The sequence below is a fragment of the Mustela lutreola genome, chromosome 17, assembly GCF_030435805.1.
Source record: "Mustela lutreola isolate mMusLut2 chromosome 17, mMusLut2.pri, whole genome shotgun sequence".
In the NCBI taxonomy this organism is placed as follows: domain Eukaryota; kingdom Metazoa; phylum Chordata; class Mammalia; order Carnivora; family Mustelidae; genus Mustela; species Mustela lutreola.
In genome coordinates, this window is record NC_081306.1 from 38,431,842 (window position 1) to 38,533,421 (window position 101,580).

Here is a 101,580-nt window from a genome sequence, read left to right on the forward strand (position 1 = left end):
TATCTCCCTGACAGGAAGCCACAGGGCACCCTTATTCTTATCGTAACTGACCTTTATTGAAGCAACACCAGGCACTGTTTGTCCTCCCTTGGCAAATTCTCACACACCCAGGCTCGGGCGACCAGGGGTCAAGGTGTACCCGATAACTCTCTCAACAGCTTGATTTCCCACTGGCCCCGCTGCTTCTAGCCTTTACACACAGCAATCGCTCAATCATTGCCCATTAGATCAAACTGAAATCACATCCAGATACAGGGCTCCCAAGCTACTCAGGAAAATGACTGCCTCCCTCCTGTCAGATGGTTTGGCCGCGTGCATTCGAAGCACTAGGACAAGATTTGCAAAGTAAAAGCCCACAGAAGCCTTAGCAAGCAAGGCAAACACAAGAAGTGGGCAGGTGCAAGAAAGCGACGCAAGACCAGGGATGGAGGATGGTTGACACAGGGGGACAGGAGAGAGCATGGGGGTGCCGGGGAGCAGATCCCCTGTCTGCAGGGAAAACCAGCCCATGGACTTCGCTGTGGGGAGGCACGCCTTGTGATACCTGATCTTCAGGCTTTCTCAAAAGAAGCTAGAAATCTAGATTTTTTTATTTACAATGTCCTGGTGAAATGTTGGCAGTCAGTGCAGAACTGCAAGGGAGAGTATCTGTGATAAGCCAAAGAAAACATGCCTGTGAGTCCAATGGGGCCCAGCTGTGAGTCCGTAACCCCTGAAATAGAGGGTCCGCACCCTTTGGCACATTCACACCGCCTTAGGGAATAGTGGGGTACCCCATAACAAAGGACGTGATTAGCTTTTCAATTTTAACAAGAGAACTGTGTTTGAGGCTAGTTGGCAGTTTCAGTTTCTAGATGAAAAGATGCTGATTACCTTGTTTTGAAGATGTCCTTTGTTTGAGGAAATTCACCCAGTGGGCCCGTCATTGGCAGGAAGGCAGGACCCGCACAGTGTTCTGGGGTTGGGGTGGGGGGAACCGTGAGCTACCACGAAACCAGCTGCTGGTTCCACAGACCAAGAGGTAAAGGGTCTGTTTAGTTGTGCAAATGAGCTACATCTTTACCTTGACAGTGTCTTGAAAGGGAAGGGAAATTATTTTCTCTAAAGAGAGTTTGGATTCCTGATGTCACCAGCATTGAATAAACACAGTGATTGTGTGTTCATGGACCATGTAGGGACAGTGTGGGGGGTTTCCACAGAAGGAAATGGATGTCCAGTTTGTCTCACATCCACGGGCAGAAGGGGAGAGTCCGCTGGCGTGGAGCTGGGGACTCCTTAGCGAAAGGTGATTTGGGCCCTGCCTCGTGAGAGCTACAGGGACAGAGGCCCTGCCTCCCCCACTGGGTACTGGGAAGAAACCTCCTGGGGCAGGGGGGTTTAGTTGCATTGGCAGAACTTAAATGTGTTAGTAGGGAATTGGTTCAGGGATGCAAGCAGGGCAGGCAAAAATGGCAGCTCAGAGCATAGGACCCAGACCAAGATTCAGGAGGCCACCACAACAGATGTGTGGCACATGGCCTCATCCCTCAAGAATTCTCCAGAAGCTCTTTGAGGAGGGAAAACCCAGGAGAAAGACCAGAACTCCCACAAGTCTGAGCCAGAGCAATCTTAGAAGCATTGTGATTTGAGCAGTTAAAATCCCCATGGCCTCCTATCCCCCAGTCTGGTGAAATGGATGATAGCCATCACTAGGAAACTTACCCCACAGAAACAGGAATGCAGATAGTCATTGAGGCACACAGCTGTCCATTTGCTTGTGGAGTTGATCTGAAACAACAAGAACAGGCAAAAGCAAAGGATTTGTGAAAGGATACATGACAGTTGCATGTTGGACTGGAACTTAGTGATTAAAATATGGAGGTGTGAAGTCACGGGAGACAGCTTATGACAATAAATGAAAAAGAAAAATACAAAATTGGATGTAACAAGATGACCTTGGCTGAGATGAGTTTTTTGAACCCCAAGTGAGGAAGGAGAAGAAGGAGCAGTTCTGGCCAAGGCAACCTGTGGGATTGGCTTGTCCATGACCGCTGCATAGCCGCTCAGAACTGAGTACTATGGACGCTGGTGGGGGGGAGGCGGTTGCCCTAATGCTAACTTCCATGTGCTCGCCTTTCCCAGGGATGGGTTTTCTCCTGGAAATAGAAATCGTACCATTGGTCATCCTCGAAAAGGTGAATCTTGGGGCCTGAAATGAATCAAGTCAAGCTTTAGACTGGGCTGAAGGTGACCATTCTTCCCAGCTTGACTTTGGAAGCCAGAAGATGGCCCGGAATGGAATTTTCACAGGAGCCAGAGAGCCTGCCCTTGACCTATGGAGTGTGCTGAGCAGTCCTCTTGGTTGTCTGTGCAGACCCCACCCAATGCCCCTCCTCTCAATAAACCCAGTGGGCCCTTGGGGGCCATTTTCCACAGTATGTCTTTGCCCACTTGGCCACGATGTTGGATTTTGAGTGAACTCTTGGCCTAAGCTGAGCCAATCTGCACCCCGCCCAAGAAGATCTGAAATAAATACCTGGATATTTCAAGCTCATTATGGCCTCTCTCTGGAACAGAAGAGGAGTAGATTTGCCACGTGGGCCAGAGGAGCATAGACCAGTCTGCAGAAAAAGAGAAAAACAAGGTGCATGCCATCCAATCTCTTTTGCCATTTTTAAGTGTTCTCAGCCACTTAATCTAATCCATGAGAAATTATCCTCAGATTGTCAAAGAACTTTAAGCAATCATTAATTAATTTTTTAAAAAGATTTTATTTCTTTATTTGAGAGAGAAAGAGCAGATGAGCCAGGGGAGGGCAAAGAAGCAGACTCCCCACTAAGCACGGAGCCTGATGCAGGCATTAATCCCAGGACTCCAGGATCATGACCTGAGCCGAAGGCAGACGCTTAACCGACTGAACCACCCAGGTGCCCAGCGGTCAATTTGATCCTCACTGGTGAACGAATCTGCAGAAAGTTCCTGTCTCCAAATAATTTCATATTATTCAAAAGAAGTATGTACATGCATGTGTATGTGTGTTGAGGCATACATGAATGTATATGTATATACATCCACATAGAAAATAATTCATCAGGGGCGCCTGGGTGGCTCAGTGGGTTGAGGCCTCTGCCTTCGGCTTGGGTCATGATCCCAGGGTCCTGGGATCGAGCCCCGCATCGTGCTCTCTGCTCAGCGGGGAGCCTGCTTCCTCCTCTCTCTCTGCCTGCCTCTCAGCCTACTTGTAATCTCTGCCTGTCAAATAAATAAATAAAATCTTTAAAAAAAAAAAAAAAAGAAAAGAAAAGAATTCATCATTCCTCTGAGGACATCATGGACTCAGAGACATAATATGCAGAAATAAATCTCAGACATAACCTCATTCACATTCAGAGATCTGCATTTTCACAGCAAACTTGCGTGCAAAAAGAGAAATGAGAAGAGAAAACGTACCATTTTGTAGCATTATATTACGTAGCAAACTGAAACGTGTGCACAAGGTTTTGCTGATGCTTAAGGCTGAAACTTTATGTCATAAGCTCTAGAGAAGCATCAAAAGAAAGTATAAATCTCTTGGGTCAATATGAGCCAAGGTGCTATAATTTTTAACCCCCCCAAAAAAAAGTTCACAAAGCTGACTCTATACCAAAAAAGGCACACACGCTGTACCCCCAATGGAAGGAGAGATGAACAGAGGGTGGCTTTTTCAAACTATCTGGATACTTTCAGTGCTTAACTTTGAACTGCCCTGAACAGGAGGCTGGTTTTTTTGTTTGTTTGTTTGATTGTTTGTTTGTTTTTTAAGATTCCATCTATTTATTTGACAGATAGAGATCACAAGTAGGCAGAGAGGCAAGCAGAGAGGAGGAAGCAGGCTCCCCACTGAGTAGAGAGCCCGATGTGGGGCTCCATCCCAAGACCCTGGGACCATGACCTGAGCCGAAGGCAGAGGCTTGAACCCACTGAGCCACCCAGGTGCCCTGAGGCTGTTTTATCTGTCTGTGGCAAAGAATGAAGAGTGGTTGTGTGCTTGCTCTGAAACTTTTTTACTTATAAAAAGCAAAAAACAGGGGTGCCTGGGTGGCTCAATGGGTTAAGCCTCTGCCTTCGGCTCAGGTCATGATCTCAGGGTTCTGGGATCGAGTCCCACGTTGGGCTCTGCTTTGCAGGGAGTCTGCTTCCCCCCTCTCTCTGCCTACTTGTAATCTCTCTCTCTCTGTCAAATAAATAAATAAAATCTTTAAAAAAAAACTCCAACCCCAACAAACAAAAACAAACAAGCAAACAAAAAGGGAATAGGTGATAAGACCCCAGTCCCATTGATGAAATACACAGGTGTATGTTGTATGTAAATAGTTATACAATTGTCCGCATTTTGCTATACAAATCGATTTGTTTTATGATGCTTTTCAATGTGTAGGCCAGATCAGAAGCAACCAGGATGTCCCAAAATAGGGATCAGTGAAAAACAATGATGCTTGCCAACGAGTGACCCAAAATGTTAAGACCGGTCTCGGATTTTTACTTACGCGCTGGTCAAAGTCCTTGAAATACATACTACTTGTCAAAAACACACCACTTAGTTACCAAAAATGATCTGAAGTTCCCAGAAATAAATGAGAATATTTGTACCTGCATCAAGAACCATTTCTCACGTGCTCAAGAAAGTCATCCCAAAACCTTGGTTAGCCCGCCCTTATACTAAATTCGAATGGATATCTCTGAAGGAGGCTGTTTAAATGGACACTAATTAATACAATGTTGGTTCGTGAGCTGAACTGCAGAGTCTCAAGGGATCACTGCTCTAGCAGATATTTTTAATTTTGTCAGTTTTTTTCTCAGGCATAGTGGAAAATTCCATCTTGGGGAACCATTGGGCCCACTGTCTCCTGGATGCAGAACTTCTACCCTGATGGAGAGCTGGTTGCTGAGCTCTTATCTTCTTCTTCTTCTTCTTCTTCTTCTTTTTAAGATTTATTTATTAATTTGAGAGAGAGAGTGAAAGAGAGAGCATGAGAGGGGGGAGGGTCAGAGGGAGAAGCGGACTCCCCACTGAGGACAGAGCCTGAGGACTCGATCCCTAGAGTCCTGGGTCATGAGCCGAAGGCAGTCACCCAACCAACGGAGCCACCCAGGTGCCCCCTCTTGTCTTACTCTGGGTCTCCCAGTATCCACCACTGAAGAATTCTTATCGTCACATTCTTCTCAATTGTCATCCCTTCTTCCTTCTTGGGATCATTTTCACTCTTCTCAAGTACCTACCTTACACTAGAACTTTTTTTTTTTTTTTAAGATTTTACTTATTTATTTGACAGAGAGAGAGAGAGAGAAAAATCATGAGTAGTCAGAGAGGCAGGCAGAGAGAGAGGGAAGCAGGCTCCCCCCTGAGCAGAGAGCCTGATGCGGGGCTCGATCCCAGGACCCTGAGACCATGACCCAAGCCAAAGGCAGAGGCTTAACCCACTGAGCCACCCAGGCACCCCAACACTAGAACTTTTTAAAAAAAACGTTGTTATGTATTAATTTAATTAATCTGTACATCCAATGTGGGGCTCGAGATCAAGGGGGGTATGGCCTTCCAACTGAACCAGCCAGGCACCCCTACTTCAGAATTTTTTGTAGTGAGAGCCTGTCAGTGGTAGTAAATTCTTTCCATTTTTGTATCTGAAAATCTCTTTTTTAAAAAGTTTTATTTATTCATTTGAGAGAGAGAGCACAAGCAGGGAGAGTGATAGGCAGAGGGAGAAGCAGGATCCCCACTGAGCAAGGAGCCTGATGTGGGACTCAATCCCAGGACCCAAGGATCATGACCTGAGCTGAAGGCAGGTGCTTAATGGACTGAGCCACCCAGGCACGCTGGGATTTTCTTTTTTTGTCTCACTTGGGATTCACTGGGATTCCTGAAACCGAGAATTTAGATATTTCATTTGTTTTGGAAAGTTCTTAGTAATTATTTTTCTGAATATTGTTTCTCTCTCATTCTTTCCATCTTTTCTTTCTTCTGATATCCCAATCAGACATTTTGTTTCTTACTCTATTCTCTCTTTCATGTTTTTCATCTATCTGCCCCATAAATTCTGTTTAATTTCTTCATATCTAACTCCTAACTCATTAATTCGCTCTTTAGCCATGTTTAATCTGCTTGATTCACCTACTGAATTTCTAATATCAATTATTATGGCTTTTATTTATAGCAGCTATATTTGGGGAGTGCCTGGTTGGCTCAGTCAGCAGAGCATGTGACTCTTGATCTTGGGGTCACAACTTCAAGTCCCACATTGGGTGTAGATGGCTTAAAAATAAAGTCTTTTTTTGAAATGTTCTATTTGGTTCTTTTTCAACTACGCCAGATCATTTTTTTATACTCTCTTGGTTCTCATTCGTATTTGTCTCCTTTTATCTACATAAACATGTTAAACACATTTAATTTTTTATCCTGTGTCTGCTAATTCTAATAACTAAAGTCTCTGCAAGTCCAATATTGCAGTGTCTCATTTCTGCGTTTCTAATTCACAGCGGCTTTCTCCTTGTGTGTGGTTTTTTGCTTTTTGCTTGTTTTTGCTTGTTTTGCAGTTGTATTGAGATCTCTTATTCTTGGAAACTTGCCTGTGGTAATTCTTTAGAGTCTGAATTTAAAGTGCATTTCTGGGGGTGCCTGGATGGCTCAGTGGGTTAAAGCCTCTGCCTTCCCCTCAGGTCATGATCCCAGAGTCCTCTGCTCAGCAGGGAGCCTGCTTCCTCCTCTCTCTCTGCCTGCCTCTCCACCTGCCTCTCTGCCGACTTGTGATCTCTGTCTGTCAAATAAACAAAATCTTAAAAAAAAAAAAAAGTGAATTTCTGGGGCACCTGAGTGGCTCACTCAGTTAAGCACCTGCCTTCAGCTCAGGTCATGATCTCCAGGTCCTGGGATCGAGCCCTGTGTTGGGCTCCCAGCTCAGCGGGGAGTCTGCTTCTCCCTCTGGCCCTCCTTCTGCTCATGCTCTCTTTCTAGCTCTCTTAAATAAATAAAATCTTAAAAAACAAAATAAAGTGCATGTCTCTTGGTGGTTTTGTTTTGTTTTGTTTTTTGTTTGTTTGTTTGTTTTGTTTTGCTCCCTGTCACATAGGTACTATGAATTCCAGCCTCAAACTCATAGGTGGGTAGGGTCGTGTTGGGAATTTTTTTTTTTTAAAGATTTTATTTATTTATCTGACAGAGAGAAACCACAAGTACACTGAGAGGCAGGCAGAGAGAGAGAGAAGGAAGCAGGCTCCCTGCTCAGCAGGGAGCCCGATGCGGGACTCGATCCCAGAACCCTGAGATCATGACCTGAGCTGAAGGCAGCAGCTTAACCCACTGAGCCACCCAGGCGCCCCGTGTTGGGAATTTTTAAGGGAGAAGTGCCTGGATGCTCAGTGGGTTAAGCCTCTGCCTTTGGCTCAGGTCATGATCTCTGGGTCCTCGGATCAAGCCCCATGTCTGGCCCTCTGCTCAGCAGGGAGCCTGCTTCCCTCCCCCCCCTCGCCTGCCTACCTCCCTACTTGTGCTCTCTGTCTGCCAAGTAAATAAATAAACTCTTTTAAAATATATATATTCTCAAGTGAGGGGGGCCTGGATGGTTCAGTAGGTTAAGCTGCTGCCTTCTGCTCAGGTCATGAACCCAGGGTCCCGGGATCAAGTTCCACATCAGCCTCCCTGCTCAACAGAGGAGTCTGTTTCTCCCACTGCCTGTTGCTCCCCCTGCTTGTGCTCTTGCTGTCTCGGTCTCTCTTGGCAAATAAATAAATAAAATCTAAATTTTATTAAATTAAAAAAAAAAAGGAATTCGCAAGGAAGGAGTGCCAGGGTGGCTCAGCCAGTTGGGTATTGGGCTCTTGGTTTCTGCTAGGGTCATGATCTCAGGGTCATGAGATCGAGCCCCATGTAGGACTCCATGTTTAGTACGGAGTCTCCTTAAGACTCTCTCACTCTCTCCTTTTGCCCCTCCCCCTGCTCACTCTCTCTTTCTAAAAATCAATCAATAAATAAATCTTAAAAAAAAAAAAAAAAGAGTGATGCCTGGGGTGGCTCAGTGGGCTTCTGCCTTCGGCTCAGGTCATGATCTCAGGGTCCTGGGATCAAGCCTTCCTGGGGCTCTGGGCTCAGTGGGGAGTCTGCTTCCGGATTCTCTCTCCCTCTCCCCCTCTCCCTCTGTGCCTCCTCCCCAACTCAGATAAATAAATAAATAAATGTTAAAAAAAAAATTCTCAGGGAGACTTGTTTTTTGTTTGTTTGTTTGTTTTGTTTTGTTTTGCTCCCTTCACCCAGACCCAAGGCTAAAAGAAGCCCTTCACCCTCTGTGATTTCCACCCTGGTGTACCCACCGAGGGTCCCAACTCTTGAGGGCCCTACTTTATATGCAGATCTCCAACCCTAACCCTCTCCCGTACTGTACAGACTTTTTCTCTTGTGTCCTTCTGAGCCCAGAACCATCAATACAAGCCTCCAGGGCTGATTCTAGATCCAGGCCTTCTATTCTTCTTTGGATTCTCGCTCTTTTATCATTCTGATTTTTGCAATATTTTACCTTTCTTCCAGCTCAGCTGTGTTGTGTAGGTCTTTCCCCATATCCTGACCTCCCTAGCAGGGTAGCTGGAGTCCTCGCAGAGCAGCCCAGGCATCCCAGAAACACATTTCCCAAGAGAGGGGATAGGGAAACTGCCAGTCCCCTTGAAAGCCAGGTCCTGAGCCAGAACAGCATCCCTTCTGTTTCATTCTATGAATTAACTTGAGTCTCAGGCGCATCCCAGAACCAGGCAGAGGAGGACTCCTGAGCACACAGCTACCAGGAGGTGTAGTTACTGAGCGTTACCACACGAGGTCGCTCTCCCCGGTATCTTGCCAGCGCGGAGGCTCTGCCCAGCTCCGGACCCCATCTGCTGAAATCCCCGCCCTGCAGCTGCCAGCCTCCCACCTGCCAGAGCTGGTCCTGAGAGGAGCACGTGTTGCCTGGTGCGGAGAGGCCTTTGCATGGCCTTCCAGCTCCAGGGAAGCTAGCTCTTGGGGGAGGGTGGGGAATGGGCCATTGCTGCAGGCTCAAAAGTTTTAGGGTAGCCCTGGGAGCTAGACATGGTCGAGGCCTCTGCCCACATATCTATGTACCTGGATTCCAGGTGTTTTCAACCAAGGCCCTACCCTTGACATAACAGACTCATTTTGGTTGGGCAAGTTAAAGTTTTCATAACTGAATATCTCCTTTCTGCTAGGGGCTGTCTGTGCTCCACCCACCAACGGCGTAGCCACAGCCAGCCAGCTCCAAATCCCGCATTCTAATCACCTGCTTTCTTGCACCCCTCCCTGTTCCAACTGTCGCGGGATGGGTTCTCCAGAAGCATCCACTGCCGAGACAGGTCGAGGAATGACAGGAAATCTATACCTGTGAAAGGAAGAAGGAGAAACAGGATAGGGCATGGAGAAGCCAAATGGTCACACAGGCTCCGCAAAGCTCCGGCCACAGGATGGGAGTTCTGGACTAAGTGTTGTCTGCTAGAATGTCCCAAGTGAACTGGCCAAACCTTTACCTCCAGCTCACTCAGTCACTGGAAGCAGATATGGGTTGCCCCATGGAAGGGGTGACCTTGGGTGAGGTGGCCCCCCCCATAGGTGAGGCCAGCCCAGAAGACACTGATTGCAGGATCTTGACCACACTTCCTACACCTGGGTAGCAAGCTCTTTCTTACAAGTGTATCTGGGATGCTGGGTGGTGGCGGGAGTGGGGGGGGGGGCGCACATCTCTGTGAGAGAGAAACAAGTTGTGCAGAATAGAGGGCCAGAAGCTGGTCTGCAAAAAATCCTTGCAGCCAGTAAAAGTGTGAAAGGGTAAGTGAGTTCTCTGAGTCAAAATGGAAATTCTCTCCTGCGTGAATAGGTGCAATTATCCAGCTTATACAATTATGGACACATGATTCATTTTCCTCTTACACTTTTTCATCCAGTAAGCCTACAGAGCTTTTAAGATGGGGTGCGGGGGGGAAATCTCTCACAAGGGAGTGTCATTTCAAAAATTAAAGGAAATCGCTGGCACCCGAGGGGAAGCCGGAAACGGGCAGGGGGAAGTTGGGGAGGGGTCGGGGTCCCGCGGAGGGAGTTCCTGAGCCGGCCCTTCGAACCGGGGCTACGCTGGGCGCGTCCCCTTTAAGGGGCGGGGCAGGGGGCGGGGTCTGGCAGCGGCCTCCCCTCTCCCAGACTGCCCCGCGCGCGCCGGCAGTTCGGCCACGTCCCTGGCCACGTCGCGCCCGCTCTCGCCATCTTCGCCGCTTCCTCTCAGGGGCCGCCGCTGCCGCCGCCGCCGCCGCCGCCGCCGCCGCCGCCGCCTGAGCTGCCGAGCCCCAGGCCGCCGCGCCGACCGCCGCCGCCATGAACATCTTCCGGCTGACGGGGGACCTGTCCCACCTGGCGGCCATCGTCATCCTGCTGCTGAAGATCTGGAAGACGCGCTCCTGCGCCGGTGAGCGGCGGGCCAGGTCCCGGAGAGGCTCGGGCGCCAGGCCGGGTCGCCCCGCGGAGCCGCGGACGTCGGCCGCCCCACGGCCCGCGGGCCCGCGGCGCCCGACACACCCCCCTCGGCTGGCCCGGCGGGGGGTCGGCCCGGGCGGGGGGTACCCTGCCCTGCGGCCCCTCGGGGTGGGCGCGCAGGCCGGGAGGGGTGTCGCGGCGCTGGGCCCCGCTGGGCGCTGGGTGGGCTCCCGAACTTGAGCTGTCGGGGCGGGGGAGGCGCCAGCCGGAATACGCGGGACCCCATTCGGTCTGAAAAGTTTGGATGGGGCGGGGGTCGGGGGAGTCCGGCAGGCTCGCCCCGGTGCCCTCGGCTCTGATGGGCGCAGCTCCGCGCGCCTGGGCGCCCGGGCGCCTGGGCGGCGGGTCGGGAGGTGCGGGGAGCCCGCGAATCAATGGGACGGGAGGGAGGAGGATGGGCAGGACCGCGGCCCGCTCGGCCTGACGTGGCAGCCGGGCCAGCCCGGGAGGTGGAGCGGGAGCGGGAGGTCACCCCGCTCGCTACCCTGCCTCTTTGAGGACTGGCCTTTAGGTTAGGGTGTCGCGTCAGGTCTGACCCTAGAGTTCTGTGGCCTTCACCCCAGCTCTGGGGTTTATGATCACGGCCGCCGCGGGAGGAGGTGTGAGGAGGTTCCTAAGTGAATTTCTTGGGGGACCATCAGTGCTGCTCTGAAAAACGAACTAGTCTGTCGAACTCCTAAGTGCCTCCAGCTAATAACGGGTTCTCTTAAACCTGCGGCTCCGGGGGCCGCCGAGGTCTCCTGTGGTCTCCTGTAATTCCTCACTCCACGTCACCAGTGAGTTGGCGACTCCCTCCTCTGGAGTACACATTTCATGCATGCATTGCTGGGAGGCAGTGGGACAGATCTTTCCCAGATAACAACTGTGAAGTTTTACATTTCATTAACCGCAAAAGTTTCAGAGGGGCAATTTTTTAGATGATTTCTTGAAATGCAGTGTCTTCTTTAAACTTCTTTTTGATGCCACGTTCGAGAGCTTCATTTTTGCAGAGGCAGTAAAAGATGGATCTACCTAGGTGGCAGAGATCCCATTTCCCTGATCAGTTTCTAAAGATTTCCACATCTAGAGTAATACCCCACATCACTGACTGCTGTCTTTAGGACTCACCTATCTCCCCAGAACGTACCTGAGATCGAGGAAGTAAGCAAAAACAGGAGACCTTTGAGCAGTCAAAATGGATGTTCCAAAGTCCATGTACTGAACCCAGTGTTGTCTGGCTTGGAGATGATCTCTCATTTTGTACACATTCTGAGAGATTCAGTCCTTAAGTTTTCCAATTATAGAAAAGTAATTGTGGCAACTGTGACAGCTGATGATTAAGTGCTTGCTGTGTTAGGTAGTGCACTAAATGCTTTACATAGCTTTTTCCACCTAGTCTTTAAAATGATCTTAAGAGCTAGCTGCTATTGTCCCCATTCTGTGGAGGAGGGAACTGAGCCTGAAAGGAGATGGGGAAATTAGTGGTAGAGCCAGGATTGAAACACAGGCAATTTAATCACAGTTAAGGATTTTGAATCAGTATCTATTTTGGCCAAAGTAATTTTAGTTTAAACTCTGATGCCAGACTAGTAGTTTAAGTCATCTTTTTCATTACACTCAGGAAATGTGCCCCCCCCCCCCCGTGGACTTTATTGAGATATAATTGACATATAATGTTGTATTAGTTCTAGGTGTACAACATAATGATTTGATATATGTATATATTGTGAAGTGATCACCACAGTAAGTTTAGTTAACATCCATCACCACACGTAGTTAGCCATTTTTTTTCTTGTGATGAGAACTTTAAAGATCTATTCTCTAACCAACTTTCAAATATGTAATATGGTGTTACTGACTATAGTCATCCTGTTATACATGACATCCCCAGGACTTAATTTATTATATAACTGGAAGTGTGTACCTTTTTTACCCATTTCACCCACCCTCACTCAGAAAATGTTACTTTTATCTTGATTTTTGCTCCAAAATTTTTGTATGAGTCTCTTCATTTTCTTTTGTGTATTTCTCAGAATCCTGTTCTTTGTCAAGTCCTTAAGTATTGAAGCATGCTGTGTCTTAAACGGGTATCTAAACTAAGATTTTGGGAAGAAGCTACTATACCTCCACGTATAAAATTCTTAAGGGAACCTTGAGTAATGTGGAGAAAGTGAGAGGGTTTGCTGTTTTGTTTTGTTTTTTTTTATTTTTTAAAGATTTTATTTATTTATTTTATTTATTTGACAGAGATCACAAGTAGGCAGAGAGAGAGAGAGAGAGGAGGAAGCGGGCTCCCTGCCAAGCAGAGAGCCCGATGCAGGACTCGATCCCAGCATCCTGGGATCACGACCCAAGCTGAAGGCAGAGGCTTAACCCACCGAGCCACCCAGGTTCCCCTGTTTTGTTTATTTTTTAATATTCACTATCTTCATTTGAGAGATTTAGGAGCATTTAGGAAAATAGAAAATACTTTAGCCAAAATAGGAAGGAAGATAGGTATGTTTGTCAAGATGAGTTGTGTGTTTGTCAAGTATCCCAACAGTTAACCTGAAGCACTTACTAAACTATTCTCTTTGTCAGATTTAGGATCATTTTCGTTCTTATACATGAGATTTCCTGGCCTTTTAGAAATCAGAATTACCAAGATCATTTATTCAGAATTAAATGCTAAATTTGATTGGCTGCTTTGTTTTTCCATTCTAAATTATGAAAGTTGTTTAGAGGCTTTTGAAAGAGTAAGAATTCGATATGAGTTTCTCAAATAACTGGAATAAGAGACTTGTACGTTCAGGTTATGTTTCTCACTTTGACAATACTGGTATTGGGGTTCATTTTAGGATTTGGGCACCTGTTGTGAACATCCCTGCAGCCGGAACCATGGGGCTTTTTTCCCTTAGGGTAAGGGATGAGGCAGATTAGTATGGAAGCTGCAGATTCTGTTTTCCTGACCATCTGATTTGAAGATGGCTACCTATAAGGGCCTGTTTTAATGTGAGGACAGGAGAGCTGATCTTGGTTTAGCTCTCTGTGTCTTTGTCTGCTGTTGTCATTACAAAAGGGTGCAGTTGAAGTGTGATTTTCTTAGATCCCTGAACTGTTGCTGCAGCTGGATCCACAGCACGCTCAAGTTATCACTTTGTCCTTGTCCTAAACACGACCTGGATAGCCTTGGGAGAACAAGCCTTGGTATGTAGATGAAGAACTTCCTAGCATCATTTTTCTGTAGGCTGGCTGATAGTTATTAATAGTGCTGTATCGGTTGTGTTTAAATTACTAGTGGAGTCCTTTTGAGATCCGTCACTCCCAGGCGCCCTCTCCCAGTCTCTCCCCTCCTTTGCTTTGATTGTTGTTAAGTGTTGTTATGTTGGTTTTGTCATAGACTTTTTATCCTTCCAAACATGACAGGAACATCCAGCGTCCCCTCCATTTCTCATAACTGGACAGCATATAATTTTGAATACAAAATCTCATCTTTTTATTGAGGTCACTGAGTACTTCGGGAAGCTATTGTATCACATTCCCAGCTCCCTCTTTGTAGCAGCTGTCTCCTCTGTTCTTTTGAGTGCCAGTCTGTTGGCTAATCATTGCTCTCAAACATCTGTTGGCCACCCATTGTGTGCAAAGCACTAGGATTGCAATTCAGAGAAGCACCTTGTAGCTAGCAAAGTCTCTGGTTTGAAGAAAGTTGCAATTTACTTGAAATAATAAGACATATATAAAAAGATCATCATAAAGGGTATTAAATGTAGATAGTAAATCCTGTGGATGTGAAGTGGCTAGAAGGATCCCAGGGAAGGCTCCCATGACTTCCCAGCAAGGTGTATGTAAGACCTCTGTGAAGAAAAGTCTGGAACTTTGTTAATGGACATAGAAGATGACCTGAACGTATCTTTATAACCGTGGTTCTAAATAGGACCAGATAGGCTGTTAAGGAGGCAAGATGATTCATCTCCCCAAATTAACTTACTGATTCAGAATGTCATCAAAATTAAAAGAGAGTAAACTGAGAGAAGTAATCTGCAATATATCTAAGCAACGAAAAGCTCACATACATAATACACATAATATACATAACACACATAATAAAATACTCCTACACATTTTTTAAAAAAGGATAGAAAAATGGGCAAAGTTGACAGTTCACAGAAGAACAGCAGAAGGCCCATTAAGTGTGAATGACTGCCCAGGCTCACTATAGTTAGGAACTTTGATGGTAAAACAGCAGTGCATACCATTGTTTCCTTACTACGTGAAAAAAGTAAGAGGTTAACTATCTATAAGTAAACTATCTGTAAGTGTAAAGATGTTCCTTGTACCTAAATAACTACAGAACACTTTTTATAGATAAAAGGATATTTGTGTAGTATTCATAAAAACAAAATTGCAAACAACCCAAATGTCCGTTAATTGAGTGGTTGCACAAATGTGGTATGGTTGCACTGTGGGAATACTGTGCAGCTATAACACGAAGGAGCTGGAAGTGTTAACAGGGGAAGATAAATCTGAGAGGTTAAGATTAAAAAAAAAAAGCAAATTGTAGGGGCACCTGGGTGGCTCAGCTGATTAAGCATCTGCCTTTGGCTCAGGACATGATCCCAGGGTCCTGGGATCAATCCCTGGAGCAGGGAGGCTGCTTCTCCCTCTCCCTCTGCTGCTCCCCTTGCTTGTTCTCACTTGCTCTTTCAAATAAAATGTTTTGTTGTTGTTGTTGTTGTTGTTATTTTGTTTTGTTTTGTTTTGTTTTAAAAAGCAAACTGTAAAGCAAAAGATTCTATGACCCCATTTTAAGGGGCAAACGTATATGCAGGTACAGATGCAAATACATATATAAAAGGAGCTTTTTTTTTTTTAAGATTTTATTTATTTGAGAGAGTAGGGGGAGTGGCAGACAGGGGGAGAGGAAGAAGCAGGCTCTCCATTGAGCGGGGAGCTCGATGTGGGGCTCTGTTCCAGGACCCTGGGATCAGGGTCTTAACTGACTGAGCCACCCTGGCTTTTGAAAAGCCTGGAAAGTTTCATTTAAAATGGAGGTGGGAGGGCGCCTGGGTGGCTCAGTGGGTTAAGCCGCTGCCTTCAGCTCAGGTCATGATCTCAGGGTCCTGGGATCGAGTCCCGCATCAGGCTCTCTGCTCAGCAAGGAGCCTGCTTCCCTCTCTCTCTCTCTCTGCCTGCCTCTCCGACTACTTGTGATCTCTATCTGTCAAATAAATAAATAAAATCTTTAAATAAAATAAAATAAAATAAAATGGAGGTGGGAGGGATGTTGAAAGGCCCTTTTGGGTTTTTTTCCGTATATTTTAGCCCAGTTGGAATTTTTAATTAAATAGCATGTATTTCTTTGAAAACAAGAAAAAACAGTGAAACAGTACCTAGTAAGAACTGTCATTTATCAAACATTTCCACTGTGGCAGGTATAGTATAGAGCACTTTTTCTTTAACAGTCCCATAAAGTTGTCATAATTTGTTCCCATTAGACAGATGCAGAAAGTGAGGTTGTGGATGGGGACAATGTATGTAATGGGCCCAGGCTTACCGTGTGTGTTCAGGGGCTGAGCTTAAACCCAGTCTGTCTGGCTCCAGAGCCTCTCTTTCCCTAAGTCACAAGAGTTGTGTTACAGGTCAGCTCCTGACTCTTAGGCTGCTGGTTCCAGGCACCGTTAATGGTCTTTACGGGAGTACCCACATCCTTAGGGACAGTGGGTTGGAGTATGGTGCCTGGGACCCTTGTTGAGTGCTGCCTGTTTGACAGCGCAGACTGTCCTGGTGGTCTGACTTAGAGAACTTGCTTGTAGCTCAGCTGTTACCAGGACAAAAATAAGTCGTGAAAGGCTTTTCTCTTTGGTCGAGGGTTCTGTTCTGTAAACCACTGGAAATAAAAGAAATGCAACTTTCAACCTGCGGCATGATTTAAAGTAATACACACTGTAGTGTATAGTTATAGGATGGTATTAAACCTAACTTGGTCCAATAGGAAATGACAGAAATGGTCTTGGGTTTAAAGACTGATTTCCATTTAAAATGGTATACTCATTAATATGAATATTTGGTGCATTTGGTATTGGGATGGCCATTTCAGAAACATTTAGAATGAGTATTCTTTTTTTTTAAAGATTTTGTTTATTTATTTGACACACAGAGAGAGAGCACAAGTAGGCAGAGGCAGAGTGGTAGGCAGAAGGAGAGGAAGAAGCAGGCTCTCTGCAGAACAGGGAGCCCGATGTGGGACTCGATCCCAGGACCCTGGGATCATGACCTGAGCCGAAGGCAGCTGCTTAACCGACTGAGCCACCCAGGAGACCTAGAATGAATATTCTTTTTGTTTTTTTTTTTAAGATTTTATTTATTTATTTGACACAGAGAAAGAGAGATCACAAGTAGGCAGAGAGGCAGGCAGAGAGAGGTAGGGGTCGGGGAAGCAGGCTCCCTGCTGAACAGAGGGCCCGATGTGGGGCCCGATTTCAGGACCCTGAGATCATGACCTGAGCCATAGACAGAGGCTCAACCCACTGAGCCATCCAGGTGCCCCTAGAGTGAATATTCTTGATAGCTTGTTAACTGCCAGCCTTCACATGCTTTGGTCCCAAACAGGGAGAAAGTGACTAGGTTCTCTCTGGGAAAGAGATTCCTGCCCCTGCCCTCTCTGGCTTCAGCTGGGATCTCTGCCATCTGTGAAGATAGGACAATTTTTCTGTCTTAAAGGAAGAAGTTGCTGCTTCCAGGATTCCAGACCAGGAAGACTAGGGTAGAACTGTATAAGCACACTTAGATTTCCAGCATGGCGGTTCCTACCTTGATTCTGCACCATGAGACAAGCTACAGGCCACATACTTCCTGTCTCTCGCTCCTCTCCTGCTCAGGGGACTCTCCCACCCTCTGGTTGGCAGTAAATTAGGGCAGAGCCCAAAGACCATTGCCTATTTATGGTCATAGGGACAGAGTATGACTTAGATACTCTTTGGAAATGTTATCCCAAAATACTACAAAATGAGAATTTACCCCATGACATAAAAAGAAAATGAATTCTCTTTTTTTCTTTTTTTTTTTGGACCATTTGTTCATTCATTCGGCAGATATTTTCTTAGCCCTGCTGTGTGTCAGGCCCAGAGCTGAGCACAGAGAATACAAAATGGGTAAGACATGACCCTAACCTTTGGAGATCTCATTGTCTGTTGGGAAAGTGGGAAGACAGGCAACCAGACAGTCGCAGTGTATTTCATAAGACCGTACTAGGAGCTAGGGCAGCAGCTGATGGGAAGTTCCCATTATGTACTTGCTGGATGAATAAACATCACCAAGGGGGAGGTGTCTTCAAAGATGACTTCCCCGAGAAAGTGGTATGTGAGTTGGGTCTCAAAGGGAGTAGTAAAGGCGATATGATAGTCCTGAGTTTGTAGTCTAAGAATGCTGAAAATGAGGAAAAATTGCAAATCTGTCTGGCTTCCAAAGTTCCATTAGAATAAAGCCTTTATAACAGATTTGCCTGTATGTATTCTATAATTTTTTTTATTTAAAATACCGGAGGGGCGCCTGGGTGGCTCAGTGGCTTAAAGCCTCTGCCTTCGGCTCAGGTCATGGTCCCAGAGTCCTGGAATTGAGCCCTGCATTGGGCTCTCTGCTTCTCCCTCTCTCTGCCTGCCTCTCTGCCTACTTGTGATCCCTGTCAAATAAATAAATAAAATCTTTTAAAAATAATAATAATAAAAATAAAATATTGGAAAGAACCAGATGGGAAAGGAACTGGGAATTTCTCTCAAAGCTTCAACAAACCCCAGAGGTGAACTGCATGCTGCCTGTCCTTTCCCTTCATCTCATCCTCTCTCTCCCTCCCACGTCTCTGTGTGAATGGCAGCCTCATTGTTCTCCTTTGGAACACTGATCTCTGATAAGAAAAAAAGCTCTCCATTACTGGGGAAAACTGAAAGGAGCAAACTGTCTATATCTCCACCTTTGACCCTTGAAATTGGTTACTGTTGATTGACGCAGGAGGAGAGAGTCAACTTTTTCTTCAGGTTTTGTTTAGGTATTTTTGTGAATAGATGAGAATTGCAATTATTCATATGTAGAAAGTAACATTCTTGGGGTGCCTGGGTGGCTCAGTGGGTTAAACCTCTGCCTTCGGCTCAGATCATTGATCTCAGGGTCCCGGCATCGGAGCCCTGCATTGGGCTCTCTGCTCAGCAGGGAGCCTGCTTCCCCTGTCTCTCTCTGCCTGCTTATGATCTCTCTCTCTGTCAAATAAATAAATAAAATCTTTTAAAAAAAAGAAAGAAAGAAAGAAAGAAAAGAAAGTAACGTTCTTGTATCCCAGCTTTTAGTTTCAACAAGCCACAAAATTATGTTGTAAAATATCATTTAAAAACAGTGTAATTTTCACATTCCATGAGACTGTTGCTAATAATTTGTTGCAGCAACATTTCTGCAAAATACATGCTTACCGAAATGTTTAGTGGTGTGAAGTTTGCAACATAGAGGAAGGTGGGTGGATTCTGACTGGGTAGGTGGATTCATGTTTCCTTCATGAATTTGCTCAATTGTCATCTGAAACCCATAGTTCACATCCTTTGTCACATAAATATTTGGCCAAATATAGATGTCAGAAAAGCTGAGTACACACACTAAGTGACCTTCGACACTTCCGTAGATGATCTCCACGTGCTGCAGCAGTGCTCTGGAGGAGGGCTGGTGGCTGGAGGTGGGAGCAGATTTAAGGTGGTGGTTGTTGGGGTGGGGTTTTGGTGGTGGTGGTTGTTTTTCTGTTTTTTGTTTGTTTTTATTTTTTTAAAGACTGCTGCTTCTGAGGACTGTCATAGTAGGTTCCCACCCTCTTGTTGCCGTGGCATCCAGAGCAACATTTTTATGGCTGTGATGAATCTAAGAGATGGAGTTTTAAAAATTTTCACCTGTCCAAGAAATGTGTGCTTAACAAAGCAAGTTACCTTGGGAGGCCATACCTCTGCCTTAGGGAGTGACGTTACTGCTCACCGTGAAGGGCAGCAGTGTTCCTCACTGGGTTCCTTGTCTCCTTAATCAGATTAGACCCCCAGGCGGTGAAGGTTTGTCACCTTGAGAGACATTGTTTTAAAGTGGAAAGAAAGGGGCGCCTGGGTGGCTCAGTGGGTTAAGCCGCTGCCTTCGGCTCAGGTCATGATCTCAGGGTCCTGGGATCGAGTCCCTCATCGGGCTCTCTGCTCGGCGGGGAGCCTGCTTCCCTCTCTCTCTCTCTCTGCCTGCCTCTCCATCTGCTTGTGATTTCTCTCTGTCAAATAAATAAATAAAATTAAAAAAAAAATAAAGTGGAAAGAAAGATGCTAAAGCTAGCAAGCAAGTTAGTATCAGCAGAAGTAGTGAAATTATTCTTACCTAAAGTATATATTTGGAAAATACAGCATTCAGAGGCACTTGGGGGGCTCAGTCTGTGAGCGTCCAAATTCTTGATTTTGGTTCACGGCATGATGGTGTCGTGAGATCGAGCCCCGTGTCGGGGCAGAGTCTGATTGGTCCCTCTCCCTCTGCTCCTCCCCCATTTGCACTCTCTCTTTCTTTCAAATAAATAAATAAAATCTTAAAAAAAAAAAAAAAAGGAAAGAAAAGTACTCATTTGAACAGTACATCCTGGCATACTGGTGTTAGCATGATCGAGGCAAGTCACCCAGCGTGATGAATGAGACTGCTGGGTTCTTAGAGCCTCCCCCCAGGAGCATGTTCAAGAATGTAAAGTGTAAAGTGACTTCGTGAAGTCATCCCAGATACCAGTCTCTGACCCTGGAACCCACTCTCCGTATCTGCGCTTCCTGTAGTGTTCTCTGCGGGAAGGGTTCAGCTTCTCTAAGAGAGGCTTTTCTAATACTTTCCTTTTGTTTTCTTAGGTATTTCTGGAAAAAGCCAGCTTCTCTTTGCACTGGTCTTCACAACTCGTTACCTGGACCTTTTTACTTCATTTATTTCATTATATAATACATCTATGAAGGTATGGTATGGCATCCGATTAGAATGCATTTTATCCATAATTCACGGGCCTGTGGCAACTATTAAGTTTGTGTCAGTTGTGTACTTAGACATCTTCTAGAATAATGTCTAAACATGCTGTTCTCGACCTAAGCACTTTTAGACCACCTTGTACATAGAAGTGGGAATAGCGTTATCATTAAGCACATTTTCAGTTTCAGAGAGTATCTGTTTAATTAAAGTGCTTTGCAGTTAGAGATTTTTTAACCTTAAGTTCCTTGAGTATGATAAACTTCTAAAGCTCTTGATAACCCTGTAAGAAAGAGGGATAACTATTATGTTTTCAAGCCGTGCGAAATTACAGACTCCCTGGGAAACCCAGCAGGGTGGCTCAGCACGAGGACTGAAACCGGGGCTCCTTGCTGCAGTACCTCGTTTCGCTGTTGTGGGAGAGATCGTGTGTAGGCTTCTACTTCTTTTCTTTCTTTTCCTGTGAAGTCCATGTCCTGTAAACTTCTTTGTGTGCCATCTCTGTTACTCTTCCCATGCCTAAATAACAGCTGTACCATAACTTGTTTAATGTGTCTCTAAAACCTTTTAACTTGTCCTGAGCCTTAGTATCCGTGGCTTCAGTGTCCTCCTGTTTTTTCTGAATCCACATGAAAACCTGTAGTTACTAAAACGCAGTGTATTGGCAGACCACCTCACATCTTGTGGACCCGAGGTGGCGCGTGCTTCCCGCTCGCCAAGGCCTCAGTTTCGCATGGTTCTTGAACTAATACTGAGCACCCAAAGCGCCGGACACTTCCCTAGTGCTGAGGACGGGGCCGCAAACAAGCAGAAGACTTAGTGTCTGGCTGGGGAGAGTAGACTTATCATTCCAGTACTCAGTGGGTGACGGCAGTTTGCGATGGGTGCGGGAGGGAGAAGTATGGCACTCTCAGGGCATGAAAGAAAGGCCTCTCCTTTCTTTCCATTCATTCTTTCTGCACAGCTTTCTGAGCACCTGCGTGCGGGGCTGTGCCGTAGGCACTAAATATTGTAGGCCAGCTGAGGATGTCATGTCTAACCTGAGGCCTCTTGGTGTTGTACTTACAAAGCATTTTTTATAAGCACAGGTCAGAGTAGACAAAGCCATATTTGGGTCTGTGGTCTTTACTGAGAAACAAACTTGAGTTACCCAGAATCATTTCATTCTTCGTCACTAAGTGACCGGAGCCTCGTGTCCAGGAAATAATTAGCCTCCTTAACACGGGTAGGTCCCTGCTTGGTGTCCAGGCCAGTTAAAACTGCCGGGATTACAAGCGTGTGAGCAAGAACCTCCTCCGTGGCCCTCAGGATACTTGGCTTTTCGGAAGAATCCTTCTTGCTTGGTTCTGGTTTCCAAGCATGTCCTGAAAGTTAGAGGAGTGAGAGCCAAATTTTATGTCTCATTGCTTTGACTTTAAATGCCAAGCACAGGGAGAAGGGGAAAGCAGCTGCTTACTCCCGTGGTCGCCTAAGCCGTTATGGACAGAATCTTGGCCGGCCATGTTCTGGGCGCTAGGGAGGGACCCCTGGCTATACCACATGCCTTGGCTGGATGTTGTGCTGGAGGAGACTCTGTGTAAATGTATGTGTATTTTATTGATACATGTAGATTATATGTTATTTTATTCATATCCATGTATACATATATTTGTATGTGGAGAGAACTCTAAAATATAAGGTGTTAATCTCAATTTTTTTTTTTTTTTTTTTTTTTTTTTTGTAGTTTGGGTATGACCAACAACTTTAATACCTTGCCAACTATTTATTTGCAAATATAACTCCATGATGAGGTGCTAGGGATAGTTTAGTATCTTTACTTTGTTTTTAAGCATAGGAGGACTTGATGATTGCTCTCATTTTCCTGATACGTCATTGGCCCAGGTGTCTTCATTAAGTTTCATGAGGTGCTTTTCCGAAGGAGTAGTAACGGGTAGCTTGACTAATATCCCACTTGTTTCCATTCAGAGACTCAAATTGCCCTTTGGCTCTTGGGCCTAAAATTCTGCATTCTGAAAATTGCTGTAATTTCAGAATAACAGACTTTTCCTTTGGGTCACGTGACTATATGGTGTTTGACCTTTTGAATATGAAAGAACATAACTTGACTGTAAGCCTTTGAACACTGCACTGCTATGTGAGCTCCCTTGTAGGTGGCAGTGTTAGACAAGTTATCCCTTTTGGTTTTGCTTTTGGTATGCTACCAGACAAAATTTTCATAGAATGATCTGAATGTTCTGTATTAAAGTAACACAGTGTAGGTAAAACTGATCATTGTAAAGTTAAACGTGAGCTACATTGTGTCTTTTCTTTAGAGAAGCTGGAGCTAATGGCGCCTGGATGGCTCAGTCGGTTAAGCCTCCAACCTTTGGTTTCAGCTCAGGTCATAATCTCATAGGTTGTGAGATTTATTCCCCACTTGTTGAAGAGTCTGCTGGAGATCTTCTCTCTCTGCCCCTCCCCTCACTCTTTCTCGCTCTCCCTCCCTCTCTCTCAAATAAATAAATACATCTTAGAAAAGAAAAGGGGTGCCTGGGTGGCTCTGTCCTTAAGCTTCTACCTTCGGATCAGGTCATGATCCCAGGGTCCTGAGATGGAGCCCCACCATTGGGCTCACTGCTGTGAGGGAAGCCTGCTTCTCCCTCTCCCACTCCCCTTGCTTGTGTTCCCTCTCTCACTGTCTGCCTCTGTCAAATAAAAAGGAAAAGAAAAGCACCGGCTAAGAAATATCCTCATGCTGGAGGGAAGTATACTGGTTTTGAACTCCATTGAACTTGGTGGTGTGGTTTTTTTTTTCCTAACCTGCTATCTAATAGTTGTTTTTTTGTTTGTTTGGTTGGTTTTTTGTTGTTGTTGTTTTTAAAGTGAGATTAAAAATAAATTCTTGGGCAGTTTCTTATAAAGTTAAAGGTACTCTTTTAACATATGATCCAGCAATCCCATTCCCAGGTACTTACCCAAGAGAAATGAAAAGTTCAGTTCATACAAATGTGTGTGCATAAAGGCTCATAGCAGCTTTTCCCGCTGTTCCCCAAGCTGACAGGAATCCCAGACCACCTGTCCCGAAGCTAGTGGTTCACCTGCACAGTGCAGTCCTTTTACTGCAGTAAAAAGGAACCAGTCATTAATACACGCAATGATATGGTTGCATTGAGAATGCGTTTATGGTAGTTGAAAGAAGCTGGTCTTACAGGGACATACTGTATGATTCCATTTATTTGGTATTCTGGAAAAGGCAAAAACTGCAGGGACCAGGAATATATCAGTTATCCAAAAAGAAAAAAAAAAATCAGTTATCTCCAGAGGTCGGGCCTTGGGGAACAGCTTGACTGCAAAGGGGCAGCATGAGGGAGGTTTCTGGTGGGAGGGGTCACATGATAGGACTATTCTGTGTCTCGATTGTGGTGGTGGTTATATGACTAGTAGAACTATGTACCCCCAGAAGTGAACTTTATTGTATTTAAATTTTGAAATAAAGAAGCTAAGGAAAAAGATCTTGCTTTTGTGAACATGTGGATGCTGTAGAAAGCCAAGGCCATTGGAGCCGTTGTAAAGTAGGGATGACTTGTGCTTTTCTTCTGTCCTTAGCTCATCTACATTGCCTGCTCCTATGCCACAGTGTACCTGATCTACATGAAATTTAAGGCAACCTACGACGGAAATCATGATACCTTCCGAGTGGAGTTTCTGGTGGTCCCTGTGGGAGGCCTCTCCTTCCTGGTCAATCATGATTTCTCTCCTCTGGAGGTTAGTTGAGAGGTTATTTAGGGAAACACTCGGGCTTGCAGGTAATGTGGGTGGTTCTGGTTTGTTTGGTTTCGTGATTCAGCAAGCTTCTGGTGCAGCATACACTATTTGGTGTAAATAAATCACAGACAGGCATTAAGCCCCCAGCTATTTGGGTATCTGCTGACAGATTATTGCAGGATTCTCCTCCAGAGAATAAACCGACTTCTGTGGTAGCAAACCCAATGCCTTGCCTGTCCCAGTGCTTGAAGAACATAGTCTTTCTGCAGTTGGACCCAACTTTGTTTCTTCTTCACCTAGGGCTGTTGCACATTGATAACTGTGTGCCAATCCCCTAAGCAGTGTTGCCATACGGCAGGTGTGGAGGAAAAGGTTTGCGCGGTGCCCTGCACTCCTGGGTGCCTTGCCCTTCCCTTAGCATCCTGGGGAAGCCGCTGCTTATGGATTCAGAATGTTCCCAGGGCTACCTGCAAAGCTTTCTGTCGTCCGTGTGAATCACGTTGGGCAGAATGTTTGCATAATTACAATTCGCGTTACTTGTCCCTTTGATTTAACCACACCAGGAAAGCCCAAAGACTAAGAAAGATGGTGGAAATATTGAGATAGTCTGTGAAGGAGACCAGCTGATAAGGAAAAGCAGCAGTGGGAGCATAGAAGGCTCTGACAGCCTCGTGCCCCCGGCAGAGAGCACCCTGGATTCGGAGTGGCACAAGCTTACCCTGGAGAGACACATAGGTAGATTCACAGAAAATTGTACCGGGAAGGAGATGTTGGAGAGATGGGTCACGAAGAGTCACCGAGGCAGAGGTGTCCGGGTCACCCAGCTTGTCATTGGGAATGTGCCTCTTCAGTGTCACTCCCGTTTCCGAGATTTATTCCGTTTCGTACTCCGTTGCCCAGACTCCTCGCTCTTCGTGCTGCTCCACAGTAAAGTGGGAGTATTTCCTTTGAGCTCGTGGCGGGTGCTGGGTGCCGACTGAAGCCTCTGGTCTCTCTCGCAGATTTTGTGGACCTTCTCCATCTACCTGGAGTCCGTGGCTATCCTTCCTCAGCTGTTCATGATCAGCAAGACAGGGGAAGCGGAGACCATCACCACCCACTACCTGTTCTTCCTGGGCCTCTACCGCGCCCTCTATCTCGTCAACTGGATCTGGCGCTTCTACTTCGAGGGCTTCTTCGACCTCATTGCTGTGGTGGCCGGAGTTGTCCAGACTATTCTATACTGCGACTTCTTCTACCTGTACATAACAAAAGGTACCCCGGGCTGCCTTCTCCCTGCTTTGTTCCCACAGCCCTGTGTTTCTAGGAGCTCCCTGGCCCAGCATGGTCCTAGTCTGGCACTAGGTCATCAAGCACAGCTGGTTTCAGAAAAACATTTCCAAACGAACTCAGGGTTTTCAGCCTTTTTTCTTTTCTGTAGCTTTATTGTTTTTCTATAATAGCACATTTTGATTACAAGAAATTTTATCTGCTTTTATAATTCTGAAAACAATCACCTGAAGCCCTGCCGCTCAGAGATGATCGTAGTTAATGTTCCGATAAACATAATTCCAGATAGGTCTATGCATATAGGTATATGTGTGTGGATGTGCATATACACAGACACGGGAGCTCAACTGCACATGCTGTTCTATAATCTGTTTTCCCCCATTCACAGTTTTTCAAGTCAGTAGATAGAAATCTACGTAGTTTTCAATAGCCATAGAATATTTCATTATGTATATTATATCATCATTTACTTACTCAGCCCCTTGTTTGTGGTACAGGCTGTTACTGATTTGCTGCTATTAAAATCCAGTACTTGGAGCGCCTGGGTGGCTCAGTTGGTTAAGCATCCAGCTCTTGATTTCAGCTCAGGTCATGACCTCAGGGTCATAAGATTGAGCCCCGTGTCGGGCTCTGTGCTGAGCATGCAGCCTGCTTAAGATTCTCTCTCTCCCTCTGCCCCCATCCCCCAGCTTGCGCACACTCACTCTCTCTCAAAAAACAAAAACAGTGCTTAGATGAGTATCCTTGTGTATGTATATTTTCACGTTTATATGAATATAGGACATGCAGATGCCACAAAATTTTGATGAAAACTGTGGTCCTCATTTTTTAAAAAAAGGCATATTAATGCATGTACACACAAATGTATGCCTATAGTTTTAGGGGATTCAGGAGCCCCTGTAACCCAACCACAGACTCAGGCTAAGAACCTTTGCTATACAGTATAATTCCTAATGGTAGAATTAGGTACCTACAGGGGGATATATATTTTCTCTCTTTTTTAACATCCCAAATTTCATAGACCTCTGTACATATTAACAGTTATATTTTACTATATGTTGATTAGGGGAGAAAGTAATGAGAAGAAAATGTGAATTTAGTGACAGTTTCATTCGAATTTGTGTTTCTTAAATTTAATTGCTGTGACATCAAGGCACATGAAGAAAATTCCAGTATATGTGTACATGACATACTCATAGTTCAGGGGGCTTTTTTAAATTGACATCAAAATCCAATAACTTTTGGTGCCAAAGACTTTCCTTGTACCTTATTCTGTAGTGTCGTGAGTGTGACAGACCTCTAGGAACAGGAAGAAGGAAATGATCAGCTAGTCAAGACAGTAACCTTTTGTTTTCTCTTCCTCTCTTTAAAATTCTAGTACTCAAGGGAAAGAAACTCAGTCTGCCAGCGTAAGTGCCAAAGACCGTCACCAGCATCTGTCCTTCAGGGTGCTCGGACAGAATTCTTACCACAGCAAAGGCACAAGATGCTTGATACGGAAAATCAGAAACTTAACTCTTTCGTTGCAGATAGTCATCAGTGGCTCTGTAAGAACCCAGAGGAAAAGAACCAGAAGGTTTCTGTTTAATGCATCTTGCCTTATCTTTTTTTATTACTATGTACAAAGATTTTTTTACACAAAGAAACTTAATGCTGTATTAATAAATTCAGTGTGTAGCTTCAATTGGGGTAGTTCCAAAAGTGAAGATTTGTGAGGAATAAGTGCAAACTTTTTTTTTTTTTAATTCTTTGAAACTGTTGATTCTTTGTGTCTGCAATGAAATTGTACTCCTTGACAGTTGGTAGATTATATATTCTTCCATCTATCAAATTTGCATTCCACTATATTTATTTTTTGCCAAAAGATGAGTTATATTTGTTTGAAATCTGAGACACTATGTTCAATCTGGTCTATCTTCGTTCAAATCTCTTCCCACCGAATGTGGAAATCCTTCCTTGGACGTCACAACACTACATGTAAGGCCGGTAAGGATGACTCACAAGCTTATGGTTTTCATTACCAAAATTTTCAGATTCTGAATGTAGATGGAGTCTCGTTTAAGAGTCACCAAAGGTGCCTGCCCCACTCTCTTGCTAAGACGAGTGACTTTGAGATTGTGCCAGGGGTGTCAGAGAACTTGGGGGGCAGGGGTTCTGGGCTGCTTGCCATCTAAATGTGGGGTGTGAGGGATATTAATGATTATGTTGGATCTAGGACTCTACTCCTCTGAGGACTGGAACACAAGTTAGTCACCTATCACTTGAATTAACAGTTCCAAAAGATTACTACAACCATGTCCCTGCTCAGATTCAAAAGGTTTTTCGTATCACTTTCAGGTAGTAAAATGATTTACATTTTTTTCTTAATTGGCAGCACCAATTGCCATTCCTTATACTCTCTGATTATTTTTTGTTTTTGTTTTGTTTTTACTGAGCTCTTGCATGATTTGTCTTGTGTTACCATCCTAAATAAACATTTTATTAAATGTAGAGTAAATTGTCTTTTTTTTTTTTTTTTTGTGAATTAGGCTGTTGGAACATCCTATGTCAGGATGATTTTTTTTCATTTTTCAATTGGCAACAGAAGCTCTATATGGGGCCGCAAACGTTTATTGTCCACAAATTTCTAAAACTTGCTGTATTTTGAGGGAAAATTATAATTTTTCCTCCTGATTTTGCCATTTTATTGATTTGCTACATTTTTTTGATTTGTGCAAAAGCATATGACTTTGTTTTTATGTGATGCACCATAAATGTTAAAGTGTTGAATACTAACAGTGCTTACTACAAGAAGGCTGTAGTATTTTTGCTTGCTGCATTAAAATATCTTGTGGAAGAAGGGAGCTAGATGGGTTTTATTTTTATCTAGTGTGTCTCTTAACATCTTTCTAAATTGGCAGCGTGGCTGCATAGTTGAACCTCTTGTCTCGATCTCTCACCCTCCCCCCGCCATGGTTGTCCTTTTGTGGATCTGTATCTTCCCAGCATTCTCGTCTCGGTTTAGTTTCTGTTTTCATCCTCCTTAAAAGATTCTGAGATCGTGGTGGAAGGGTAGGAAATCTCAGCAGAGTGGAGCAGTCTGTGGCCCACACTGGGGGTGGGGTGGGGGGCTCGCAAGGTTTCTGTGCATGTAAATTAAACACGAGCTGGGATCATTGTGGGAGAGCACAATGCGGACGACAAGGATCTGGGACCTCAGCAGGCTGCCCGACTTTGGAAGTACCAGTGTCTTCTCTAGTCATTCTGCCCATGTAAAAGTGAAGCTGGCTAAGGTGTCACCACCATTCTGGGGCCAGCCAGGGTGACATCTTAATAAACTGGGTGGCCGAGTGGGAGTGCGGGACTGGGGCAGCGTCCTCACACACATAGAAAACAAAGGCCTTGTATGATGCGCCTTACAAAGCACTATTTCAAAGTTCCTTTCACTTCTCCAATAAAGGTTGTCAGGTAATGAATATTTTTTATCCAGCTGTTTTATTCGTGTGAATTTTTTTTGATGAAAGCATGACGAGAAGGAAAGTTCTATGAACTGGGCTAAGTTGGGGGTTTACAGACACCAATCCACTCCCCCATCCGGTTCAGTCAGTGTCAGAATAACGTTTCCTGCTTCCTTACAAGCTGGTCAGGAGAGGAGCAGGTAGGGAAGTAGGTGACGGGGGCCGGGGGGAGGTTGGGGAGAAAAGGTTGTAGGTGGAAGGGAGAAGATCCTGCCCAGCCTTTCCAGAGGTGCCACTAGGTTGGACGACTTTCTGGAAAGGTCAAGCAAAGATTTTTGTTGCAAAAGAAATCGTGAGGGGCGCCTGGGTGGCTCAGTTGTTAAGTGTCTGCCTTTGGCTTGAGTCATGATCCCAGGGTTCTGGGATCGAGCCCCGCATCTGGCTCTCTGCTCAGTGGGAAGCCTGCTTCTCTCTCCCACTTCCCTTGCTTGTGTTCCCTCTTTGTGTCTCTCTCTGCCAAATAAATATATAAATTCTTAAAAAAAAAAAAAATTAGAAATCGTGAGTGAGTGGTGGGAACCCTGAGTAAGGAAGGCATAATCTTTGGGGTCACTCCTCACACCCTAGCTCCGTGACCCTAGATTTTTTTTTTTTAAGATTTTTTAAATTTATTTGACAGAGATCACAAGTAGATGGAGAGGTAGGCAGAGAGAGGGAGGGAAGCAGGCTCCCTGCTGAGCAGAGAGCCCGATGTGGGACTCAATCCCAGGACCCTGAGATCATGACCTGAGCCGAAGGCAGTGGCTTAACCCACTGAGCCACCCAGGCGCCGCCGTGACCCTAGATTTAACATGAGTCTCCATCTCCCTCAGTTCCCTTCAGAGACTCCTACCACAGGAGTTTCTTGAAGCTCAAATTAGAGCTTGAGGCACAGACAGTAAGTGCTCAGCATCAGTATGACCCCTTTTCCCCCTCCCTTTGTGCTTAGTTTGGGACAGCTGCCTCCAAAGCTGGCTGGAAACTACTTCTGGCAGGAGACACTGTGACCTACTTGATGATATTGATCGAGTTTGCCCTCTTTGGGAAAGTACCACAACTGTAGACATTGATGGCTAAGTACCTCCCCAAACCACCTGAGTGACCTCTAAGGAGGGCTGATGGGACTGGGGCTCCAGGTGGGGTTTTCCTGTGTGCCTCGCCCTCTAGTGACTGAATGTGGAAATAGCAAGGACCCCGCACTCACACAGCCGGCCCTCCTTCACCCCTCTCTCTGACCGAGCCTATGTCCTGTGGTCCTGTGTGGGTGCTGTGGGCATTTCTCCTGGGGTTCTGAAACCATTCCCTCTTACCCCTGCCATTTAAAAGCAGGTTGCCGCATAATACAGCACGAATGTCTTAATGACAGGGATACTTTTGTATCATACTAGGATGCTCCAGGTTTCCATCTCTAGTTTCCTCGTGGGCACTGAAAAGGGGAGAGTCTCTAGGCAAGTGCTACACTACACTTGACTCTGTTACCGAAACAGAACTTTTCTCCAAAAAGATGGAGCATCCATGGTAGGATGTTATCCCTTGTTACATCCGGTTGGTAGATCCTTACGTGTCAGGCATCTCTGTATTTAAAATCTTCATTTAGGGACGCTTGGGTGGCTCAGTTGGTTAAGCAGCTGCCTTCGGCTCAGGTCATGATCCCAGCGTCCTGGGATCGAGTCCCACATCGGGCTCCTTGCTCCGCAGGGAGCCTGCTTCTCCCTCTGCCTCTGCCTTCCACTCTGTCTGCCTGTGCTCGCTCTCACTCGCTCGCTCGCTCTCTCTGACAAATAAATAAATAAATTCTTTAAAAAAAAAATAAAAAAATAAAAATAAAAATAAAAAAATAAAATCTTCATTTAAAAAAAAGTGATGATGGCCTGTTTACCTTTTCAAGAGCTGTGCTTTGGTCTTTTGGAAGTGCAGTTGACCTTAAACAACATGGATTTGAACTGCATGGGGCCACTTATACACAGGTTATTTTCAATAAATACAATACAGAACTGTAAATGTATTTTCCTTACGATTTTCTTTTCTCCAGCTTACTTTATTCTAACAATACAGTATACAACGGCTCCCGGTTGGCTCAGTCGGTTAAGCATTTTCGCTCAGGTCATGATCCCAGGGTCCTGGGATTGAGCCCCATATGGGCAGACCCCCTATTTCTTTTTTTTTTTTTTTTAAAGTTAATTTAAGGGCACCTGGGTGGCTCAGTCAGTTTATCGTCTGCCTTCCGCCCAGGTCATGATCCCAGCATCCCAAGATGGAGTCCCACATCAGCGGGGAGACTGCTTTTCCCTCTGCCCTTCATCCTGCTTGTGCTCTCTCTCAAATAAACAAATAAAATCTTTTTTTAGAAACTATTTTTAATAGAAGATTGAAAAACTTGTCTAAAATAAGGAAATAATATGTTTCGTATAAGATAACAACATGATGGAATAATGTTTTAAAACAGCTCTAATTCAACAAATGGAATAATGTTACAAGGAAATAGCAAAACATACTCGCAGAGATTAGAAATACATAAAATACAGGGGCACCTGGGCGGCTCAGTTGGTTAAGCGTTTGACTCTCGGTTTTGGCTCAGGTCATGAGCTCAGGCTCCTGAGATTGTGTCCCCTGTTTGCTTTCTGCCCTCAGCACAGTCTGCTTGGGTTCTCGCCCTCTCCCCTGCTTCTTCACCCCCATACACAAATAAATAAATCTGGAAAAAAAAACCTATACAAAATACATTTTCTTTTCTTTTTAATGTGTATGCTGCCTGTTTGAAGTCATAGTTTTGTGGGTTGTTATTGTGACATTAAGTCATCAGTATCTTTATCTTTACTAACATAAGCTTATGTAGAAAAATTAACTTAGTGGTAAGCCTTACAAATTCTGTCTGCAAAAGGGAACTATTACATTTGAGAATATTCAGATCATAGGCACAGTCCTGTGGCATCTGAATTACTCTCTTCCACTGAACTCCTTTTCTTCCTCCAGATCTCATTTTAGTATCTTCTTCAGGGAAGCCTTCCCTGACTTTCTGAGTAAGTCACTTCTGGCCAAACCAAGTACCCAATGAATACTTATTTTATAATGAATGGTTCTCTTTTCTGTAGAAACCTTGTAACTTCCCTATCTACAATTCTCTGTATGATTTCCACAATCATCAATATAATTTCGATATTATTTTTAACACTGAAATCCTGCCCTTTAGCAGATCCCTGAAGGAACTTCAGACTTAGAAAACCTTGATAATTGGGGCGTGTGGGTGGCTCAGTGTGTTAAAGACTCTGCCTTCCACTCAGGTCATGATCCCAGGGTCCTGGGATCAAGTCCCTCATTGGGCTCTCTGCTCAGCAGGGAGCCTTCCTCCTCTCTCTCTGCGTGCTTCTCTGCCTACTTGTAATCTCTGTCTGTCAAATAAATAAAATCTTAAAAAAAAGAAAACCTTGATATTCAATGAGTTTGTTTATTCATTCATCAAGTATTTAATATGTGCCTGTAATTTGCTCTATTATGTGCATAGCAGTGAACAAGATGGACAAGGTAAATTGCTCATGCAATTTACACTCTAAGGTGGAAGGAAAGAGGTAATAAACATGCTACAATGTCAGGGAGTGATTAAGTATCAGGAGGAGAACTGAAGCCGGGGGAGGGAATGGGAACTGGTGGGTGTGCTGTTCAGATAAGGTGGCCAAGGAAAGCCTCTTTGCAACGTGAGCTGAGCCCTGAATGACCTGAGACAGAGACATGGAAATAACTGGAGAGGAACATCCCTGGCCGAGGAAACAGAATGTAAAAGTCCTGGGGTGAGAATGAGCTTGATGTATTTGCGGGGTGGGGGGTGGAGGCAAGCAGTGGGATGGAGAGAGAATGGTAACCCAGTCAATCTCATGCACAAAAGTGCAGCCTTGCAAGATCCTAAGCGGAGGATGGGGCTGCTCTGACGGTTCAACCAGGTTGCTCCGGCTGCCGCAGGGGAAATGCACTGGGGGGGGGGGGCGTGGATGGGGGGGCGTGCTGGCGGGAAGCAGGGCAGAATGACGGAGCGCAGTGGGGAGACCCGCGCAGGCACGAAGGGGTCTCGGACTGGGCTGGGGCAGAGTGCAGGTGCTAAGTACTCAGTGCCTTACGCTTAGAGGATAAGGCTCCTCCCCACGCCCCAGCCCAGCTGCTCGGTGGTTTCAGACCCTGAACTCGAGAGGGGTCCTAACGCGGCACTCCTGACCTGGAAGGAGCCCACAGATTGGCCATCACCACCCGTGGATCTCTGGGGTGTTCATTCCTCCGGGCCCCGAAGAGTCCTTATCTACAAAACTGGAATATTATCAGAAAGGACCTCGCACACACGCAAAACAACCACCGCGCTGATCAGCGCCATCCGGGTCAGCGTCTCTGCGCAGGCGCGGAGGGGCCAGCGGCGGCGCGGGGCTCAGTGCGCGTGCGTTGGACCTCATGACCCTCGCACGCGCCTGCGCTGAGTCGCAGTTAGTTTGGCGTTGGATCCGGGAGGGTTCGGGGCACCCAGTGGCTACCGGCGCGCGGAGGGCCGGCCCGAGGCTGGGCAGCAGGGCCTCCGCCATGCCCGGGATGGTGCTTTTCGGTCGGCGCTGGGCCATTGCCAGCGACGACCTGGTCTTCCCGGGGTTCTTCGAGCTGTCCCTGCGAGTGGTGTGGTAAGGGCGGCGGGCTGGGCGGCCGGGCGGGCGGCCGGGGCTCTGAGGGAGCGGGTTCCAGCCGCCCGCGAGGAGCGGCCGTGTCGCCGGGTCTGTGCGCGCGGACGCGGAGCCCACGTTCCCTCGTCTGGGCCTCTCCACCGCGCGAAGCTTCCGAGGACGTGCGTGCAGCCGTTCTGCCCACTTCTGGGAGGGCACACTGAGGCCGGGTCTGGGGACCCCCAGGTCGGCCCCTGTCGCGTGCGGCGCGGAGGCCTGGCTCCGGGAGCCTCCGGGACGTGGTTACGGACCAAAGGCCGTGCCCTTCGGGATCAGCTTCCTGGAGCCAGGAGCAGCCACTTGGCATTATTACGGCGCTCGGCATGGAAACTCAGGGCATGCAGGGTCAACCAGAGGAAAGAATGGGAAATAGTAGCCTGCTTGTCGCTCCAGAACTGAATTCCCTGAGGAGCAGCCAGGCTTGGCACAAAGTCTGCAACCGATGGGAAGTGGAATTGGGCTCCTCAAGTCTGCCCCCAGAAGGGCTGAGCAGGGAATAAATACAGCACCACTGTAATCGAAGAGTGCATTCTTGAGGGGAAAGGAATATAAAAACGTGAAATCCTGGAAGCGGCTTCTCAGTAGTTCATAGTTTTCATAGCGGGGTCTCTCTGAGGTTATTTCCCATTGTTATTTCCAGACCCACAGTCCTAATATCACAAAACTGACAAAAGCATAAAATGTTCTCTAGTCCCAGTTCCACACCTGGGCTTGAATCCTTCATGCTGCTCAGCCATTTCCTGAAATACAGCCCTTTGGTGCTGTCTTTCCTTGTTTTGTACTGAATTACAAAAGATAGCAAGTCTGCAGTACGTGGCCTTGCAAGGTTATCAGCGTTCCCTGTGGAACATCTTGGCATATCTTGATTTACCACCTCCCGGTTTTTTGCATTACATTTTTTGCATTACACACAGCTGAGGACAGTGTGTGATTGTCAGTTCCTTGTTAATCCCCAGAAATAAACATATCTTGTTAATATTTTAGCAAGCCTGCATTTTGTTGGTTTACACTTGTGTATTTCTGAGTCATGGTAGGGCAGCTGTTTTTCATCAGCCCGCATTATAGTTGCCTGCTTACGGCATTAAGTGCCTCTTTGGTATGAGAGCAGGCATAGAATTAGGAACGATCGTGGAAGCACAGGAAGTATAAAACTCATTTTTTAAAAAATTGGCTTTAGGGGCACCTGGGTGGCTCAGTGGGTTAAGCCTCTGCCTTCAGCTCAGGTCATGATCTCGGAGTCCTGGGATCGAGCCCCACGTCGGGTTCTCTGCTCGGCGGGGAGCCTGCTTTCCCCTCTCTCTCTCTGGCTGCCTCTGTCTGCTTGTGCTCTCTCTCTCTGTCAAATAAATAAAATCTTTTGAAAAATAAATAAATAAATAAACAATTGGCTTTAAAAAAGAAGTCACACTCTTTAATTGACTTAGTAGATCTTTTATTATTTTTCTTAGTAGATCTTTTATTGGAGAAAATTGTATTCCTAAGCAAACTTCACCTTACCTTGGGAAATTAACTCTTTTGAAAAATTTTTAATTAAAATTAAAAAAAACATATTAACTCCTTTTATTTCTTTCTGTAATTTAAAAAAAAAAATTTTTAGAAGATTTTATTTATTTATTTATTTGACAGAGACATGGCGAGAGAGGGAATAGCAGGCCTCCTGCTGAACAGGGAGCCCGACTCAGGGCTCGATCCCAGAGATCACGACCTGAGCCGAAGGCAGACCCCTCCCAATGACTGAACCACCCAGGCGCCCTCTGTAATGTTTTATAATGTAGTACCTTGGTTTCCATTTCTGACCCTCCCTATCTCTCGGCAGGTGGATTGGCATTTTGACTTTGTACCTCATGCACCGAGGGAAGCTGGACTGTACAGGCGGTGCCCTGCTCAGCAGTTACTTGATCGTTCTTCTTGTTCTCCTAGCAATTATTATATGTACAGTGGCCGCCATCACGTGTGTCAGCATGAAAGGTATAGGGTAGCCTTTTTTCTTTGATACCTGTTCTTTTTTAATTGCTTTATTGAGATATAATTCGTGTACTGTACAATTCACCCATCGGAAGCATCCAAGACTGTGATTTTTAGTATATTCCCAGAGTTTTGCGGCCTTCACACAATTTTAGTACATTCTCCTCACCCCCAAAAAGAAATCCTATGCCTGTTAGCAATCACTCCTCATTTCCCCCCAATTTCCTCAGCTCTCACCATCTGCTGACCTACTTTGTCTGTAGATCTGCCTGTTATGGGTCATACAGGTGGAGTCATCCACTATGTGGCTGTTGGGTCTGGCCTCTTAAACTTAGCATGTTTTCTGGGTTCATTCATCTTTTAGTGTGTGTCAACTCTTCATTCTTCTTATGACTGAATAATATCGGCTCAGTTGGCTAAGCATCCGCCTTCAGCTCAGGTCATGATCCCAGGGTCCTGGGATCCAGCTCCACATCAGGCTCCCTGCCTAGTGGGGAGCCTCCCACTCCCTCTGCGCCCTGCCCACCCCTGCTCCTGGGCGCTCATGCTCGCGCGCTCTCTCTCTCTCTCTCTCTCTCAAATAAATAAAAATTTTAAAAAAAAATTTCATTGACTGGTTTGCCACATTTTACCCATTTGTCAGTTGGTGGACATTTGGATTATTAACACTTTGGGGCTATTCCAAATAAAGCTGCTGTGAACGTTCACATAGGTGTTTTTGTACAGACAGAGGTTTTAATTTCTCTTGGATGTGTGCCTAGGCATGGAATGGCCAGATCATGTGGTGACCCCATGTTTAACCTTCTGGGGAGCTGCCAGACTGGAGTCCAAGCAGCTACACCATTTCTCTTTCAGTTTATAAAGAGTTTCGGTTTCTCCCCATTGTCAGCAGCGCTTAACGTTTGTCTGACTTCCCGATCCTAGCCGTCCTTCCTGGTGGATCTCTCTGAGGTGGTGATTTTGCAGTTCCTTCGTGAGCATCCTCTCGTAGCTTACTGGCCATTCGTGTATCTACGATGTGTCTACTCAGATCCTTTCCCCATTTTTGTTTGTTTGTTTGTTTTTAAGATTTTATTATTTGACAGATGGAGATCACAAGTAGGTGGGGGTGGGGGGAAGCAGGCTCCCTACCAAGCAGAGAGCCCTGTGTGGGGCTCCATCCCAGGACCCTGGGATTATGACGTGAGCCGAAGGCAGAGGCTTTAACCCACTGAGCCACTCAGGCGCCCCTGGCCTCATTTTAAATTGAGTTATTTGTCCTTTGTTATTAATGTTCAGTAACAATTCCATCTATTTTTATTTTTTAAGATTTTATTTATTTATTTGACAGACAATGAGAGAGGGAACACAAGTGGGAGGGGTAGAAGAGGGAGAAACAGGCTTCCTGCCAAGCAAGGAATCCAATGTGGGGCTCGATCCCAGGACCCTGAGGTCATGACCTGAGCTGAAGGCAGATGCTTAACAATTGAACCACCCAGGCGCCCTCCATCTATTCTTTTTTCTTTTTTTTTAAATATTTTATTTATTTGACAGAGAGATCACAAGTAGGCAGAGAGAGAGAGAGATGGAGCAGAGAGCCCGATGTGGGGCTCCATCCCAGGACCCCGAGATCATGACCTGAGCCAAAGGCAGAGGCTTAACCCACTGAGCCGCCCAGGCGCCCCCCTCCATCTTTTCTTAATGATAATTTTTTCTCCGTATTACAATTTTCGCAGTCACTTTGCTGAAAATGTTGGAAGCCTTCCCTGTGAGTGCTCAGGTTCATAGGAGGAGCTGAGCACTGTGGTGCATTAGAAACTAAAAACTCGGCAGTCAAAGGCAGGGCTAAATGGCACACTCCCCTCCAGCACGTTTCATCATTGCTTGAGTGGGGCTGGGGGAGGCAGGCTCACACATTCCAGATGATGAAAGCACTGGGAAGAGCTGACAACACTGGGCAGCAGTCGTGATCTCGACGGTGCATAACCAACTGAAACTGAAAAGTGGGGGTAGCTTGTGGGGCGTGATGGAGGAATGTTAGTGGCCGAGTATTTCATGAGAATGACCACGGGGTTTTAAAAATGTCTAAGAGGTGGGGGCATGTGCCCACTTAAAGAGACATGTATGGAAAAGAGAGCGCTGTATGTTTGAGCATGCCCGTGAAAACACAAATGTGTGCATGAATGTCCAGAGCAAAGAAGATCCCCGTTCTGTTCTGTGTCAGTCCCTACTCTGTGGCTTTAGCACTGTGGAATTGTGGTTTTAATGTTGTGTTTTTGTTGTTTCTTAGAGTGTGTGGGTGGGGGTTCACAGAGGGAAGGAGAGAACCTCAAGCAAACTCCGCACTGAGTGCGGAGCCCAGTGCAGGGGTTGATCTCACGACCCTGAGATTATGATCTGAGTTGAAACCGAGAGTCGGTCGCTTAACCAGCTGAGCCAGCCAGGTGCCCCAGCGCTGTGGAGCCTTTCGTGAAGTCTGAGTTTCTGCAAGGGGAAGTATTTGGCTTGGTGTCACTTCATCTGTGGCATTGTCTCATCTCTTGGTCCTTTCTGTTCATGTCCTGTTCTGGTTAGGAGACTCAGTGTTCACATCTGAAGCAGGAATGTGAGGTTTTTTTCCTTGAGTATTTTTTCTTCAGATATTTTTGGTGGTGTTGGAGCACGTACATTCATGGCCGTGTTTGCTTAGGCTCCTCCCCTTAAGCTCTTGTGTAAGGCCTGCACCGTCTCCCACTCACGGTCAGAGCTCAGAAAACATCCGATGGTGTACGTGTTAGGCGTTATGTGCCAGCAGTGTTATGGGTGGGTTGCCCGTCCAGCAGCCTCTTCCAAACAACCCAGTTTTATTTGGGACGTCCCCCATCCCTCACATATGAAGTAAGGGTGTCAGAGAAGCCAGCTCCCCACCCAGCTCAGGAATGATCCTCCCAGGTCAGTGACTGGTTCCGGAACGGACATGTGACCCCGCTGGAGCCAGTGAAACTCAGGAATTTTCTGGAAGGTTCTGGGGAGTCTTGATCCTCAAGGAAAGACGCAGAAGTAATACAGTGTTTTCAGCTTGGTGATTCTGGGGAGGGAGGAGCTGCTGAAATCCTGGTGTATCTCCACTCACAGCCAGGACGAGCTGACAGACAGGAGGGCAGAGTCGTGAGAAGCCAGAGAGCCGGGACGCCTGGCCCAGCGCTGCACTTCAGTCCCCGAGTCAGGGCATGTCCTGGGTCCTTCCTGTTTTTCAACTTTTGTTTACTTGTGGCAAGAGGTGCCACAACTGAACTAAACGCAATATTTTAGGAATCACGTTAGTTTAAGGGCCAGCCCTGAGATCATGATCTGAGCCAAAATCAAGAGTCAGTGCTTAACTCCCTGAGCCACCCAGGCGTCCTTGTTAATTTTATTCTTGATACGTGGGTAACTTCTGTTGCCCCTTTTGTTCCGTGAGGCGTCTCAGTAATTAACCTGTCGCTGGTGCTGGAGGGCCATGTTTACGTAGCTTTGGGCTGGTCTTACTCTCTCGGAGAGACACCCCAAGCTGCAGGGGGCACATGTGGGTTCAGTCATCTTGATCCAGGACACTGAGGCGCATGCGCTGCTCTCTCTCCCGGTCATCAGTCATCGGTGCGGCGCAGCTGGGGAGAAGCTATGCTGCGGTTTCTGGTGAAATCCTGCTGTTCCTACCATGGGGGAGGCTTAGTTAAGGAAGGTCCAGCCTCACGACTACCCCGTTTTCATGGCGGAGCACCCTCAGCTTCCAGGGTGTGCCGTTTGCTGTGTTTGATGCGGATTCTGGGCCGTTTCCTTGCGTCACCTCCGTGCTCGTCTCCCGCTAGGGAAGGTTGGGGCAGTGTGTAGAGCCGTTAAAGCCCAGATGCTGTGACACGGGCCTGCCTTCTGTGGTCTTCTCATGAGTGACTCTGTGTGGTGAAGCCCCAGAGGCGCCACAGTCTGTTCCGCGAGGAGGTTCTGCTCGGCGGTCATGGGGCCTCCGCGTCCCCGCACCCCGGGAGCAGCAGGTCCTCGCCGGGCCCTCCTTGCCTTGAGAGGAAGAGCTCTTATCTAAGTAAATAACCATGTTTTCATCGGCGGGCTCGACTAGAAAGGAGGTTTTTTGCAGTATCTTTATTTCTTTTTGGAATCTTAGAATTCCATTTTCCGCTTCCTTATTTACAACTGTATTTCCCGCGCGGGGTGTTGGAGTGCCGGGCCGGGCACTGTGGGTGCTGCTGGGGGCGGGCCCCTGGGGGCCGGCCCAGCCGGGGTTCCCTGCTGCGGGTGGGGGTGGTGGGGGTGGTCAGCTGATCGCAGCAGGCTGTGGGTGGGGCCCGGGGATTTTAGGCCCGCACTCTTAGTCCCTCAGGGAGAGAGAGTTGTTTTGGTTACCTTATATTTTGTCTTTGTGCCAAACAGAAACTTTAGAACATGAGTCTAATTAGTTACCCAGTCTAATGGAAGGGGATTCTTGGAACATAAAAGCTGTTACCTCCGGGCGCCTAGGAGGCTCAGTGGGTTAAAGCCTCTGCCTTTGGCTCAGGTTGTGATCCCAGGGTCCTGGGATCTAGCCCCGCATTGGGCTCTCTGTTCAGCAGGGAGCCTGCTTCCTCCTCTCTCTCTCTCTCTCTCTCTCTCTCTGCCTTCCTCTCTGCCTGCTTGTGATCTCTGTCAAATAAGTAAATAAAATCTTTAAAAAAAAAAAAAAAAAGCTATTTCCTCACCAGATCATTCTTTACATCTTAAGATTGTCTTCACTCATGGTTTTGGGTTTTTGTGGTTTTTTTTCACTGTTTTGTTTTAATCATTTGGCATTTTTGTGTCACTTCAGTTAGTATTTATCACACCTTTTCCCAGAGGGAGAGAGCTGAGGTTTTACATGGAGAATTAAAGCACACAGACCTCAGTAGGCCACTTGGGTTTGTGGGAGACACACGGTGAAAAGGTGGCGTCTGTGTCTTGGGTTTCTCCACGTGTTCCCACGCGTCAGAATTGTTCACTTTCCAAGAGTGCGGACCCTGGTGACCTGGAGAGCCGGGACCATGCAGACCTGGATTGTGGGGTTTTGTCGTTGTTGTTGTTGTTAAGATTTTGCTTATTTATTTGACAGAGTGGGGGAAGGGGCAGAGAGAGGGAGAGAGAGAATCTCAGGGAGACCCCCCGCTGAGCGCAGAGCCCGATGTTGGGCTCCGTCTCATGACCCTGAGATCATGACCTGAGCAAAAACCAAGAATCAGAGGCTTAATCAACCCTCTCCCCCGGGCACCTCTTGGGTTATGTTTTAGAAAGTAGTTACTAAGCTCTCTTAGCCTCAGTTTCCTCATTTGTAAGATGGGGCGGTAACTATCTTCAGAGCTGTGAGGATTACAGAATAATGGGTGTTAAGTGTTTCACGTGGTGCCTGAACGCCATCCATCTTGAGCAGATGGCAGAGTTATTTTCTAGAGTCGGGTGACCGTGTATCTCTGTATCTCTGCTGGCCCGGGACAGTTCTGTTTTCTGCCCGATGTCCCAGCATAATTATTCGTAGCACCTCCTTCCTCTCTCAGAAGCGTCCCAGCTTGGGCAATGATTGTATGGCCTTCCCAGTTAGAACCCTGGAGTCTCTTGAAACCCTCATAAGTCATAAGTCTTTTGCCCTATTTCCACCCCTCACTTGGTCACTTGCTCTCAGCCTTCGGCACTGGTTTCCAATGAAGAGTAGAAACCATCTACAGTAGTAACGGATGCTCTCCGCCCTCTGTTTCTGTGGAAAGGAAGTCTCCGAGGAAGCCAGGTGCCCAGTTTGAGTATCTTCTGTGTTTTAGGAACCATCTGTAATCCGGGACCACGGAAATCTATGTCCAAGCTGCTTTACCTCCGCCTAGCGCTCTTTCTGCCAGAGATGGTCTGGGCTTCTCTGGGGGCTGCCTGGATAGCAGACGACGTTCAGTGTGACAAGACGGTAGTGAATGGCATCATTGCCACTGTTGTCATCAGGTGAGGTCTTCCGTCTTCTCTTTCAGTTTCTTGTCTCAGATGCATTTGAGATGTAAGGAAATAGACTTTTCTGAATCACTGCAGATAGCCCGATATCATGCGGGCTTCCTCAAATTGTTAGAAATTGGACTTCTTTTTTTTTTTTTTTTTTTTAAGATTTTATTTATTTGACACAGAGAGCACAAGTAGTTAGAGCAGCAGACCTCTCAGCAGACGGAGAGGAAGAAGCAGGCCCTCTGCTGAGTAGGGAGCCCAGTGTGGGGCCCAATCCCAGAATCCCGGGATCATGACCTGAGCCGAAGGCAGATGCTTAACAACTAAGCCACCCAGGTGCCCTGAAACTGGACCTTTTTGAGTCAATCATAAAAATTGAGACATGTATTTATATGTAAGGAATCATTTATCTCCCGTTAATACATTTATTGATCACATTTTTTTTCTTGCTGGTTCTTGTTCTTCTCTGTTCCACTCTTTCTGTTATTAGAAGGAAGAAAACCCAAAGACCAAATCAAGGGCAAAAACTAAAGGCAGGATGAGAAGAAACAAAGTGTCAGGAATTATAAGGGACTAATGGGTGGGATTGGGTTTTCCCAGTCTCCAGGCTCGCAGTCTTAGGAAGGATCTAGTTACTTCCCCTGCTGGAGACTCGTGCTGACGCTGCCCTTCCCACGCCGCACGTGCAGGGGCAGCAGAGTCCCTGCACAGAGGTGCATTGTCCTGTGGTGCACGTGTTTGTGAACCATGATGTCTGGCACATTGTGCCCTGAAGGTATGAATGAAAAACCCATCAGAGTATCTCATGATGGGGCAAAGTTCTTTGGGTTTTACCAAGCATGGCCTGGGTCGTGGCCAGTGGACCATGGAGAACAGGTTCCAGCTACTTCCGTGTCCAGGCTGCAGCTCTGCCTACCAGGCACCCCCTTTTCTCTTTTGTGGTCTTCACTTCTAAGGCTCTGACTTCTGTGGGACCAGGGTCAGCCACAGGCCCATAAAGAACTTTCTAGAAAAAACAAGTCGCTCACCTCCACCTGGTTCTGGGAGAGCCGCATCTGAACGTGGGACCCAGGGTCCTCACGCCTTCTCTCTCTGTTTTGCAGCTGGGTTATCATCGTCTCCACCGTAGTCACCATCATCATCGTCTTTGACCCCCTCGGGGGGAAAATGGCTCCATATCCCTCCGCAGGCCCCAGCCACCTGGATAGTCGTGAGTCCAGCCAATTACTTAATGGCCTCAAGACAGCCGCTACAAGCGTGTGGGAAACCAGAATCAAGCTGCTGTGCTGTTGCATCGGGAAGGACGACCATACTCGAGTAGCTTTTTCGAGTACGGCAGAGCTTTTCTCAACCTACTTTTCAGTAAGCTGAAGGGGTCTGCTTTCGTCTCTTTCTCCTCAGTAAATGTCTCATGTTAACATGAATACTCTCTGTTCATGCCGAAGCGGTCTTGCACACGTGTGCTTTGTGGCATGGCGGGGTTGGGGTGTTAGCGCAGGGCCTTGCGTTCGCGGACCCATCTCCCTGGCCGCTGCGTCCTGGTGTGGCCACCTGTTTGTTATGCTGTCGCGATTCTTAGTTCATTTTTTTTTTTTTTTAAGATGTTATTTATTTATTTGACAAATAGAGATCACAAGTAGGCAGAGAGGTAGGCAGAGAGAGAGGAGAAAGCAGGCTCCCCGCTGAGCAGAGAGCCCGATGCGGGGCTCGATCCCAGGACCCTGAGATCATGACCTGAGCCGAAGGCAGAGGCTTAACCCACTGAGCCACCCAGGTGCCCTCTTAGTTCATTTTTAAGGAGTTCCGCGATGGAACTTGCATGTTGTGGGGCCGATTTGCCGGCTGGTCCCCTCTGCAGGCGCCAGGTGCGGGCGGTGCCGTGTGTCCAGGGAGCTGTCAGGCCCCGTCTGCTACTTCATAGCGTGGTAGATGTGATAGATGACTCTACTCCTGAGTGTCTTACTACCGTATGGGCAGGCGTCGTCATTCCAGAGCGGTTTCTTCAGTGACTCGGGAACACTCATTTTCTTTCACATCCAGCGTTTTATAGTACTGTTCTCTGGGAAACTGTTGTGTTCAGTGTTGAGACCAGGGAAGGGAGAGGAGTTCTCATGACGTCCTGCGTGACTGCTGGTCCCTCCTTGCCTCTCTGGTGTCTGTGTCTGTGCGGCCCAGGGTGGCCTGTAGGTTGGCCCCAGGCGGCCGCCTACATCCAGGGACTGGAGAAGTGTTTTCTTCCTAAACTAACCTAAACTAACCTTCAAGGAGTGCTCTGGTCTGGGCCTAAGACGGTTGGAAGAACCGGTGGCTCAGGCCAAGTGGCCAGTGCCTGGTGCTTCCTTGCGGACCGGAAGTGGCTAGAGGCAGCCGAGGATTCCTGCTGCTCCAGATCCTGCCTGAAAGACAAGGGGAAGGCGGGCACAGGAGACCTCCCCCTGCTGCTTTCATTGACTGAGGTTCTTTTGGAGGCTTGCTGTAGCCACAGAGTCTAAGTTCGGTCTCTTAAATCTCTAACAGGGACTCTTGGGACAAAACCACAGCATCTTGAGCAAGAGTCTAAATTTGGGCTAAAATTGGCCATTTAGTACAAAGATGGTGAACTCCTTATCCATTTGCTCCCAACTCTACAAAAGCTGTAAAGTCAGTTAAGTAGTTACAGTAACTTGAAATGAAATTTGAAAATAAGAGCTCAGCAGCACTTCTCTGTTCTCCCGTGGATTTGTCTGAGGGCAGGATTGTAAAAATCAATCTCATAGACAGATGAAATCTTGAAAGGAAAATACTCTTAAGGAACATCTTTACGTGTAACTGTGTGTGCATGTGTGTGAACTGTAAAAAATAAACTGACTTTTAAGGAACTCACAGGCCATCCCAGTGAAAACAAGACACTGTTTTCATCCAGGACACAGATCTGGTGCCCAGCGACATTGCGGCGGGCCTCACCCTTCTCCATCAGCAACAGGACAACATCAGGAACAGCCAGGAGCCAGATGAGGTGATCAGCCATTCCCCAGGTCCCCCCCAGGTAAGGCCCTTCCTGTTGGGTTATCAGGTTTCGACATTTACTCCTATTCATACATCTTCAAAAAACAAACTGGCCGCAGCGAATTCAGGACCGTTGGCTTGGAATGTGATGTGTGGCTTGTGCTGGCTGTGGTCGCTTCCTGGCCGCTTCACCATCCATTGTATTTTTAAAGCATTTTCTTTTAGGAAATTGACTGTTGAAATCTGTACAGCAAAAGTTTTTTCTGGGATGGGCCTGATTTCCCCGGGTGCGTTTGCTCTCTTCTCTGGGCCGAGGGAGCAGAAACAGTTGGGTTTTGCTGGAGGAGTTTTCCTGCCGCAGGTGTTGATGCTTCCGAAGGAGGTTGCACCTGAGTGGGTGTCGTGCAGGGGCCTGGTGCTCTGCTGTCCTCACGCGCCTCGTGCTCCGTCACTGGCTTGTTCCAACAGGGGCCACAGGAGTTGTAGTAGGAGTTCTTGCTGTTCACGTCCACCGTCCTGGCTGCAGTCCCATAAAACCAGGGTCTGTCTTCGTTCGGTGTTCCAGGACGAGTTTTCCCTGTGGAAGTCCCCTGAGGTCTATTCAACGAGGAAAGAAAGGGGCGTCATCAGGAGTTGGAGTTCAGGGTATGATCTCCGTGAGTTGGTCCTGTCCGTGATGGGTTCTGTTGTTCTTCTCTTCCAGGAAGCTGATTTGGACACTGAGTTAGCCAACTGTCACCATTACATGCAGTTTGCAGCCGCGGCCTACGGATGGCCCCTCTACGTCTACCGGAACCCCTTCACCGGACTCTGCAAGATTGGCGGGGACTGGTGGGTGGGCGCGCCCGGCCCCGCGGTCATGCTGCTCAGTGCCCCTCCGAGCCCTCGCTGTACTTTCTAAAAATAATCTCGTTGCCCCTTTCCAAAAATGTTCTGTTTTAAATATTTCAAAACCACAAGCACAGTACCAGGAACACCCATCGATCCTTTATCTGGAGCCACCAGTTGTGACTCAGTGTGGTCACATGTGCTGTGTCACCGTTGCTTTGCTGAAACTCCAGCGGCAGAGGGCGCACCCCTTACCCCCTGCCATTCCCGCCATGTTTCCTGAGAACGAGGACCTTCTGCACATGCTCAGGACGCTTCTGCACCAGCATAGCTAGCATTAAGCAAGAACTCACTTAGGTTCTGGAGTCACGGTTTCACGCTTGTCCCAGGAGTGGCCTCCAGAGCAAGGTTTCCTCCACGTGACGCTTACGCATCACACTTGGTGTCTGTCTGGCACAGCTCCTCGGTGTTTTACGTCTTGTGTGAGGCTGATATTGCATTGCGTTTTAACCTAGGTATTTTGTGAATGGCCCTCAATTTGTATTCGATGGTTTCTTCCGGATTAGAGTCAAGTTACACATCTTTGGCAGGAATTCCCCAGAAGCAACATTGCGCACTTCTTGCTCCGTCGTATCAGCAAATAAGATGCCAGTTTGCCCCATTCCTGGAGATTTGAGAGTCTCTTGTTCTTAATATAATTTATTTTTTGGAAAAAGAAATATATATATATATATATAAAATTTATATTTTGATTATGTAAAACACAAACATGACTGTAGAACTCAGAACTCTAGTAACAGGTGTGCCCAGAAATGGTAAAGGCCATTATTCGGGAGCCAGAGTAAGTGCTGAGCGTAGTGAACTCTGGTTCTTGTGTGTGCAGGGGATACGGGACAGTGGGGGTGAGGCTCCCTGTTCAGTACCGTAACTGACACATCCGCCGTGTGTTTAGTTGTAGAAGCAGGACGACGGACTACGACCTGGTCGGCGGCGACCGGCTGCACTGCCACTTTGGCTCCATCCTGCACACGACGGGCCTGCAGTACAGGGATTTCATTCACATAAGCTTTCATGACAAGGTCGGTACAACGGTGCCTCGCCACTGCTCTGGGGTCCTGGGGTCCTTTGGGAGTGTGGCGGAAGTTATAAATTACCTCCCCCAGAGATACCGCCGTGGGTTCTAGGCGGCCCACCTTCTGTGGGAGAGCAGCACCACTGCCCAGCTGCTAGAGACGCTGGGCGGCGCGAACTCGGCCCCGTAGCTGCGTGCTCTCACTCTCCAGAACTCATGCTTCTTTCCTCACCCTCAGGTCTACGAGCTTCCCTTTTTAGTGGCTCTGGACCACAGGAAGGAATCTGTCGTGGTAGCGGTGAGAGGAACCATGTCTCTGCAGGTAAGGAGCCCCGTGCTCGAGGCCCTGGGACGAGGGGTGGGGTGCCAGGAGACCCGCCTTTGCTGGAACAGGGGATAGAGTCCTCATCAGTTAGAGCAGCAGGTGTAGCAGAAAAGACCAGGATAGAAAGTGGAGAAGCCGACCCGGGGCTGTTACATGCTGCCTTTGGAGAAATTATTGGATTCGGTTCTTTTCACTGAGAAGCGTCAGAAACAGAGTGGCAGGCCTGGGTTCCCCAATGGAGGACTTCTTCCAGAGGCGCCCCCCAACTCGCTGTGTAGCCCTGTTGCCCCGCCAGCGAGCCATGTCCCGCCTGCCCGCCCCCGCCTTCCCTGCCCCCCGCAGATGAGTGGGCGGCTACGTTCTTCCTGTGTCGTGCTCTCTGGTCTGTTCTTGGCCATTCCTCAGTCTTGTTTCCTGATCCTCACTTCCCTGATGACCCAGAAAGTGTAGTGAGACGCCACAGTAGGAGCTCTCGGCCTCCTGCGGCCAGGTGGCCACCTGGTGACCACTCTGGGTGTTGGCCAGGACCCCACACCTGCCCAGGGCTCTGCCGGAGGCACCGAGGAAAGCAGATGCCTCACCTCCCCCGGCCCCCACTTCTCGTGATTCTGCAGCCTCCCCCAGCTGGCCCCGGAAGGAAGCATGGACTTATTCTTGCTTTTTCTCCTGGCTTCCTGCCCGGATCTCTCTGGCTGTCTCCCCATTCGCAGCCCCGTGGCCCTCATTGTGGCCCCGCCTGCGGCACCACTTCCCCCACCCCCACACGCCTGGGAAGCAGTTTACTGCCTTGGTTCCTGTCTCTGGTCTCTCTTTTTTTTTTTTTTTTTTTAAAGATTTTATTTATTTGTCAGAGAGAGCGAGCAAGAGCGAGCACAGGCAGACAGAGTGGAAGGCAGAGTCAGACGGAGAAGCAGGCTCCCTGCGGAGCAAGGAGCCCGATATGGGACTCGATCCCAGGACGCTGGGATCATGACCTGAGCCGAAGGCAGCTGCTTAACCAACTGAGCCACCCAGGCGTCCCTTTTTTTTTTTTTTTTTTTTAAGATTTTATTTATTTATTTGACAGACAGAGATCACAAGTAGGCAGAGAGGCAGGCAGAGAGAGAGGAAGAGGAAGCAGGCTCCCTGCAGAGCAGAAAGCCCGACATGAGGCTCGATCCCAGGACCCTGGGATCATGACCTGAGCCGAAGGTAGAGGCTTTAACCCACTGAGCCACCCAGGCGCCCCCTGTTTCTGGTCTCTTATCTGCTCAGTCAGTCCTTGTTCCGTCCACAGATGGGTCTTTCTGTCTAGACCATGGGTCAGATGTTACCACTGCTTCTTAAAAACCACTCTTGGGCGCACCCCACCCTGTTACTTTTTTTTTTTTTTTTTTTTAATATTTTTTAAAGATTGTATTTATTTTACAGAGAGGAGAGACAGTGACAGAAGGGAAACAAGCAGGGGGAGTGGGAGAGGGAGAGAAGCAGGCTTCCCGCGGAGCAAGGAGCCTAATGCAGGACTCGATCCCAGGACCCTAAGCTGAGCCGAAGGCAGACATTTAACAACTGAGCAACCCAGGTGCCCCAAGATTGATTGGTTGGTTGATTGATTTAGAGAAAGCAAGCTTGTGAGTGGGGGAGGGCGGGGCAGAAGGAGAAGAGAGAGAGAATCTTAAGCAGGCTATGCACTCAGCACAGAGCTCGACACTGGGCTCACTCTCACGACCCTGAGATATGACCTGAGCCAAAATCAAGAGGCGGATGCTTAAGCAACTGAGCAACCGAGGCACCCACCCCATTACTTTTTAATAGAAAATTCATGTGTCTTATCACAGCTCTGTTGGTGCTTTGTGACCTCACCCCAGCCTGCCTTTCTGGTTTCTACCCCAAGCTCAGCCTGCCAGTGGTTCTGCAGTATGCCAGAGTCCCCCCAAGCTTTGCAGGGTATAGTTATGGGGTCCACTCCCCAGTGGGTTAGCTGCTCTGGATCCTGGGGGGACACCTGCCTCTTGGGCTCTGCCAGTGGCCCCTCTGAGCACCCATGTGTCTGCCCTTCTGTCTGCTTCCTGTGCTCAGATGCTCTCTGCCTTGGGTCTTCCTGGCCCCTTGGGTGGGGTTGCTGTCCCTGTTCCCTGAAAGCAAGATTTTCCTTAAATCTGCTCAGATGCTACCTCCTCCAGGAAGTCTACCCCCACCCCAGCTCTGTAGTGCACCCCCCCACGCCCATGAATCTCTTACCCTCCCTTAGGTTTCTGTGAGCTCTTGATAGTCCCTCGAGGATAGGAACCATACTTTGTTCAAAACCCAGGTACAGGGCTCTGTGCTTCTTGAGTACTCAGAAGAGGTGTGCAGTGAGGAAAGGCAGAAGGTGTGCCTTAGCCGCGTCACACACCCGCTGCTTATGGTGGGTCCCTCAGGAGTTTCCTGGCTGCCTGGGTTTCCCTCCTGAGGTCAGGTGTCTGGTTCAGTCCTCAGTGGTCTGACCCAGGAGACCGTAGTGCTCCACGGTCCCTCAGAGGAACCTGCCCCGCCGGTCTCTGTGCACAGCTCGTCCCAACAGCCTCTTCCAATGCACTCTTTGTAGGACATCCTCACGGACCTGTCAGCGGAGAGTGAGACCCTCAACTTAGAGTGTGGGGTGCAAGACTGTTCGGCACACAAGGTACAAGCCCTGGGGTGTGTGTTCAGGAATGTTCCATTAGGGAAAACCTCTAGGGGGTCAGGATTTTTCCAAGTCTTACGGTCTCCCGGGGGTGCTAACCACACGGCAGGTAGCGACCAGCTGCCCGGTGCTGTGCACAGTAAGGCTTTTCCTTCTCTCCGTAGAAATCCTCATGGCAGCCTCACGAGGTTGCTCTGGTTTCTTAAGAGGAAGGAGCAGGTTCAGAGCCATCAGGGGACTTGCCAGAGGCCACAGATAATTGGAATGTGTCCGTTGGCACTTGAACCCGGGTTGAACGCTCTTCTCCCCTTGATGGGAGTCGTTTGTGGTCATGGAGAAGAGAAGCTGCAGCTTAGCACGGGGTCCCCCCGCCCAGGAGACCCCCCCAGACCCTCCCGCCTCTAGAGTGGCAGGCACCCCAGGCACTTCCCTGTCGCCTGGTGGGTTCCCTCTGCCGGTGTCACAGCACGCAAGTTCTCCTTTCGCTTTTCCTGTGCCTGCCGCGGGGTTCAAGTCTCTTCCAGGGACAGAAATGGCCAGTCAGGGGCAGAGTTGTTTTTTAATAGGATTTTAATTACATAACATGATGTTGATTATCATAACCCTTTTTAAGTATATGACTCTGTGACAGCAGAGACATGCAGAAAGCTGTGTCCCCACGACCACCATCTGCAGTCAGAGCCTCCTCGATCGCTCCTCCCCGCCCGCCCCCCAGCCCCTGGGACCCGCCATTCCAGTACCCCCCAGTGTGCCTGTTCTGGGCCCTCCCAGAACCGGAGTCAGGTGTCACCTGTCCTCTCACCAGCCATTCCCTCGAGGTCGAGCCAAGGCAGTAGCATGTGTCAGAGTCCCCTTCCCCTGCTGGCTGCTGGACGCCCCACCGTGTGCCAAGACCACGCAGATGGACGCGGGGGCCATGTCCGGGCTGTGGCTGGGAACAGCCGTTTGGGTCCCTGCCTCCATGCTCCGGGGACGCTGCCCGGGAGCGGAGTCCCCATGTGTGCTGGTGGCGCCTGGGACGAGTCACGGAGGCCCCGGCTGTGGTCGCACAGTCCGGCCTTGTTCTCCGCGCGCTCGCCGCTGCTTCCTTGCTGGCTTTTGATGCTTCCGGTTGTCCTGCTGGGCACCGGGCAGTGTCCCACGGTGGCCGGGCAGAGCAGAGTGCTTGCACGTGCGAGGGAAGGACCAGCCCTGGAAGTTACAGCAGCTCCTTCCGGGGAGAGGGAGGGATGTTGGGGTGTAGGCGGGGGCGCTGCTGCTCTATACACAGTGTGTGTTTTGTGTGATGATCATTTTTTAAGTAAAATGCCGAATCTTTGCAAAAGTATGTGTCAGAACCAGACTGTAGCCGATAGAGCCCCCGTGTCCCGCTGGGCAGTTTCAGTATGTTCCTTCTGCCACCGGTTAGCCACGGGACAGTCCCGGGCATGTGAACTTTCCCATCAACCCTTAACTCTGTTGATGAGCCTCACGTCACAGAATAGCCCTGTGTCACTACAGGGCATGTGTGTAGAAAAACAAAGAAATGTCTTGCTTTCTCACAGACACAGTTAGTAGCCGGCTGCACGTTCGCGTCAGGATCCCGTGGGCTGGGCTGTGGCCTTGTTCTTAGAATCCGCCCGCAGGTCAAGGCTTTGTGCGCTCTGGGCCTGGCCTTCTGCAGCCCCGGTCAGGCCTGAGGGCGTGAGTTCAAAGTGGTGCCACTGAACGCAGTCTTGGCCTTCCCCGTGTGTGACGCACGCAGGGCCTCCTGCCGGCGCTGCTGTATCCAGGTCACCTTTGGCTCCACCTGTCCCGGAGTAGGTCCCTGTGGGGGGTGGGAGGCGGCTGCACTGCCGGCCGGAGGGGAGGCTGGGGAAGCCTGCTGGTCCGTCAGGAGGTGCTCCGTGCAGATGGAAACCCGTCGAACCTCCTCTTAGCTTCTCTTGTATGCAGCCAGACTCGGCCTTCTCACACCGAACTCGGTAGTCACCGACTCGGGAATTTGCAGGAGCTTTCGAGGCAGTCCCGCGTGTCCTGTCTCAGCACAGGATCTCTCCCAGTCTGTGCCGGGAGAGAAGGCAGGCCTGTCTCATCACGGAGGGCGCTCTCGTCCGTGGAGATGGCTTCATTTTCAGGAAGCCTGTCTCTTAGGACGGCTGTATTTATTAGGGTTTATGTTTGTTTGTTTTTTTTTAAGATTTTATTTATTTATTTGACAGAGATCATGAGTAGGCATGGAGAGAGGGGGAAGCAGGTTCCTGCTGAGCAGGATGTGGGGCTTGATCCCAGGACCCTGGGACCATAACCTGAGCTGAAGGCAGAGACTTAACCCATTGAGCTACCCAGCTGTCCCCTGTTTTATATATTTTTTGAAATTAAACTAAAACCTAGCCTTCCTAGAACTCTGCTTCCATGGTCTTAGTTTTGTGTCTGTGGGAACTGGACGCTTAATCAGTTATTACCAATTCAGAGCTTTTTTGTTTTGACATCACGTTGAAAGATCAATCCTCTATCAGCTAGGTCGGACCGGCCATCGGGACTCGGCAGAAGTGTGGTCAGCGCATACGGCAGGATACCGTGTAGCTACAGAAAAGCCGTAGAAAGATCCACTGGCCGGGAAAGGTGTTGTGGATGTCATCCCTTCCTCCGTCCCCGGAACCAGTCATGGAGCACCCGCTCCATGCCCGGCCCTGCACTGGGGACCGGGAACACGGCGGGGCGCAGTACCCACGGCTGCTGATCCCTGATGCTCACCTCGGCTCTGGGGACACACAGAAGCACGCATGCCCTAGTCCTGTCCGACGACCAATGGCCGCCTTCTCTTATCTGTGTTTCTAGGGGATTTCTCAAGCCGCCAGATACGTTTACCAGCGCCTCGTCAATGATGGGATTTTGAGCCAAGCGTTCAGCATCGCTCCCGTGAGATTCTGACTTTTCATTGATTGTGTGTCTTCCAGCTGCGGGTCGCTGTGTTCCGCTAACGCTGCCGCTCCTCTCTCTCTGCAGGAGTACCGGCTGGTGGTGGTGGGCCACAGCCTGGGGGCGGGCGCCGCGGCGCTGCTGGCCCTCATGCTCCGGAGCTCCTACCCGCAGGTCCGCTGCTACGCCTTCTCCCCGCCCAGGGGGCTGCTGAGGTGCGTGCCGTCGGGGCACCGCGGGCGAATGCCAGTCCCCGCACTGCTCGCCCCTGGGCTTCCGTCGCGCTCTCTCCTCCACAGCCTCCGTTTGTTTCCAGCGCGGTTGGGTTTGCGACAGACCGAAGAGGCCCTCGCAGGTCCCTGAGCGGAGCTCTGCTTCCCTAGACGGTGCGGGGCTGAGATCTTTCTGTAAACGGAGATGCGCTTGGTGTTCGTGTCGGGGGCACAGGCAGTCATTTGGTATTTGTACAGATTGTGCAGTGATTACAAGAAACCGAGAAGCGAACATCTGCCACTGTATCTGGTTACGGAGGTTTCTTTTCCTCTGGTGGTAAGAGCCTTGAAGATTTATTCTCTTAGCAACTTCGAGGCGCGCAGCCCAGCAGGTGAACTGTGGCCGCCGTGCTGTGTGTTCTGTCCCTGTCGGTGTCCGTGACTTACTAATAACCAGGAGTTTGTGCCCTTGGACTCCCTTCTCCTGTCCCACAAGCCCTACCTCTGCAACCACCAACCCACATTCTCTAGATCTGCGAGCTTCGTTTTCTGGTTTTGGGTTTTTTGTTTTTTGTTTTTTGTTTTTTTTTAAGATTTCACATGTAAGTGCGGTCTTCCAGTATTTGTAAAGATAAGTCTGTCTTATTCTGCGTAGCATAATGCCCTCTGGGTCCATCTGTGTAGCTGCAGATGGCAGGATTTCCTTTGCTTTATTCTGCGTTGGCCTGTTTCCGTGATTTGATGGCCGTTGTGTATGTATGTGCACATCCACACTTAGTGCCAGCTGACACTTGGGCTGCGGTCCCGGCTACTGGAGATGGTGCTTCGGTGAACGCCGGGTACGGGCGGCTGTTTAGGTCAGGAGAGTTGTTCCCTTTGGATCCGTGTCCAGAAGTGGAATCGCCAGATGATACGGTAGTTGTACGTCCCTCTTTTTGAGGAACGTCCGTACTGTTTCCCAGTGGCTGCGCCGAGTTACCTTCCCCCAGTAGCGCACGAGGGTTCCCTGTTGTCCAGGTCCTCACCCACATTGGACGTTTCTTGGTTTGCGGGGCTTTTTTGTTCTTGTGTTTGATACTACCTGTGCTGACGGGTTGGGGGGGAGATCTTACTGTGTGTTGTTTTTTTTTCTTAAATATTTTATTTGTTTATTTGACAGAGAGCTAGAGAGAGAGCACAAGTAAGCAGAGCGGCAGGGAGAGGGGGAGAGAGAGAAGCAGGCTCTCAGCTGAGCAGGGAGCCCGATGCGGGGCTCGATCCCAGGACCCTGGAATCATGACCCAAGCTGAAGGCAGCCGCCCAACCAACTGAGCCACCCGGGTGCCCCTTACTGTGGTTTTCATTTGCATTGCCTGCCAAGTAGTGATGTCACGTGCCTTTTCATGCCCGTGGGTCGTGTGCGGGTCTTTGTGCGGAAAATGTCTGTCCGATCCTCTGCCCGTTTTTGAGTCTTACTGGTTTTTGCTGTTGGCTTGTGTGAGTTCTCTCTGTATTCTGGGTATCAGCCCTGTGTCGGGGTAGGCACACGTTCCCTCCTGTTCATTTCGTTGGGGGTTTCCTTTGCTGTGCAGAAGCTTTTCAGTTGGATGCAGCCCCTCTTGGTTATGTTTGTTTTTGTCACCTTTGCTTTTGGGGTCAAATCCAAAAAACTGTCACCAGGACCAGTGTCAAGGAGCCTACTGCCTGTTTGTTTTCTTCTTGGAGTTTTCTGGGTTCAGGTCTCTAACCCGTCATTAGTTCTTTCTGCGCGTGTGATGTGAGGTGGGGGGTCTGGCTTCATGCTGCTGCACAGGGCTTCCGTTTTCCCATCACTGTCAGTCGAAGAGACTGTTCTTTCCCCTCCGCGGGTTCTTGGCTCCTCTGTTAGAGACTTGGGTGTGTTTCTGGGCTCCGTGTCTGTCTTTATGCCAGGACCATACAGCTGTGATTACCGTGGCTTTGTAACATAGTTCAAAGTCCGGGAGCACGAGGCTGCCCGCCTTGTTTTGCCCCTAAAGATGTCTTTGCTGGGGCGCCCGGGTGGCTCACTTGGTGAAGCGTCTGCCTTCAGCTCAGGTCATGATCCCGGAGTCCCAGGATCAAGTCCCACAGCAGGCTCCCTGCTCAGTGGGGAGTCTGCTTCTCCCTCTGCCTCTGCTCCCTCCCCTGCTCATTCTCTCTCTGCCAAATAAATAAAATCTTTTAAAAAAAGAGAGATGACTTTGGCTAGTTAGAGCTTTTTGTGGTTCCACAGAAATTTTAGGATTATTTGGTCTATTTCTTGAGAAAATGCCATTGGAAGTTTGATAGGGTTTGCCCGGACTCCAGGTGGCTCTGGCTGTTGTGGACACTGCGACGGTATCAATTCGGCCGACCCGTGAGCGCAGAACATCTTCTCGTTCATCTGTGTCTTCTGTTTCTTTCATCATGGTTTCCTGTTCATAGGGTACAGGTCTCTACCTCCTTGGTTAGATTTCTTCCATTGTATTTTTTCAAGGCAGTTGCAACTGGGATTGCGTTCTTCTTTTTCTTTCTGATAGCTCATTATTAGTTTATAAAAGGAACAGATTTCTGCACAGGCATACCTTGTTTCATTGTGTTTTGCAGGTAATGCTTGCTTGCTTTTTTTTTTTTTTAAGTAAATTGAAGATTTGTGGCATCTCTGCCTTAAAAGCAAGTCTCTCGGGGCCATTTTTCCAACAGTATTTGCTCACTTTTTGTCTCTGTCACATTTAATAGTTCTTGGCAACATTTTAAATTTTTTCATTATTTCGTATTTTATTATATTGATCTGGGATCCGTGATCATGACTTGCTGAAAGCTGTACATTGGCTTTTTAGACACGTTACTGCACACTTAGTGGACGGCCGGCCTTGTGTTGTAAACATACCCTATACACACTGGGAAAGCAAACAGTTCAGTTTCCCCGCTGTGCACTTTGCTTGACTGCAACAGTCTGAAACTGAACCTGCAAGTGATGTCTCTTGAGTTGTGCCCTACACAAATTTACTGAATTTGTTTACTGATTTTTTTTTAAGTTTGAAAGGTACATTTTTTTTCCTACTCAATCCTATATAATCTTTTGCCCTGATTATAAAAGAACTTTGTGCTATAATTAAAAAAGGAAAAAAGAAATTCATATCCATCATACAAATTTTGGAAAATATAGAAAAGTGGAAAGAGCGAAACTCTTCTACCTGGAATTCACCAGTGTAACTATTTAGGTTTTTTTACTTCCTGCTGCATGTGTGTGTGTTTAAGATTTTATTTGACAGAGACAGCGAGAGAGGGAACACAAGCAGGAGGAGTTGGAGAGGGAGACGCAGGCTTCCTTCCCACTGAGCAGGGAGCCCGATGTGGGGCTCCATCCTAGGACCCTGGGATCACGACCTGAGCCGAAGGCAGGCGCTGAATGACTGAGCCACCCAGGCGCCCCCATGTGTGTGTTTTATAAATTAACATAATATTCTGTATACATTATATCCTTAAATATGTTTGAGAACGTGTTTTTATAGAGTTGCTTATTAGTATTCTATCATCTGATTGGCATTTTTAGTCTACTGATGGATATTTACATTAATTTTTCTCATTATCACAAGTCAGTTACATATAAATACTGGTGTACCTTTAAAATTTTAAGATTTTTTTTTTTTTAAAGATTTATTTGTTAGAGCACATGTGCTCAAGAGAGAGTATGGCATGGGGAGGGAGAAGCAGGCTCCCCCCTAAGCTGGGAGTCCTATGTGGGGCTCAGTCCTAGTACCCCAGGATCATGACCTAAGCTAAAGGCAGACACTTAACAGACTGAGCCCCCCAGGCACCACTAAGTTCTTTTTATATTAAAATACATACTTGTACATGTGAAAAGACATGAGTAACTCTTAAAAAAATAACTGAATTTATAAATTGTGGAACAATTAACATAGAACGTATTTTTGAGACTAACCAGCAAACATCCATACAGCTTGGATGCATTTTGCTGTCTGAAAAAAGCCCTGCACCAAAGACCTATTGTATGATTCCGTTTATATGTCCTTCCAGAAAACAGAGGCATATGATGACAAAGCATACCAGTGGTGGTCTGGGCTTGGAGTGGGATTGATGGGCACGGGACACAGGGAGCTTCCTGGGGGTGATAGACATGCCCTTCTTCTTGGGGGTGGTGCTGGGAGTTCTGTGCCTTTGTCAGAACCCATCGTCCACTTAGAGTGGGAGGTTTTGCCACGTATACCTAGTGAGGCTCGTTTGAAAATACACACACAGCTCTGTACCCACGTGGAGAGAGAGTCAGTGCCTGCGAAATTCCCCACGCATCCTCTCCTGTCCGCGGATTGTCACCGCCCTGATCGGTGTGCAGGCTCCTCCTTTGCTTTAAAAAGTAGTTGTACCTCCTATACGCAGGTCTCCACAGAATAGTTTGGATTTGTATGGCTTTGAAATTTTATTTCTATTTTTTTGAAGTTTATAGAGCTAGAATAGTACTTAATTGTTATTTTGTGACTTCCCTTTTTTCGTCCACATTATGTTCGATGCCTATAGGACGTGGTTCTGTCCATTCTGGTTATATTCCGTCCTGTATCGATCACAAATGGTCTGCGTCACTGGCGATCACGGCGGTTGTGTGGACCCTCTCCGGGTGTAGGTCACGGCGTGTGCACGTGCTCCCTCTCCAGAGCGGCTGTGCGAGTGTATGCTCGCCCACAGTGTATGTGAGTCCACCACGCTCCACATTCTCACCAACAGTTGCTCAGATATAAGAGATTTTTGCTGGTCCGACTGGTGTGTGGTGATGTTTCATTGTGGTTTAATTTGCATGTCCATGATTGCTAATGAAGTCGGGTCTCTTTCCACGTATTATTGGCTGTATTTCCGCTTTTGTTCTTTTTGGCCATTTTTCTGTTGGGTCACTGGTTTCTGAACACGTGTGTTCTGTAATCGATTCTTTTGTGGCTCCAAGGATGTGTCACGAATATGCTCTCCCATTCCTTGATGCGTTTTGTATTTTCCTTGAGTCCTGTCTTCAGGTCACCATTTCTTAATTTTAACACTAATTTGTCAGTCTTCTCATTTATGATTTTTGGATTTTTGTTTCTTATTTAAGAAATCTTTCTATGCGGCACCTGGGAGGCTCAGTCAGTTGAGCGTCAGCCTTCAGCTCAGGTCTGATCCCAGGGTCCTGGGACTGAGCCCTGCACCAGCCTTCCTGTTCACTGGGGAGCCTGCTGCTTCCCCTGATTGTGCTGACTTTAAAACAAACAAAAACCTTTCTATATTCTAAGGATATGGAGCTTGTTTCCTTTATTCTAACAGCTGTTAGTCTGCCCTTTCAACTTTATGTAGGTCTGTAATCCTTTTGTGTTTTTGTGTGGTGTGAGGCAGGGATCCAGTTTCATCCCCCACCCCCAACACCGCCCATTATCTTAGCCCTTTCCCTACTGCTAAGGCGAAGTATTGGCATCTAGTAGTGCAAATCCCTGTGCCTTTTACTTTTGAAAGACCATGTTGGCTCTTAGCCCTTCACACCTCCATGCCAATTTTAGAATCAATTTTGCAAGTTCCATAAACAGATTAGAATTCTTTCAGCTGCCTTTATTTTCTAGTTCAGTTTGGAGGTAACTGACAGATGCTGTTTTTTTCACCTTTAAACATGAAATCAGTTTTCAGATATTCAGGGCCTCTTTAATTTTAGTATCTTTTCACTTAAGTTTTATGATTTTCTCCAGTCTTACACATCTTTTGCTGACATATATCAATCTCATAGAAATTTGTTTTTTTTTTTTTTTTAAATAAGATTTTATTTATTTATTCGACAGAGAGAGATTACAAGTAGGCAGAGAGGCAGGCAGAGAGAGAGGAGGAAGCAGGCTCCCTGCTGAGCAGAGAGCCCGATGCGGGACTCAATCCCAGGACCCTGAGATCATGACCTGAGCCGAAGTCAGCGGCTTAACCCACTGAGCCACCCAGGCGCCCCTAGAAATTTGTGTTTTGATCTTATATCCAATAGCCTTGTAGACTTGTTTATTATAATTCATCCACAGTGATTTTTTTTTTTCTTTACTGTGTAAACTAATTTCATGTATCACAGCTTTGTCTTTGGCCTTTTGGGGCTGATAGGATCACCATTAAGATGTCCTGTGTCCAGGGACACCTGGGTGGCTCAGTCGGTTAAGCCGCTCCATTAGCTTGGGTCATGATCCCAGGGTCCTGGGATCGAGTCCTGCATTGGACTCCTTGCTCAGCAGGGAGCCTGCTTCTCTGCCTCTGCCTGCTTGTGCTCGCTCTCTCTCTGACAAATTAATTAATTTTTAAGAAAAGATGTCCTGTGTCCCTTTGCAGTTGGTCCCTTCCACTCATCCCCAAGTGCACAAGGACCTTTTTTGTCACTATAGTTTTGCCTTTCTCAGAATGTCTTATACATGGAATCCTACGATATACAGGATTGTGTTGCATTTTCTTTTACTCACTAAGATGCATCCAGGTTACGAGGATGCTTGCTTCATTCGTAAGTGTATGATCTTCAGTGTCGGTATATCTTGCTCAAGCAAGCTTCAGAGTCTCAGATCTGTGAGGGCCTCGTCACATGTGACTGCCTCTGCGCTCCCACTTTCAGAGCCTCCCGTCAGCATCGGGCCCCCTTGTTCTCATTTTGCATCTCCAACCTCTCATTCATACCTCTATGTCTCTGCTTTTCGTGCTAGAATTTGGATAGTTCTTTAGATGTGTTTACTAGTTAACTGATTCTTCGTGCTTATGATGATGTTAAAACTGTTGCCTTATGGTGGAATTTTCCTATACAAAAATTAGAAATTCGAACCGAAGTAAAGAGAATAGTGTAATAAGCCACCATTTCATCAGCTTCAGTCATTTTGTTAACTTGACCAATCTTCACGTACCCCACTGTACCCACCCCGTAGATCCCCATGGCTGGAGTGCTCTGAAGCAAATGAGACCTGTCATTTCATCTGTAGCTATCCTAATATGTGTGTAAAGCATAGAGCACTTAAAATTTGATTCCAGTATGTTCTCCCAAATATCTTATGTTTTACAGTAGATTTCTTTAAATTCCAGACAGGGTTCTCGGATTGGATATAGTGCATTTGTCTTGGAACTGTATTTTTGTTTTTAAATCAAATTTAATGGCATGTGTACAGGGGATCCATAGATATGGAAGTTCTGTAATTCTCCTCTAATGTATAGATAGTTCAGTTCCCTCTTTATTTCTGAAACCAGGTTAGTTCGGGAGAATCCACATTCTGGATTGGATAGTCACTGTGTCATTTAACATGTTCCTCTGTACTGTTGGCTGGTGTCCTAGAAAATGGTAATCATGTCTAGGGATTTGGTCGATTCAGGTTGGTTTGTTTTTTTAAGATTTTATTTCTCTGACAGAGAGACAGCGAGAGAGGGAACACAAGCAGGGGGAGTGGGAGAGGGAGAAGCAGGCTTCCACCAAGCAGGGAGCCTAATGCAGGGCTCGATCCCAGGACCCTGGGATTATGACCAGAGCCGGAGGCAGATGCTCAACAACCCGCCACCCAGGCGCCCCTCAGGGTCAATTTTTTGACAACAGTATGTGGTGGCCACGGTGTGTGGTTCCTGCCGCACCGTGTAGGGATGCACGTCTGCTGGTCTCTGTGACGTCGTCGGCAGTACTAATTGAAAGATACGTGTTCTAGTAGAGGCTGCAAAATGCTGATAGTCTGTCATTCTTTCTGCATTCAGTAGCTGAAGATCAGAAAGTACTTTTCTTCCAAGTAGTCGGTCACTCTGGTCTGTTATTTCTCACCACATAAGCTGGAGACACATGAATGCGTGAGTCTTTCCCTTTCTTTAGCTGCGTTCTGAGTAGTGGATTGGTGTTCCAGCAGCTTCCAGAGGCGGACAGGAATTTTCAACTATCTCAGTCCCTTGCAGTTTCGCTTTCGTGTTCACACTGTCTTGTCTTTGGCCTGCGGGAATCCCTTCCAACGAGGCTTCTCACCCTGACACAAGGCTGGGGGTCTGACGGTCGGCTGTGCCGGTACACAGACTCCACCGTTTCTCCACACGGTGTCGGCTGTTCCAAGTGGGAAATGGTATTTAGAGACCATAAGCCAGATACCAGGTGTCTCCTCACCACCAGGCAGGTCACGGTTTCTAGGCCTTTCCTGCGGGTTGAGGTCGGAAACGGTTCTTACTTCAAAGAGAAAATGTTGTCTTTAGTTCACGTTGACACTTTCAACTTAAAGATCAGGGTTTTTACTGAAATTACATGATTACATACTTGGTGTTTAATCTGCCCACCCAGCCACGCGTGTGCACACGTGTGCACGAACTGGGGGTCCGTTTCACGGTGACTGCTGCAGGCAGTGCGAGGTCTTTTTGCAGCTGCTTTAGTTCTTATGTGATAGCCCCGCTAGGGACGTGCAGCCACGTTTCTGTTGCTGTCGTCACTTGACGTAATTCTTCTGGTAGTAGCACTGTTGGGCTTGTTTCATTTGGCTTTTGATTTTAGGAATTGCTTTTGTTTTCATTTTCAGTTCTGTAAAACAATGACATGTTTCCACAGACAACTCTATAAACAAGGTACACTCAGAAATCTCCCTTTCTCGGGGCGTGGCTCAGATGGCTAAGCGGCCGCCTTGGGCTCAGCCCATGATCCCAGCGTCCTGGGATCGAGTCCCACCTTGGGCTCCTTGCTCGGCAGGGAGCCTGCTTCCCCCTCTGCCTGCCATTCTGTCTGCCTGTGCTCACTCTCTCTCCCTCTCCCTCTCTGACAAATAAATCTTAAAAAAAAAAAATAAATAAGTAATCTCCCTTTCTCTGTCCTTCCCTCAAGCAGGCATTAGGTTTTGACTTAGCTTTCCATTATCCTCACTTAGTTCTATGTGAGAGCAAGTGTGTCTGTACCTGTGCATCCCTCCGCCTCCTGGGTAAAGGCAGCGTCTGCCTGACCCCGTGTGTGTTGGGCTCTTCTGACTTGGCCACACATCCCGAGGTCGCCCCACAGGGCACAGGGCAGCCGTGAAGGACTCGGTGCTCTGCGGGCGGGCCGTGGTTTGTGCCCTGAACTGCTCTCCACAAACAGCCCTTCGCGTTCCCAGCCTCTGCTGTGACGAGCAGTGAGAGCTGCGGTGAAGAGCCTTTTGCCTCATTCTACCGCCGGCCCAGCGCGTCTCTGCGAGTCCCCCGAGCGGGGCTTTTGGGTCACAGGACACGAGCACAGGCGTGATCTGCCGTCTTGATCTGACTGTGGAGGTTGTGGCTTTCCTAGAATCTGGCAGATAAGTTTCTCTGATCAGAGTATGTCTGTTTTACTTCTCATCCCTTTTAAAGGGAAGAGAACAGTTTTATTCTCTGGAAACTTTCCTCACTGACCTGGCAGAGTAACTTGATTTCTCTTTGGAGTTCTTTGTGGGCAGTATAATCCTAAAACCTCCCTAATTTCTATTTTTCTGAAATTTCAGCAAATCCCTTTACGAATACTCTAAGACCTTCATCGTGTCACTCGTCCTCGGCAAGGATGTCATTCCCCGGTGAGTCCGCTGGATGCTTCGTCTGGGCTCGGGGCGGCCGAGACACCGAGTACTGAGCCTCCATCTGGTCTTTTGCCGAACAGGTTAAGTGTGACTAACCTGGAAGACCTGAAGAAGAGAATTTTGCGAGTGATCGCTCACTGCAACAAGCCCAAGGTAAGTGGGGGGCCTGGGAGCGCATCTGGGGGGTCCGAGGCTGGACGGGCCACGGGGAGGTGCTTCCAGCTCCCGAGCCTCTTCGCCCAGGGCCTTGGATGCTGTTGCCTGGAGCGCTTCGCCCTCTGTGCGGACTTGGGCCTGGCGTCCCATAGGCGATGCCGAAGGCGGCACGTGTTCGGTCGGTCACGGGATGCTATAGTGAGAAGCCTCCAGTAGAACCTTCCCTGTCCTAGCGAGGGGACTTGCTATCTGTCGTACTTTGTTAGCCTGTCTTGTGACCAACAGTATTTTGATGCTTTTGGTCCCAATGCTGAGAAAACAGATCTGCCAAACAGTTTAAGAAATCCAAGTACAGGTGTACCGGGGGCTGTTGCAGTCGTTAACAGTGGTGGCCGGAGGTTGTGTTTACCACTAGAGAAAGACAGCCATGGCGTAGTGAAAGGTTTTTTAAAGGGCAGATTTAAAAATGATTCTGCGAGGATATATCCACTAAGGCAGTGGATATGAAGTTTTTAGAAGGGATTTTCACTTTTTAACCGGTTTTCTGACATTTTTGGTTGTTGCTCCTCAAAAAAATTTATTTAAAATAAGCCTCTCCTTACCAACTGTTCCCCGCTCAGAGTTCTTAAAAAAATTAATGAGTGTCATTAAGGGAAAGAGTAAAGCTGGTTGGCAGGACTGTCTGAGAAGAATGAGGGTGATTTTCCTCAGAGTCGGCAGGGTTTGGTTTCTCGTACTGCTTCCTGTCTGATGTGGCTTCACGGCCCAGGAGACACAGGAGTTGAGGCCCCTGACATTCCCGCCCGTAAGATCCACGATTTAGAGAGATGGCCGGTCTGAGCTCTGAGGGTCACTGTCCCCCAGCACGAGCTTGAGGGGCCGAGGTCCGAGTGACCAGCAGGCTGCCTTCTCGGGTCTGTCCGCCAGTACCAGATCCTGCTGCACGGGTGCTGGTATGAGCTGTTCGGAGGAAGCCCGGAGAACTTTCCCACGGAGCTGGACGGGGGCACCCAGGGAGACCTGACGCAGCCGCTTCTGGGGGAGCAGAGCCTCCTGTCACACGGGTCCCCGACCTACAGCTTCTCCAGCGACTCCCCCTTGGAGTCCCCCACCAAGTACCCCCCTCTCTACCCTCCCGGCAGAATCATCCACCTGGAGGAGGAGGGCACGGCAGGGAGGTGAGTGCGGGCAGCGTGGCCAGGAGCTGCCGGGGCTCGGTCCACGCAGGTCGGAATCGCACAGGTTTCAGCCTAAAGGGCCGCCCGGCTCGTTCACCTCTGTCTTTCCCAGGTTTTGCCGTTCCGCTGCTCGGTATAGCGCGAGGTGGTCCCACGAATCACAGTTCAGCAAAATACTCATCGGCCCCAAGATGCTGACAGACCACATGCCGGACATCCTGATGAAAGCCTTGGACAGCGTGGTGTCGGGCCAGGCCGGCTACGCTTTCTGCCCCGCTGGAGGCGGCTCGAACGTGGATGTGGTGTAACCGGGCCACACGCAAGCTGCTGAAGGACGACAGACTCCCGCTTCTGTTCTTGACCGACAAAATCAGAGAGATTCCCATGATGCCGGAACCTCGGATGTCCACTGGTAGGAACTGGATGGTCCTCTAAACCACGGGCTCATTTGGGAAGTCGTTCTGATCCCAGTATTAGCAGAGCCAGTTGTCAGGAGAGTACGGAGAGGATGGGACTCACACGGGAAGCTTCGGGAACCTCCAGGGCTTTTCCTTAGTGATCTGAGAACTGTCCCAGGAAAGGGTGGGAATCCAAGACGAGGTTCAGATGCGTTCCCACCCTCTGCTGCCACCTTTTCACTGATGGGATCTTCAGGGTCTTAGCACTGTTGAGAGGAGTCTGAACCAAGGATACAGATGTGCAGTTTACGTTGCAGACGGGATTTTCCTGGCTGCACACACCTGTGTACTCCATTGTCACGGCGCACACAGGCTTTCTCCCGGGTGGCCCCGAGGTCGGGCTGGGAATTAGGACCCCTGCCCCTGAGCGCGCCAGTCTCCACATCAAGCTGACTGCTTCATTTGCACAGGATATACTGGCTTTTGGAGGTCAGCCAGTGGATTCAGAGGGAGTTAATAAAGCACTTACATGTGTCATTCGTGTCTGGACAGTTATGTACTCATCCACTGGATGTTTCCAAGAAGGTCTGTTTTACTGGCTGGTTGTGTAGCAATCCTGCTTATAAGTTTTGTCTACTGTAAACAACAAAAATGAAGCCTTAAGCTTTCTTGGAGCTCTGGGCTAAAGGGTGAAGATCACACAGGCGTCTGATTTAACCCTACCGAAGTGCCAGAAAATGACACTAAATGGATCTCTTAAAAAGCAAAAATCCGTAAGGATGGGGAAAGAAGAAAAGGAACGTGGGTTGACTAGAGGTAAACAGACTAAGGGCCCAGCTACCCTGGCTTACAACTCTGCCCCCCCCCCCCCCAAGCGCAGCAGGGAATCAGGAAGTCCGGCCCTTGGTTTGCTCTGGGGGAGGGGCCCGGATAGCAGGGCAGTGGGAGGCAAGGGGATGATGCTCCTGGCTTCCCACACTTGGAGATGATGCCAGACCCCCCTTCCCCCCGAAGATTGTCCAGGGCAACCTGACCTCTGGAGACCCCTCCCTCAGGGCCTCTCAGCCCTCACACCAATACCACCTTAATCTCTGAGTACCTGCAAAGGCCATTTTAAAAAACTGTGATTGAAATGCGACGGTTGCTATAAGTTTCGTTTCTAAACACAATTCCTGTATGTTCCTAGTGGCAGAAAGCTCAAAGATCTTGGACACGCCTTGCCACCACCTGCGGTGCCCAGTTTCCAATCTGCCTCCCCTTTCTTAAGATGTACTTATTTTAGAGCGAGCATGAGGAGGAGGGGTGGAGGGAGAGAGAATCCTAAGCAGACCATGCTGAGCGTGGAACCTGACGCAGGGCCTCACTCATAGGATCCTGAGATCGTGACGTGAGCCGAAACCAAGTCAGACCCTTAAGCACTGGCCAAGGCCTGGCAGGCACACTTGAAACATGGGACCAGAACAGACTACTTAGATTTAGAGCTTGGGAACAGAGAAAGTGTCGCAACCACAAAACTGATGCCGAGACTGGAAAGTGGAGAATCAAGAATGCCTGGAAATTAGAAGCAGGACAGGTGGAAGTGCAGAGCTTGTGGGTGGCGCAGAGCTATGGCAGCACACAGAGCCCACCCGGCACAAAGGAGAAAAGCAGACCAGGACGTGCAAGCCAGGGCGACAGTCCCATAGAACTTGTCAACAAAAATTCACCCCACACAATGGAAATGGCCAAGGAGGACCTGAGAGCTGCCTTCCAAACTGAGGGGGACTGATCTCCGCCCTGGGATTTCCAACCAGCCAGAAAAGACCAGGAGAGAATGAAGTTATTTTCAAAGACACAAGGGCTGAGAAACAGATTACCACACGCTTCTGTCTCGGGAAGCTCCTGGAGGTGGTGGTCAAGATGAGGCAAACTAAAAAGGAGTCGGGGCAGCTGGCTGGCTCACTGGATCAAGTGTGTGACTCCTGACCTCAGGGTCGTGAGTTCGAGCCCCACACTGGCCGTGGGGATTTGTACTAAAGATCAACAAACACATCAGGCAGTGGTGGCCCGAGGATTCTGAGACTTTAGGAAAATGAAAATCAGTGAAACACGTAACACATGCCGACATCTTGAGAGATTTAGTCTGCAGATGGAGGTTCGCTTGAATCATGAAGCGCACAGGAAATGAAGCAAATCAAATACAAATGATCCCTGACAAGAAACAAGAAGTTGTGCAGCCAGATTCTGTTATTCCAGGACTGAGCTAGGAATATTCAATCGGTCACAGACGCTAAATAACGACCCAAATCATTCTCTTGAGGGAATGGGAAACTGTTTGGGGGGTGGGGGCTGCCGTGCAGAAGAGTATCTGTGGTAACAGCTGAAAATGAAAAATGCAACCAGAAATCAAGTGACTTAGCCAGACCCCCAGGGAGGGGAGGGGCTGGAGAACTGAATCAGATAAACTGCCATTTAGTGAGTGGGACTGTGCAACAAAGCCTGTGGAATAAAACCCAAAAATGGGGAGTGGGAGGGTGCAGCTTGCAGGTGGGTGAGCAGGTGGAGATTTGGGGAGGGGCTCCCGGAGAGGGCGTGGAGGCTCCGTACCCCTCCCCCATACCTGGCCCTAGGCAGCTCTTCCATCTGGCTGTTCACTTTCTATCCTTTCGTAACAAACTGGTGATCTAATAGGTTAAAAAAAAAAAAAAAGTCAGGCATATGGAGATAACAAAGATGAGTTAAAAGGACTCAAACTGGTTGCTTTTCAGAAAGGGTGTGAAGGGAGAAGACTGCTGTTTCTGTAGCAAGCCTTGAGAACTCCATGATCTTTAAACTGCCTATCTTTAAAAAATACTCAAAAATAATCTTCAGGTTAATAAAAAGGATAATTTAGAAAATTGATTCTAACATGACAAGTTCATAGTACAGTTTCACGCTCTAGAAAGGATCTTAATTAGATTGATTAGAAATCAGCCTCCTCCTCCCTATCTCCCAGCATCTGCCTCTTCAGCGCAGAGCTCTGGCCTAAGCTGTGCACACACACGCCCCAGGGTGGACGTCCCCATCTCCCCAGCATCTGACAGGTGCAAAACCAGCGTGCCCCCACCCGCACCAGTGCTTGCAGACTCCTCCAGCTCCTCCCTGTCCCCCCGCAAGAAAAACAAGCCCTAGAAATGAAGGTTTCCCGTGGCCCAAGATTTTTAGGTGAGACAAGGAACACATACCCCAGGAGGTTGTTCGAGCTCTCAAGAATTCAAGTATTACAGTCATATGATTCAAGGATTTATTAAGTCATACATGCAAAACATACCGCTAATTGCATTAGCAAAAGATCAATGTAAAAACACTCCACGATTCTGCAACTGTCAATTTAAAAAATGTTGTTCTAGTGGTTGAGAGGTCCAACCTTGTATTCTTGCCAGCGGGTAAGCTGTACAGAACTTGATTAGCACGAGCACGGGCTCACGGAACCCCACAGACCCGAGGGGACGTGGTCAGGCAGAGCGAGAGGTGTGTGTCCAGAGGGGTGAGGCAGAAGGGAGGGCCAGCATTAGTCAGGGTACAGTACTGGTGATCTGGCAAGACAGTGATGTTAAGAAAGTTCATAGTTTAGGAATATCTAAAATATTTCAAAAACTATAAAGCGGCAACACATGATTTTTACACCTAGTTACTAGAAAACTAAGGAAAGCGCTTATTAGCTCTGAATAAAGTAACAAGGAAACAGGAATGCACTTTTACTAATCTACAAAAAAAATTTCTAATGTATTATCAGAAAGATTTTATAATACAAGGAGGCATATTGCTCAATAAGAAGGGGTTCTCTAAGAAAAGCGCTAAGTGAGCAACTATGGGAATGACCAGTTCAAAGATGAATTAAATGCCCAATTTTAGGAGGGATGGTAGGTCTAAGAAAAAAGGAAAAGTTTAAAACACTTAGTGATAATACCGACCTTTCTTCATCTTTTACTGCACTGGACAGAAATTAACCTTTAATGTTTTTACCCGTGACACTTTTACTCAGTTTAATTAGGACATGTACAATGTAGTGTAAATTAACCTCCGTATTTTGTCAAAATACTGTCTTCGTTCTTTGATCGCCCCACGTGCTGCGCACCCCCGGCCGGAGTGGACACTCGGCCCGAGGGACGTGGCCGGAAGGGCTCTGTTCAAAATCTCAGCAAAAGCGAATACACTAACTCTTTCCAAAAAAGTCTCACTACAAAATCTAAGAGAGGGACCCGAAGAGTTGAGTCACTACACTCACTGCGTGAGGACTGACAGTACAGTGTTGGCGGGCGGCGCGGGGTCAGAGGGCGGCGGGGCGGCAGCTCGGGAACCAGGCCGGGCCACCTCCTACCGCAAACGAGCGCGCGTCTGCGGGTGCAAACCGGGGATGCCAGCTCTCCTGAAAGACACAGGTCTTGAACGGTTTAGTGCTTAGTGTTCTCAGCACAACAGCGCAACTTAGTTCGCAAGGTATTTTGGCAACTCTTAATCTGAGCAAGAATAGGGGCTTTTGAAAAATAAGGCTTTAAGAAAGCTTCCCATTTTAGGGCTAAATTTTAATATAATGTGAAAGTTTGAAGTCTTACACTTTAAACAAACAAAACCTAAAAATTACTGATTGGTTCAAAATGGTTTTTATGGAAAAACTAATCTGTAACAAAAACTTGGCATTGAGTGCGAAGGCTCCACCATTTTTGAGCAAAGCGTACAAAGGTTCCGAGGGGGACAGGGCGGGGGTGGGGGGAGCGGGCGGACATTTACAACAGCAGGCATTTTCTCTTCCTCTTCTTGACGGGAGGGGGGCAGAGAACCGCTCGGATCGCTTCGTCAAACACTGTCTTGAGGCCTCGCTGCGTGAGCGCTGAGCACTCCAGGTATTTTACTGCACCTGCCGAGAAACACAGCCTCGTACTGCCACGGGGCCACGGCCCACCAAGCACGCGCCTGCCCTTCCGGCCACCGCGAGGGCAGGGAGCGGCTCCCCAGGCCCTGCCTCCTGCCAGCCCGCCAGGAGCAGCAGAGCAACACCTGAGGTGCGCCCCAGCTCCTTAAGGCTCACCCCGAGGGCCTTGGCTGGCTGGCTCCCCAGAAGACAACAGAGCTGGAGTCAGAAAGACTCGCGCTCTCCTTGCCCAGACTGGACTCCCATCTCTGCCCCAGAAATAAAGGCACAGACAAAGCAGATGTGACAACGCAGGTGTCCTACCGATCTCCTTAGCCATGGCCAGACCCTGCGGGTAGGTGATGGGAGTCAGCTTCTTTTCCTTCAGCTTCTCAATCGTGTCTTTGTCGTCCCTGAGATCAAGTTTAGTCCCCACCAAGATGATGGGGGTGTTGGGACAGTGGTGTCGCACTTCGGGGTACCACTAAAAGGGAGAGAGGAAAAAAAAAGTCACAACACACTCCCTCCATAATGAGCATCCTCCACCTAAATCTCACTTCCACAAGTGCCAAACTGAGTCAGCCACCCCACTCACCCCCTTGCAACCTTCCAGAACCATGAGCCCACCTATCGGCATTCGGTTAGCAAGCTGGGGGCCCGAGACCAGCGAGCCTACAGCAGAGGCTCTGCTCACCAGTAAGAGCAAGGGGAGAAGGGAAGGGAAGGGCCCCCTCCCAAAACAACGATCTGTTTGGTAAAACGAGTCAAGTTCTTAGATCATCTCCGAGAATCCTTCCTATTCAGCAGAGTCAACTGGGCGGAGGTCTAAGCTCTGCCACCCTGACCACCCCTGAACACGTCCCTGATTCCAACTGAAGGACATCATGTTTCACTAGGGAGTATGTGAGATCCAGGAGTGCAAAGTCCTGGTCACCATTCTTATTAGATGAGCCCACCGGAGGGGACTCCGAAGTGCTCATTATTTTAACAAGGCACACAGCATTCCTCAATCAAACCCTGAAACTTCAGGACTCTACATAATAAAGTCAGAACTACAAGATCAATTTAAATAATTAAAACTCCTATCACTAAATAGTATTTTTACCTCCTGAGAATGGAATGACATCATGAACCAAAATGTTTCTCTAAAATTTCCCCACTTACCTTTGCTCGAACATTTTCAAATGATGCAGGACTCACAAGAGAAAAGCAAATTAAGAATACATCCTACAAAAAGGAAACAGGGAGGCGTTTAGAAATGGTCTTACAATGACGAGTGTACTTCGCTTTGTAAATGCTGTTGGGAATCAATCATGAGACAAAACGCATATTATGTACCAGCAGCTTGTGTCTAAAGCTCACTCCCCGGTTTCCCCTTCAATTCTGTCAGAAGGCTCCCAAAGCAGAGCCAGCACACAAAGCAGCCAGTTACTTGTGAGAGGAGGGGAGAAGATTTACTGGAATGTGCTAGAATTTACTGAATCCAGGGAGGCCTCAAACCAGACCCCTGAGAGGCTTCTTTAACATCATTCCCAACTCCCACTGGGAACTTAATGGCCCTATTTATATACCGGGACAAAACCAAGTGTCAAGATACCACACTCCGGTATTTCTGTAAAATGTGGTCTCAGTTTATCAAAAAACAGTCTATTTTAAAACCATTTACCACTGGCGTGCTTTTCCGTAAGCTCCCCATGTGCATGTTCAATAACGTTTAGTTACCCTGGGCTGCTATTAAACTGCTTCCTTAAGAACTGCCCCCGGAGTCCCTGGCACAAAGTGGGGCGCGGCTGGTGGCTCTGCGAGCACAGCCAACCATGCAGGAGGACGCTCGAGCCCGGGAGGGGCGTCTTCCCCGCTGGCGGCTCCTCCAGCCCACGCAGGGTCTCTGGAGGACTTGCAGGCGGGGCCGCCGCGGCCCAAGCAGAGATTCAAAGGAAAGATCAGTGCTGAGGAAGTGCCTGGAAGAATTTCTGACTGACTGCAAGCCATTCATCATTCTGTACGTAAAAAGTCAAATTTAAATATTTACCTGTATTCAAAATTGCCTAAGAGTTTCTAAAATGCTAGGTTTTTAAGACATTTTCCCAGAAAAAGGCCACTATGCTGCTTTGTGAAATGTACCCAGTTCCCAAGCTAACACTTGCAATTATCCCGCTGGTATCTCGTACCTGGAAAGGGAGAGAAACATCCCACACAACAGCTTTTTATAAATGACATTTTAAAAACGCTAGCGCATGCACCGGCTTGTCCAAGAATCACTGTGGCATCTGGGCACCTGATTCCATCATTTCCAAGCGAGGTTGGGTTAGCTCACCAGCACCACAGCCACGCCCCAGACAGGCCCGCTGCACCGGGACACCAAAGCGGGGGGAGCCCCCGGCAGCCACGGTTAGTCCCACGCTGGCTCAAGCATGCGCTCCGGGGTCGGGGGGGAGCCTCCACGCCTCCATCTCCAACCCGCCCGGAGAGGCCCCTTCTGGGAGCTCCTGCTTTCCCTCGGCGGGAGGGGAGCGAGCAGTTCACAAACCACTTTATTTCAAGCTAGTGGGTAAACTGTCTCGCTCTACTGAAAGCACATTTCATCAAGCAAAACCCAACCTTGAGTGAATTAAATACAGAACACTCAAGGAACGTGAGGCTCAACAGGAAATCCTGGGAGAACTAAGTGAAACGAGAGAACAGATAGAGCTTGAAACTGAGGTCGACTGAAAGTTTTACATACGGCAATCGGCTTGTCTTTGCCCCTGGACGTTATATCCTTACCATACGTTTCTGCAACCTAGTAATGCATGAGAACTTTGTTTCAGTTTAGTAAAAAGTGAGGAAAATAAAAGTTAATATAATCCATTATTTTTCCACCAGAATCCTGTCTCAACCTTCCCGAACGATCTGAAAGCGGATGATTATCTAACACCTACAATGCCAAATACCAAACCCTCCACCAAACCCTGTGAAGGTCAATGATGGTGGAGACACCAGGTCAGGCAAATACTGGGGGGCTGGGGGGAGCCACTCTTCTCTACCCCAGCAGCACAGAGGGCTCCTCGTCCAGCAGAAGATAAAACACACCTGAGGAAGCACACGGTCACGGCCAGTCATGAAATGTTAGCGAAGGTGTGTCCGTGGGCCGCTGCGGGTCCTCCCTAGCAACAGGCACACTTGGCAAAGACCTCCGTCCAAGCTCTGAGACATATGCCCAGCCAAAGCCACCGCAAATGGGAGAAGCACCTGTCTGAAAAAACAGGCTTCTGAGAGGAAAGGTGCCCCAGAAGTACGGCCAGGTATGAGAGTTGTGAAGGCCTCAAGTCTCCCGTACAGAAATGCTGGGAGGGCGGTTTGAATTTGGGGTCCTGCATTACTGGACTGAACAGCATTGCCACACTGGGACCTTTCATCACCCCCCCGGCCCCCACCTCTCTGGATGGGACCGCCCAGAAGGGACAGCATTTCTAGTGTTTACCACAGTGCTTTCAATTCACTCCTTTGTTCCAACAAAAATTGAAAGACTTGCTCTTCAAGCAACACAGAAACCTGCAGTTCTTTGAAGAGACAGATGGACAAGAGAATTGCTTTAATTTCATCTCACTCAAGCTTCTCTGATCTACAATTCTGAGAATATTAAAGTTGTTGTAACTATCCGGGTTTAATCTACAGCTGCTTTTGAAGCTGTGTGCCCCTGAGGCCTTGACATGAAGCCAAATCTTTGTGACACAGAGACTCATGGGCATCGGCCACGAAAACGCAGCTTCAATTCAAAATATCCTCCAACCACATCTGTTCTGCCCCTTTCAATTTTTAAGAACATCTTTTTTGATGAAAATACACGCTCTGCATCCTACATTTAACACCGGACCATCTGCCTGTTCCTTTCTCCTCCTTCCCCCACACAAAATAGGGCTTTAAAAAAATACTTCCAGGGGCGCCTGGGTGGCTCAGTGGGTTGGGCCGCTGCCTTCGGCTCGGGTCATGATCTCAGGGTCCTGGGATCAAGTTCCGCATCGGGCTCTCTGCTTGGCAGGGAGCCTGCTTCCTCCTCTCTCTCTCTCTGCCTGCCTCTCTGCCTACTTGTGGTCTCTGTCAAATAAATAAATAAAATCTTTAAAAAAAAAAAAAAATACTTCCAGGCGCGCCGGGGTAGCTCAGTCAGTGAAGCATCTTTCAGTTTCAACTCCAGTCATGATCTCAGGGTCGAGGGATCAAGCCCTGCATCACGCTCCGCACTGCCTGCTTAGGATTCTCTCTCTCTCTCTGCCCCTCCCCATCCTCTAAAACAAACCAAACAAAAAACAAACCTAGCACTTCTAATAAATAAAAATAAATTAAAAACAAATAAAATGGGCTTCTGACACTTATCTCTTCCAGCAGCAATTCCTTCCAACCTTTACGTTCTACCCCAACACCCTGCGGAGTCCGTGCGGCTCTTTACGCCTGTCCTGGAGCCTCTTCATTCCACCAGAGCTGTCCTGCGTCACAGACTCACCTTTCCTCCGGCTGAGACGCCGCCTTCCCTGTGCTGGCAGGGCACTCCTAACCACACAGGCTCCCACCGCGCCTGCAGAGACTTTATCACTGCTCCCCTCGCTGGTCCAAACCACCGCCGCCCCCCGGTGTGTGGAGGGCATCGGCAAGAGCCGGGCCAGTTCGCGGCAGAGCGGCAGTGGGCATCCGGGGACGGCAGGCCGCTCCCAGCTCCCAATGCACCAGCACTGCTCTCGCCTCTCCTTTCTTCCAAAGGCCTTCCAACCTGGTTTTCCTTCCAGGCTTGGAACATTTTTCACCACCGGCATTCTACAAACCCAGGCAAAGGAGCAGGATACACACGAGGCAAAGACACGGTGCCTGTGGCATCCATGGGGAGCAGCTAAGAAAACAAGCGCCACAGAGAGGGGCAGCCCAAGCCCCAGGACGCAGCGTGGCGTGCGGCTCGGCTGCAGCAAGCTCCCGTGGGACGGGACGATCTCCCAGGATGCTGATGCCAGACTAAGTCCTACTGACCAGGCTGAAATGAGACCGAAAGTGAAGAAATAAAGAGAAGACCACGGTCTTGTCTGAGCACAGGTAATGGTCACTGTGCACACTGCAGAAACACCAAACATCCCCCTCTCCCAGCCCACAAGCCCATGTTGGCCCCAGTCACAGCTCCGGCCCGGCTTCATCCCCACCTTCTGGAGGAGATGGATTAGAGCACCCTAAAACTACCCTGCTTCCCGCCAGCACCCCATGCAGAGCAAGCCCCGCCTCCTCTAGCCCTCACGGGAATCACGCACCCCAGAGCCTCCAAGGCGTGTGTCTAGCTAGGGACACAGAGGCAAACCCCATCTGGTTTAGCCACAGGTGCATTCCTAGTGACCTCCGGCTGGAGGACACAGATCTGGTAACAGCCAACTTAACAAAGTAGAAAGCCATCTGAAAATCAAAGCAGCCAAGCTAAATGCTATTGTTTTCCTTCTGACCAATGTCCAGCGGTCTAGCCCTCCTCAGGCTAAGCTCGGCCAGAAGACAAGAGGCCCAGTGTGTCAGCGGCCAGTGGTCCGGTGGGGCAACGTGAGCTTCGGAGACCCGCACAGAGCTCAGGTTGTGACTCTGGCCAGTCACACAGGTTCCCACTCACACCACTAAATCCAGGAACAAGAAGGCAAATACGGTGGGCTGGACACGATGCACAGCGCTGCGCCTGAGCACTGCACGGAGCACACCGCGATGCAGAGCAGGCCACGGAAGGTGTGGGTGCAGAACTCAAGGTATTTTCAAAAAGAGAGTATAAAGGTAATTTATTCAAGGATAGAAGAGCCTAAATGATTACTTGACAAAAACAGAACTGTGAAGGACAGTTTCTACTCCATCTTTCAGAGAATGAAGTAGAAACAGATGCCTTACACAGATCCCACTTCGCTTCCTGGAGCCAGCCCACAAACAAGGACAGCAGCGTAAATGACCGCAGGAAACAGAACGTCAGAGCGGAGATCTGGGGAAGCCGTCGCCCATGAGCCCTTCGGGTTCCAGTCAGGGAAGAGCCACATAAACGGGCCTGCAGACCAGAGTCAACAACCGGAGACCAAGTTCAGTCGGTGCCAAGTTCAGAAGGGGTCCCCTCTGGCAGCCCGGAACCACCAGGCCTATCCCCCAGGAGTCAAGATAACCTTCTCAGCCCCAAAGGAGTCCAGAAGGAAGTCTTTCACTTCCAGATTGCTGCTCTCCCCTTTTGCTCTAAGCACCACGACATCCCCTATGCCGGTGTGTGGTGTTATACCCTGTGTGGGAGGCACCTGAGCAAGAATCATGCCATACCCCCTTTTACACATCCAAGTATCTGACAGGAAAACACGTTACACAGATGGGACATGAAGAGTTTAGAAGTCCTGCCCCAGAAGGACCACACCCCACCCCCTTGGCTGTCAGGCCCCATACCTTGTGGCTTGCTTCGGTCTGTTACTGGACCTACTGTTCTCTCGGTAGAGAGTGGGAATATGGCCAAGTCACCTTTGACTTACTGTGAGTGACTCCCTCAAAGAAAAAGGCCCCACCCTGCCGGGACCCCTTGAGTCACAGGAGGTGGTTCTCATTTCTCAGAAAGGACACCCCGCCCTTCCAGATATATCCAGTGGGTTGGAAACTCCTATTCTACCAGTCAACAGGTTAGCAAATCCACTGAAAATCCAGAATTATCAAGCATCCATTGGGTCATTTTTAGCTGGAGATTAACTGAGATACCACTCACTCAGCCCTCCCATTTTATAGTTCTGGTCTTTGTTTGGACCGCTACTGTAATTCAGCTAAAGGACAATCCCAAAGATCCACAGCTTAAAGAGATTGTATCCGGTAATTCCTCCAGGAGGAAATAAATACAAAAGACAGTGACTACTGCATAGACAAGCTGTACTCAAAAGCTTAAAACTAAAGAAGTGGGAGGGGCCCCTGGGTGACTCAGTCCATTTAGGGTCCTGAGCACCCGACCCTTGATTTTGGCTCAGGTTGTGATCTCAGGGTCATGAGACTGAGCCCCACACAGGGGCTCTATACTCAGTGGGGCGTCTGCTTGAAGATTCTCTCTGCCCCATCCCCCATCTGTGCACGCGCAAACTAAGTTTAGGGGCACCTGGGTGGCTTGGTTGTCTCTGACTTTTGGTTTTGGCTCAGATTGTGCTCTCAGGTCTCGGGCTCTGTGCTGAGCACAGAGTCTGCTTGGGATTCTTCCTCTCCCTCTGCCTCTGCCTTCCCCTGCTCTCACCCTCTTTCTCTCTCATATGAATAAATCTAAAAAATAAAAAATAAGTCTAAGACTATCACTACTAAATAGGAAGTTTAAGGAAAAAAAATGGGGGTAGACTGGAAATGACTGGTTGTTTTCACCAACGCTAACACGCACCCCATGCCCACCTCCACACCCTCCAAGACCGTGATGTGCACCCAAGGGTCAACGCCTGCTTTCTCCAGGATGTCTCCTTGACCCTGACTCTCTGGTCCTCCCGGCTTGCTGAGAGCACGTACAGCAACTTCCATTCACTAGGCCCCATCCACACTGACCCGAAGAGCTCTCCAGATCTGCAGCTCTTCACAGCACCCGCACTGCGGTGTCTGTGATGTGCCTGGACTGTTCTGGGTGCTTTACACAGACCGCTCATCTAATCCTATGAGGAAACAGTTCATGACTAGGACCGTGAAGAAACCTGCCAGGGTCACAGAGCTAGGAGGCGAGAGCACAGGATTTCAACCCGCAGAATTCGCTCCACTGCCTCTAGTGTGTACTCCTTCGGCCACTGAGTCACCGAGTCTCTTTAAAAGTCTTTACTGTTAAAATGATGAACAAACATGTAACAAGATAAGCAAATGGTACAAACAAGACAAGTGCTTATTTTAAGAAAAGGGCTTCTAAGTGTATTTTCACCAGCTATGGACCTGACTCGCTTTGGTATATACATCATTTAGTTGTCTAGAATGGAAGCAAAGCTAATCTCAAAGTTTTTCTGACTGGACACAGTGGACATATTTTTACAAAACTGAAGATTTAGGCACTGGGTGCCTGGGTGGTTTAGCTGGTTAAGAGATTGCCTTCAGCTCAGGTCATGGTCCCAGAGTCGCGGGATCAAGTCCCCCATCAGGGTCCCAGCTCTACAGGGAGTCTGCTTCTCCCTCTGACATTCTCCCCTCTTGTGTTCTCTCTCACTGTCTCTCTCTCAAATGAATACATAAAATCTTTTTTTTATATAATTTTTAAGATTTTATTTACTTATTTGACAGAGAGAGAGAGATCACAAGTAGGCAGAGAGGCAGGTAGAGAGGGAGGGGGAAGCAGGCTCCCCACTGAGCAGGGAGCCCGGATGTGGGGCTCATCCCAGGATATTGCGATCATGACCTGAGCCAAAGGCAGCCGCTTAACCAACTGAGCCACCCAGGTGCCCCAATACATAAAATCTTTAAAAAAAAAAAAAAAAAGGATGATTTAGGTACTAAAGCCATAGAAAGATGAGCATGTGCTAAACCCAAAGACAAGTCATTAACTTGATTTTTAAAAGCTCCGTGGTACCAAACTGTCACAAAACAAACTGACCTTGCAACTAATTCCTACTGAAACCGGTCTGCAAGAATAACACAGGACCTATTTCATACGGTGGTCCTGAAATTTGATGAGAGCAGGTCAACACACGGCACCACACTCAGTAACCAGTAATGCTAAAAAGGAAACAGACAAATCCTTGGTCTGCATCTAGGACATTCAACTACTGAACTTAACCGTGCTACTACTTTTAATACACCCAAAAGATGGCAGTATGGCTGGCCCTTGAACAACGCAGGAGGGTAAGGGCACTGCCGCGCCCCCCCATGCAGCCAAAAACTCCAGGTATTACTCTGACTCCCTGAAAACTTTTTAATAAAACACCTGCTGTTGACTGAAGTCTTACTGATAACGTGACCAGCCCATTAATATATGTTCTGCAGGGGTGCGCCTGGGTGGTTTGGTGAGTTAAATCCTCTGCCTTCGGCTCAGGTCATGATCCCAGGGTCCTGGGATGGAGCCCCACATCGGGCTCTCTGCTCAGTGGGGAGCCTGCTTCCTTCTCTCTCTCTGCCTGCCTCTCTGCCTACTTGTGATCTCTGTCTGTCAAATAAATAAATAAATAAAAATCTTAAGAAAAAAAATATATATGTTCTGCACGTTAAGTGTAAAACCCACCACATTCCTACACTAAAGTAAGCCGGAAAGAATGTTACTAAGAAAATCATGGGGCGCCTGGGTGGCTCAGTGGGTTAAAGCCTCTGCCTTCAGCTCGGGTTATGATCCCAGGGTTCTGGGATCAAGCCCCGCATCGGGCTCTCTGCTCAGCGGGGAGCCTACTTCCTCCTCTCTCTCTCTGCCTGCCTCTCTGCCTATTTGTGGTTTCTGTCTGTCAAATGAATGAATAAAATCTTTAAAAAAAAAAAAAAAAAAAGAAAGAAAATCTTGAGGAGCAAATATACTCACAGTACTGTAATGTATTTATGGAAAAAAGTCCTGGTCTGAGTGGACCTCTGCAGACCAAACCTGCATGTTCAAGCGCCGACTGTGTAAGCAAACCCACAAGTGATTTGCACCTATAGTCAAAATTATACATTCAGAAGGACGCATTAAAAATCAGCCGTGATCCTTACTGTTTGCGGATAGGATAAGGGACGTAATCGGTCATAATCTTCTTGTCCAGCTGTATCCCATAGGCCCAAGTTCACCGGTTTTCCATCTACCATAACATTCGCAGAGTAGTTGTCAAAGCTGCAGAGGAGAGAAAACACGGTCAGTCCACAGCCCCAGAACATTAGGCACAGGTTGCGGTCTTGAATTACTGTTGTGGGGAGGGTCCCGGAGGTTTGCCAAGGCCAGGAGTGGCCTGGAGGCTGCCAGGCCAGATATACCAGCACATATGCATGAGGAGGTAAGAAGTGGAGGGAAAACGGGCTGTGGTGTAAGGAGAAAAACACGCACCTGGAGAAACGCCCAAGAAACAAAGGACAAGCTATTCTGTTTAACTAGAACAAGTTACTGTCAAGCAACCGAAAACCTTTTTTAAGATTTTCTTTATTTATTTGACAGAGAGAGATCACAAGTAGGCAGAGAGGCAGGCAGACAGAAGAGGAAGCAGGCTCCCCACTGAGCAGAGAGCCCGATGCGGGGCTGGATCCCAGGACCCTGGGATCATGACCTGAGCCGAAGGCGGCGGCTTCACCCACTGAACCACCCAGGCGCGCCCCAACCTTTGCTTTTAATAAAGAGAAAATTGAGATTTTTCTCCTCCTGCAGCGCCTGGGTGGCTCCGTCTTTGCCTTATTTAAATTCAAACTGGTTAAGTGTCTGCCTTTGGCTCAGGTCATGTTCTCCGGGTCCTGGGATGGAGCTCTGCGCCATTAGGCTCCCTGCTCAGTGGGAAGTCCACTTCTCCCTCTGTCCCTTTCCCTGCTTGTGCTCTCTCTGTCCAATAAAAATAAACAAGTAATTAATCAATTAAAAAAAAAAGAAAAAAGAAAAGCACGAAAAAGCAAGCAAGAAAGAAAAAAAGCATTTTTCTCCCCAGGAAGAAAGAAAGTATAAAATTAGGCCCTCTTTCAAATCCCACTTGTTGACTTCATTCATGTACATATCAGACTCCTCTTCAACCAGGTGCCACACCACAGAGCCACACCACAGTGCTTCCAGAACACCCGCACTGAGTGCAGGGTGATAATCAGTCACCTGGTCATCCAGGCCTGCTACCAAAGTGCCATGGTAACACAAAACAAATGTGATTTGAAAAGCTCTAGTGTAACGTTTCCAGAGGGAGCGCACCGAATTACACACATACTTAAATTAACTTGAAGGGGCCATGCAAAAAACAGTTAATGATAAGAGACAACCCAAAAGCCTGTCTGACAGGCGGAAAATAAGGTGGACATTAAAAAAAGGGGACAGGGGGCGCTCACCTGGGTGCTCAGTTGGTTAAGTGTCTGCCATCAGCTCAGGTCATGATCCCGGGGGGAGGGGGAGGGTCGTGTGACAGAGCCCCATGTTGGGGTCCCCGAACAGCAGAGAATCTGCTTCTCCCTCCGCCTCAAACCCCCACTCATGCCACATCGCTCTCTCTCAATTCAGAATTCATTTTCGCATACTCTCAACACTAAACCTAGGGTCTTGCTACACTGCAACAGCAAAATCAAGGTCTGAGCAAGCCTCCAAAGTGGCTTACAGAACAGAATGACAACTAGATCTCATGAAGAAAAAGCCTCACGTCTTGCAATTCTGCTTCCATGAGAAAAGGAAAAATTATTTAATAAACTATATTCAATAAATAATAATTATTCAATAAACAGTAACAGAATCAGATGCCTGCCTCCCACTATATAAAGAAAGAAAAAATTCTAAATGAATTCAAACTTTAGCCACAAAGTGAAAACTCTAGACACAAAAATCTAGAAAACCTACTAGAGGATAGTTTTGCATCACTTAAGTAGGAATGGTCTTTTTTTTTCTTAAAGATTTTATTTATTTGACAGAGAGAGAGATCACATGTAGGCAGAGAGGCAGGCAGAGAGAGGTGGGGGGAAGCAGGCTCCCCACCGAGCATAGAGCCCTATGCAGGGCTCAATCCCAGGACCCTGAGACCATGACCTGAACCGAAGGCAGAGGCTTAACCCACTGAGCCACCCAGGCGCCCCAGGAATGGCCTTCATAAGACAGACCTAAAACTCCATGAAGGTGGAGTGGCATGTTCACATAAAAATGCCAAACTTTCTTTATGGCAAAAAGCCCCCTATAACGAAGTTCAATGACAAATGAGACAGAGAGATTCATATTTCTTATGTACAAAAGTTCCATCAGTTAGAAAAAATTTCGGTACAAAAACAAGCAAAGGATTTCTGCAGGCCATTCAAAGATTGCAAACGGACAGCGAACATTCACAGGACCTTAAACTCACTGGATCAGAAATGCAAATGAGAAGATAACTTTTTTCAACACCTGTTCCCCACAGTCCAAGTTGAGGGGGCCACTTTAGTCACAGCTGGTCCAAGTGACAGCCTTTTGGCAGCAACTGGGTAGTATCTACCAAAAACTTAAACAACCATTCCCTTTTGACTTGACACAGTTCCACTTCTAAAAATCAATCACAGGTGCACAAAGACACGTGCAATGATGTTTAACACAGCAAATTTAAAAGAAAAAAAAAGAGAGAGAAAGAGAGAGACACCTAACGACCAGTGGTGATAGCACCAGTGGTGTTACCAGGTATTGTAGTTCAAAGTCACTGATAACAGGTAATGATTTAGCTCTACGTAAGTGTAGATTAGGGAAGTCCCTGCCATAAAACCAGAACATGCAGTTATGATCCCACCTCTAGGAAACTTTGGAGACATCCTCAAAGTACGTGTTGTGTTGTGCTCGAGGAGGTCAACACATGTGGGACCCACGCGGTTTCCTCTCCACCTGCATGGCAGCCGTCCAGACAGAGCTGACAGCATGGCCACAGGGCGATACGTTATGAGGCTTGGCTATGGGGACTCCCTAGTAACCCCAGCATCAGAAAAGGACTTTTCCATCCCCACCCAATTCTGTTGCCAAGACGGAATAAGCAGCTCAGTAGCCAATTATGTCCTCCCATAACCGCCAACACACACCCAAGGTTTCAATTCCACAGCTTGATAACTCAATAGCGACCTGCAGCCATCTGATTCCCTGCCAGAAAAGGCCAACTGCAATCTAACAGCCTATTTCATGTTCCAGTTCCTTGATCCTTCACACATAGAGTCCAGAGAGCCAAATTTATCTAAAACTCTTACATTACCCAGTCTTCATACATCAGTTAGTTAACTTTGTTTCCTGAACGTCTAAAAACCAATTAAGAGGGCACCTGGGTGGCTCAGTGGGTTAAGACGCTGCCTTCGGCTCAGGTCATGATCTCGGGGTCCTGGGATGGAGTCCCACATCAGGCTCTCTGCTCAGCAGGGAGCCTGCTTCCTCCTCTCTCTCTGCCTGCCTCTATGCCTACTTGTGATCTCTCTCTGTCAAATAAATAAATAAAATCTTAAAAAAAAAAAATTAAGAAAGCTATGTGTTTAAAAAAGAAAAGAGGGACGCCTGGGTGGCTCAGTTGGTTAAGCAGCTGCCTTCGGCTCAGGTCATGATCCCAGCGTCCTGGGATCGAGTCCCACATCGGGCTCCTTGCTCCGCAGGGAGCCTGCTTCTCCCTCTGACTCTGCCTTCCACTCTGTCTGCCTGTGCTTGCTCTCACTCTCTCTCTCTCTCTTACAAATAAATAAATAAAATCTTTAAAAAAAAAAAAAATAAAAATAAAAAAAATAAAAAAGAAAAGAAAAAGAAAGCTATGTGTTGGGACGCCTGGGTGGCTCAGTCAGTTAAGCTGCTGCCTTCAGCTCCGGTCATGATCTCAGAATCCTGGGATCGAGTCCTGCATCGGGCTCCTTGCTCAGAGGGGAGCCTGCTTCTGTCTCTGCCCCTGCCTGCTGCTCTGCCTGCTTGTGTGCACGCACGCTCTCTCTCTCTGACAAATAAATAAAATCTTAAGAAAAAAAAACAAAAAACTGTGTTTCATCACAATGAACTTTTTGAAGATTTTATTTATTTGTCAGAGAGAGAGAGAGGGAGAACATAAGCAGGCAGAGCAGCAGGCAGAGGCAGGAAGAGGAGGAGGCTCCCTGCTGAGCAAGGAGCCCAATGTGGGACTCGATCCCAGGACCCTGGGATCATGACCTGAGCCGAAGGCAGCAGCTTAACCAACTGAGCCACCCAGGCGTCCCTACATTACGTATTTTCTTTTCTTTCATTATGTATTTTTAAAAAGCCCAAGTACATGCCTTATAATTAGACTTAGGTGAATGTTTGGAAAGAAAATTAATCAGATCTGTTCCTGTGCAAATTAAGAATGCCTTTATAGCCAAACAATGGTCAAAGAAAAAAAAAAATCACAGACAAGTTAATTCCCAGTTTAACTCCATACTTACACAGTGGGGATGTATTCTCCAGGAAATGCATTGGTTGTGTAACTGATCAGTAGGCAAGTTTTACCAACAGCTCTAGAGAGAGAGAAAAAAATGGTGTAAGTTGCTTAGTCACATGAATATAATCCTTTCATTACTGTTAAACTAACAGAAAAATCTAGGAGTATACACCAAGTACTTAGCATTAAACGGTTTCCATAATCTTTTACTTAACACTACATATTTTTATCCTGAAATTTATAATAAACTCGAATTTCTCAAATAGGAGCCTTCATGTTCTGTTTAGGAGTATAGCATGAACATTCATGGTCAGAAACAGCTGTTCAAGAAGCCCAGGTTGAACAGGAACAAGATTTTTAAACTGAAATTCTCTCCTGTAAACATCTGTACCAGTTTTCCGTCCAAGATTCTTCAATCCTATCCTCAAATCACTGTGATGAATACTAATATGCAAACACAGCCTTCCTCTATAACTTCCACTTGGTTGCTAAGTAATGTATCTTGCAGACTCGGAGTGGTAGCTCAAACCCACCACCTTTGAAAGCCTTCCCTCTGGCATCAGTAATGACTGCTCTCTCTTAACAGAGTGCTTAGTCACTGACCACCACACACACAACTGTGAACCACAAAGAGCCACACAGAATTCACTTTAATTCATCCGTATTCATTTACCACCTCCCCAACCCCCATCCTCCCGTATCACCATAAGCTTTTAAAGCAACTAACAAAATATATTCCAGACATATTAATTAATGGCTCAAGAATGCTGGCATAAACTTCCAAACAGCTGCAAAGAGGAAAAAGTAGAAAAGAATCGTGTAGAATCCTCCAAAGACAGAAGGGCCTCCTGCACAACTGGTAGTGGGTACAGCATACCATCAGGCAGAGGTCAGAATGGTGGTTCAAAGTTTCCCAATTGTCCGAAATGTTTTTTCATGACAATATCTCCTAAAAATTAGTATCACTGCACCCTTAGCCAAAAATGGTTTCCAAATATGACACTCTTATGGTGACTTCAAGGGCTTCTGAGAGCCTGTGTCCCTGGCTTAAGGATTCACTAAATGCTCTCCCTAAAGGAGCCCCTCTCCCTGCGGTCTCCTGTTGGCTTACCAAGGTCATGCCCGTCACACAATGAAGTTCTGGGTTTTAAGAGTTTGTTGCTCAATCTCAACTACTACGAATTAGGATTTACCATAAAGAAGTTAAGTGCTTTTCTAGTTTCGTAGCACCCTTAGCTGAAGGCAAAAACCTCTCAGCTAGGACAGAGGACAGGCCCATCCAGTCTTGCCAATACTTGTTTTATTCATATTATTATTAAAATAGGGCTTAAAAGTTGGAACTCCCCCACCCCCAAAGACCTCTGCGGAGTCAAGCATTACATCATGAGGAAGTAGCTTCCAACTCTTAAAGGCTTTCTAAACAAAAATGACTCACTGGCCACACATTTTGTTAAAAGCTTAGAATGTCAAACCTGTACGAGCAGAAGGCTGAGATCTCTTCGAGCAGAAGGCTGAGATCTCTTCGTCCTCACCCTGGATTTGAAGCCCAGAGCCAGCTCTTTATCAGTTACTGGCTGGAATTGTTAGTAAGTTTCAACTTCCTCACACGTCAGTTTTCTCAACTATAAAAGGAATGCAAGACTACCAACTCTGTCACAAACTCCTGAAAGCATTAATTTTATTTCAATCTACACCGACAAAGTGTACACTATGCAAGGAAGAACTGTAGGAGCTGAAGATCCTGCCATGACCAAGACCTCAGGGAATCTGTGAGGTTAGGTAAAAAAGGAAGAATGCAGTCACTGCATAAAATTACAGATGTGGTAAGTGTTACTAAAGATGCTCTGGAGGGGCGCCTGGGTGGCTCAGGTTGGTTGAGCGGCTGCCTTTGGCTCAGGTCATGATCCTGGAGCCCCGGGATAGAGCCCCGCTTCAGGCTCCCTGCTCCACTGAAAGGCTACTTCTCCTGGTGCCCATGTACTAGCATGCTCGCTCTCTCCCTCTCTCTCAAATAAATAAATGAATAAAATCTTAAAAAAAGAAAAAAAAAGATACTCTGGAAATGTACAGTAAAGGGATCTAACGTAGTCTTGGAGGGCCGACGAGGAAACTGCAATGTCTACTGAAACTTAGAGAAGGAGTGGAGCCATTACAGGGGGAACATTCTAGGCAGAAGCAAGAGCATTTATGGCCAGGCCCAGAAGCAGCGTGGTACACCTAACGAACAAAGAAGGGGAAGCAGCAAAGGAAACTACGAGGAGGAAAGTACGAGGAGACCGCCATCTCTTCTGGCTAAGGGCATGGGACTTGATCCTACTTGGGAAGTCCCAGAAGATTTTCAGTTGCCAAGAAACCACTAAATTTGCATTTTTAGAAGCAGCCTCTGACTGCAGTGTGGAGAGAGGACAGAGGAAGGAAGCTGGGGCTGGAGGCAGGACAACAAGAGTGGTGTGAACCAACAAGGGCGCTTCAGGGGGAAGAGAACTGGGCCGTTTCAAGAGCTTCCCAGCCATGAAGCAGAACAAGATGAAGATGGCTCAGCCATGGATTACATGCGGTAGCTGAGGGAGAAGAGCAGAGTCTAAAGCCGTCACCAGTGAACCTCTTTTCAAAATTACAAATGTTGTATAAAAATGTTAATACATATTGCCTCTTAATGTCAAAAATAAGCAGCTATAAAGGTTTTAATGGTTAATATGCCGTAGTAGCATTTCCTTTAAGAGCCCGTCCTAAATCTCTTCCATATGTATGAAGAACAAAGCCATATTACTATAAATATGACCAACTTTGTTTTAAATACTCTAAAATTTCTTTATCCTGCAACTCCATCTTTAGCTGAGCCATCGTCTTTGGAAAGATTTAACTGTAAAGGAATTCAAGGTACTCGCATAATCTGACACTGACTGAATTTTTTTTTTTTTAACCAATCCATTACAGTATTTGCTATAAATCTAAGTTCTATAAAAAATTATTAAATAAAAAAATTTTGAACTTTTTTTTTAAGTAGGCTTCACACCCAATATGAAGCCCAACATGGGGCTTGAACTCACGACCCGGAGATCAAGACCTGAGATCAACCAAGAGTCTGACTCTTCACTGACTTGAGTCACCCAGATGCCCCTAAATTCTATCTTTTTAATTAAGTACATGTCCAACCTTTGATTTATTTACTTAGTTTTTAAAAACAGACGAAAAGAAAAAAAAAACAGATAAAAAGAAGATGGTTATTTACCTCCCCTTAGTGTTACTTATTCACTCCTTTTAAACACACTCCACAATCAAACTCTACAGGCCAAAGTAAACAGGCTCAGGCAGTGAGAGCTCCCCACACAGAGGATGGAAGCCACATCTGGTCACAGCCCTAACTGATGTTGCCACAGGATCGCTGGAAGTTACGATCTCCTTTGGAGTTTCCAATTTTATATACTTAACTGCTCAGTTCAACCTCTTTTTAATCTTTGAAAGCTGCCATGAAGTTAACAAATGAACATGAGTCTACTGGAACAAAGTTCACATGAGTACATTTTTTTTGCCCGTGTCTCTCCTGCTCTATCTTGTAAAAATAACCAAGATTAAAACACGAACTTATGTTCCTATTATGTTCTTGGTTTTTCCACCAGGAGAACTCTAAGGAAACTTTAAAAGTTGGGGTTAGACCTCAGTATTACCAAAATCTATAAACCAAATCTTAAGAAGCACAATCAATAACTCTGGAAACATGGTTAATCTTCTCATGTTAGAAAAGTAAGGGAGGGGCACCTGGGTGATCTGACTCTTGATCTCAGGGGTGTCAGTCTGAGCCTAAGCTGGGTACAGACTACTTAAAAATAAAATCTTTACCCCCCCCCCCAAAAAAAGGGAAGGGATACAGTATAGGAAGTTCAAAAATAAGAACTTTCTGCACTGACTCATTTAAAAAAGATATACGGGGGGAGGATGAGGGGGTGCCTGGGTGTCTCAGTTAGTTAAGGGCCTAACCCCTGGTTTTAGCTCAGGTCCCTCTCAGGGTCATAAAATCGAAGCCCACGATTCCTGCACTAAGAGCAGGAATCCACTTGAGACCCTCTCACTCACACTTGCTCTCTCCCTAAAATAAAATAATTTTTAAGGATTTACTTACTTGACAGAGATAGCACAAGTAAGGAGAGCGGCAGGCAGAGGGAGAGAGAAAAGTAGGCTCTGCTGAGCAGAGAGCCAGGTGCAGGGTTCGATCCCAGGACCCTGGAATCATGACCTGAGCTGAAGGCAGCGCTTAACCAATTGAGCTACCCAGGCGCACCAAGTAAAATCTTTTTTAAAAATAAAATAAAATTTAAAAAGATACACTGATTTTATTAAAAGGACTGAAAGACCAGATTTCTCCAATCAGGAAATAAGAAATAAGAAACCCATATTACTGTCTAAAGTACCTAGATCTTGGGTCATCTGGGTGGCTCAGATGGTTCAGCATCCAACTCTTGGTTTCACTCAGGTCACGATCTCAGACTCTGGGCTCAGGGCTAGTCTGCTGGAGATTCTGTCTCTCCCTCTTCCCCTCCTCCCACTCCTGCCCTTGCTCTCACTCTCTGCCTCTCACCCTAAAATAAATAAAACTTTTTCAGAAAGTACCGAGATCTTAAAGATCTATTAACAGAATGTAGTGAAATGTGAATTCTATGTATTAAATACATATTCATATTTACTGCATAAATGAAAGACCCTAAATCAAAGTCCTCAATTTACCCTGTGAAATGGGGTTTGGGAACCCTCCAACTGCAGGGCCTTCAATAAATGCATAATCACGTAGAGAATAAATTCAGAAAATGCATGAACAGAGTAGTTTAGTGCTACAAAACCACAAACTCTAATCTGAAATTCTGATACTCTGTCACTAACAGGGGACACCACAATCAACTTATAGAAAACCATTATCACCATCGCAGGCTTCAATAAAAATTAAAAACCTATATAGTTTCAAAACCCCCCAAGGCTGAAGATGCTAGCTCTAAAAGTTCAATTCTGAAGTAGCCTTTAGTCTTTAGCCCGCTGCCTTCTATAACCACCAAGCCTAATCCTGGAGTACTTGCTATTTGGATCTGCAGAATATAGAGTTCAAAAACAAGAATTTTTATCTAACTACGTATCACCCCCATTCTCCTTCAAAATCAAATCCTCTTAAAATAAGCCCCCTAGGTGGCTCAGTCATTTATGGGTCTGCCTTTGGCTCAGGTCATGATCCCCTGGTCCTGGGAACCAGTTCCACACTGGGCTTCTGCCTCAGCGGGGAGCCTGCTTCTCCCTCTCCCTGCCATTCCCGTATGTGTTCTCTCCCTCTGTTAAATGAATAAAACCTTAAAAAAAAAAAAAAAAAAAAAGCTCTGATAATGGGGAAGATATGGGATAAGGAAACAGAGCAAAATATACAAAATCTAAGTAGCAGGTGTTCACTGCGTAATTCTTTCAACTTTTCTGTATGTGGGAAACTTTTCATATTAAGATGTGGGAGGAAAAATATTCCTCTGATGACATGTGGTAACTGCCTTGGTAGCAGGATTCCTGGTAAAACATCTCCTTTTTAGTAAGACTAAAATCACAAGAACTACCTGGTGGGTGATGCTGAGGTAAAAAAAGTAGTTAAGTACTAATACATTCCATGATTAATGCAAAAGATTATAAAAAGTGGCTTTAAGATTTCTAAAAATTACTGTTACTCCTCTACTGAACCCAACCTCAAACTTTTACTAGGATTATCATTTTAAGGTTAAAAAAAACCAAAAAAACAAAAAAACGGAGGAGGGGGGGAGCACCTGGGTAGCTCAGTGGGTTGAGCCTCTGCCTTCAGCTCAAGTCATGATCCCAGGGTCCTGGGATGGGGAGCCTGCTTCCCTCTCTCTCTGCCTGCCTCTCTGCTTACTTGTGATCTCTGTCAAATAAGTAAATAAAATGTTAAAAAAAAAAAAAAAAGACATTAAGTATAATTTTAACCATCAAGATCAGAGTCAAATAACAAACCAAATTTAGAAGCCTGTGTAGAATTCAAACACCTTTACAACAGGTCAAAAATATGGAACCCCATCCCTCAAGACAAAAATACAAAGATAATTCATGAAGCAGTTAATTCATGGTTCATACCTTCACTGATTATTCAATCGAAGTGAGTGGGGAGTAAGTAAGTGGTGTACATTCCTAAAAAGATGACATCATTGTGGAAGGTATTTCTCACACTCAACTAAAAAAATTCCTGGAGAGCAATGTCTAAATTAGACACTGGGCTGGAGACCACTAGCCCAATCAGGGGTGAACATAGGGGGGCTTCAAGTCACTCACTCCCAGTCAACGAAAGTCAAACACTACTAAAAATGGTTTAGAAATATCTGAATGTGAGATGCTGTCTTAACTAAGTAAAGCTGGGAGAAAATCTTGGGGGTAGAGATCCCCCAAATAAAAGTGACAGACCCTGTGTTCAGGAAAGGCTAGCAGAATTAGGACCAACAGAAGGATCTGCAGAATTAAAAAGTATCAAAATTTCATTTCATATTTTATACTCAATGCCAACTTAACTGCTACATAGAAAAAATCTATAGAGAATATAAGCTAATTGATCCTACTTATAATACAGCTATAACATAGCTTTTAACTGTACTTTCCAAGAATGTATTTTAGGTAAGCAAGCTTGCAATTTATTCAACTTCAATCAATTTGCCTTTATTGTTTAAACTGCCCTTAACAGTTCAAATTCCATAGCACCGAGTTCTGTGCCCCACAAAATTCAGACCCACATTTACAGCTATCACAATTTTTCATTAAAAGAACATTCCAGCTATATCAACAAGCATGCTTTGTTTGGATAAAAGTAGAGTAATATTTTTGGTACGGAATATTATGTAATATTATGTATTTAAATTTCTGACTGAAGTCATGTTTGCTATATGCAATCCCTTATTTAAATAGAGGGGGCGCAGGGTGCCTCAGTCCATTAAGCATCTGACTCTTGGATTTCAGCTCAGGTCCTGATCTCAGGGTCATGAATTCAAGCCCCACGCTAGGCGTAAAGCCCACTTAAGTAAATAAAATTAAAATTTAAAAAAGAAAGTATTAGAGGGGGTACCTGGCTAGCTCAGTGGTGGAGCTTGTGCCTCGTGATCTCGGGGTCACGAGTTTGACCCCCACACTGGATGCAGAGATTACTTAAATGAGTAAATCTTTAAAAAAATAAATAGAACTTAAATTGTTTATTCCACTTCTAACAGAGCTTAGCCCCAGTCTACATCGATGTCAAACACAGTACGAAAAAAGCTGAAAACTTAGAGAATTGTGTTTTATGCCTTGCACTCCCCAGAGAGCCCAGCAGTGCCTCAGAGGAAGAGAAACAGCAACAGTATGAGGCTGGCTGTGGGCACGCACATAGCTGGGACCAAGCACGTCCGAGGCAGTTAGTATCCAGCATCTTCTTTAATCCTCCCAACTTCAACTTCAGGCCCCTGTCCTGGCGGATGAGTGATATGCCCAGGGTTTCCTGATTTGAAGGAGGGATCCAGATCCCACAGCAGACATTCAACAAGTATGTGACTAAGATAAAGAAGCTAATACGAATAGCAGAAGTCCCTAATCTGTAAGCATTAAATATATCTGCTACGCTTATGTTTTAGTTTCAGAAATTTTCAATTAACAATATTACATACTATGTTAGATACTAAATTGGCAGCAAGCTGACTTTAAAAAAAAAAGTATTATTTCATACTCTAAGCATACTGCTTCTGCATTTTTAATTTTTAAAGGAAATTCAGTGAGAGCATTCCTAAGACAAGGTGACAGACGTTAATTCATTACACGAAAGAATCAAGATTCATTTAAGCCAATTTACTGATTTCCCTATTAAACTAACTAGCTGAATATTTTTTGCCCCAACTGGAAGTAAAGCTTTCTTCTGAAGAGTTTAAAAGACAAAAAAAAACCCATACCTATTCCTAAATAGGCGAAAGTTGTTATTTTTAGCTATACACACAGAACCATTAAGTGTTAACGTTTCATACAATGATTCTGACAAATCATACAGATGGGCACCTTTTAAAAATCAGCTCAACTGTCCTTGAATCTGAATTAGCGGCAGAAACAATTTCGAATGTCTAATTTACGACCGTCTAAATAAGCTAATTCACAACATGGGAGGCAAAAAAAGCCACATCAGCCCTAATGACAAGTTTGGGGAATATTAATGAAAAGGAAGAGCCATGCCAAAACTCTTCCTTCGACTTTACAAGACCTGAGAAATGTATCAGTTGCATCCTGAGTTTGATGAAATTGATAGTAATTCTTGGAGCTTCCTTGTTACCCCTCAACACTACTCGAGCCCTGCTGAGATACAGGATTTTGCTCGCATTACACTGAGATTTTTGTTTCTGGGAGAGAAAAAAAAAAAAAAAAAAAAAAAACTGTATAAGCCAAGTCTTGTCTTCCTCTAGGGCCTGTAACCACCACAGACAGTAATGAAAAGAAATGCCTTGAGTCACAGGGCAGCTCCGCTCAGGGAGCCTGTTCTGCTACATCCCATACCTAATGCAAGAAGCGAAAGCCAATTTTTTTTTTTTTTTTTTTTAAATAATGACCACACCACTTGCAGAGAAAACAACAGTCTTCATCACACCCAGCTCCTCGCAGTTAGAATCTCAAAAGTTTCTCCACGGAAAGAGCAAAAATGATCACACACACACCCCCCAAAAAAATGTTTTTTTAAAGCAGCGAAATACAGCGGAAGATACCCCGTGGTCAATCAGTTTAGGGTCACCAAACCAGCCCAGGCATATATTCGTCAAGTCCTACGGACCTGACCGCCGGGACACACGGAAGCGCTTAACCGGGCTCGAGAGGGTGATGTAAAAAGCCCAGAAACGGTCCTTTTTTTTTTTTTTTTTTTTTTTCATTTTTTTCCTTTTTTTTCTTACGAAAGGCAACTGCAAGCCCACCGATGGAGGGGCAGACGACCGAGGGTGGCTGGTGGGGTCCCCGCCCGGCGTGCAGCGGGCCCGAGAGAAGGCGGGAGGGTGGAGTTCACTTTTCCCTTCGGTGGCCGGTCGGCAACTCCCTCCCCCAGCAAAAATTTGAAAAAGAAAGAAAGGGAAAAAAAAGCCGGAACCAGGCCCGTGCCGTCTAGTCCCGCAGGGAAGTGAGTGGCGGCCCCGCGCCCCGCGCCCCACGCCCCGCGCCCCGCGCCGCGGAGAAGCCAGCTCCCGGCCCGCGCCAGCGCGCCCGGCTCCGGCCCCGGCCCCGGCCCCGGCCCCCGCCCGGGCCCCCGGCCCCAGCCCCGACCCCAGCCCGGGCCCCAGCCTCGGGCCGCGCACTCACCCGTCTCCCACCACCACACACTTGATGGCCTGCATCTGGGCCGCTCGCTGGGCCGCGGCGGCGGCCGGACGCTGACGCGAGAAGCGGCGGACTCGGGGCGCAGCGGACGAGCAGGCGCGCGACTGCGGGCGGCAGGGCGCGGGGTGCCGGGGCCGCTGTCCACGCCGCCTCGCCCTCCGCCGACGGGAAGCCGGAGCTCAGCAGCGGCCACCACCCAAAGCTGGGGGAAAACTGCGGAGAAACAGGAAATGGCCGCTCCACTCACATCCGGTCTCCCCTCCCCCGCGCCGGCGCGCCGCTCCCAGGCTTTGGGGCGGGGCCGCTCCTGCCCGCGCGGCTCCCGGGCTTCCTGCTGGCTTCGGGGTCGCTCGGGAGCGCTCGGGAGCGCTCGGGAGGGCTCGGCTCGTGGGGCGGGGCGCGGGCGCGGGGGCGGGCCGGCCGCCATCTTTGTGCCACCTGGCGAAGGGCCGAAGATTAGCCTGCTTCTGTGATAGGAAGATGAGTTTCTTCCAGAATATTCGAAACCTGAAACTCGAAAGAAGGAAATACCGCATACTGTACCGTGTTTCAAAGATAACGTCTGTTCGTTAGGCCAAGAATGTGCTGAGATTTCTTCTCTTACGTATGCATTTTGTTTCCCCTGCGTTGAACATTTACTAGTCCTGCGCTTTGTACCAAGTTCTGGAGATGATGCTCTGTTAGTACACCATTAAGGTGCCAATATTTTGGTATATTTCCTGTTTTTTTTGTTTGTTTAAGTTGGCTCCGTGCCCACCCTGGGGCTTGAACTCACAACCCTGAGATCAGGAGTCACATGCTCGGGGGTGGGAGCGAACCATATATAACTTTTTGGTTATATATGTATGTAACGACAAATTTAAAAAAAAAAAAAGAGAGAGAGAAATACATGCGTAGAACTTTTTTTTGCTTTTTTGTTTTTTTCCCTTAGGATTTCATTTATTTAACAGAGAGAGAGAGATCCCAAGTAGGCAGGGGTGGGGGGAAGCAGGCTCCCCGCTGAGCAGAGAGCCCCACGTTGGGGTCCATCCCAGGACCCTGAGATCATGACCCCAGCCCAAGGTTTAACCCACTGAGCCACCCGGGCACGCCGCGTAGAACGTTTTTAATGGTCATTTACTATTCACTCCCATTATGCCGGTGGCCCTTAACCAATATTTGTGTTATTGTGTTATTGGAGTTGTTCCTATTTGAGAAACAATGTTGGGCTGAGCATCTTTATCCCAGAATCTTTACCGCTTGATTTCTTTAGACCACCCGCCCTAAAATGGAGTTAGGGAGGTCGCAGGGGTGAGCACTTTTTAAAGCTTTGATACCTGTTCCGGCATTACCCTCCTCCAAGGTAATTACTGATTCACACGCCCATCAGCTCCTAGAGTAGACCCGCCAGGGGAGTTGATTTCCAATGACATTTTCATCCCATAAGGGTTCTGTTCCTGGAATTCGCTCTGCTGCTCAGTATGGTAACAGTGTTCTGAAAGACGTTCTCTACACAGATTTGGTTGTTCTTTTGTTTTTGTTTTTGTTTTGTTTTGTTTCTTTTTTTAAAATATTTTATTTATTTATTTGACAGAGATCCCAAGTAGGCAGAGGAGCGGTGGCGAGGAGGGGCAGGAGGGGAAGCAGGGTCTCTGCTAAGCAGAGAGCCGAATGTGGGGCTTGATTCCAGCACCCTGGGATCATAACCTGAGCCCAAGGCAGAGGCTTTAACCCACTGAGCCACCAGGTGTCCCTGATTTTGTTTTTAAAGCATCTTTGTCTTCCAGTTATTTTAAAATAAATATGTTCCCAGGGCAAAGGACATCTCCTTTTTGCTCTGTTCATAAAGATCTCCCTTGAAGAGGAATTGAATTTTCAAGGGTGTAGAGCAACAGTGTCGTCTTTGCTGATAAAAATTTCCAGTGAATCGGGGCACCTGGGTGGTGAGGTGGGTTGAGTGTCAGTCTTTGGCTCAGGTCATAATCTCAAGGTTCTGGGATCTAGCCCCGCATTGGCTCTCTGCTCAGCAGAGAGTCTCCTTCTCCCTCCGCCTCTCGCTCTGCCCTTCACCCCCACTCGTGCTCTCTCTCAAATAAATAATAAAATCTTTCCTAAAAATTTCCAGTGAATCTATGACAAACATAAAAGACTCGGTATAATTACCTCCATGTTTCTAGACTGGGAGCAAATAAACAGGTGGGGCCTCAGGTCAATAATTCAATTGAACAAACATTTGAGTACCGCTGTTGCATAATGGACTGATAGCCAATGAACCAGATAGGGATATAGTTGCCAGGATACCACGCCCACTGTTTTCAGTGCTGTAAGTGGGGTACAAATATACTGCTAATCAGGGAGCAAGAACTCTACTCACACTAATTTAAAAAGTCTTTTATCAAGAAGATGAGAATGGAAACATGGCTTTGGGTAAGATATTTGATAGGTCTTGATGGAATGAGAAGAAAAATGTTTTCCACAGGGAGAACAAAGTCCTGGGAGTTAGAGGCTTGGGGCCACCCTGAGATGTGTCTTGGAGGGAGCTATGTCTTAGAGCTGCACCAGGTCTAGAATCCAGAGATGTGATGACGGGCTGCCTTGGGTATGGACTTTGCTCTGAGCCAACATATGACATAAACCACATTCAGATCATTATTTCTCTAGATCAGTAAGGTGAAAGTCTACTGTCCAAGAGATTGGACAAGGACTATACAAGGACTATACAGCAACAAAACATACAACTCACATATGAAAATTAACTTTGAGGGCTCCTGTGTGGCTCAGTTGCTTGGGCAATTGCTTTCAGCTCAGATCATGATCCTGGGGTCCCAGAATCGAGGCCCACATCAGGCTCCCTGCTCAGTGAAGAGTCTGCTTCTCCCTTTGACCTCTCCCCTCTCATGTTCTCTCTCTCTCAAATGAATAAATAAAATACTAAAAAAAAAAAGAAAGAAAGAAAAGAAACTTTGATTTGAAATTGAATTGGGGGTCCTGGCTGGCTCAGTTGGTATAGCAGGCAACTCTAGATCTCAGGGTCATGAGTTCAAATCCAATATTGGGCAAGAAGCCTATTTGAAATAAATAAATAAATACTGAGTAAAAACTGAATTTGTTTAACACTCAGTTTAAAACTTCTCCAAGTTTGACCTTGAGTGTCTGTTTATAATGTACTCCATGGCAACAAACAGGCCAGAAAAGCTAAAATTAAACCTAAATAAGCAGATATCACACCATGTGTGTTTGTGCATGAGCTACATGGTTATTTCTCAAATGGCCAGTATATATGCATTTATGAAAATTAATAAGGGAAATTTGACTAAAGTGGCCTCCAGATGGTAGGGGGAGCCCTATCCCTCAATGTCAATAACAGGAAAAATTGTCGATTACAGACACCTAATGAAGAATTGCAACAGAAAAGAATCAGTCATTAAGAACCCCAACCGGAAAATGTGTATGTTGCGTCTCCTACAAGAAATCAACCAGTGCTGCAACTCAGTCAATGGAAAGCCATCAACACCCTGCACTCTTGCTTCTCTCTAATGGACTTTTATTCAAAACAACTCCTTCTAACTTCCTCCTCCTTTTATAGTGTTCCTCTCCTTCATTTATTGGACTTTCCTGTGGTTTTGCTGTAGCCTAGGTGTCCTCATTTGCAATTCACTTCTATTCCCAAATAAATCCATTTTTACTAGTAAAATAACTGGCAGTTTTATTGTGTGTGTGTGTTCTAAAGATTTCGTTTTTAAGTGATCTTCACACCCAACATGGAGCTCGAACTCACAGCCCAGAGCTCAAGAATCACGTATTCTAACAACTGAGCCGGTCAGGTACCCCCTGGCCATTTCATTTTTAAGGTTAACAATCATATCTCCTTTTTTCAAGGTCGATCAGTTATTCTGTTGTGAAATGAGCCAAACAGATCCCAGCCATGAGGAAACCTACCTCCTGGTCGGGGAGATGCTTATATGAGCAAATGAACATATTGTATTCATTTCCAGATTAACAGGATAGATTAATTACAAGTACCTAATTTAATTTTGACCCACAACCCCACTAGAACTTCAGAAGAGAGATTAAAAAAAAAAAAAAAAAAAAGACATAATCCTAGAACAGCCAGTATGGAAAAGAAAGGAGATGTGGGAGGTGGGGATATGGGGACAGCCTGGTTGTAACAGATTTGACTGGTTGAAACTGGTTTAATCACTTAGACTAGCAGTGGGAAAATTGATGGACTCCAGATTAACACCAGAGGATCATCAAAGTGCTAGGAACTGGGGTGGAGGGAGAGTAGCATGGCCTGAAAGCTGAGAAGAAGCCAGGGACAGTCTCCATCACTTTTCATCTTGCACTAGGCAAGATGGCCACCTCCGCTTCCCCTATAAAAGACTAGAGGCTCCTCTCCAGGGAGTATCAACAAAAGGGTTGGTAGTCTGGGCAGAATCCTGAAACTCCCTGACCCCCTCCTCCATGGCTGCTGCTGGCAGTTTACTTCAGAGTCGTGGGTTCAGGGGGGTGAGGGGTGTGAGGTGGGGAGTGGGGGTCGGGTGGGGTGGTAGAGAGTGGAGAGCTCTTCTCTGGGCAACCTGTCCTGCCCAGGAGGATTAAAAGATATTTGAGGAGGAGCGCCTGGGTGACTCAGTCCCTTAAGTGTTTGCCTTCCGCTCCAGTTGTGATCCTGGGGTCCTGGGATGGAGCCGCTCTTAGGAGTTCCCTGCTCAGCGGGGAGCCTGCTTCTTCCTCCTCCCTCTGCTGCCCCCCCCCCGCATGTGTGCTCTCCCTCTGTCAACTAAATAAATGAAATATATATTTTTAAAAAAGATATTTGAGGGGCACCTGCATGGCTCAGTGGGTTAAAGCCTCTGCCTTCGGCTCAGGTCATGATCCCAGGGTCTTGGGATAGCGCCCTGAATTGGGCTCTCTGCTCGGCGGGAAGCCTGCTTCCACCCCCCCTCTCTCTTGTGATCTCTATCTGTCAAATAAAAAAAAAAAAAAAATCTTAAAAAAAGATATTTGAGGAAAACTTGCAGAGTGGAAGCTAGATATCAAAACAAACTAAATAAATGTGGGGAAAACAAAAACAGGACAGGAAAAAAGAAAAAAAATTTTAAAGGCTATCAGTATCTTCAGATTAAAAAAAAAAAAAAAAAGCCAATTCACCCATTAGTAAAAAGGAAGTGCTGTTTAAAAAAAAAAAAAAAAGGAACATTCAGATGACTTAAAAAAAAAAAAAAAAAAAACCCTACCAAAAAAAAAAAAATCAAACTAAAAACAAACAAGCAGGAAAAACTCAACAGAAAGTTTGGACCACCAAATTGAGAATACCTCTCAGAGGACCCTAAAGACATGGAGAGTTAGAAAGCAGGAAACCATGGGGATATTCGGGAACAAGCTTGGGAGGTCCAATCATCCTAATAATACCCCGTCATAGAAAACAAAGAACAGGGGCACCTCGGTGGCTTAGAGGGTTAAAGCCTCTGCCTTCAGCTCAGGTCATGGTCTCAGGGTCCTGGAATCGAGCCCTGCATCAGGCTCTCTGCTCAGCAGGGAGCCTGCTCCCCCCTCCCCCCCTGCCTGCCTCTCTGCCTCTTGTGATCTCTGTCGGTCAAGTAAATAAATAAAATTCTTTTAAAAAAGAAAAAAAAAAAAAAAAGGAAAACAAAGACAAAGCAAAGGAGGAAAATACCACGAAAAATTTCAGGGAAATTTCGCAGACCTGAAGGACTTGAGTTTAGAAACAGAAAGGGCCAGCCCAATGAATGAAAATAGATTCACCCTTGAGTTCATCACCATGAAAACTTGAGAACAATGGGAGCAGATAAGATTCTACAAGCTTCCAAAGAGAAAACACAAGTCTTGAGGAAACAGGAAATAGAATGGGTCAGATTTCCCAACAGTTGCAGTGGTGAGCCATATGCCTTCCAGATGCTCAAGGAAGATGATTTTCCACTCACAGCCAAACTATTGATCAAGTGGGTGGGTGAAATGAGAACATTTTCAGACAAGTCAGTGCTCAAAAAAAATTTTATCTCCCACACACCATATCCCAGGAAGCTTCTGGAACATGTATTCCTCCACTAGGAGGAAATAAAGCCAAAGTAACCGAAAGGCAGAAACCAGAGATGAGACACAGCAGAGGGGAGAAGGGTCCCCCACCCCCACCCTGGGGATGGTGACTGTTTTATGACCAGCCCACTTCAGAGCAGGGAACTTTGCAGCCAATAAACCACACACTGTTTCCCTGCCCACTTCTCCCTACTTTCCTCCAGCGTGGAGAGCCAGAGACAGTGAAAGACAAACCAGCACTGCTTTTGAGCAGCTCAGCTCTGGTAACAGAGCAAGGACGTAATAAAAAGGAATCATTACACTCCTCCCCTATGCTTCTCTTTTTCTCTTTGCTTTCCTCCCACATGTTATGATAAAAATTTTGGCACAGAGAAGTTGAAAGGAATATGCTGTGAACATTCATATATCCATCTAAATGCTACAATTAGCATTTTCCTAGACGTGCTTCATCACGTATCTACTTATCCATTTAACCATCAAATTTCTGGCTGCCTTTCAAAAGGAGTTGCAGAAATCAGAACAGTTACCCCCCACCAAACACTTCAACATGCATAAAACGAATTATCCTTTTTTTCCCCTTAGGTAAAACTGCAGACAATAACATGTACAAATCTTAAGTTTACCACTCTCTGAGATTTTTTTTTTTTTTTAAGATTTTATGTATTTATTTGACAGAGAGAAATCACAAGTAGATGGAGAGGCAGGCAGAGAGAGAGAGAGGGAAGCAGGCTCCCCGCTGAGCAGAGAGCCCGATGCGGGACTCGACCCCAGGACCCTGAGATCATGACCTGAGCCGAAGGCAGTGGCTTAACCCACTGAGCCACCCAGGCGCCCCACCATTCCCTGAGATTTGACAAATATATACAGTGATGCAAAATGCCGTCAAGATATAAAATCTTACACTGAAAAGAAATTTAAAAAAAATAAAAAATAAAAAAATAAAGGAAGGCAAAAAAAAAAATATATATATATATATATATACATATATATATATATATATATATATATATATGTATATATATATATATATATATATAAAGTCTTACGTCCCCCAAAGGAATTCCTCGTGCTCCTTCTTGGTCTCCACCATCACCCCCAAAGTCATCTCTGTTGTGATCTTTCTCACAAGTCCCTGTTGCCTCTTCTAGAACTTCATGCAAAAGGAATCATACAGTCTTGGGGCACCTGACTGGCTCAGTCAGTAGAGCATGGGACTCTCGACCTCAGGGTTGTGAGTTCAAGGCCCATGCTGGGCATGGAGCTTACTTAAAATAAATAGATAGATCGGGGCGCCTGGGTGGCTCAGTGGGTTGAGCCTCTGTCTTTGGCTCAGGTCATGATCTCGGGGTCCTGGAATGGAGTCCTGCATAGAGCCCTGCATCAGGCTCTCTGCTTAGCAGGGAGCCTGCTTCCCTCTCTCTCTGCCTGTCTCTCTCTGCCTACCTGTGATGTCTGTCTGTCAAATAAATAAATAAAATCTTTTAAAAAAATAGATAGATAGATAGAGCTAAGAACATTCTCATCCAGGGGCACCTGGGTGGCTCAGTGGGTTAAAGACTCTGCCTTTGGCTCAGGTCATGATCTCAGAGTCCTGGGATGGAGCCCCACATTGGGCTCTCTGCTCAGCAGGGAGCCTGCTTCCTCCTCTCTCTCTGCCTGCCTCTCTGCCTACTTGTAATCTCTCTCTGTCAAATAAATAAATAAAATCTTTTTTTTTTCAAAGATTTTATTTATTTATTTAACAGAGTTCACAAGTAGACAGCGAGGCAGGCAGAGAGAGATAGACAGAGGAGGAAGCAGGCTCCCCGCTGAGCAGAGAGCCCGACGTGGGGCTCGATCCCAGAACCCTGGGATCATGACCCAAGCTGAAGGCAGAGGCCTTAACCCACTGAGTCACCCAGGTGCCCCAATAAATAAAATCTTTTAAAAAATTTAAAAAAAAGAATATTCTTATCCAGATCTTTCTTTTATTATTTATTTATTACTGTTTTAAGTAGCCTTCTCACTGTGGGGCCCAAACTCATGACCCTGAGATTGAGACCTCAGCTGAGATCAACAATTCGACCCTTAACTGATTTGGCAACCCAGACGCCCCCCCCCCCCCATCTTCTCTTTAGACATGCATTTTCACTTACTTGAGGGTAAGTACCCAGAAGTAGAATTGCTGGGTCATAGAGAGCTGGGTTTCATTTTATTAGAAACTGAGACTTTTTTCCAAACTCACTGTCTCATTTCATGTTCCCATCACACTGTATCCCCGCGAATACTTGGCATTATCAGTTTTTATTTCTTTTTTTTTTTAAAGATTTTATTTATTTATTTGACAGCGAGAGATCACAAGTAGGCAGAGAGGCAGAGAGAGAGAGAGGGGGAAGCAGCCTCCCAGCTGAGCAGAGAGCTCAATGGGCGGCTCGATTCCAGGACCCTGAGATCATGACCTGAGCTGAAGGCAGAGGCTTAACCCACTGAGCCACCCAGGGATCCCTCAGTTGTTGTTTTTTTTTTTTCCCTAAAGATTTTATTTATTTATTTGATAGAGATTACAAGCAGGCAGAAAGGCAGGCAGAGAGAGAGGGGGGAAGCAGGCTCCCTGCTGAGCAGAGCGCCTGATGTGGGGCTCAATCCCAGGACTCCAGAATCATGATCTGAGCTGAAGGGAGAGGCTTTAACCCACTGAGCCACCCAGGCGCCCCGGGCCCCTCAGTTTTTATTCTAATCAGTCTTTTTCTGGTCCTTGAGGGGCTCAGTCAGTCAGGTGTGTGCCTTCAGCTCTCAGGTCACTGTCCCAGGGTCCCAGGATCAAGCCCTGCATTAGGCTCCCGGCTCAGCAGAGAGCCTGCTTCTTCCTTTCCTTCTGCTGTTCCTCCTTCTTTTTTTTTTTTTTTTAAGACTTTATTTATTTATTTGACAGACAGAGATCACAAGTAGACAGAGAGTCAGGCAGAGAGAGGAGGAAGCAGGCTCCCTGCTGAGCAGAGAGCCCAATGCAGGGCTAGATCCCAGGACACTGAGATCATGACCTAAGCTGAAGGCAGAGGCTTTAACCCACTGGGCCACTCAGGCGCCCATCTGCTGCTCCTCCTTCTTGTGCTCTCTCTCTCTCTCTGTCAAAATCTTAAAAAAAATCAGGGGCGCCTAAGTGGCACAGTGGGTTAGGGCCTCTGCCTTCAGCTCAGGTCGTGATCCCAGGGTTCTGAGATAGAGCTCTGCATCAGGCTCTCTGCTCAGCGGGGAGCCTGCTTCCCCCCTCTCCCTGCCTGCCTCTCTGCCTACTTGTGATCTCTCTCTCTCTGTCAAGTAAATAAATAAAATCTTTTTTTAAAAAATCAGGCTTTTAGATTTTAGTCATTCTGGTGGGTTTCTAGTGCTTTCTCTAATTTGCATTTCCCTGGTGGCTAACATGTGCATACTTCCCACAGCGCCCTCTTTTAACTAACAATGTGGCAAGAGTCTGCTGACATTTGTGGCCTATGATGCAGAAAAAACCCACAAGTATGTCCAAATAAGACATTTATACATAAATGATTTTTATGTATACATGTTTATCGAGGCATAAACTCTCTCTGCAAGGAGACACAAGCAGTTGGTAATGGTGCCGGCTTTGGAGAGGGCCCTGACTATGTGGGGAAAGG

The 101,580-nt window shown here is 47.2% G+C and overlaps 3 protein-coding genes across 6 annotated transcripts; 2 read left to right on the forward strand and 1 right to left on the reverse strand.

Moving 5' to 3' along the window:
• Nucleotides 1-10,207: 10,207 nt before the first annotated feature.
• Nucleotides 10,208-28,932, forward strand: KDELR2 (KDEL endoplasmic reticulum protein retention receptor 2). 2 transcript variants are annotated; one of them, XM_059154721.1, is made up of 5 exons: nucleotides 10,261-10,442; nucleotides 20,356-20,456; nucleotides 24,050-24,208; nucleotides 25,210-25,462; nucleotides 26,856-28,932. In XM_059154721.1, the coding sequence occupies exons 1-5, from the start codon at nucleotides 10,352-10,354 to the stop codon at nucleotides 26,888-26,890; spliced, it is 639 nt and encodes a 212-aa protein (XP_059010704.1). In that variant the 5' UTR covers nucleotides 10,261-10,351; the 3' UTR covers nucleotides 26,891-28,932. The 2 variants fall into 2 exon arrangements, with proteins under 2 accessions (XP_059010705.1, XP_059010704.1); XM_059154722.1 differs by lacking the exon at nucleotides 25,210-25,462 and having other exon boundaries at nucleotides 10,208-10,442.
• Nucleotides 28,933-33,406: 4,474 nt separating this feature from the next.
• On the forward strand, nucleotides 33,407-64,279 carry DAGLB (diacylglycerol lipase beta). Of its 2 annotated transcripts, XM_059155201.1 has the most exons (15): nucleotides 33,407-33,605; nucleotides 35,461-35,612; nucleotides 41,381-41,552; nucleotides 42,650-42,908; nucleotides 44,449-44,571; nucleotides 45,235-45,362; nucleotides 46,312-46,438; nucleotides 46,670-46,753; nucleotides 49,323-49,400; nucleotides 52,221-52,301; nucleotides 52,389-52,516; nucleotides 61,939-62,007; nucleotides 62,091-62,163; nucleotides 63,094-63,344; nucleotides 63,457-64,279. In XM_059155201.1, the coding sequence occupies exons 1-15, from the start codon at nucleotides 33,511-33,513 to the stop codon at nucleotides 63,650-63,652; spliced, it is 2,016 nt and encodes a 671-aa protein (XP_059011184.1). In that variant the 5' UTR covers nucleotides 33,407-33,510; the 3' UTR covers nucleotides 63,653-64,279. The 2 variants fall into 2 exon arrangements, with proteins under 2 accessions (XP_059011184.1, XP_059011185.1); XM_059155202.1 differs by lacking the exon at nucleotides 41,381-41,552.
• A 2,711-nt stretch (nucleotides 64,280-66,990) lies between these two features.
• RAC1 (Rac family small GTPase 1) lies at nucleotides 66,991-92,166 on the reverse strand. Of its 2 annotated transcripts, XM_059155203.1 has the most exons (7): nucleotides 91,892-92,166; nucleotides 82,575-82,646; nucleotides 78,243-78,360; nucleotides 71,338-71,394; nucleotides 69,777-69,839; nucleotides 68,937-69,096; nucleotides 66,991-68,618 (listed from the first exon to the last, which is right to left on the reverse strand). In XM_059155203.1, the coding sequence occupies exons 1-7, from the start codon at nucleotides 91,924-91,926 to the stop codon at nucleotides 68,488-68,490; spliced, it is 636 nt and encodes a 211-aa protein (XP_059011186.1). In that variant the 5' UTR covers nucleotides 91,927-92,166; the 3' UTR covers nucleotides 66,991-68,487. The 2 variants fall into 2 exon arrangements, with proteins under 2 accessions (XP_059011186.1, XP_059011187.1); XM_059155204.1 differs by lacking the exon at nucleotides 71,338-71,394 and having other exon boundaries at nucleotides 91,892-92,159.
• Between the last annotated feature and the right edge of the window lie 9,414 nt (nucleotides 92,167-101,580).

Excerpts from the sequence above, each read along its gene's own strand:
- KDELR2 (XM_059154721.1), top strand. The coding sequence starts at position 10,352 with ATGAACATCTTCCGGCTGACGGGGGACCTGTCCCACCTGGCGGCCATC. Across the intron at positions 20,457-24,049 it reads TATATAATACATCTATGAAG|CTCATCTACATTGCCTGCTC; the intron begins GTATGGTATGGC and ends TTCTGTCCTTAG. Across the intron at positions 25,463-26,855 it reads CTACCTGTACATAACAAAAG|TACTCAAGGGAAAGAAACTC; the intron begins GTACCCCGGGCT and ends TTAAAATTCTAG.
- DAGLB (XM_059155201.1), top strand. The coding sequence starts at position 33,511 with ATGCCCGGGATGGTGCTTTTCGGTCGGCGCTGGGCCATTGCCAGCGAC. Across the intron at positions 42,909-44,448 it reads TTTTCTCAACCTACTTTTCA|GACACAGATCTGGTGCCCAG; the intron begins GTAAGCTGAAGG and ends GTTTTCATCCAG. Across the intron at positions 62,164-63,093 it reads CTCACTGCAACAAGCCCAAG|TACCAGATCCTGCTGCACGG; the intron begins GTAAGTGGGGGG and ends TCTGTCCGCCAG.
- RAC1 (XM_059155203.1), bottom strand. The coding sequence starts at position 91,926 with ATGCAGGCCATCAAGTGTGTGGTGGTGGGAGACGG. Across the intron at positions 71,395-78,242 it reads CCTTATCCTATCCGCAAACA|GTTGCAGAAACGTATGGTAA; the intron begins GTAAGGATCACG and ends ATGCATTACTAG. Across the intron at positions 69,840-71,337 it reads GCAAAGACAAGCCGATTGCC|GATGTATTCTTAATTTGCTT; the intron begins GTATGTAAAACT and ends TCCTTTTTGTAG.